Source organism: Plecotus auritus (genome assembly GCF_963455305.1).
Source record: "Plecotus auritus genome assembly, chromosome: 4".
Classification (NCBI taxonomy): domain Eukaryota; kingdom Metazoa; phylum Chordata; class Mammalia; order Chiroptera; family Vespertilionidae; genus Plecotus; species Plecotus auritus.
Window position 1 is genome coordinate 192,239,487 of NC_137775.1, and position 134,404 is coordinate 192,373,890.

The 134,404-nt window shown below is 63.7% G+C and overlaps 7 protein-coding genes and 2 long non-coding RNA genes across 17 annotated transcripts in view; 5 read left to right on the forward strand and 4 right to left on the reverse strand.

The window, feature by feature from the left end:
• Positions 1–1,334: 1,334 nt before the first annotated feature.
• On the reverse strand, positions 1,335–3,991 carry IGFBP1 (insulin like growth factor binding protein 1). 2 transcript variants are annotated; one of them, XM_080663582.1, is made up of 5 exons: positions 3,123–3,657; positions 2,613–2,716; positions 2,290–2,415; positions 1,722–1,891; positions 1,335–1,568 (listed from the first exon to the last, which is right to left on the reverse strand). In XM_080663582.1, the coding sequence occupies exons 1-4, from the start codon at positions 3,490–3,492 to the stop codon at positions 1,754–1,756; spliced, it is 738 nt and encodes a 245-aa protein (XP_080519708.1). In that variant the 5' UTR covers positions 3,493–3,657; the 3' UTR covers positions 1,335–1,568; positions 1,722–1,753. The 2 variants fall into 2 exon arrangements, with proteins under 2 accessions (XP_080519708.1, XP_080519707.1); XM_080663581.1 differs by having other exon boundaries at positions 1,335–1,891; positions 3,123–3,991.
• An 11,107-nt stretch (positions 3,992–15,098) lies between these two features.
• Positions 15,099–22,585, forward strand: LOC308247330. The gene is made up of 4 exons (XR_013960490.1): positions 15,099–15,181; positions 15,933–16,105; positions 19,696–20,157; positions 20,890–22,585. It is a non-coding gene; the product is annotated as an uncharacterized lncRNA (long non-coding RNA).
• Positions 22,586–25,051: 2,466 nt separating this feature from the next.
• On the reverse strand, positions 25,052–68,338 carry ADCY1 (adenylate cyclase 1). Of its 3 annotated transcripts, none has more exons than XR_013960528.1 (21): positions 67,612–68,338; positions 63,381–63,530; positions 58,659–58,777; positions 56,844–56,955; positions 49,758–49,885; positions 48,302–48,460; positions 47,569–47,710; positions 45,084–45,239; positions 42,606–42,800; positions 41,544–41,641; positions 40,749–40,833; positions 38,895–38,984; positions 37,638–37,894; positions 37,246–37,369; positions 32,580–32,696; positions 31,451–31,597; positions 30,855–30,953; positions 29,270–29,384; positions 28,503–28,627; positions 26,452–27,527; positions 25,052–25,825 (listed from the first exon to the last, which is right to left on the reverse strand). XR_013960528.1 is itself a non-coding variant. In XM_080666883.1 (20 exons), the coding sequence occupies exons 1-20, from the start codon at positions 68,254–68,256 to the stop codon at positions 27,195–27,197; spliced, it is 3,396 nt and encodes a 1,131-aa protein (XP_080523009.1). In that variant the 5' UTR covers positions 68,257–68,338; the 3' UTR covers positions 25,052–27,194. The 3 variants fall into 3 exon arrangements, 1 of the variants encoding a protein (XP_080523009.1); XR_013960529.1 differs by having other exon boundaries at positions 25,052–25,838; XM_080666883.1 differs by having other exon boundaries at positions 25,052–27,527.
• Positions 68,339–84,659: 16,321 nt separating this feature from the next.
• TBRG4 (transforming growth factor beta regulator 4) lies at positions 84,660–92,949 on the forward strand. Of its 4 annotated transcripts, none has more exons than XM_080664189.1 (11): positions 84,660–84,733; positions 86,474–86,956; positions 88,990–89,313; positions 89,682–89,853; positions 90,098–90,255; positions 90,604–90,714; positions 91,248–91,392; positions 91,635–91,880; positions 91,971–92,088; positions 92,223–92,337; positions 92,701–92,949. In XM_080664189.1, the coding sequence occupies exons 2-11, from the start codon at positions 86,525–86,527 to the stop codon at positions 92,800–92,802; spliced, it is 1,923 nt and encodes a 640-aa protein (XP_080520315.1). In that variant the 5' UTR covers positions 84,660–84,733; positions 86,474–86,524; the 3' UTR covers positions 92,803–92,949. The 4 variants fall into 4 exon arrangements, with proteins under 4 accessions (XP_080520315.1, XP_080520314.1, XP_080520316.1 ...); XM_080664188.1 differs by having other exon boundaries at positions 84,665–84,763; XM_080664190.1 differs by having other exon boundaries at positions 84,730–85,150.
• Positions 92,950–95,010: 2,061 nt separating this feature from the next.
• NACAD (NAC alpha domain containing) lies at positions 95,011–102,606 on the forward strand. Of its 2 annotated transcripts, XM_080667090.1 has the most exons (9): positions 95,011–95,069; positions 95,424–95,533; positions 96,745–100,269; positions 100,362–100,468; positions 100,545–100,616; positions 100,889–101,035; positions 101,126–101,269; positions 101,353–101,475; positions 101,551–102,606. In XM_080667090.1, the coding sequence occupies exons 2-9, from the start codon at positions 95,467–95,469 to the stop codon at positions 101,563–101,565; spliced, it is 4,200 nt and encodes a 1,399-aa protein (XP_080523216.1). In that variant the 5' UTR covers positions 95,011–95,069; positions 95,424–95,466; the 3' UTR covers positions 101,566–102,606. The 2 variants fall into 2 exon arrangements, with proteins under 2 accessions (XP_080523216.1, XP_080523217.1); XM_080667091.1 differs by lacking the exon at positions 95,011–95,069 and having other exon boundaries at positions 95,217–95,533.
• CCM2 (CCM2 scaffold protein) lies at positions 102,574–119,418 on the reverse strand. 2 transcript variants are annotated; one of them, XM_080667093.1, is made up of 10 exons: positions 119,215–119,418; positions 109,745–109,918; positions 108,567–108,650; positions 107,480–107,663; positions 106,380–106,516; positions 105,348–105,483; positions 103,857–103,914; positions 103,637–103,739; positions 103,393–103,531; positions 102,574–103,075 (listed from the first exon to the last, which is right to left on the reverse strand). In XM_080667093.1, the coding sequence occupies exons 1-10, from the start codon at positions 119,242–119,244 to the stop codon at positions 102,795–102,797; spliced, it is 1,326 nt and encodes a 441-aa protein (XP_080523219.1). In that variant the 5' UTR covers positions 119,245–119,418; the 3' UTR covers positions 102,574–102,794. The 2 variants fall into 2 exon arrangements, with proteins under 2 accessions (XP_080523219.1, XP_080523218.1); XM_080667092.1 differs by having other exon boundaries at positions 102,585–103,075; positions 103,393–103,739; positions 119,215–119,392.
• A 1,297-nt stretch (positions 119,419–120,715) lies between these two features.
• On the forward strand, positions 120,716–126,564 carry LOC308247665. Its single transcript, XR_013960545.1, has 4 exons — positions 120,716–120,871; positions 121,123–121,201; positions 125,956–126,044; positions 126,332–126,564. It is a non-coding gene; the product is annotated as an uncharacterized lncRNA (long non-coding RNA).
• On the reverse strand, positions 122,331–125,073 carry LOC308245979 (testis-specific serine/threonine-protein kinase 1-like; the record flags this gene model as incomplete). The annotated part of the gene is made up of 1 exon (XM_080663851.1): positions 122,331–125,073. The coding sequence occupies exon 1, from the start codon at positions 123,666–123,668 to the stop codon at positions 122,331–122,333; it is 1,338 nt and encodes a 445-aa protein (XP_080519977.1). The 5' UTR covers positions 123,669–125,073.
• A 2,438-nt stretch (positions 126,565–129,002) lies between the features above and the next one.
• Positions 129,003–134,404, forward strand: part of MYO1G (myosin IG) — a 12,920-nt gene continuing 7,518 nt past the window's right edge. The window contains exons 1-9 of the mRNA XM_080665498.1: positions 129,003–129,202; positions 130,648–130,856; positions 130,970–131,063; positions 131,629–131,794; positions 132,506–132,559; positions 132,843–132,938; positions 133,051–133,170; positions 133,716–133,925; positions 134,021–134,166. Of these exons, the coding sequence (XP_080521624.1) occupies positions 129,108–129,202; positions 130,648–130,856; positions 130,970–131,063; positions 131,629–131,794; positions 132,506–132,559; positions 132,843–132,938; positions 133,051–133,170; positions 133,716–133,925; positions 134,021–134,166 (1,190 nt within the window). The 5' untranslated portion in view covers positions 129,003–129,107. The remainder of the gene's footprint in view (positions 129,203–130,647; positions 130,857–130,969; positions 131,064–131,628; positions 131,795–132,505; positions 132,560–132,842; positions 132,939–133,050; positions 133,171–133,715; positions 133,926–134,020; positions 134,167–134,404) is intronic.

Sequence of the window (134,404 nt, forward strand, 5' to 3'; positions counted from 1 at the left end):
GGGTGCGATCATACGTGAGCATGCGCAGTCAGCAGGCGTGGTCAGAGCATGCAGGGGTGGTCAGAGCAGGCGTGGTCAGAGAGGGGGGGCGGGGACCTGCAAAGTCCTGAGCCGGAAGTGAGGGCGCACGTGCGGGGGCGGGGCCTGGCGCCCCCCAGGGTCAGGATCCCGGGCAGGAGCTGTGGGCCCCCCCAGGTTCGCCTTCCTGGGCACCCGTTACACACCCCCTTCACCCCAACCTGTGCTGCAGCCACACCCTTGTCCACTCGCCTCCTAGTGCACTCCTGTCACATGGTGAGCACGTGACCTGCCACCTGGCTCTCCCCTAGCTCCCGCCCACCCCGCCCCCCTGCCCTCCAGGGTTCGGCTTGCCGCCCCCCACACCCCCAGACGCGCGCCCTGGAGTGTGCTCTCCCCTGCTGGGTCAAGGGCACGCAGGTGCCAGGCACCCATCCAGGGCTCAGCCGGTAGATGGACACTCGTGACCGCGATGGGCAGTCAGACTCGCTTCTGAGAGGGGCCGCTCCCCAGCGTCCCGACTCCTCGCCCCGAAGCAGCGGGCAGGCCTTCCGGCTGAAAGGGGTCCCTCATGTGTCCACGACACGCATGCACACACACATGCAGGCGCGCGCAGGCGCGCACAGGCACACACGTGCGCACACACCTGGGGGAGCCCCTGGTGCCCCCTGGCTCTGGGTGCAAGAAGGTCCCATCGTATTTCTACTTCTTCCCGCCTTGTCCCTCAGGAAGGTGACCCCTCACCCGCCGTGGGTCAGGGGACAGGACCTGGTTGAGTCCTGTCAGGACGTGGAACACTGAGTCGCAGGTCGCTCCTGGGGGCCTGGCCGAGGGAGGGGGGCTGGCAGCCATGGGGTCAGAGGGGGTGGGCCCCTGGGGAATGGCTGGGGGCTGTGAGAGCCGTGACCTGCACCTCACACACGCTGGGGGCTCAGACCTCGGGCACAGCCAAGGGTGGGGGCAGAGTCAGGAAAAGCAAACAGGAAACCCTTCGAGGGAGAAGGGACCCGAGGAGCAGCGAGCCTGGCGCTCCGGGCTCAGCTGTGCCAAGGCGCAGGCCAGTGCCCACCAGGTGGCCACGCAGCCGCGGGGGCAGAGGCTGAGGGGCGGGAGGGGGGCGGGGAGCTGGCCAAGGAGTGTTTCTGCCAGAAACCCAGGCCTATTTACCAGCGGAAGGACCGGGACGGGGCGAGTGGAGCAGTGAGGGAGGCGGGAGGTGGGAGGGGGCCGGGGGGGGGGGGGGTGACGCTGGGGGGCTGTTGTCAGGGGGACGCGGGCGGCGCGCAGAGGGTGGGGCACACCAAGGTCCACGCAGTAGCAGGTGCTGAGTAGGCCGTTTATTTGTGCACATCGGGCGAGCCTGTGACAGTGCATCCCGCCCCTCGCCTCCTGCAGCCCTCACCTCCCGCACCCGGACCCCACCCCTGGCGGGCTGAGCGCCACCGCGCATCCGGAGAGAACGAGGCTCCGTGAGGGACCGCACTTCCACGGGATGGTCCCAAGCTCACGGACAGCTAGCTGCGCGTGTCACCTACACCGGCGAGCAGCGTCTGTGGCACATAAGTTAATAGAGCGCGGGTTCCCGTAGAAAAATAAACTCAGTGGATAAATAGGCTACGGCTTCAGAAGCAGGTAGCGTGTGGAGTATACGAGCGCTCCCTCTCCCCCTCACACGTAGCTCGTGTGTCGGAGCGTAAACACACCCTGTGCTTCGACGTTGCGTGGAAGGAACAGGTCACGCTGCGTCTGCCTTGGGGAAATACTGCTCGCAGTTGGGGTCCCCGAACACCTCCGTGGACCCCACGATCTTCTGCCCGTTCCAGGGGTACACGCACCAGCAGCGTCCTGTGTCTCCGTGCAGGGACACCATGCACTGCACAACAGGGGGGGCCAGGTGAGAGCAGCGGCAGAAGCTGGGGGGGTGGGGAATGGGGCTCCCGGCCCCCAGCACCCCACGGAGAGCCCAAGGCTGAGGACTCAGACCGAGGGCACACCCAGCGCCCTCCTGGTCAGGTATCCAGTGAGTCACGGGTTCCACGCGTGTGCCGTGAAATGTGGGCACGCGCAGCTATCGGCTCTGAGGCCCCACCCTCGGGCAGGTGAGTGACGGGAACGCCCAGTGTGGTGTCCCCGGGGCTGTCTGCTCCTCCAGCCAGAAGGCTGGGCCTTACCTCACAGGGCAGGGTAGGGGGCGTGGGGGCGTGTTTGGGACGGGAGGCAGTGGTGTGGATGGTGGCTCTGCCCGGCCGGGGATCCACCTCCATGGCTCACCTGCTTGGAGTGATATCTCCCGTTCTTGTGGCAGTTGGGCAGGTAGAACTCGTAGAGGCCGTCACCCTTCGACTTCTCCTGGGCCAGTTTGACCAGCATGTCGTACAGTTCTCGCTGGCAAGGGTCCTGCGACAGGCACACGACATGGGGATACAGGAGGAGGAAAGGTGACGTCGTCCCCGCCTCGATGCAGGCAAGGGGGCTGTATGGACTGGGGGGACCCGGGCCTCCAGCTCTGGCCTGTCCCCAGAGCGCCCATGGCTCTGTCCAGGCCCAGGGAGACGCCTGCGCGGCTCGGTTCCCGCCCGCCTCAACCGCCTCACCTTCCAGTTCTTGATCTTGGAAATCTCGAGCTTCCGGATGCTATCGTAGGTGCTGAGCACGTCCCACAGCGAGGGCAGGTCCCCCGGGCTCTCCTCCTCGGCCTCTGCAGGTGGAGCCCACTGGCCGTGAGCCCTCCCACGGGCGGGGAGCCACGCTCAGCCCCCCACCCGCCCTCCACTCCCCCGGGAGCGTGTTTCTGTCATCCACGGAGCCGGCGCTGGGTCACACGGCGAGGGCCCCTTCCACCCCGGGGCACTGGCTGCCCACGTTCAGGGTCAGCCCTCCTCACGGGGTGTCCACGGATCTGCGGGCAGGGGGTCTGGGCTCTCTCCTTCTCCCCTCCCTGCCCTGGGCCTTGCGACGATGGGGCTCCTGACAGGCTTGGGCCCCACACTCTGGGTGCGGGGGGGGGGGGGGCCCTCTGGCTATAGGTATAGGCCGCCCGCCCGGTGCGCCCAGGCTCGCTCCCCGCCCCCTCCCCCGGGAGAGCCTGATGGGGGAGGCGGTACCTGCGGCCTCGGCGCTGGGCTCGGAGACAGTGGTCTCGGGCATGCAGACGCCCCGGCCCCGGGACAGCGCCTGCAGCGGCCGGGTCTCGCCGGGGCGCGCCTGGCAGCGGAGGCCGCTCTCGCAGCGCGCAGAGGTCATGCCGCAGGCGTCGCCCTGGCGCAGGGAGCACACGGGGCAGCAGCCGCAGCCGTAGGGCCGGGCTCGCTCCCGGCAGGACTCGGGCACCGGCGGGCAGGCCGCCAGCTTCTCGGAGGAGCAGGGCGCGCACTGCCAAAGGGGCGGTTCCTCGGCGGCGGCCTCGCCGAGCAGGGCGGCCAGCAGCAGCAGGAGCGGCGCGGCGGAGGCGGCGGGGACCGCGGGCATCGCCATCGGGGCGGCGGCGGGAGGGCGGGTCCTGGAGGCGCTGGGCTGGGGCGGCGGCAGGTGCTCGCGGGCCCAGGTGGACGCTCCGGGCGGTGATGCCGCTGGGAGCCGCGCGCGCGCCTTATAAAGGGCGCGGGGCGCGCACCTGCCCGCGGAGGTTAATGATTGGCCGAGCGCGCGCCGCGGGGGACCGCACTCAAAATAAGTTTGTTTTGCTCCTGCGCTCAAGGCCCCGCGCCAGGCGTGGGCGGGGGAGCGTGAGCGGCCGGGTCGCGGGCTGTTTGTCCACTTGCTAGGAGTTCCCGCCCCGAGCCCACGCGCAGCTCTACGCGGGAGCCGGAGCGCGTGGCCAGGGCGCGTGGCCAGGGGCGCGGCTAGTTCTGTGCCAGGGAAGCCCACCGCTTTTTTCCTCTCTCTCTTTTCTTCTTTCTTTCCTTCTTTCTTTCCCTTCCTTCCTTCCTTCCTTCCTTCCTTCCTTCCTTCCTTCCTTCCTTCCTTCCTTCCTTCCTATATTTTTATTGATTTCAGAGAGGAAGGGAGAGGGAGAAACATCAATGATGAGAGAGAATCATGGATCGGCTGCCTCCTGCACGCCCCACACTGGGGAATCGAGCCCACAACGGGGGCATGTGCCCTGACCTCCTGACTCCTAGGTCCAGGCTCAACTGCTGAGCCTGCCGGCCAGGCCCCCCCCCACCACCACCACCCCGTTTTCAAATGGGGAAACAGCGGTTCGGGGAGAACAGGGGCGACCGCTTAGGAAAAGGCATCAGCTGGCGGGAGGTTCTGCAGGGAGGAGGCTCCAGCCTGGAACTCCAGCCTCCCTGCCTTTCCCAGGAGGGGGACAGGGGCGTCCTTCCCAGGGCGAGGTGGGTAACTGCACCTCCAGAGAGGAGAGGGCTGGGGCCGGGACAGAGTGCGAGGGTGCAGGGGCACCCAGACCCCCAGGGACCCAGAACCCCAAGAACCCAGACTCCTCAGGCACCCAGACCCCTCAGGCACCCAGACCCTAGACACCCAGACCCCCAGGCACCCAGACCCTAGACACCCAGACCCCCAGGCACCCAGACCCCAGGCACCCAGACACCCAGACCCCCAGGCACCCAGAGCCCAGGCACCCAGACCCTAGACACCCAGACCCCTGGGCACCCAGATCCCCGGGCACCCAGACCCCCAAGCACCCAGACCCCCAAGCACCCAGACCCCAGGCACCCAGACCCCCAGGCACCCAGACCCCCAGACCTTGGGACACCCAGACCCCGGGACACCCAGACCCCCAGGGACCCAGACCCCCAGGCACCCAGACCCGGGACACCCAGACCCTAGGCACCCAGACCCCCAGGCACCCAGACCCCCAGGGACCCAGACCCCCAGGGACCCAGACCCCCGGGACACCCAGACCCCGGCCACCTGGGACTTTCTGACTCAGACCAGATGCGTGTCAGGAATCAAATAGCAAGGCCGTCTCTTTGTTAAAATCCCTCTCTCTTGGATCTTCTCCTCGGTTGCAAGACAAATATCCCAGTCCCTTCAAAGACTGTGAGGGCCCCACTGTCCCCAGGAGCTGCAGGTTTTCTGGGGAGCCCGGTCCCCAAAACCAGGCAGCCCTGTATGTACTGAGGGAGAACAGTCTTGAGATCAGTAAACACGCAAGTTGAGTACAATTTCCAAGTGAAAAGGAGAAGGTACAGCCCGGCCAGCGTGGCTCAGTGGTTGAGCATCGACCTATGAACCAGGAGGTCACTGGTTTGATTCCCAGTCAGGGCACAGGCCCTGGTTGTGGGCTCCATCCCCAGTCGGGGGCGTGCAGGAGGCGGCTGATCCAAGATTCTCTCCCATCGGTGATGTTTCTCTCTCTCTCCCTCTCCCTTCCTCTCTGAGATCAATAAAAATATTTTTTTAAATGAGAAGGCACAGGTATGCCCTTGTTTGTGTTCAATACCCTGTATGAATAGCCACCTCCCTGTCCCTCTGAATGGGTTGAAACGGGGCAGGTCAGGAGACGGAGGGAGAGACCATGTCCCTTCGCGCGTCCTTGGCCTCCTGGCTCACAGCACCTGAGACTCCTCGTTCTGTGCACGCAGGTGCTCACACGGACTGACAAGAACAACACACTTAAAATTAATGTGCTGAGTCCTCCCCCACAGGCGCAGCCTCTCCCAGCAACAAGCAAAACAAAGCCGTGAAAGAGAGGGCCCGGGGTACAGTGGGGGGCAGACAGCAGTGCACGGGGTACAGTGGGGGGAAGGCAGCAGTGCATGGGGTACAGTGGGGGCAGGCAGCAGTGCACGGGGTACAGTGGGAGGAAGGCAGCAGTGCACTGGGTACAGTGGGGGGAAGGCAGCAGTGCACAGGGTGCAGTGGGGGGCAGACAGCAGTGCCCGGGGTGCAGTGGGTGGCAGACAGCAGTGCCCAGGGTACAGTGGGGGGCAGACAGCAGTGCACGGGGTGCAGTGGGGGGCAGACAGCAGTGCACGGAGTACAGTGGGGGCAGACAGCAGTGCACGGAGTACAGTGGGGGCAGACAGCCATGGGGAAGGCAGGAAACTGGGAAGAGGGTGGTGTGTTCAGGGAAGGACCAGGGGTTCTCCCTCTGGGTGGATCTAGGGGAGAAAAACAGCGAACCAAGACTTTACACGGGAAGGTGACATGACAAACGCCTGCGGAAGGAGAGGACAGGCGGGCGGGATGCGGATGGCGGTCCCCCAGCGGCCAGGGCTGGCAGCGGCCGGTGGGAGGCGGGCACAGCTGGAGGGAAACAGGGAAGGCCCAGGACGCGGAGCCTCCCGCACAGCCCGTCCCCACAGGCCTCCCTGCAGCTGTGCCAGGTCCTGCGCCTGCGGGGCCCCCGGAGCGCCTGCCGCCCCTCTCCCTCAGGGCCCAGGGGTGTCCTCTCCTCTGAGAAGCCTCCCCGGCTCCCGGGTGGGCTGAGGGGTTCCCTCTGTGCCCCTGCCCCGCACCAGCCCGGGACACGGGTGGGCACCCGCCCACGTGACCCACCACTGGCGCCCAAGCGCTGCTGCCCTGGTCACAGGTGTGGGAGCAGGGAGGGCGGTTTGGGGGGGCTGGGGTCGCCTGTGGACTGGTCCCGAGCTGCCCAGGCTTGGGGGACCTCCCAGGTTCCCTCTCAGGGAGGGAGCCCAGACTGCAGGCATCTGCAGTGGGGGTCAAAGTGCCTGCCAGCTCAGGGCAGTCGGGGCGCACGGGGTGGGGCAGCGCGGGGTTGAGCGACAGTTGGGGTCCACAAGGGAAGTTTTCTCTGCGGCCCCATGTGGACTCGGGGTTAGCAGCTGCACCCACTGGAGCTGCGAGCAGGCAGATGCCCCCCCCAGTCCGCCCCCCACAAAGTCAGCGCCCGGAGGGGGCTGAGCAGGGCCCCCAGGCAGCCCCTGTGCCACCCCAGGGGGCGCCACCCGCGTGGGACACACTCAGCGTTTGCCAATCCTGTCACGACCCTTCCCAGCATGCCCACCTGGGTGGTGGCACCTGGGGGGGAGGGGTCTCCCAGGGAGGCCAAGGAGCTGAGCCCCAGGGTCCTGGGAGCCCCGAGGGGCGGGGCCTGGAGCGCACCCCCCCCCCCCCGCCCAGCCGCACCATGGCCCCCCCCAGACCGCCCCCCCCCCCGCACCTGGCCCGTTCTTTACCCTCCCGGCCTCAGTGTCCCCGCCTGTGAAATGGGTAGCAGTCCCCCCTGAGTGTGTGTGACCCTCCCACGGTCCTCCCGGAGGCGGGGGGCTGGGCTGGGGGCTCAGTGATGAAACCTGGCAGGGCCTTTCATCCTCCCAGCCCGGGGCTTACTCACGGCCCAGGGCGGAGCGTTGGGCAATCGGCTCAGAAAAACAATGTGGGGTCAAGGCCAAGGGCGGCCTCCTCGGGGAAAGGACACCGGACCCTCCGGACGTGTTTTGAACCTGCGGAAACACAAAAATATGTTTTGCTCCGGGGCTGACGGGGGGTGATGTCAGTGCAGCCAAGGCCGCCTGCTGCCGATGAAGGGCGCCGCTCCCCACGCTGAAGGCCCTCCAGCCCCCGCCCCATCCCATGAACCAGTGGGGGGAGGCACCTGCTCTTGTCACGTCATCACACCCAGGGCCGCACTGTGCCCACCACCCACCAGCCCCCCCCCAAACATCAGGATCCCCTGGCCAAGTCCCCCCCACCACCCTGGGGCACGGGACGCCCCCCACGATTGGCAGGTGCGGTGGTGTGCCCTCCCCCCATGAGCACAGCCTGCTTCTCTGACCTGGAAAAGGGGGGCAGCCTCCTCCATTAGGGGGGACAGTCTCCTACATTAGGGGGACAGCCTCCTCCATTAAAGGGGGAACAGTCTCCTCCATTAGGGGGACAGCCTCCTCCATTAAGGGGGAACAGTCTCCTCCATTAAGGGGAGAACAGTCTCCTCCATTAGGGGGACAGCCTCCTCCATTAAGGGGGGACAGCCTCCTCCATTAAGGGGGACAGTCTCCTCCATTAAAGGGAACAGTCTCCTACATTAGGGGGGACAGCCTCCTCCATTAAGGGGGACAGTCTCCTACATTAGGGGGGACAGTCTCCTACATTAAGGGGGACAGCCTCCTCCATTAGGGGGACAGCCTCCTCCATTAAGGGGGACAGTCTCCTACATTAGGGGGGACAGTCTCCTACATTAGGGGGGACAGCCTCCTCCATTAAGGGGGACAGTCTCCTACATTAGGGGGGACAGTCTCCTACATTAAGGGGGACAGTCTCCTCCATTAGGGGGACAGCCTCCTCCATTAAGGGGGACAGTCTCCTACATTAGGGGGGACAGTCTCCTACATTAGGGGGGACAGCCTCCTCCATTAAGGGGAACAGTCTCCTACATTAGGGGGGACAGTCTCCTACATTAAAGGGGACAGTCTCCTCCATTAAGGGGGACAGTCTCCTACATTAAGGGGGACAGTCTCCTCCATTAAGGGGAGAACAGTCTCCTACATTAAGGGGGACAGTCTCCTCCATTAAGGGGGACAGTCTCCTACATTAAGGGGGACAGTCTCCTCCATTAAGGGGGAACAGTCTCCTACATTAAAGGGGACAGTCTCCTCCATTAAGGGGGACAGTCTCCTACATTAAGGGGGACAGTCTCCTCCATTAAGGGGAGAACAGTCTCCTACATTAAGGGGGACAGTCTCCTCCATTAAGGGGGACAGTCTCCTACATTAAGGGGGACAGTCTCCTCCATTAAGGGGGACAGTCTCCTACATTAAGGGGGACAGTCTCCTCCATTAAGGGGGACAGTCTCCTACATTAAGGGGAGAACAGTCTCCTACATTAAGGGGGACAGTCTCCTCCATTAAAGGGAACAGTCTCCTACATTAGGGGGGACAGCCTCCTCCATTAAGGGGGACAGTCTCCTACATTAGGGGGGACAGCCTCCTCCATTAAGGGGGACAGTCTCCTACATTAGGGGGGACAGTCTCCTACATTAAGGGGAGAACAGTCTCCTACATTAGGGGGGACAGTCTCCTCCATTAAAGGGAACAGTCTCCTACATTAGGGGGGACAGCCTCCTCCATTAAGGGGGACAGTCTCCTACATTAGGGGGGACAGTCTCCTACATTAAGGGGGAACAGTCTCCTACATTAGGGGGGACAGTCTCCTACATTAAGGGGGACAGTCTCCTCCATTAGGGGGACAGCCTCCTCCATTAAGGGGGACAGTCTCCTACATTAGGGGGGACAGTCTCCTACATTAGGGGGGACAGCCTCCTCCATTAAGGGGAACAGTCTCCTACATTAGGGGGGACAGTCTCCTACATTAAAGGGGACAGTCTCCTCCATTAAGGGGGACAGTCTCCTACATTAAGGGGGACAGTCTCCTCCATTAAGGGGAGAACAGTCTCCTACATTAAGGGGGACAGTCTCCTCCATTAAGGGGGACAGTCTCCTACATTAAGGGGGACAGTCTCCTCCATTAAGGGGGAACAGTCTCCTACATTAAAGGGGACAGTCTCCTCCATTAAGGGGGACAGTCTCCTACATTAAGGGGGACAGTCTCCTCCATTAAGGGGAGAACAGTCTCCTACATTAAGGGGGACAGTCTCCTCCATTAAGGGGGACAGTCTCCTACATTAAGGGGGACAGTCTCCTCCATTAAGGGGGACAGTCTCCTACATTAAGGGGGACAGTCTCCTCCATTAAGGGGGACAGTCTCCTACATTAAGGGGAGAACAGTCTCCTACATTAAGGGGGACAGTCTCCTCCATTAAGGGGAGAACAGTCTCCTACATTAAGGGGGACAGTCTCCTACATTAAGGGGGACAGCCTCCTCCATTAAAGGGGAACAGTCTCCTACATTAAGGGGAACAGTCTCCTCCATTAAGGGGGACAGTCTTCTACATTAAGGGGGACAGCCTCCTCCATTAAGGGGGAACAGTCTCCTACATTAAGGGGGAACAGTCTCCTACATTAAAGGGGACAGTCTCCTACATTAAGGGGGAACAGTCTCCTACATTAAAGGGGACAGTCTCCTACATTAAGGGGGGAACAGTCTCCTACATTAGGGGGGACAGTCTCCTACATTAAGGGGGAACAGTCTCCTATATTAAGGGGGACAGTCTCCTCCATTAAGGGGGACAGTCTCCTACATTAAGGGGGACAGTCTCCTACATTAGGGGAACAGCCTCCTCCATTAAGGGGGACAGTCTCCTACATTAAAGAGGGAACAGTCTCCTCCATTAAGGGGGACAGTCTCCTCCATTAAGGGGGACAGTCTCCTCCATTAAGGGGGACAGTCTCCTCCATTAAGGGGAACAGTCTCCTACATTAAGGGGGCCAGTCTCCTACATTAAGGGGAGAACAGTCTCCTACATTAGGGGGGAACAGTCTCCTACATTAAGGGGGAACAGTCTCCTACATTAAGGGGAACAGTCTCCTACATTAGGGGGGACAGTCTCCTACATTAGGGGGAACAGTCTCCTACATTAAGGGGAGAACAGTCTCCTACATTAGGGGGGACAGTCTCCTACATTAAGGGGGAACAGTCTCCTACATTAGGGGGAACAGTCTCCTACATTAAGGGGAGAACAGTCTCCTACATTAGGGGGGACAGTCTCCTACATTAAGGGGGAACAGTCTCCTACATTAGGGGGGACAGTCTCCTACATTAAGGGGGAACAGTCTCCTACATTAGGGGGGACAGTCTCCTACATTAGGGGGGACAGTCTCCTCCATTAAGGGGGAACAGTCTCCTACATTAGGGGGGACAGTCTCCTACATTAGGGGGAACAGTCTCCTACATTAAGGGGAGAACAGTCTCCTACATTAGGGGGGACAGTCTCCTACATTAAGGGGGGAACAGTCTCCTACATTAAGGGGAGAACAGTCTCCTACATTAGGGGGAAACAGTCTCCTACATTAAGGGGGAACAGTCTCCTACATTAGGGGGGACAGTCTCCTCCATTAAGGGGGAACAGTCTCCTACATTAAGGGGAACAGTCTCCTACATTAGGGGGGACAGTCTCCTCCATTAAGGGGGACAGTCTCCTCCATTAAAGGGGACAGTCTCCTACATTAGGGGGAACAGTCTCCTACATTAAGGGGGAACAGTCTCCTACATTAAGGGGAACAGTCTCCTACATTAGGGGGGACAGTCTCCTACATTAGGGGGAACAGTCTCCTACATTAAGGGGAGAACAGTCTCCTACATTAGGGGGGACAGTCTCCTACATTAAGGGGGAACAGTCTCCTACATTAGGGGGGACAGTCTCCTACATTAGGGGGGACAGTCTCCTCCATTAAGGGGGAACAGTCTCCTACATTAAGGGGGAACAGTCTCCTACATTAAGGGGGAACAGTCTCCTACATTAAGGGGAGAACAGTCTCCTACATTAGGGGGGACAGTCTCCTCCATTAAGGGGGAACAGTCTCCTACATTAAGGGGGAACAGTCTCCTACATTAAGGGGGAACAGTCTCCTACATTAGGGGGGACAGTCTCCTCCATTAAGGGGGGACAGTCTCCTACATTAAGGGGGAACAGTCTCCTACATTAAGGGGGAACAGTCTCCTACATTAAGGGGGAACAGTCTCCTACATTAGGGGGGACAGTCTCCTCCATTAGGGGGGACAGTCTCCTCCATTAAGGGGGAACAGTCTCCTACATTAAGGGGGGACAGTCTCCTCCATTAAGGGGGAACAGTCTCCTACATTAAGGGGAGAACAGTCTCCTACATTAGGGGGGACAGTCTCCTCCATTAAGGGGGACAGTCTCCTCCATTAAAGGGGACAGTCTCCTACATTAGGGGGAACAGTCTCCTACATTAAGGGGGAACAGTCTCCTACATTAAGGGGAACAGTCTCCTACATTAGGGGGGACAGTCTCCTACATTAGGGGGAACAGTCTCCTACATTAAGGGGAGAACAGTCTCCTACATTAGGGGGGACAGTCTCCTACATTAAGGGGGAACAGTCTCCTACATTAGGGGGGACAGTCTCCTACATTAGGGGGGACAGTCTCCTCCATTAAGGGGGAACAGTCTCCTACATTAAGGGGGAACAGTCTCCTACATTAAGGGGGAACAGTCTCCTACATTAAGGGGAGAACAGTCTCCTACATTAGGGGGGACAGTCTCCTCCATTAAGGGGGAACAGTCTCCTACATTAAGGGGGAACAGTCTCCTACATTAAGGGGGGACAGTCTCCTCCATTAAGGGGGAACAGTCTCCTACATTAAGGGGAGAACAGTCTCCTACATTAGGGGGGAACAGTCTCCTACATTAAGGGGGAACAGTCTCCTACATTAAGGGGAACAGTCTCCTACATTAGGGGGGACAGTCTCCTACATTAGGGGGAACAGTCTCCTACATTAAGGGGAGAACAGTCTCCTACATTAGGGGGGACAGTCTCCTACATTAAGGGGGAACAGTCTCCTACATTAGGGGGGACAGTCTCCTACATTAGGGGGGACAGTCTCCTCCATTAAGGGGGAACAGTCTCCTACATTAAGGGGGAACAGTCTCCTACATTAAGGGGGACAGTCTCCTACATTAAGGGGGACAGTCTCCTACATTAAGGGGGAACAGTCTCCTACATTAAGGGGGAACAGTCTCCTACATTAGGGGGGACAGTCTCCTACATTAGGGGGGACAGTCTCCTCCATTAAGGGGGAACAGTCTCCTACATTAAGGGGGAACAGTCTCCTACATTAAGGGGGACAGTCTCCTACATTAAGGGGGACAGTCTCCTACATTAAGGGGGAACAGTCTCCTACATTAAGGGGGACAGTCTCCTACATTAAGGGGGACAGTCTCCTACATTAAGGGGGAACAGTCTCCTACATTAAGGGGAACAGTCTCCTACATTAAGGGGGGACAGCCTCCTACATTAAGGGAGACAGCCTCCTCCATTAAGGGGGGACAGTCTCCTACATTAAAGGGGGAACAGTCTCCTCCATTAAAGGGGAACAGTCTCCTACATTAAGGGGGAACAGTCTCCTACATTAAGGGGGATAGTCTCCTACATTAAGGGGGACAGTCTCCTACATTAAGGGGGACAGCCTCCTACATTACAGTCTCCAGTCCCTTGTGGGGGTGTCTCGCTCGCATCACAGTGTGCATTCATGGGGTGCAGCCAGCAAGCAGGCATGGAGAGTTTGGGTCATGAATGGGTGCTGGAGTGTTTAATGCTCTTCTGCATCTGTGGATAGGGTCAGTGATCCCGCCTTCGCCTGTTGACACGATGGGTCACATTAACGGATTTTTGAGTCTGAGACACTTGGTCATGACAGAATTTTTTCAGGTCTTGTTAGATTTGATTTGCTAATATTTTTATAAGTAGACACAGGTGAGTATATTTTTTTATTTTTTCTATATATTTTTATTGACTTCAGAGAGAGGAAGAAGAGAAAGAGAGAGACAGAAAGATCAATGATGAGAGAGAATCATTGATTGGCTGCCTTCTGCCTGCCCCCCACTGAGGATCGAGTCCACAACTCAGCCCAACTGGGGGTCAAACTGTGACCTCCTGGTTCGTGGGTCGACACTCAACCACTGAGCCACCCTGGCCGGGCCTGATTTGTTCCTGTTTTGTTGCAGGCTTTGGCATCTATGTTCATGAGACTATGGGTCTGTGGTTGTTCATTTTTGTAATGTCTTCATTTGGTTTTGGTATCAAGGTAATGCTGGCCTCATAGAATGATGTAGGAATCATCCCCTCTGCTTCTATATTCTGGAAGATTGAGAGAATTGGTATAATCCTACATAATAAAGAGGTAATATGCTAATTGACCATCACTCCAACACACAAGATGGCCGCCCCCATGTGGTCAAAGTTGGTCGCCACAAGATGGCCAGCAGGGGAGGGCAGTTGGGGGTGACCAGGCCTGCAAGAGGAGGGCAGTTGGGGGCAACCAGGTCTGCAGAGGAGGGCAGTTAAGGGTGACCAGGCCAGCAGGGGAGGACAGTTGGGGGGACCAGGCCTGCAGGGGAGGGCAGTTAAGGGTGACCAGGCCAGCAGGGGAGGGCAGTTGGGGGGACCAGGCCTGCAGGGGAGGGCAGTTAAGGGTGACCAGGCCTGCAGGGGAGAGCAGTTGGGAGGGACCAGGCCTGCAAGAGGAGGGCAGTTGGGGGTGACCAGGCCTGCAGGGGAGAGCAGTTGGGGGAACCAGGCCTGCAGGGGAGGGCAGTTGGGGGAACCAGGCCTGCAGGGGAGGGCAGTTGGGGGTGACCAGGCCTGCAGGGGAGGGCAGTTAGAGGCAACTGGGCCTGCAGGGGAGGGCAGTTGGGGGGACCAGGCCTGCAGGGGAGGGCAGTTGGGGGAACCAGGCCTGCAGGGGAGGGCAGTTGGGGGTGACCAGGCCTGCAGGGGATGGCAGTTAAGGGTGACCAGGCCAGCAGGGGAGGGCAGTTGGGGGGACCAGGCCAGCAGGGGAGGGCAGTTGGGGGTGACCAGGCCTGCAGGGGAGGGCAGTTGGGGGTGACCAGGCCTGCAGGGGAGCAGTTAGGCATCAATCAAGCTGGCAGGGGAGTGGTTAGGGGTGATCAGGCTGGCAGGCAGAAGCGGTTAGGGGCAATCAGGAAGGCAGGCAGGCGAGCAGTTGGGAGCCAGCAGTCCTGGATTATGAGAGGGATGTCCGACTGCCCGTTTCCCACCAGCATCGGGCCTAAACAGGCAGTCAGACATCCCTCGAGGGGTCCCCGATTGGAGAGGGGAGAGGGTGCAGGCTGGGCTGAGGGACACACACACACACACACACACACACACACACACCGTGCACGAATGTCGTGCACCGGGCCTCTAGTTTCTTCCATAAGTGTTCATTAGTGTGTGGGGCTGGCTCCTGCCACAGGCTGAGCCTGGAGCACCTGCAGGCCATGTCCGGACCCCCACCTGCTCCTAGAGGGGCTGCCGGATGTGCTGGGGGAGGGCTGGGGACAGGTGGCACTGTGTGATCGACAGATGTGACACTAGACACACACTGTAGATTTCACAATGTTTCCATCCACAACACAAACAAGAGAGCCTTCACTGTCCTCAAGCCAGGGTGCCTATGTGCCAGCAGGTCACAGCACCCCGGGGGGGGGGGGCGCGGTCAGGAGGTCAGGGCACCTGGGGGTGGCCTAGCGCAGGGAGAAAACAGGACACTGGGACAGCATCCAGGCCGCCCCCAAGGGCAGGCTCTGGGACTTTGGACAACCTGAGGCCCTCGGCTCCCGATCTGGGAAATGATGGGCCACGCCAGGTGAGCTCTTTTTTTTTTAAATATATTTTATTGATATTTTACAGAGAGGAAGGGAGAGGGATAGAGAGCTAGAAACATCGATGAGATAGAAGCATCGATCAGTTGCCCCCTGCACACCCCCCACTGGGGATGTGCCCGCAACCAAGGTACATGCCCTTGACCGGAATCGAACCTGGGACCCTTGAGTCCGCAGGCCGATGCTCTATCCACTGAGCCAAACCGGTTTTGGCGGTGAGCTCTTTTTTTATTATTCTTTACTGACTACATGTTCTTTTCAGAAAAAGTGAAATGGATTTATTTTTTTAATATGTTTTTATTGACTTCAGAGAGGAAGGGAGAGGGAGAGAGAGAAACATCAGTGACAAGAGAGAATCATGGATCAGCTACCTCCTGCAGGCCCCCTGACTAGGGATGGAGCCCACAACCCAGGCGTGTGCCCTGACTGGGAATCGAACCCTGACCTCCTGGTTCCTGGGTTGATGCCCAACCACTAAGCAGGTGGCCAGGCTAACGTGAACTGGATGTAAAGTGATGTTAACATGTACCATCACCTGCCAGCGAGATATTGCCCACGTCACCATTTCCTCTTTGGTCTCTTTCTGGATGTGTGTGCGTCTGTGGTGTGTGTGTGTGTGCATGTGTCTGTATGTGGCATGTGTGTGTGCTGTGTGTAAATTTTGAAATGACCCCACACTACCTGTCAGTTGTACAGCCTTTCCCATTTAACACGTCATGGATGCCTTGTCTGCAGGTGAGCCCCTGCATGCACGTGCTTACATGGGTGCACATATATGCACATGCGCACACACAGGTGGCACACAGGCAGATCACCGGCTGCAGAGTTTTCCTGCCCTTGGACAAGCCCCAGTGTATTGAGTCGGCCTGCGTTTCCCTGGCTCTGCACCCAACCAGGGGCTCTTAAAGGTAACGCCCCCTCCCGGTGGGCAGAGAGGGGAAGGGAGAGAGGGCGGGGCTGTGCCCAGAAGCGGGAGGAGGCTGCTGGCCTGGAACCCGGCGGGCGCGGTGGGCTGTGGTGGGCAGGGCTGCCTGGACGGGACAGTGCGTGCCCCCAGCCTCCGCCGGCAGGGGACCCCTGAACTTAGAGAAAGGGGAGAACAGTGACAGGGCCCCTCTGCCCCGGCCACAGGGACGGGGGGCGGGGGGGGGGGCATTGGATGGCTTTTTCCAGGACCAGCGAGCAGCCGGGGCGAGGGCCCCCCTGGGGCAGGCAGCCCGGGCGCCCTGCCGGTTGGCCAGGCCTGGAACGCCCTCGAGCCGTCCCGCTCAGGCTCAGTCTTGCCCGCCCTGCGATGGGAGTAACGGGGTCCGCGTCGGGGGAGAGGACGGGTGAGGCCGGAGCTCCGCAGCGCCTCTGCCCCGCTCCTCCCACCCCGCCCCAGGGCTGGGGCCACAGTGAGAACCGCCGGCCCGGGCGGCGCTGCGGTGGGAGCCCCCCCGGCGGGTGGGGGCGGGGGGGGCAGCGCTGGGTCGGACCCGCCCTCCGACGCCCTGGAACGGCCGCCTCGTTGCCTTGGAGACGGAGTCTGCGATGCCTCCAGTGGGGGGGGGGGGCGGGGCTCGCCGTGGGGTCCGCAGGCCCCGGAAGTCGGGAATCACCTGCGGGGAAGAGCGGAGCCCGCCAGGTGCAGACCCTCAGGCTCGTGGGGCCGCGCCTTCTGCGCCTGCGCAGCACGGGGGGCGACAGGTGAAAACCGCGCCAGGTGAGCTGCTCACACCTGCGGGCGCCAGGCTGGCGGGAGCGGGATGGAGCCCGGGGCGCAGGTGGGCAGGGGGCAGGTAGGCGGGAGGGGCTGGCGGAGTGGGGGGCCGCGGGGGGCAGGTAGGCGGGAGGGGCGGGCGGAGTGGGGGGCCGCGGGGGGGCAGGTAGGCGGGAGGGGCGGGCGGAGTGGGGGGCCGCGGGGGGCAGTGGGGCAGGTAGGCGGAGGGGCTGGCGGAGTGGGGGGCCGCGGGGGGCAGGTAGGCGGGAGGGGCGGGCGGAGTGGGGGACCGCGGAGGGCAGGGGGGCAGGTAGACGGGAGGGGCGGGCGGGCGGAGTGGGGGGCCGCGGGGGGCAGGGGGCAGGTAGGCGGGAGGGGCCGGCGGAGTGGGGGGCCACAGGGGGCAGGTAGGCGGGAGGGGTGGGCTGAGTGGGGGGTCGTGGGGGGCAGGGGACAGGTAGGCGGGAGGGGCGGGCTGGGGGAGGCGGTCTGGTCCGTCTGCGCTCTGGATCGCCCCAACCTGGCACCAGGGACTCTGGGTCCCGCTACCCTTCCGCCCTGAGACCCCTGCCCACCCTCCTGGGCCCTCCCTGGGGCTGGTCACTGGCCCTCCCTGAGACCAAGGAGGGCGCCCAGGTTCAAGGTGAGAGGCAGGTGCAGACCCGACCTCTAACCCTGCGCTTTGGCCCCCCCCCCTCCGCTGGGAGGGACCCCCACCACCCACACCAGGGGCCCCTCCGCAGACCCCAGGGGTTCCTGTCCTCGTTGGTCAGTAGCTGTGACCCCGCAGGAGAAAGCGTCATGTTTTCTTAGCTGCTTCCAGAATTTCTCAGATCCTAGTTTTCCTCGATTTTCACAAAATTGTTGTTGTTTTGCTTCCCAGGATTCTATATATTTTTATTATTTTTTAATCCTCACCCGAGGATAATTTCCCACTGATTTTTAGAGAGAGCAGAAGAGAGAGGGAGAGACAGAGAGAAATAATCGATGTGAGAGAAACACCAATTGGTTGCCTCCTGCAGGAGCCCGGACCAGGCCCGGGTGGGGGAGGAGCCTGCAACAAGGTGCGTGGCCTTGACCAGAATCGAACCCGGGACCCTTTGGTCTCCCGGCCAACGCGCTCTCCACTGAGCCACACCGGCTGGGGCACGGGACCGTGTAAATTATATTTCAGTTAGCTTTTCATCGGGCCGGCTCTGACACAAGGAGGCTCCCGTGGTTCCTTCCAAACTTTTATGCCTTTGTTTTGTGCATTTCAATCTCATGTCCATTTGGAATGTTCTTGGAAAACGAGGTGATGGGAGGTTTTTAAATTCTTTCTTCCTGAGTAAGTTTATGGCTTTTTAAATAGCACAGTTGCAGCCCCTGCCGACTGCGTTAGGGGAAGGTGTGAGGTGGGACGGGTTCAGCCCTGTCCTGGGTTTTTTTTCTCCAAACGGCGGCCCGGCCCCGAAGAAGCTGAAATGAGGAACACTCCCTGCTGGTGTTTTCCGGGAGAGGTCAGCCGGCCGGCCTGGCGTCCTGAGGCTGTTTGTTGTGAAAACACTGAATCGTTGCATCTGTGAGCTCTCGGCATGTTACAATGTGAGCTCTCGGCATGTTACAATGTGAGCTCTCGGCATGTTACAGTGTGAGCTCTCGGCATGTTACAATGTGAGCTCTCGGCATGTTACAATGTGAGCTCTCGGCATGTTACAATGTGAGCTCTCGGCATGTTACAGTGTGAGCTCTCGGCATGTTACAATGTGAGCTCTCGGCATGTTACAATGTGAGCTCTCGGCATGTTACAATGTGAGCTCTCGGCATGTTACAATGTGAGCTCTTGGCATGTTACAATGCTGTCCTGTCACAGGACACAGGGTGCTCACTGTATGTGCCCGCACTTCTCAGCTGGTTGCTCCATCCTGAAAGGGAAGTGCATCTCGGTAAACACTGCCTGCTGAACTGCCTGGCCTGGCCAATCAAGCATGCGTCTTTAAGAGGTCGGTTCAGCCAAAACCGGTTTGGCTCAGTGGATAGGGCGTCGGCCTGCGGACTGAAGGGTCCCGGGTTCGATTCCGGTCAAGGGCATGTACCTTGGTTGCGGGCACATCCCCAGTGGGAGGTGTGCAGGAGGCAGCTGATCGATGTTTCTAGCTCTCTATCCCTCTCCCTTCCTCTCTGTAAAATATCAATAAAAAATATATATATAAAAAAAAGAGGTCGGTTCAAAGCGGCTCCTGTGAGAGAGAGAGAGTGGACTTGTGTCCCCCCGGGTGTGACCCCGGAGGCAGGCGGACGTGCGGCCTCCGTGCTGGGCGAGGTCCCCCAGGCCCACCCACCTGCCGTCACTTAACACACACACCTGCAGGGCCTGTTGGCTGTTCTGCTTGAAGCTGAGTGTAAATATCAAGCTGATTTTATTGACAAAGTTTTGTACTTATCCCCCCCCCAAAAAAAATTTTTTTTATTTTTACTTCAAGACAGTTTTCTTTTTTAATATATTTTTTAATATATTTTTATTGATTTAAGAGAGGAAGGGAGGGAGAGGGAGAGGGAGAAACATCAATGATGAGAGAGAATCATGGATCGGCTGCCTCCTGCACGCCCCCCACTGCGGATGGAGCCCACAACCCGGGCAGGTGCCCTGACCGGGGATCGAACCGTGACCTCCTGGTTCATAGGTTGATGCTCAGCCACTGAGCCACGCGGGCCGGGCAGGACAGATGTTTCCCAGGCCTGTCCTTGGGGCTCAGTGACGCCCCGCAGCTCAGCTCCCTGCCCCCCAGGAAGCCACCCTGTGCTCTGTTCGGACAGGTGTCTGAGTGGAGCTCCTCTGAGGATGAGGACCGGCCTTCAGTGTGGAGACCCTTGGGGGCCGCCCCGAAGCACAGCACCCCCGCGGAGGGCTTCCCTCGCCGGAGCAGGAGCCCCCGGGGCCCCAGGCCCTACCGCCCGGGTGGGGGCCCTGGGGATGGGTCCCCGCGGCCTGGGCGTGCCTCCCGGGACCTGCTGTCCCCCGTCCTCCAGAAGCAGCGGCTTTCTACCATCTGGGCCTCCGAGGAGTCCAGTGTGCAGCCGGGGCCTGACCCCAGCCCCCCGGCGCCTGAAGAGGAACCACCTGCGCCCACCAAGGTCACTCGCCCGCTGCGGCCACAGCCCCAGCAAAAGGCGAAGCCGGGAGAGTCCCTGGGGAGCTGGACAAGAAGCCAAGGGCTGCCCGGGATCTCCGACACCACCGGGCGGAGGCGCCGGGACCTGAGGAAGCTGGCGGCTGTGGTAGGCCCCCCCGACCCCGTCCCCGTCCCCCCCTGGGGCCTGACCCCCAGGAGCTCGGGGGGGGGGGCCTGGAGGTGGCCTGTGGGGGTGAAGGAAGAGCACTTCTGCTCACTGAGGGGCGGGGCCTGGTGTGGGGAGGTCCCAGGCTGAGGACGGGGTGACTGCCTCCAGGGGGACCTGGGTTGTGTCAGTAAAACATGAGCCCAGCATCTCCTCGCTCCCCAGACTCCTCCCACACTGCCCTGGGGACAGGCTGGATGACCCGCTCTGTCCCCTGCCCCCTGCGGCCGCCCCTGCTCCGGCCTGGGCCGCGCCAAGGGACCTGGTATCCTCATCAGTGGGTGGGAGGGTCCCCGGCCCCCGGCTGCCCTGGCCTCTGCTTCCAGCCCCGCGGTGTCCCCCTTTCTGGTCCAGAGGCTCCTGAGGAGGGACTGCTTCGTCCCCTCAGGGCCCTCCCCTCCCCCGCGCTCTCTGGGCCTCGGTAAGACCCAGTGCCCAGCGCCCAGTGCCCTGACCCCGCCCTCTGGGCAGGTGCTGGCTCCGTCCAGGCGTTGAGTGACAGACAGGGAGTGGGGGCCGTGCTGGCGGCCAGGGCCCTCTGGCTCTCGGCTGGGTGGTGCCTATGACCGGGGGGAGGGGGGTCTCCGGGGGGAGGGTGGGGTCTCTCTTCCCACCAGCTCGTCCAGCAAATGTCCGTGTCCGCCGACGCCCTCAGAGCCCCTTCCTCCCCAGACGGAGCGCGTGCGGCAGTGGGAGGCCCGCCAGCTGCAGAGCATCGAGGAGGCCACACAGCACGACCTCACGGTGCAGGACGAGTGAGCTGCCCCGCCGGGCTCCTGTCCCCCTGCCCCCCGGTCCTCTCGTCTGTCCCCCTGCGCCCGGCAGCCGTAAACCCCACGCCCTCCTCAGCACTCGACGCCCCCACATTGTGCCACGGGGGGGCTACTGATAAAGATCTTGTCACTCAGACCCAGGTGTGGTCCTGGGGTGCCACCTGAGAGGAGGGGGCGGGGGTGGGGTGGGCAGCCTGGCGACCTGGTGGGGCGCTCGACGACGTGTTGCAGGTAAAGACCAGGGAGCTCAGGGTGTGGCTCCAGGAAAAGCCGGGGCCGCTCCACCTGAGGCCTCGGGGACCTGCGGGCGCAGGGGGTCAGGGGTGGACAGAGGGTTCACCTGCCCGCCCTCCCAGCACAGTCCCAGGACGGGGTCGAGCGGGGGGGAGGCATTGCTGACCCTCACGCGTAGGGAGGAGAGATGGCCCCCAAGCTTGTCGGACAGAAACCCAGCCTCAAACCCCAACATGAGGTGCCCCAAAACAGGTCACCCCGACACTGGGAACCCCAACACGAGGCACACTGCAACAGGGCATCCAGACTGAGGCCAGGTGGAGACAGCAGGCCGCACAGGTGCACGGGTGGCCAGGGTTTCTGGGAGGAGGGTGGGCGGCAAACCTGGTCTCTCCCTGGAGGTGCCACAGCCCCTTGGAGGTCCCCGCGGGAGGGGAGGGTCACTTCCACCGTCACAGCGACGTCGTGTGTGTGTGTGTGTGTGTGTGTGTGTGGTGAGCATGCATTTCCTGGGCAGTGTGTTTAAACGTACATTTTCTGAGCGCGTTCCTCCTCTATAAGCCGACTTTTCAACTTGCACACTTTTTCCTTTGTTACAACAATTACCAGATTATAACAAAGAGACGCTATTCACCCTGGCCAGCTGCTCAACGGTTGGTTAGAGCGTCAACCTGCAGACCAAAGGGTCCCCGGTTTGAGTCCTGGTCAAGAGCACAGACCTCAGTTGCAGGTTGAGTCCCAGCCCTGGTCGGGGTGCGAGTGGGAGACAGCCAACTGACGTGTGTCTCTTGCTCTTTCTCCCCTTCCACGCTCCCTAAAAACCAACGGGAAAATACCCTCACGCCTTAGGCGAGGGTTCACAGATAAACTTAAAAGTGATAACATCTCAAATGAAAGTGGCAAGAAGCAGCAGACTGCCTATTGTCACATGAGCTGGAGGTGGCTGCTTTGGGGCCCGGCCGGCATGGCTCAAGGGTTGAGCATCGACCTAGGAACCAGGAGGTCACGGTTCCATTCCCGGTCGGGGCCCATGCCCAGGTGGCGGGCTCAACCCCAGTGTGGGGCATGCAGGAGGCAGCTGATCCACGATTCTCATCATGGATGTTTCTCTCTCCCTCCCTTTCTCTGAAATCAATTTTTAAAAATATGTTTAGCCGAAACCGGTTTGGCTCAGTGGATAGAGCATCAGCCTGGTGACTGAAAGGTCCCGGGTTCGATTCCGGTCAAGGGCATGTATCTTGGTTGCGGGCACATCCTCAGTAGGAGGTGTGCAGGAGGCAGCTGATTGATGTTTCTCTCTCATCGATGTTTCTAACTATCCCTCTCCCTTCCTCTCTGTGAAATATCAATAAAATATATTTAAAAAAATATATGTTTAAATACGTTAGTGTCTTCCCATCATCGATATTACACATTCTCGGAGAACTGTTGCAATGCACAGTCACGTGACCTCTGTCCCTACCTCGTGTGCATACTGGGAGAAGCCCAGACAGGCGCTGATGCCTCGACCACGTTCCCAGGGTCCCAGGGTCTGTCCCCGGCCGTCCACTCCGCCTCGCCCCAGCCTACCAGCTCCAGGACCCCGTGAGCCCTGCACACACCGCGTCTCTCTCGCTCCGACTTTAGGGGTAGGGCAGGCTCTAGCTGTGTCCCGGTCGCTGTGGCCAGGGGCAAACGCCACCTCCCCACTCAGCGGTCAGGGTCCTCTTCCCCGGGGCCAGACCCCGGCCTGCCGAGTCTAGTTCCCGACAACGATCCTCCAGGCCTGTTGATGTTGGACCCGCCCTCAACACCTGGTCTAGTTCCTCCCCCACCGTGATGTCCCAGTCCCTGGCCATCCAGCCAGGCTCCCGAGAGTTTCCATACACTTTCCTGAGGCCACAGCATCTGGTCCACGGCTCCACATGTGGGCTTTGTCATCACGGGGGGCGGAGGGGGGGGGGCGGGTTAGGAAATCACGGTCCGCCCTGCAGGTCAGCGACGCGGGGCGGGGCGGGAGGGCCCTGACAACATGGCACCGGTTTCCCATGAAATTGGGCACAGGTTTAGTCAAGCAAGGTCTTCCTTTACTTTTGTTAAATAAGATTCCAGGAAGTATAGTGCAAACACTCAGTAGAAAAGTTGCGATTAAGAAACGTACATTCACATTTAACATGTCAGCCCGTTCACTTGTGTTTTTTGTTTTTTTTCAAATAAAAACAGGACAAAGTATCAATGACTTGTCTCCAGGGAACAATCTTGGAGAAGACTGGCCGCTACGTGTGCAGTTGACGTAAAAATAGACCCGTGTTGATCATACAAATCGATCGTGAGAAGGTGACGCCACCGTCGGTGCCCGCTCGGCCCCCCCGCCCCCCGCGTGCTCCCGGGAGTCCCGGTGGGAGGCCGCGCCCGGCGCCCCCACTCGGCGTCCTGTGGGGGCACAGCCCTGCGGGGCACCGACGGCAGGGGCCCGGGGAGGGCGTGGCTTTCCCGAAGTGAGGGGGTCCATGCTAAGAGGTTACACTCCGCATCTTCATGTGTGCGAGGTGGTGTGCGATCCGTGTGCTGGGGCGGGCGGGCGGGTGTGCGCAGGGCCCCGCTCAGGCTCCGGACCCGCCCTGTGGGGGACGCCCCGTCGGGACGCTGCGGCCAGCCAGCAGGTGGCCCGAGGCAGGCTGCCCCTTGCTGTGCATGCTGGGTGAATCCAAACGCAAACTAAACTCACACACACACACACACACACACACACGGGGACTTCACGCATGCGACCGCGTGCGAATGGCTTGGGTGTCACGGTTGTCACGGGGATGAAGGCAGCACCGCTCCTCCCTGCGGGACGGCGCAGGGAGCGAGGCTCCCGCTGGGGGGTGGGGGGCCGCGGGGCTCCCTCGGGCTCCCGGACGGACGGGGACGGTCCCCTGAGACGTGTGCTTCGTGCTGGGCTGTGTGGGGTTGCTGGTGGGAGGCGAGAGACAGGTTCTGGCTGCCGGCGGGCCACGCGCCCAGGGTGCGCCGGGCGGCTGTCCCACAGACGCCTGACGCACGCGGCATGAAGCCCGAGGCTGGACAGGTCTCCTGGGGGGGGGGGGGTCGAGGTCACCCCTCGGTGCAAACACCAATTCCCAGGAAGGGCCTGCTCTGGAAAGGGCAGCGCTGAACCGGAGCTGCCAGGCCCGGGACTCAGGTCGGGAGGCGGACGCCTGCACGCGGGTCCCCCGCTCCTCACCCCCTCGTTGTGCCAGGAGTCTGTCCTCTGAGCGCCTACACCCCCCAGTGTCCAGGTGACGAGGACACTGGGTGGCTCTGGCCAGGAGCTGGGAGCTGGGTGGAGTCCAGGTCCCTGGAGAGGTGTGTGTGGTGTGGGGGCGTCTGGGGACCCCTCTCTGTCGTCCGAGGGGCCTGGCCCTGGCTGACGGGGCAGTGCCCTCCTTGCTGAGGGACAGGGTTCTTTCTGGGGGTGACAGGCTGTGCAGGGATGCAGCGCAGGACGGAGAGGGACGGGACCGGCAGGGCCCTCCCGCCTGACCTTTATGTCCTGAGGGGTCAGTCGCTAAAGGAGACGGGGCCCAGCCAAGAGGACACAGGTCCAAGATGACCCCAGTGTGGGTGGGGGGACCCCGGTGTGGACAGGGGGACCCCAGTGCGGGCGGGGGGACCCCGGTGTGGGCGGGGGACCCCAGTGTGGGTGGGGGGACCCTGGTGTGGGCAGGGGGACCCCAGTGCAGGTGGGGGGACCCCAGTGTGGGCACAAACCCGCTGTCCAGGGCCCTGGCACGGTGGCACTTGTGTGCGGACGAGCTCTCAGCGCCCGAGGGGGCTGTCTGGGTGGTGCCTCTCGGCCCCTGACACCCTCAGAGGGAGAGCCTAGTCGGGTTGGAGCCCCTGGGGCTTGGCCCTGCCTTGGGGGCAGCGGTAACAGCAGGGCATAGGGGAGGCTGTGGGGACGACGGGCAGCACAGGGCCCCCCCCCCCCCCCCGCTCGGGGACGCGAACATGGTGTGTGGGGCGGTGGGACCGTGCAAGCCGGAGGGCATCCCGAGGGCGACCTGACCTGTCTGCGCTGGCCCCTGCTCCCCGCCCGGTGCCGGTGCCGGAAGCCAACCCAGAGGGAGCTGCCAGAGGGAGCGGGGTCTGCAGGCGGGGCCGGGGCGGGGCGTCGGCCCCACGGGCGCCCGCAATCCAGGCGGACCCCGCGCGGGCGCTCTGAGTCGGTCGGCAGTCGGCGTAGGGCCCACGCGTCTCTGTGTCGGGTTAGTTATTGCTTCGGGGACTGGAGTCTGGAGCCTGGTGGCTTGGAGGCTGAGGGACACGCAGGGCCGCGCTGGGTCTGGGGGACAGACACGCGGAGGGGACGCCGGGCCGGAAGGCTGCGGGAGCATTTGGACGTTGGGGCTGTGTGCCGCCCCACTGAGGTCGGCAGGGCATGCGCGGGCCATGCAGGGGCACACGGGGTCACGTGGGGACACGGGGGGTCATGCCACAGGGCGGAGGGTCGCCAAGCAGGGGTGCAGCAACGTGTGGGAAACACGGCACGTCGGGCTCTCCTTCGCGTGGGGGTGATGGCGGCCCGGCACCCAGCGCAGTTGAGAGCCGGAGCATCCCCCGCGAGGGCCTGGCATCTGTGCGTGAAGACTGTACAGGTTACAGATAAATAAGGCAACACAACAGTGACCACAAATGAAGGAAGGGCTGTCCCCCGCCCCCCGCCCCGGGGCCTGGCTGCGCTCCAAGCTCCTGGCCTCGGGCTCAGAGCGGGACCGCGGTCCCTCTTTGCACGTGGTTCTGTGGACCAGGTGCCCCCTCAGGGGACGGCTGAGTCTCCCGGGGCATCTGGTGTGACAGCAGGGCTGTCAGCTGGCCCGCCCGGCCCCACGCGCCGGGGCAGGTGCCGAATGCAGCCCGTGGTTGTGGGGTGACGACCGCGTCGTGGGGGCGCGGTGGGGGGGGCCCTCACCTCCCTGGGGCTGCCCCTCCTCCACCCCGGAGCGGGCACGAGGCCGCGCGAGCCCCGGGTAGCGTACGCACCCCGTGACCCTCTCTGCAAAGCGCCCGTGGGTGCGACAGCCTGTTCACCGCGGGGGCCGCAACCTGTCCCCCACCGGCTCTGGCCCGACACAGCGGGACCCTGGGAGGGAGGCCCGTCACGCTCACTGCAGAGGCCGGCCCGGCCCGCATCCTCGCGCCCACGCCTGGAGCCGCGGCCACGCCTCCCGGGTAGGAGGCCACGGCTGACGCCCAGACCCACCTGCCGTCACCATCCTGCCTCCGCAGCGGGGACCTCCGGATCCTAGACCGTAAACTCCGGACACACGTCCGGCTGGTTCCGCCAGAGAAGCACCTTCCGTCCGGGAAGCTGCTCACGGCGTGGGCATCGCGGGTCTTCGCAGCGAGGCCACCGCCACTCAGGAAGCGGGACCACACCGACCCGCGGCCAGAGACCCCGGCGGGGCAGGGCGCCCCGCTTCGGGCCGCAGGGGAGCCACACACAGAGACGTGGCTGCAGGCCCAGGCTCCGGCTCTCACCGATGACGGCGACGCTCAAGAAAGCCAGCAGCCGCCCCCTGTGGCCGGTCGTGGGGCCGGCCCCTCAGTTCTCCTCAAACCGTCCGTCCAGGGCCCGGCGGCTCTCGGCCTGGCCCCGCCCTCACTCAGGGCCTGTTGCAAGACCGGGGCCACCCAGCTCCTGCAGGTCCACTCGCAACCAGTCAGCCGCCCGGCCCGCCTGCCCGCCTCCCGCCCGCGGGTCCCAAAGGTCTGAACACTCAGATGCCCGGCCGACCGGCACAGGTCCCAGCTGCCATGCGGCCTCGGTCCGTGCGGGCGGGGTTCGCCCCCAGTCACTGCCCAGCTGCTTTGGTCCGGCCTGGACGGCGCCCCTTCCCAGCCCAGCCGATGGCCCGGCCCTGCTCTGCCGGCCGAGCTGCTCCCGCCGGAGTGACCGAGTGACCAGGTGACCGAGGCCCTGAGCCTTCTGCCCGGTGGCCCCCGCTAAGCCTCCTTCCCGGCCGCTCGGGGGGGCAGGTGTGGGCCGGGGGGCCGGGGTGCGAGCCCCAAGCCCTGCGGAGCCCCCAGCCCGGCTCCGACGGGGAGGCCGGCCATGGACCCCGGGGGGCGGCCCGCAGCCAGGCTGGTCTGGTGGCCGGCTCGCCTGTAGGGACACATTTTCCGCTCCGAGTTCAGGGTCCTGGTTTGCAAGTTTCCGTCGGTCTTGCCTTCCAGGAAGTAGGTCAGCATCTCGCCCTTGCCCTTGACGCTGACCTTGCCCCGGCACAGGAAGTGGTAGCCGTCCGGCCGCAGCAGCCGCTGCACCTCCTCCGTCACCTGCAGGGAGGGGGCGGGTGACCTCAGGCGGCCCAGGACTCTGCCCCCCCCCCCCACGGCCACGCGGCCACTCCCTGGGAGGACAGAGAGCGAGCCGGTGCTGGAGGCCCACGTGGGCCAGGCACCAGGGGGGTGAGGCCGGGACACAGCATGCCGGGCTCGCCGGCCGGGGATTATCGGCGCCCAGTGCCCAGGCGTCCCTGGGTCTCTGGGTCGGGGGACGGGCAGGAACCAGCTCAGCGGGAGCGACACCAGGCTGCCCCGTCACCCATCACGGGCCGGAACCCTCAGGCCAGAGTGCACATCGACATCCAGGGACCCCCGGTGCCCTGAGGGCCCAGGTGTGGGGTCACCGGCACAGAGGGAGCTGGGCTGACCCCCAAAGGAAACAGGACGTGACTCAAGAGCCCTGAATCTCAGGTTCCCAGCCGGCATTTCAGCCAAAAGAACTCGCGTCACAAAATCAGAAAAATGGTAAAAAAAAAAAAAAAAAAAAAAAAGGAAGCTCTTTATCATAAAGTAAACGGCAGAGGACGGGATTGTGTGGTGTCTCCTTCCTCCACGCTGGAGGGTCCCCCACCCCCGCCCCAGGGTGCCCCACCCCAGGGTGCCCCACCCCTGGCATCTGCTGTCCACCCAGAGCCAGGCTCCCGCATCCCTGGGCACGTGGGTCCCGCCAGCCCAGCCCACACGCGTCCCCCTCGCTGGACAGTAAGTGCCTCTCCATAGGGGTCCGGTCAGCCCGCCAGGTCCTGTCGTGGCTCCTAAGACACACAGCAACTCGGCCGGCCTGGGTGCTGGGAGCAGGCCCCTGGGCGGCCGGCCTGCGTGAGGAAGGTGACACCCTTATTCCTGAACTTCCCGGGGCCGCTGGTCAGGGAGCCCTGGTGCCGGCCGGCCCTGCCTCCTGGCCTCCTGACCTCCTGCCGGCAGGAGGGGAGGCGTCGGTAGCTCGGGGACGTGGCCGGAACTGACCTGGATCCTGCCCGGGACCCCAGTGCTGTCCATCCGACTGGCCACGTTGACCGTGTTGCCCCAGATGTCGTACTGCGGGCGGCGGGCCCCGATCACTCCGGCCACCACGGGCCCCACGTTGATGCCTGGAAGACAACGACCACGGGGCTCACGGGGGCTCACGGGGACGCTTCCCGGGACGGCACTGCCCCTTCTGGATGGCAGGTTCCCGGGGTCTCCTGGCACAGCACCCCTTCCTAAAGCCGGACCCCACGCTTCACGGGTGCTGCACCAGCCGGACCCCAGGGACAGCGCCCCTGCGGGATCCCGCCACAGGGCGGCTGCCTCGTCTGAGGGTCCCTGTGCGCCCCCCACCCCCACCAGAGCGCCCTTCCCAGAAAGAACAGGGCTCCCAGCCCGGCTGGTGTGGCTCAGTGGATGGAGCCTCGGCCTGCGGACTGAAGGGTCCTGAGTCCGATTCCAGTCAAGGGCACAGGCCCAGGTTGCGGGCTCGATCCCCAGTGGGGGGGCGTGCAGGAGGCAGCCGATCCATGATGCTCTCTTATCATGAATGTTTCTATCTCCCTCCCTCTCCCTTCCTCTCTGGAACCAATAAAAATCTATTTAAAGAAAAAAAGAGCAGGGCTCCTGGACGGGACCCCGCGGCTGTTCACGGCCTCTCGGGACGCCCTGCGTGGGGGTGGGGCTCCTTCACTCCAGGGCGGGGCCCGGCTGCCCCGGGGAGGCCGCCGCCAGCGCTGGGCGGGTGCGGGGCTGAGGCCACCTACCCACGCGCAGCACGAAGTCATTGTAGGACTGGTAGTTGATCTCGTCCAAGACGTGGAACATCGCGAGGGCGAAGTCGGCCAGCGTGCCCAGGTGGGAGGAGACGCACCGCTTAGCCTGCAGGAGGGCGGACACGGCGTCTCGTTTGGGGGAAACCAGGGTGGAGGGGCAGGGGCACCCCGCAGGCCAGCTGCCGGGGGCGGGGACCAGCCTGTAGCCCCAGTGGGGTCGGGGACCCACATCCACAAGGCGGCCCTCCGAGCGGGGGGCCATCCCGTGACCCTGGGGATGGCTCGTCTTCATCGGGGATTTTCGGCACCTACAGCCCCTGGGGGTGCTCAGCGCCCCACTGCGCAGGTAGGGGACTGAGATGGAGGCGCCGCGTTCAGCCGTGCGTCTGCCAGCACTGACCGCCAACCACAACAGGCGTCCATCTCCGCCTGGCGAGTCTCCCATTCTCCTCGGGGTCTGGGTCTCTGCTAAGTGAACCCCTCATCGTCACCCGGTGACCCTTTCTCTCTGTCGGGTGGTTTCTGACGTCTGCTTTGTCTGAAACTGAGGCAGCGGCTTGCATTTTTTTATTACCGCCACCACGGTCTATCTTTCTACCTCCTTTTATTTTTAACGTATCTCTGTGTGCCTAGATAGTTTTTTTTTCAAGTGTGTTTCTTGTGGAAAACCTAGTTGCGTCTTTTGTATAAGCCACTCTGTCCGTCTGTCTTTCACTGGGTGTGTTTACCACTCACATTTAAAGGGAGCACTGCGCCGAAGCCGGTGTGGCTCCGTGGATAGAGCGTCGGCCTGGGGACTGAGGGGTCCCGGGTTCGATTCCGGTCAAGGGCATGTACCTGGGTTGCGGGCACATCCCCAGTAGGAGGTGTGCAGGAGGCAGCTGATCGATGTTTCTCTCTCATCGATGTTTCTAGCTCTCTATCCCTCTCCCTTCCCTCTCCGTGAAATATCAATAAAATATATTAAAAATAAATAAATAAAAATTAATCCAAAAAAATAAAAATAAATAAAAATAAAGGGAGTCCTGGGCCCTGGCTGGTTTGGCTCCGTGGATAGAGCTCGGCCCACAGACAGAAGGGTCCTGGGTTCGATTCTGGTCAAGGGCACGTACCTCGGCTGCAGGCTCCATCCCTGGCCCTGGTTGGGGTAGGCGGATTGGAAGGCAACCCATCGATGTGTTTCTCTCACATCAACATTTCTCTCTGTCTCTCCCTCTCTCTAAAAGTCAACGGGAAAACATCCTCGGGGAAGGATTAACAAAAAGTAAATAAATGAAGGGGTGACCGGTGTAGTTGGACTAGCATCTGCCACATCCATACCTTCCTCTCTTACTCCCTCCTCTCTTTTTCTGCCCTTTTTTTTTGGGGGGGTGGCTTTACTCTCCGCTCCGCACTGGGGACGGGGACACGCGGACCGGCCCCGGGGCCGACAGGAGGCTGTGTCCGGAGCGAGCCGGTCACTGACAGGCCCGCGGGCTGCGGCCCGATCCGGTGCGGAGGGCAAGACCGAGGCCCAGCGTGGGGAGCCGCGGGGGCCCCGGGGCAGCAGGGGCTGGGGCTCCCTGGATGCACCCACCTTGGCCCCGACCGTGGGCGCCAGCCCCCCCGCGGCCATGTAGGTGCTCCCGATGGTCTTGATCTTCTCCAGGTCCTTGTAAAAGTCCTTGTCCATGAGCTTTGTCGGAAACACAGAACTGTTACACGTTACCTCACATTGTAGACACGTCAGCGTGACCATCGGCCGCCGGGGCCACCGCTGGGCTGGGCGCTGAGCCGAGACCCGCCCGCGGGCCACCGAGGCCCTGAAGGAAGAGCGGGGCCACGAAGAACGTGCCTCAGCTCACAGCCTCCGGGGCGGGCAGGGCCACGGGCGGGGGCGGGCAGGGCCACGGGGGGGGGGGGGGGCCGCGGGACTGCTGGCCGGAGGCGGCCGCCCCCAACCTGCAGGTGAGGCCCATCCCGAGCCCGGCGCTTACCAGACACGGACGGACGCAGCACCGGCCTCACCGCCACTGCCCACCGGCGTCTCCTCCCTGTCCCACCCGGACCCGTGGAGACAGACCCCGCGCCTGCCACCCGGTCCCTCGGGAGACACATCCCGCCGGGAACGGGAAGACACCCCCCCGCGCCCGCCCAGAGGCCAGCCCCGCCCCGGCCGCCTGGCGCCCTCACCTCGTCGAAGTCGGCGATGATCTCGTTGAGCAGCCGCAGACACTCCACCCCCATGTTGTTGCCGTCCAGCTCGATGTAAAAGTCGTTGAAGTTGGGGATGGACGCGAACATGACGCCCACCTGGGCGTACGACTGGTAGTACAGGTCCTGGGGGGTGAGGGTCGGGTCAGCGGGGGGGGGGGGGGACCCTGCTGTGGGAGAGGCTTGAGGGGGCCGGTCCCCCCATTGGTCAGCTCACAGCCAGGGGGCGAGGAGGGGCCCGCAGGACGGAAGGAGCCTGGGAGCCCCTGCGGCCGAGCGGTCAGGCTGGCCTGGGGCTTGTGCTGGAGCTGACAGCTGGCCAGCCCTCCTCCGCTCTGGGATCGGCCCAGCACGCGGCTCCCACGGCCACAGAGAGCCGTGACCAGCCCAGGTGGCGCTCTCACCGGCTGTGGAGGCCCTGTCCCTCCTCACGGGCACACGGGCACCGTGCTCGCTCTCGGAACCAAAGGGGGGGCACTTCCGGGCGCCTCGTCCCCCCCAGGAGCCTCCTGATGGCCAAGACCCTCCCTGCCCTCGGGGCTGGCAGAGGGGACCCCGACCTCCCTCGGGGCCGGCAGAGGGGACCCCCGACCTCCCTCGGGGCCGGCAGAGGGGACCCCGACCTCCCTCGGGGCCGGCAGAGGGGACCCCGACCTCCCTCGGGGCCGGCAGAGGGGACCCCGACCTCCCTCGGGGCCGGCAGAGGGGACCCCGACCTCCCTCGGGGCCGGCAGAGGGGACCCCGACCTCCCTCGGGGCCGGCAGAGGGGACCCCGACCTCCCTCGGGGCCGGCAGAGGGGACCCCGACCTCCCTCGGGGCCGGCAGAGGGGACCCCGACCTCCCTCGGGGCCGGCAGAGGGGACCCCGACCTCCCTCGGGGCCGGCAGAGGGGACCCCGACCTCCCTCGGGGCTGGCAGAGGGGACCCCGACCTCCCTCGGGGCTGGCAGAGGGGACCCCGACCTCCCTCGGGGCTGGCAGAGGGGACCCCGACCTCGGTGAGACTCTGAGAGGACAGGAAGTGGGGGCCATTGGGTGGGACCCCGGCTGGGACTGGGCCCCCCACCACCAGGGCCTCGGCCTCAGGGCCGGGGCAGGGCCGCTCACCATGTTGCGGGGGTTGGAGAGCAGGAAGTGCTGTGCCACGTGGGCCGGCAGCAGGTTGAAGAGGATCCTCCTGTTGTCGAGCTTCACCCGCTCCATGTCGTCCCGCTCCTCCTCGGCCTGCGGGGAGTCAGGCCTCAGCGCCCAGTGCCCGCTCCACCTCTTCCCGCCAGGCCTGCGTGGTGCCTCGGCCCGCCCCCTCCCTCCGATGGCGTCAGACCCGGTGTGTCCCCCACAGGGGCCCCCCAGCCCCCCTGAAGTCTCCTTCCGAGGTTCCCTCTGCCCGGCCACCTGCCCCGGGCTGAACCCCTCAGCCTTGCGTCTGGGGGGCTGAGCCCCTTTCTCTCCACGGCGGCGGCCCCCACAGTCACATCCACGCCGAACACCACCCGCCTCGCCTTGAACGAGACCCGTGAGCCGCCTGCGCTGCCCCGTGACGAAGGCCCCGCACACGCTTCTCCCCGTCCCCCAGGCAGAGGGGCTGGGCCCACGGCTTTCTGGGGGAGCCACCCTGACCCGCCGAACCGTCACAGGACAGACCGTGGAGGGCGTCGCCCCGTTCCCGGCCAGAGGCGGGCCCGGTGTCCGCAGAACCCTGTCCACGGCACAAGCCCCTCTCAGGTCACACGGACCCCCAGGCCGCCTCCCACACCCGTTTCCTCGGGAATCTCGCCGCCTCCACCCGGGCCACCTGAGACAGCACAGGCCGAGGGACCGGACGGGGCGGACCCAGCGCCCACACAGCCGAGGGGGCCTGGGGAGGTCTGACCAGGGGGCGCGGCCGAGCCCCAGCTGGTGGCCCTGAGCTCCAGGGCCTCCCTCGGCCACGGGAGGGCTTCACAGCGCCGCTGGCCACGCGATGGGAGCCAGTGGTGGCTCCGCCCACGGGCACGGGAGCCGCCGGGATCCGTGGGTCACGCGCCCCGGCTTCCCGCCTGGCAGAGCCCCACGCGAGAGCAGCTTATGCGCCCGGCGTCCTTGGGGGCACGCGCCCGTGACTGCGGTCCCGTCACCCCCGGCACCTCGGTGGCCGGGCCTGGCCTCAGGAGCTGTGGCTGGAGGCACCTGCCGGGCAACGGTCCCGCTTCCTCTTCGCCCGTTTCCAAGGCCGGTCCTGCGTGTCGAGGGGTCGGAGGTGCACGTGCCGCCCGGTGAGCCAGGCGCGTCCCCTCCGTGGTGGCCTCAGAGCCGTGCGGTTTCAGGGGCACGCGGCCACGCCCATGGAGTGATTCTGCGATTCCCCGAGGAGGCTCAGGTGCCTCTGCCCCGGGCACAGCGAGGCCGGGGTGAGGGCCCGCGGCCCCCGCGCCTGCTGGGTGTTTTCTGGGACAACAGCCGTGTGAGGTCCCAGGAGCCGTGAGTTGTCAGCAGCTGACAACACGGGTCTCCTCCTGCTCTGGCCGCCGGTGAGGAGAGGAGCCAGAACCTGCGAGATCCAGCTCAGCCGAGGGAGGGGCCCTGGGCCGGGCGGGGCCTCCATGCGGAGAGAAGGAACCAGACAGGGAACCGTCCTGACACGGGAACGACTAACTACCCCGCCCCCGTCCACACGTGGGCGCTGACACACGGAAGGGGAGTGGAAGGAGCAGCTGGAGAGGGAGGCAGGAACGCTTTTAAAGGACCATTTCCTGTATTTATTAGTTAACGGCACAGCGGTGTGCTCGCTCCCAAAGACAGCCCTTAACACCGACGATGTTTGATGGAAACGGTGCCGCCGAAGGCGCGCTAACGTTTTTCAATCGCGCTTCATCGCTTTGGTGAGCAGCCGCGTTCCAGTTCAGTTTGTTTCACTTCTTTCCGAGCGAGCGGATCTGCTGTCGTCCTACGTCGTCTCCCTTCTAATGCGCCCGCACAAGCAAGCGTCGCCGCCGACACGTGGTGCGTGTCCGTCTTCGTAGCGAGGAGCAGGAGAAGCCGCCCAGTCGCCCCCCCCCGCCCCTCCCCGCCCCGCGGTTCCTCGGCCAGGGTTCCGGCGCCACACAGTCCACAGCCAGGCGTCCTCCAACGACGGTCCGCGGGCCACATGCGGCCCGCCGAGGACATGGATCCGGCCCGCCGAGGGCCGCTGCCTGTCCTGCTTAGCAGCCGACGCGTCCCGGGCCCGCAGTGCGCATAGGAATTTGTTCATAGTTTTTTTTTTTTAAAACTATAGTCCGGCTCTCCAACGGTCTGAGGGACCGTGAACTAGCTCCTGTTTAAAAAATTTGAGGACCGCCGAAACCGGTGTGGCTCAGTGGACAGAGCGTCGGCCTGCGGACTGAAGGGTCCCGGGTTCGATTCCGGTCAAGGGCATGTACCTTGGTTGCGGGCACATCCCCGGTGGGAGGTGTGCAGGAGGCAGCTGATAGATGTGTCTCTCTCATCGATGTTTCTAACTCTCTATCCCTCTCCCTTCCTCTCTGTAAAATATCAATAAAATATATATTTTTTTAAAAAAAGTGTGAGGACCCCTGGTCCACACCATCCGAACCCAGTGCATGGAAAACGCCACGACCACAGTTCACCCGTTTTAAATCGGGCCCCGTGAGCCCGGCCGGCGTGGCTCGGTGGTTGAACGTCAACCTGTGAACCAGGAGGTCCCGGCTGGATTCCCGGTCAGGGCACATGCCCGGGTTGCGGGCTCGATCCCAGTGGGGGGCGTACAGGAGGCAGCCGGTCCATGATTCTCCCTCAGCATGGATGTTTCTCTCTCTCTCTCCCTTCATCTCCCTATAACATCGACTTTAAAAGCCGTGCGCCGTTCTGAGGAGCACGAGGGAGTCTCTTGCTGTCCCACTCTGTCCACGCGGGCTGCGACGCGTCCGTCTGTCTGCCGGCGTCTCCACGCTGTGGGCGCGCCCACCCAGTAGCCGTCCCGGCGTCAGGCCCACCGTCCGGCATCGCAGGCCTGTGTCCCGTCACCCGATCCTCCTCCTGGGTGCCCAGGGCAGCGATGCTGGCGCTCGGATGCGCTCGGATGCGCTCGGAGTGGAAAACTCCTCCGGCGAGAAGGCGAGGGAGGGCAGCTGCGCCCGTGGTGTGACCTCCCGCTGTCCGGCCGCGTTGCTGATGTGAGGAGGCGGCTCGAGAAGGCACCGTCCGGCTCCAGCAGGGGCCTCAGCACGAGCTCAGGGTAGAGAAGTTGGTGGCTTTATTTTCCTCGGAACCATCGCTGCTCCCGGGTTCTCTACGGAGTCCGAGAGCGTTCCCACGGCCCTGGCGGCGGCGGCGAGGAGAGCTGGGCTCTGCGTGGTTCGGGCGTTGGCTGCGCTCCGTGAGTGTTAGCCGGGTCCTCGCCTGGCAGAGGCTGCAGGGCGCACTTAACCGCCGGAAGTGTCCCCGCCCCGCTGGGTCACGGGAAGTGAGGGCGCTTCTCCTGCGTGTCCTCGGAACACGGTGCCCGTCCCTGGGAGCCCCCGGGACACGAGGGGCCTGTGGCACGGAATCCCTAGGGAGCTCGCCTCTCGGGGTGGGGGGGGGGGCGAGGGGCGTCACTGGTGGGGACCCGAGACGGGTGGCCAACTCCTGTTGAACGGCATTTAAAGGGGCACCAACCCCCGGAAAAGCCCTTGCAGCCCAGACGACAGAAGCACCTGCCCTGGGCGTCCCCAGCTGGAGCCCCGGTCCCGCTCTGCAAGTCTGGGCACAAGAGCCAGAGCCCGGGGGGGGGGGGGCCCACATGCCGGGCCGGGCGGGTCGCCCCGCCTCACCCCGATCAGCTCTTCTCGCTGCGGGCAGCTCTTCACAGTTCGAGGACCCAGCGGGGCTGGGGGCGGAGCGACGCGTCTCGGGGGCCAGCAGCTGGGTCCCCAGGGAGAACGGCCAGGCCGGACCCCGCGGGCAGCACGCCTGCCTCGGAGGCCGCTCCCTCACCTGCGGGCTTTCAAACGGCCGCGGCCAGGTCTGCGCAGGGCCAGGTGTGTGCTGGCACCTGCTCCCCCCCCCCCCCCCCGAGGACCCACCAACAGGGCCCCCTGGCCACCTGCTTCCTGTCGGCACAGCCAGTGGGAGCCAGCAGGAGCCAGCAGGAGCGGAAGCGGGGGGAGCCGGCGAGGTCCCTCCCGGCATGGCCACCGAGGGCTGGCCGGTCCTGTGGCCGAGGTTGTGAATTCCGTCGGGCGGGCCGCCCTGTCCCGGGTCCTGGGATCTGCCCCCGGCTACCCGTCCGCAGGGGGAACAGGGCCTGTGCTGTCCCGACAGCCCACCCGGGCATCCCTGTCCCGCAGGGCCCCCCGCCTGCCTCGAACCCCGCATCCAGGTGTGGAGTGAGCAAGGGCGGGGCCAAGGCCCTGGAGTCCGCGGTCTCCCCGCAGGCCTGGCTCCGGTGCCGGCCTCACACGGGGTGGGTTTGCTGAGAACAGCCAGACTCAGTGCACAGGTCGAAGAACAAACGAACCGGCAAACCCTCAGGGACAGGAAGTAGACCAGTGGTGGCCGGAATGCCTTTGGGGACGGGGAACTCACTCCTCACCAACCAGTAAACTCTGACCCTCAGACAGGGTTCCTGGAGCCGTCCCTCCAGCCCTGCTGCCCGCCCTCAGGCCCCGGCCCCACTCCTCACACTGGACTGTGGCCGCCCTCACCGCCGGCCAATGTCCAGCCGGGACCACCCACCTGACGCCCGCTCCCAAGGGGCTCCTTCGCCCCTGCCCGCCCCCCCCCCCCGGGGAGCAGAAAGGGCCCATCTTGCCTGCGAGGCCCAGAGGTAGTCCAGCCGCAGCTTGACGTCCACCTGCCGGGCGTGCAGGGCCAGCGTGCAGGAGAACAGCAGGATGGCCAGGATGGGCTCGAAGCTGCGCCCAGAGGCAGCGCTCCTGGGCGAGAGGAGGAGGAAACCCCGTCAGTGCCCGGACTTTGGCATCGAACGCGAGCCATGCCCGCAGACTAAACGCCCACGGTGGCCTCCCCCCGGGCTGAGCACGTATCCCGGGGAGCTGACCCGGGCTGACCCGCGCGTCCCCGGGACCAAGGCCTTCCCAAACCGGGGGGGGGGGGCGTGGAGAAGCAAGGCCAGCCAGCAGAGCCGCAGCCCCGAGCACAGACGGCACCCGGCCCGCGGGCTGGCAGGGGAGGCACACCTACCCCGCGGCCCTGGTGTAGCCGCTGAGCTCCAGGACCAGGACGTAGGACGCACTGAGCACGCACAGCAGGACCACCTTGGGCACGGAGGGGACCCGCAGGAAGAGGGCGAGCGGGAGGGTGCCCACCAGGCCGCAGAGCAGGGCCTGGGGCGCCGACTCGCAGGGCGGGGCGGGCAGCACGGCTTCCGGGCCACCGGGCGGCAGCACCACCAGGGACCCGTTGGGGCCGGAGCTCCAGGCCCAGGGCAGGCAGCCCACCTGCAGGGCACGGAGCGGACGGGGCTCACTCACCACACGAGCTGCCCCTCAGCCCCAGCTCTGCCCCTCCACTGCTCTCCTCTCCCTGGCCCAGAGCCTCCAGCTTTCCCCCCGCCTCCGCCTGTTCCCCCACCTCCGCCTGTCCCCCCACCTCCGCCTGTTCCCCCCCCAGCCTGTTCCTCCCCCTGCCTCCGCCTGTTCCCCCTGCCTCCGCCTGTTCCCCCGCCTCTGCCTGTTCCCCTGCCTCCGCCTGTTCCCCACAGCCTCCGCCTGTCCCCCCTGCCTGTTCCTCCCCCGCCTGTTCCTCCCCCCGCCTCCGCCTGTTCCCCCCGCCTGTTCCTCCCCCGCCTCCGCCTGTCCCCCCCAGCCTCCGCCTGTCCCCCCCACCTGTTCCCCCCCCGCCTCCGCCTGTTCCCCCACCTCCGCCTGTCCCCCCCCGCCTCCGCCTGTCCCCCCCCGCCTCCGCCTGTCCCCCCGCCTCCGCCTGTCCCCCCCCGCCTCCGCCTGTCCCCCCAGCCTCCGCCTGTCCCCCCAGCCTCCGCCTGTCCCCCCCACCTGTTCCTCCCCCTGCCTCCGCCTGTCCCCCCACCGCCTCTGCCTCCACCTCCCCCTCACCTGTTCCCTGCCTCCGCCTGTTCCCCCCCCCGCCTCCGCCTGTTCCCCCCGCCTCCACCTGTTCCTCCCCCCGCCTCCACCTGTCCCCCCCCCGCCTCCGCCTCCCCCCCGCCTGTTCCTCCCGCTTCCGCCTGTCTCCCCCCGCTGCCTGTCCCCCCTCCGCCTGTCCCCCCACCTCCGCCTGTCCCCCCCCCCCCCGCCTCCGCCTGTCCCTCTGTCACTATGAAGGGCAGGTCTCGCTTCACCAGGAGGAGACTACATTAATTCTGCTGGCCGGTCTCCCCGCCCCCGTTGCCTGGGCAGCCCTGGCCTGTGGATCCCTCACATCTCCCTCCTCTCCTGTCTGGCCCTCTGCTCCCGCCCGCCCTGCAGCGCTGGCCCTCACCACACAGCCTTGGGCCACGGCGTAGACCAGGACCACGATGAAGGTGCACAGGGCGGTGCGGATCCGGATGGTCAGGCAGCCCGGGAGGCACTGCACGAGGGGCCTCGGGTTAGAGCGGCTCCTGGTCCCCAGGGGCTCGCCGCGGAACACCTCCCAGCGCGGAGGGGCGGCGACCTCGCAGTGACCTCCGCCATGACCTCCGCAGTGACCTCCGCGGTGGCCTCCGCAGTGACCTCCGCGGTGACCTCCACGGTGACCTCCGCGGTGACCTCTGCGGTGGCCTCCGCAGTGACCTCCGTGGTGACCTCTGCAGTGGCCTCTGCAGTGACCTCCGCGGTGACCTCCACGGTGACCTCTGCGGTGACCTCCACAGTGACCTCCGCAGTGGCCTCCATGGTGACCTCCGCAGTGGCCTCCACGGTGACCTCCACAGTGACCTCCGCGGTGATCCCCGCCCGGAGGGGTCCCGCCCACTCCTCTCACACACACACACACACACACACACACACACACACACCCCTCGGTGTTTCCTTATTTAACCTCCCAGGGGGAAATTTGCCGGAAAACCGGTGCCTTTCAATTAGAAAGAGCAGCTCCCTCCCCCGCACTGTGACTGGCACTGAAATCAGAGAACAGCGTGACCTCACATTTTCATAACGCTGAGTCCTCCTGGCTCACAAACGGGGAGAATTCCCATTCACGGGTCTTCGTGCTTAAGTTCTACCATTTTCTTCAGACAGGTTTTGTATAATTTTTGTTAAGTTAAACATTTTATCTTAAATCTATTTCCATTCATTTTTCAATATTCAACAACTTTATGGATAAAAGTCAGAGTTCTTGCCTGTCCAGGTATGCACGCACATACCTGAACCAGGTGAGGCACAGGGACAGGACACGTGTGCACGCACATACATGGACCAGGTGAGGCACAGGGACAGGACACGTGCACGCACATACCTGGACCAGGTGAGGCACAGGACAGGACACGTGCACGCACATACCTGGACCAGGTGAGGCACAGGGACAGGACACGTGTGCATGCACATACCTGGACCAGGTGAGGCACAGGGACAGGACACGTGTGCACGCACATACCTGGGCCAGGTGAGGCACAGGGACAGGACACGTGCGCACACATACCTGGGCCAGGTGAGGCACAGGGACAGGACACGTGCGCACACATACCTGGGCCAGGTGAGGCACAGGGACAGGACACGTGCATGCACATACCTGGACCAGGTGAGGCACAGGGACAGGACACGTGTGCACGCACATACCTGGACCAGGTGAGGCACAGGGACAGGACACGTGCACGCACATACCTGGACCAGGTGAGGCACAGGGACAGGACACATGCATGCACATACCTGGGCCAGGTGAGGCACAGGACAGGACGTGTGCACGCACATACCTGGACCAGATGAGGCACAGGGACAGGACTTGTGCATGCACATACATGGACCAGGTGAGGCACAGGGACAGGACACGTGCACGCACATACCTGGACCAGGTGAGGCACAGGGACAGGACACGTGCACGCACATACCTGGACCAGGTGAGGCACAGGGACAGGACACGTGCACGCACATACCTGGGCCAGGTGAGGCACAGGGACAGGACACGTGCGCACACATACATGGACCAGGTGAGGCACAGGGACAGGACGTGTGCATGCACATACATGGACCAGGTGAGGCACAGGGACAGGACACGTGTGCATGCACATACCTGGGCCAGGTGAGGCACAGGGACAGGACACATGCATGCACATACATGGACCAGGTGAGGCACAGGACAGGACACGTGTGCATGCACATACCTGGGCCAGGTGAGGCACAGGTGCCGGACACGTACCTGGACCCGGGTGATATGCAGATACAGGACACAGGCCACCAGGAAGCAGATGCAGAACACCAGCAGGAGCAGAACAGCCACACTCCTAGGACGGGCGCACGGTCACGGGCTGGCCTGGCGAGGTGTGCCCCAGAGGTGCCTGGCCGTCTGCCCCTCCAGCCCCACCTGTCCCCCTGCCCCCAGAAGCAGCAGCCGTCTCTGACTCCCGTCCAGGGCAGGGTCCCTAGGACCCCCCCAACCTCTCCCCCAGAGCCTCCATCCTGAGAGTTTGCAGAGGACGGGGTAGGGGGAGCTGTGCGGACTTGGCTGCCGGGCTCCGTCTGGGACCCGCGTGAGCCCCAGCTGGGCCACCCAGGTGCGCCCCGCGGCGGGGTGCTCTCTGACACCTCAGAGAAGGACTCCCCGCGGACGTTTAACTGGGAGGCGCTGCGTGTGAAGGAAAAGGGGCGATTTCCTGGGTCTCCCTCGCTTTGAGGCCCATGAGACACGTTCCTCAAATCCTCTGCAGAGGCCACCTTGCCCCTCCGTGTTTCCGGCTTCTCCTCCGAAGCTGAGGCAATGGTGGGGGCGGGGACGCTGAAAACACTGGCGTCTCAGTTACAAGTGGAGCGTTACCCCCTGAGCGCGAGCGGCCCACCCGGCCGTGGAGCCGGGGCAAACCTGGGCGGTGGTCGAGGGAGTGTGTGTGCCGTGTGCCGTCCCCAGACACGGGCAGGAAGAACTTAAAGAGAAAGGAACCCCCGGCCCTCTCCCCCCCGCCCCCCCGCCCCAACGCCCACATGGAGCCGCACTCACTGGGGGATGATCAGAAGGTAGACGAGGCTGAACAGGGCGGCCAGGATGAGGGCGAGCACCACGGCGCTGGTGAAGGACTCGTCCGGGAGCTGGTGGTACTGCGGACAGAGCCCCGTCAGGCCCGCTGCCCCGACACGCAGGAGCCACGGGGACGTCCGGCCACTGCAGCACCCACAACAGCACTGCCCTGGCCAGCGTGGGTCAGTGGTCAGAGCACCGGCCGGAGCACCAAAGGGTCTTGGGTTCGATTCCCATCAAGGGCACACGCCTAGGTTGCAGGTTCAATTCCCGGCCCCGTACGGGACACATACAGGAGACAACCGACTGATGTCTGTCTGTCTGTCTGTCTCTCTCTCTCTCTCTCTCTCTCTCTATCTCTATCTCTCCCTTGCCCCCACTTCCCTCCCACCCTAGCCTCCACTCTCTAAAAAATAAAAAAATAAAAAAATAAAAAAATCCATGGTACCCGGCCGCCGTGGCTCAGGGGTTGAGCGTCGACCTATGAACCGGGAGGTCAGGGTTCGATTCCCGGTCAGGCACATGCCTGGGTTGTGGGCTCCATCCCCAGTGGGGGCGTGCAGGAGGCAGCCGATCCATGACTCTCTCTCATCTTTGATGCTTCTATCTCTCTATCCCTCTTCCTTCCTTTCTCTGAAACCAATAAAAATACGTATTTTTTAAATCCATGGGGAAAACATCCTGGGGTGAGGATTTAGAAGAAAAGAGAGCCAAAACCGGTTTGGCTCAGTGGATAGAGTGTCGGCCTGCGGACTGAAGGGTCCCGGGTTTGATTCCGGTCAAGGGCATGTACCCTGGTTGCGGGCACATCCCCGGTGGGGGGTGTGCAGGAGGCAGCTGATCGATGTTTCTCTCTCATCGATGTTTCTAACTCTCTATCCCTCTCCCTTCCTCTCTGTAAAAAATCAATAAAATATATTTTAAAAATAAAAATAAAATAAAAGGGAAAAAGGAACTGCATCCACCCATGGGGACCGGGAGAGGGGGTGTGCGCGTGGCGGCGTCCCAGGGCCCCGGCTCCCGCCGCCCCGAGCCGGCACCCACCTTCCGCTCGCGCTCCGCCTGCTTGTACTTGAGGGTGAGCAGGTGCAGGTCCGCCACCTCCAGCTCCGTCTGCCGCGCTTCCAGGAGGCGGCCGATGTACCTGTTGACTCGGCTGCCGGGCGTGGTGTAGACGACGTTGGTCGAGAACGACAGGCGGTTTCTGACCTTTTCCGAGGCCGTTCGCAAGGCCCTGCGCTGCGGGCCGCGGGGAGAGAAAGGGCCGTCGTCAAATCGCCACGTACAGAAGGAAGGCGTCTCACGCCCCACCGGCCCCCGTGCGCGGCGTCTGGGCGGGCAGGGACCTGCGAGGGATCGCGGCTCCATCACCTGCCGGCCGTGACACCCCAGGAGTTCCTGTCATCAGTGACAGGGTGAGTGGGGTTACACAGCAACTGTGGGGCGGCCCGGGAAGGGGGGGTCCCAGGACCCCTGAGTGCCACGGGGGACAGTGCCCAGTACAGGGCAATGACACAAGCTGGTTCTTTGAAAACATCAATAGAATCGACAAATCTCCAACAAGTGTGACAAAGAGAAAGACGCTAACAGCTCCAGGAGGGAAACGTCCTCTCAGATCCCCCCGACCTCGAGCGGGAATCAGGGCGACATGAGCAGGGTGCACGCATCAACCCGACACCCTACAGCCTGCGCTCCCCCTCGAGACACAGACCACCACAGTCACCCCACAGGGCGCATCCAAATCGCCCTGGAGTTACAGACATGGAGGTCGTCATTCCAAATTCCCCCCAAAAATAACTCCGCTGGGGAACCCCACCGGACGCTGGAGGGAGAGCGAACCCCAATTCGACACAGTCTCTTGCAGGAAACAGAAGAGGAGGGGGCTCTTCCCGGTTCACTTTGTGACGTCCCCATTAACCGGACGAACAGCACAGAAAAAGGCCGCCGGTGGGCCGTCTCTCCCATCACAACAGATGCAGAGAAGGCCTTCACTCAATCTGAACAGGTGGAATTCAGCACCCTCTGACTCAGCCGTGGGCAAACTACGGCCCGCGGGCTGGATCCGGCCCGTTCGGCTGTTCCATCCGGCCCGCGGAGCCGAAAGAGCGGAGGGTTCTCTTGCTCTCCCCTCCGCTCCTTTCCTTTGAATTTATATTAGTTCACACAAACACTCCATCCATGCTTTTGTTCCGGCCCTCCGGTCCGGTTTAAGAACCCATGGTGGCCCTCGAGTCAAAAAGTTTGCCCACCCCTGCTCTAACTAGAAGCACACCTCACGCCCGTTCCTAGGGAGGCAAGGCTGGGGAACATTTCGACGTCCACGCGTCCAGCCGCTAACGGGCTGAAGAGGAAAACTCCCACAGTCCCATCGCTGACGGCGGAGGAGCTCTCGACGGGATTCAAAACCACAAGCCGCCGAGCAGCGGGCAGCGGGGAGGGCTGGCCGCCTGACCCCCGACCGCACAGCACTTAGGGAACCTCCAGATCCAGTTCCCACAGACACGGGCTCACGGCCAAAACCACAACAGAGCCGGGGCCTTCCCTCTCCGAGAAGCCTGCAAACCTCTGGGGAACAAGGCCTCTTAAAGGCACAGAACCAAGAGGCGGAGGCGGGCATGAAGACGGGACACAGTCGCCAAAACCGGTGTGGCTCAGTGGATAGAGCGTCGGCCTGCGGACTGAAGGGTCCCGGGTTCAATTCCGATCAAGGGCATGGACCTTGGTTGCGGGCACATCCCCAGTGGGAGGTGTGCAGGAGGCAGCTGGTTGATGTTTCTCTCTCATCGATGTTTCTAGCTCTCTATTCCTCTCCCTTCCTCTCTGTAAAATATCAGTGGAATGTATTTTAAAAAAAAAAGATTGGACACAGTCTCAGGAGGCAGCAGGCGGGTCCCTGGTGGCAGACCCAGGCCACCCCGACGGAGGAAGCGGGCGTGCTCCGGGGGCGTGGGCGTCGGTGCCCACGCGGGGCCTGCGGGGCGAGGACGGGTGATGTGGGGGGACACGCAAGGCTGCTCTCGGCCAGACCTCACTCGGCTGCCAGGACACAGCCGCCCTGCTCCGAGGACAGGGGTCCCTGGAGGGGCTGGGGTCTCGGGCCAGAGTCACAGACATGAGGCACGTGGGGTTGGAGTGGACACAGGACTCCCCAGGCACCCCAACTTAGCTCCAGGCTCTCCCCCAAGACCCTGCCCCCAACCCCAGCAGAGACCACAAGAGCCGGACCCACACACAGAGGCGGGCACAGCCGGAGACCCGCCCTCCTTGCCCCAGGGAAGGGGTGACTGGGACAGAGGCTCGAGGGCAGGGCCAGGAGGCCGAGCGAGACACCTGACAGGTGCACGCGTGAGGGCAGATTCAGACAGCAGCGGGGACCTTACGCGTGAATTTACCAATAAATGGGTGGAATGCCAGGCTGTATAAAAAAAAGGGCAGGCTTAACCAACATTTCTGTAGGAGAGCAAGCCGGCGAGTCGGGTGGCGCCGAGACCGAGCCGGCGACCGAGCTGCGGGGCGGGCTACCTTGTCGTCGTCCTCGCAGGTCATGACGTTGGAGAAGGGGATCTCGGCCTTGAACATCTTGCGGCACTGCATGAGCTGCACCAGCAGGTAGCACACCGTCTTGAACTTCATCCTCTTCGCCGGCTTGATGTCCGAGAGGATCAGCCCCGGGAAGATCTGCGCGGGCAGTGGAGGGGAGGCGCGTGAGCAGGGCGTCTGCTCCAGGCCTGCAGCGCACGGGGCCTCGGGGACACGCAGGGACCAGCCGGCAATGGGGCTCCAAGCACGCTCCCGATGGCACCCACTGCCTCTGAACACGGGTGCCGGAGTCGCCGTGGGGTGGGGGGGCAGCATCCATGCAGGGCACTAAGGCCACTCACCCCCTCAGAACTCCTCACAGGCCTCCCTCCTCAGCCCAGTGCCCCTCACCTGAGCCCCATACCCCTCACCTGAGCCCCATACCCCTCACCTGAGCCCCATACCCATCACCTGAGCCCCAAACTCCTCACCTGAGTCCCATACCCATCACCTGAGCCCCATACCCCTCACCTGAGCCCCATACCCCTCACCTGAGCCCCAAACTCCTCACCTGAGCCCCATACCCCTCACCTGAGCCCAGCATCCCTCACCTGAGCCCTGTACCCCTCACCTGAGCCCAGCACCCCTCACCTGAGCCCCATACCCCTCACCTGAGCCCCATACCCCTCACCTGAGCCCAGCATCCCTCACCTGAGCCCCATACCCCTCACCTGAGCCCCATACCCCTCACCTGAGCCCAGCACCTTTCACCTGAGCCCCATACCCATCACCTGAGCCCCATACCCCTCACCTGAGCCCCATACCCCTCACCTGAGCCCAGCATCCCTCACCTGAGCCCCATACCCCTCACCTGAGCCCCATACCCCTCACCTGAGCCCAGCACCTTTCACCTGAGCCCCATACCCATCACCTGAGCCCAGCACCCCTCACCTGAGCCCCATACCCCTCACCTGAGCCCCATACCCCTCACCTGAGCCCCATACCCCTCACCTGAGCCCAGCATCCCTCACCTGAGCCTCATACCCCTCACCTGAGCCCCATACTCATCACCTGAGCACCATACCCCTCACCTGAGCCCTATATCCTTCACCTGAGCCCAGCATCCCTCACCTGAGCCTCGTACCCCTCACCTGAGCCCAGCACCCCTCACCTGAGCCCCATACCCCTCACCTGAGCCCCATACCCCTCACCTGAGCCCAGCATCCCTCACCTGAGCCTCATACCCCTCACCTGAGCCCATACCCCTCACCCGAGCCCTATACCCATCACCTGAGCCCCATACTCATCACCTGAGCCCCATACCCCTCACCCGAGCCCCATACCCCTCACCTGAGCCCTATACCCATCACCTGAGCACCATACCCCTCACCTGAGCCCCATACCCCTCACCTGAGCCCCATACCCCTCACCTGAGCCCCATACCCCTCACCTGAGCCCAGCATCCCTCACCTGAGCCTCATACCCCTCACCTGAGCCCCATACTCATCACCTGAGCCCCATACCCCTCACCTGAGCCCTATATCCTTCACCTGAGCCCAGCATCCCTCACCTGAGCCTCGTACCCCTCACCTGAGCCCAGCACCCCTCACCTGAGCCCCATACCCCTCACCTGAGCCCCATACCCCTCACCTGAGCCCAGCATCCCTCACCTGAGCCTCGTACCCCTCACCTGAGCCCAGCACCCCTCACCTGAGCCCCATACCCCTCACCTGAGCCCCATACCCCTCACCTGAGCCCAGCATCCCTCACCTGAGCCTCGTACCCCTCACCTGAGCCCAGCACCCCTCACCTGAGCCCCATACCCATCACCTGAGCACCATACCCCTCACCTGAGCCCTGGGCCTGACTAGGTCGCCCTGCATCCTGTCCACATCGCCTCGAGTGCCCACGTACACTGGCCACAGTCCTGCTGTGTGCACTCACCCTCAGTCCGCAGTGCCCCCATCCCTGACCCCTGCAGGGTGTCTCTAACCCAGTGGTCGGCAAACTCATTCGTCAACAGAGCCAAATATCCACAGGACAACGATTGACGTTTCTTTGGAGAGCCACATGTTTTAAACTTAAACTTCTTCTAACGCCACTTCTTCAACATAGACTCGCCCAGGCCGTGGTATCTTGTGGAAGAGCCACACTCAAGGGGCCAAAGAGCCACATGTGGCTCGAGAGCCGCGGTTTGCCGACCACGGCTCTAACCTGTTTTGTACAAGAGGCAGTGAAGGCCCCGGGAGGGGGCACCCAGGACCCAGGGCTCAGAGATGATCAGGGTGCTTGCCCCCTGACACACACACACACATGCACACACACATGCACACACACACACATGCACACACACATGCACACACATGCACACACACACACACATGCACACACACGCCAAGGCCAGCCCCGGACCGGACGTGGGGGGACGCCCCAGGGTGCCTGGAGCGGCAGGCCTGCAGCGGCAGCGGGAGGAGAGGCTCCGGCCCACCTTGCGCCGGTGCGAGGGCACGATGAAGAAGGTCTCGATGTTGTGCGCTCTCAGGAAGCTGTTCCTCTCCTGCCCGTGGCCCGGCTCCACCTCGTAGTCACCGTTCAGACACTCCAGCGTCGCCTGGGTGATGTGCACCTTCCTGCGGGGAGGAGCCCGCAGCTCAGAGTCCCAGTGCGGCCTCCAGGCCCCGGCTCCCGGTCCGAGTGGGAGCTGTCGTGGGCACGCGGGCATCGCACTCAGCCCCCCGGACACACAGCGGGTCCCTCCAACGGGGGGGGGGGAAGTGGGTGGCGCAGGCGTCCTCCCTGCAGCCCCCGCTGCGAGGACAGGGGCCCCCACCCCGTGCACAGGGCGATTATATGGGTGTCAGCCTTGGCTTTGTGGGTCTGAAGACATGAGGCGAAGCAGGCGACTGTCATCAGAGCGTGCGCAGTGAGGGGCCCCGGAGGCACGTCCTGGGGGGGATCTAAACCCGGCTGGGAGCCCAGCACCTCCCCAGGGAAGGAAAGAAGCGAACCGGCACCAGAATCAGCACCTGGGACAGCGCCGCCCGGAGCCTCCGCATTGGGGCTCCGCTCAGAGTCCCCGCCCACCTCCTGAGACCCCGCCCACCTCCTGAGACCCCGCCCACCTCCTGAGACCCCGCCCACGTGGGGTGGCGGTGGCAGGGCCAGGTCCCCGTCTCCGCCCCGCGCCCCCGCGCCCCCGCGCCCCTCGGGCCTGCACTCACCCGGGGAGGCCCGCGGTCTCCATGACGTTGGCCAGGGTCACGTCGTTGGACCACACGTCGTACTGCCACTTGCGCAGGCCCAGGACGCCGCAGAGGACGCGGCCGGTGTGCAGCCCCACGCGCATGTTCAGGTTCACCTCGGTGGCCTCGGCCACGGACCTGCCGCACAGACACCCCGCCTTGGGCTGCGGCGCCCGCTGCTCCCTGAGGCCGCCACACAGGGTCCGGGCCTTTGCGTCCCTGATGCGGCCGAGAAGGGGACCGGCCGGAGCGTGGGGCCACCTGACCTCGTCACCCAGCCCCCACGCTGTGGCCCAGGGAGGCCCCCCAGCTCCCAGCCACGGGCCTGTCCCAGGGGACCACCCCTGCCCGGCCAGGCAGCCCAGGCAGGGAAGGATGCTGCCCTGTGTCCTGTGGCCCCGTCAGGGGACCTGCTGCTGCCAGAGCCAGCGCGACCTCCGTGGGGCCACGGCCTGGAGCTCTGAACCGTCGGGGTTTGACCCCACACTTTGAGATTCGGGAGCGGGGACTGCAGAACGACCTGCGGGGGCCCCACGCTCCATAAGCCGCCCCAACTCTGGGGGCGTTTCAGGAGTGCGCTGTGGCTCTGTCCCCCGGCGGTAAAAACAACAAAACATGTGGACACTGAGACCGGCCCACCGACCCAGCTGCCCTCTCCCCTCCCAGCGGGTGACGGACCAGCCCACCTCGACTCCAGCCCGGCTGAGGGACACGGGACAGCATGAGGCCCTGAGGCCCTGGGAGCGGGGAGACCACGCACAGCGGCGGGGACAGCGTCGCCCAGGCCTGAACAAGGACAGGCCCTCCCCCAGAATCATTTCATAATCCACAGACGTCAGACCAGCAGGACAGAAACGGGAGGGAAGGACGGGACACCAGGAGGGCCCAGAGCCCGCGTGAGAAGCAGGGCGTCAGCGACGGCGCTCCCGGCTCCAGGAGGGAGTCTAACCCGGGCTCCAAGCCCAGCCCCTTCCCAGGGAAGGAATGAAGTCTGCACCTGGAACAGCGCTGCGCCTGGCCTCCCCGAATTGACCGAGGCCTGAACTCCTCGTCCCTCTCGATGCAGCGAGGACCAGGCCCCGCTGCCCCAGGAACGCTCCCCACAGGGCGCACCTGCCCCTGGCCCTGCCCCCAGGAAGGCGGACACAGGCCGCTCCGAGCCCAGGGAACTCAGCCGGGTCTGCGCCCACTCTCCCCCGTCCGCTCCCGACCGTCGCATCCCGCTGATGGGCGTGCCTGCGGGACCCGGGGTTACCTCGGGCGGGCGGACGGAGAAACGGCCTCACAAAGTCCGCAGGAGGGCTCCGCAGCCCCCCCCGGCAGGCGGAGCTCTCTCCACGCGGCCCCTCGCCTCGGGCCGGTTCTCACAGCCCCGGCCCAGGTGGCCGCCTGGACAGACTGACCGGACGCGCGGGCCTGCGGCCCCGGCACTCACGTGATGGTGTCGATCATGTCCAGGCCCATCTCCACACAGCAGTGGGCGTGGTCGGCCTTGGGCTGGGTGAGGCCCGACACGCAGTAGTAGCAGTCCCCCAGGATCTTGATGCGTCGGCAGTGGTTCTCCTTGGGGCAAAGGGCACGTCAGGACCGGGCCGGCCGGGCCCTGCCCCTTCCTCCCCACCGGGTGCTGGAGACCACAGACCAAGGGCGGGACTCACGCCAGGGCCCCACCCCACCCCACCCGGGGCACTCCCCTCGGGCAGTTCAGCCTCGGGAGGGTGGGCGCCCCCACCCTGGCCCCCCGCCCCCAGCTGTGATCAGGGTCGCCCTGGAGCACCCACGCCTCCCCCACACCTGCCCTCAGGCCTCCTCCAGGCAGGGGTCCACCTGCGGGTCCCTCCGCTCACCAGGCCAACCCCACAGACCCTGCCCCAGCCTGGATGTCAGCTCCTCTCGCCCCCCACGGGACACCTGACCTCACCCCCCACACCTGGGGGATCCCCACCTGAGCCCGCTCCTGTCGGGGTCACAGCTGGGGGTCACCCTGAGAAATCTTCCCGGTGTATCCACTCAGCCCAAGACAACAATAGCAAATCCGTTCATGTTAACAAAAGGAACACCTCTGAGGTAACGTGACATTTCTCAAAACACAAATGACCGGTGAGAGGCCTGGCTGTTTCCACTTTTCTATGGAGTCTGCCCCCCGCCTCTCAGCCCCCCCTGTCAGCCCCCTGCCTCTCAGCCCCCCCTGTCAGCCCCCCACCTCTCAGCCCCCCTGTCAGCCCCCCGCCTCTCAGCCCCCCGCCTCTCAGCCCCCCCTGTCAGCCCCCCACCTCTCAGCCCCCCTGTCAGCCCCCCGCCTCTCAGCCCCCCGCCTCTCAGCCCCCCCTGTCAGCCCCCTGCCTCTCAGCCCCCCTGTCAGCCCCCCGCCTCTCAGCCCCCCACCTCTCAGCCCCCGCCTCTCAGCCCCCCTGTCAGCCCCCCGCCTCTCAGCCCCCCACCTCTCAGCCCCCGCCTCTCAGCCCCCCTGTCAGCCCCCCCACCTCTCAGCCCCCCTGTCAGCCCCCCCACCTCTCAGCCCCCGCCTCTCAGCCCCCCCTGTCAGCCCCCCGCCTCTCAGCCCCCCACCTCTCAGCCCCCGCCTCTCAGCCCCCCTGTCAGCCCCCCCACCTCTCAGCCCCCGCCTCTCAGCCCCCCCGTCAGCCCCCCGCCTCTCAGCCCCCCACCTCTCAGCCCCCGCCTCTCAGCCCCCCCGTCAGCCCCCCCACCTCTCAGCCCCCCGCCTCTCAGCCCCCCGCCTCTCAGCCCCCCCTGTCAGCCCCCGCCTCTCAGCCCCCCCTGTCAGCCCCCCCGTCAGCCCCCGCCTCTCAGCCCCCCGCCTCTCAGCCCCCCGCCTCTCAGCCCCCTGCCTCTCAGCCCCCGCCTCTCAGCCCCCCGCCTCTCAGCCTCCCCTGTCAGCCCCCGCCTCTCAGCCCCCCGCCTCTCAGCCCCCCGCCTCTCAGCCCCCGCCTCTCAGCCCCCCCTCTCAGCCCCCCCTCTCAGCCCCCCGCCTCTCAGCCCCCCGCCTCTCAGCCCCCCGCCTCTCAACCTCCCGCCTCTCAGCCCCCCTCTCAGCCCCCCGCCTCTCAGCCCCCGCCTCTCAGCCCGCCTCTCAGCCCCCCACCTCTCAGCCCGCCTCTCAACCTCCCGCCTCTCAGCCCCCCTGTCAGCCCCCCGCCTCTCAACCTCCCGCCTCTCAGCCCCCCTCTCAGCCCCCCGCCTCTCAGCCCCCGCCTCTCAGCCCGCCTCTCAGCCCCCCACCTCTCAGCCCCCCGCCTCTCAACCTCCCGCCTCTCAGCCCCCCTGTCAGCCCCCCGCCTCTCAACCTCCCGCCTGTCAGCCCCCCGCCTCTCAGCCCCCCACCTCTCAGCCCCTCTGCCTCTCAGCCCCCCACCTCTCAGCCCCCCGCCTGTCTCCTCGAGCCCAGAGCTCCCAACCCAGGTCCGAACACCCACAGCTCCACCTAACTGCTCTGTGCTCCCCAGCAAACGAGCCAACAACAAATCAGATCTCCTAGCGGGCGGCCTGCAGCTGGCCATGCGAGCGTCCCAGGTGGAGGAGGCCCCCCGCGTTCTGGGGGTTAGGGGGCGCTTTAAACAGCAGCAAAATGGCAGCTCACCTGTGCCCCCATCCTGAGACGCAGAGCGAGTCCCTCCCTAGCCCGGCCCCACGCAGACAACCCAGTCCCAGGGCAGATAGGGCCTGGCCAGCGTGGCTCAGCGGTTGAAAGTCGACCATGAGCCACGTTCAGTTCCCGTCAGGGCACAGGCCCGGGTTGTGGGCTCGATCCCCAGTGTGGGGTGTGCAGGAGGCAGCCGGTCAATGATTCTCATCACTGAAATTTCCCTCTCCCTCTCCTTTCCTCTCTGAAATCAATAAAGATATATTTTTAAAAGTGCATCATCTGGTTTTATTAATCTCAAGTGCCCTGGCGTCTGGGAGCAAGCTCCAGGGACCAACAAGCATGTTGTTCGTGGATTCTGATGTTTCAGTTCCCTGAAAATACTGGGGTTCCCGCGGGGAGCATCCTGATGCCCGAACAGCTGGTTTCCGGCCAAAGCAGAGAGAGAAGGGACAAGGCCGTGGGAGGGGCCTGGAAGGGATGGGGCACCGTGAGGCAGCAGAGGACGGGCCGGAGGGTCTCCTGCCCTGGCTCCCAGGTGTGGTCTGCAGACGCCAGGTGAACTCTGGGCCCCTGCCCGGCCTGAGCAGGCAGCCATGGGGCCAGGAAGCAGAGCCCCCAACAGGCCCTGAGCCCCACCCACCCCAGGCCCAGGAGGGAGAGGGGGTTCTGCTAGTATGGCATCGGGAAGGCTCACAGGGGGTCCAGAGCCCAAAGGTGCCCCTCCCTCTGAGGCCGACAGGAGGATGGGATTCTGGGAAGGCAGGTCACTCCAGGACCTGGGGGCACCTGAGGGTGGCAGGTGCAGAGGGGACTGGCCCCCCTGCTGAGGAGTGTTTTCCTGGGGGCCGGGAGGGGGTGACCCCCATACAAAGGGCAGGCACCTGGACTTCCAAGCACCTACCCACTTTCCAGTAAATGATCTATTTCCTGCTGAGGAGGAAAAATTACAGAAACCCGGGGTCACTGTGTAGAGAGTGCAGAATAGAGTGAATAATACGGTAATAACTCTGCACGGAGCCAGGTGGGCACTACACCTACCGGGGCCATCACTTCGTAAGGCATATGAGTAACCAGGAAGCTATACACCGGGAACGGATACAATGTTGCATGTAAGTGTCTACACACACCTGGGACTGATACAATGTTGCATTGTTAGTGACATGCTAGGAAATGCCTCCCCCTCCTATCCGACCTCCCAACTGCCCAGTGACATGAGTGATGGCCCCGTGTGTGCGTCACCTGCACCATCTGAGGTCCCATGTGTCCTCGGTCACGTGCGGGAACAGCCACACTGGGGCCGAGAACATGCAACAGAGCGACAGGGTCTCACTGGAAACAGCCTCTGGAGGGTGGGGTCACGACCAGAGCCAAGGACACAGGCTCCCATCGCCTGGCACCTGAGGAGCTAGTCCTGGGCCGGGACCAGGCAGGCGGCCCGCACACAGAGAGCCCCCCTCGCCACTCCACAGGCCCCTGGAACCGGCCGTACAGGCACCTGCTCCGTCCAGTTCATTCACTTTCCCACCAAGAAAACAGGCATCCAGCTGGGCCCATCCCCCCACAGGTGGTGGAGCAAGACTGAGCCCCAGACAGGTGCTGCCCCTGAATTCAAGGGGACGTGACCAGCGCCCCCTATGTCTGAGGGCGCAGAGCAAGTACGGATGGGAAATGGGGCCGGTACGTGGCGGGAGGGCCAGGGACCTGTGCACGTGTGCAGCCACCAGCGTGGAAAAGGAACGAATAAACCGCCCGCCCGCCCGCCGCTCTGGAGCGCAACGCAAACAGCCCCGCGTGTGTGCACCGCCCGGCCTCCGCGAGGGGAGGCGCCCGCCCCACAGCTGTGTGCACTTTCCGAGCTGCGCGTGATGCCCCACGCCCCGCACGCCAGGCACGAGGGCTGGACAGCACAGCCCGGCGACCCCCCTCGTGCTCCTCAGACCGGGTGCATGTGTATCGAGAAGCGATGGGTGAAATCGTCGTGAAGCCGAAAACCGGTTTTGCTCAGTGGATAGAGCAGGGGTGGGCAAACTTTTTGACTCGAGGGCCACAATGGGTTCCTAAACTGGACCGGAGGGCCGGAACAAAAGCATGGATGGAGTGTTTGTGTGAACTGATATAAATTCAAAGTAAAGGAGCGGAGGGGAGAGCAAGAGAACCGGATAGAACAGCCGGATCCGGCCCGCAGGCCGTAGTTTGCCCACGGCTGGGATAGAGCGTCGGCCTGCGGACTGAAGGGTCCCGGGTTCGACTCCGGTCAAGGGCATGTACCTTGGTTGCGGGCACATCCCCAGTAGGAGGTGTGCAGGAGGCAGCTGATGGATGTTTCTCTCTCATCGATGTTTCTAGCTCTCTATCCCTCTCTCTTCCTCTCTGTAAAAAAATCAATAAAATATATTAAAAAAAAAAAAAAAGAAATCGTCGTGAAGATGTGTTCAGTGTGTGCAGCTCCCTCCGGACAGAGGAGCAACGGGGAACGCAGAGAGCAGGGGACGGGGCGTCCTGGTTGGGGCACCTCAGCCAGAGGAGGATCCAGACTGAGCCAGGTGGGAGCGGGGGGCGGGGGGGCGGTGAGGGGGCCACAGGGACGGGGAGGGGGGAGGGACGGCAGGAGAGAAGAGGGGGACTCAGGCTCGGCCCCAGAAACTGTCCAAAGCGAAATAGAAACAAAAAGCACCCTAAAGGGACGTCTGCGCTGTGGGACCCGGGGTCCCTGAAGGAGCAGGAAGGAGCATCAATATTGTGAGTGAGATGAAAACACAGCAGAGCCCCCGGTGCTGCCAGCGCAGTCCGTGCGGGGAGTCCGCAGCCGGACGTTCATGTCAGGAGAGAAAACAACCTCCAGTGCGTGGCCTCGGTTTCCACCTTAAGAAACTACAAGAGCCCTGGCTGATTTGGCTCAGCGAGCGGACTGAAGGGTCCCAGGTTCGAGTCCCGGCCAGGGCACAGGCCTGCGTTACGGGCTCCATCCCCAGTGTGGGGCGTGCAGGAGGCAGCCGATCAACGATTCTCTCATAATTGATGTTTCCATCTCCCTCTCCCTTCCTCTCTGAAATCAATTAAAAAATTTTAAAGAAACTACAAAAAGAGCAATTTAAAACCAAAATAAGCAAAATAATAATAATAATAATAATACAACTCAGACAGGAATTTATTAAACTAGAAGATTAGAGACATCAATGGAACCAAAAGCAAGTTCTTTTTTTAAAAAAATCCATAAAGCCCTAACCGGTTTGACTTGGTGGATAGAGCATCGGCCTGCGGACTGAAGGGTCCCGGGTTCGATTCCGGTCAAGGGCATGTACCTTGGTTGCGGGCACATCCCCAGGTGGGGGCGTGCAGGAGGCAGCTGATCGATGTTTCTCTCTCATCGATGTTTCTAACTCTCTATCCCTCTCCCTTCCTCTCTGTAAAAAAATCAATAAAGTATATTTTTTAAAATAAACTAAAATTTAAAAATCAATAAAACTGGCAAACCTCCAGGCAGAATGATCAAGAGAGAAAAACGGAAGACACGAATTACCAAAATCAGGAAGGGGGAGAGGCCAGCACCAGACTCTCCAGACCTTAAGGTGACAGGAAGCAGTGAACACTCTAATTAAACGTTCGATGAAGCGGGCAGATTCTGAAACTGGAAAAAACCACCCCCGCTCCTTCAAGGCAAAGCAGCGCAGACGTGCTGGCGGCCCGTCTGGGGAAAGTGGGTTTGCAGCTAAACCAGGGGTGGGCAAACTTTTTGACTCGAGGGCCACAATGGGTTCTTAAACTGGACCGGAGGGCCGGAACAAAAGCATGGATGGAGTGTTTGTGTGAACTAATATAAATTCAAAGTCAAGGAGCGGAGGGGAGAGCAAGAGAACCGGATAGAACAGCCGGATCCGGCCCGCGGGCCGTAGTTTGCCCACGGCTGAGCTAAACACTCCGCAAGGGAAACTCCTTGCCCGACGGCGCCACCCCAGACGCGGCCACACGCCCAGGAAGGAAACGCCACCAGCTCTGCACAGACTCCCGGGCCGGCCGAGGACACGCCCCGGCCCCTGTGGGACGAGCACGCAGGACCCTGACCTCGCAGGCAGGGCAAGGCAGCCAGGGTCACACCCTCCGGAACAGAGATGGAAAATTCTAAATAAAACCTTAGCAAATCAAAGCCCACAGACATCCGAACGACCCCCCGCCGCCCGCCTGCGTTCAGCTGTCCCGGAACGCAAGGTCGTTCTAACATCCGTCCGCGTCGGCGCGGGTCGTCACACAGCGACTCAAAGGGAACCCCGCGTGACCGTCCCAACCGATGCAGCCCAGCGCTGGGCAGAGGCCAACATCCGTTCCCGACAGAACTCGCACAACGAGAATAAGAGGAAACGTCCTCGACTTGGCGGAAAGCAGCCACAACCCCGAGCACAGACGTCACGCGTGGTGGACACGGACACGCTCCCGCGACAATCAGGCCGAGACAGGGGCCGGCTCAGGCCCGGCCCAGGGCCCCTGCCCAGCCCCGCGCGGGGTGGGCTCTGCCGACCGGTGACACCTGCCACGGGTGCCCAGAGGCCGGGGGTCCCCCTGGCGCCCACAGGCACAGGGCTGGGCAGGTGCCCGCCTTCCTCACCTGCAAACCCACAGGTGGCCCCAGGAGCCGAGTGGGTGAGCCAACCTCTGTCCATCTGTCCCGGCCACAGTCCCTTGCGGACCCCAGACCCGGTTCCTGCGCATCCCGTGGCCGCGCTTCCCGTGGCCGCGCTTCCCGTGGCCGCGCTTCCCATGGCTGCACTTCCCATGGCCGCGCTTCCCGTGGCCGCGCTTAATGTGGCAGCGCTTCCCGTGGCTGCACTTCCCATGTGCAGCGCTTCCCGTGGCAGCGCTTCCCGTGGCCGTGCTTACTGTGGCCACGCTTAATGTGGCGGCGCTTCCCGTGGCCGCGCTTACCGTGGCCAGCTCGTCGAACTTGCCGAAGAGCTCGTTGAGCAGCTTGACCAGCTCCTGGGCCGTGCACTGCGACGCCAGCCCCGTGAAGCCCACGATGTCCGCGAAGAGGATGCTGCAAGACACGGGCATGCCTGTCACCGCCCGCCTCGGACCAGGCTGCCGCGTACAACTGCCCTTCACGTCACCTCGTACCACATCTTCCTGTTTCTTCCTCCACCCCGACCGGAGGCCAAGGCTTTCCTCCTCCCATTTCACAGGCGAGAAGACTGAGGTCAGAAGGACCACGGACTCTGGTGTCACAGAGGCAGGACACACTGCAGCTGCTCAGAGGCCCCGCTGACCCTGATCCAGCCCCAGCCCCACCAGGCCCTGGCGGGGACCTCTGCACACTCGCCTCACCTTCTGAACCTCAATTTCCTCACAAAGTCCAGGTGCGATGCTGGCAGGTCTCAGGGGTGTGAGGATGAACCGAGTGCCCAGAGGGGAGGCTCCTCCTGCCTGGGCTCGAACCCTGGACCACACCGTGGCCTCTCCCTCCTGGTCTTCAGGGTACCCTCTCTAGGGGGACAACTATCCTCCTCCTCCTCCATCATCTTCACCTCCTCCATCATCTTCACCTCCATCACCTCCGCCTCCTCCATCACCTCCACCTCCTACATCACCTCCTCCTCCTCCATCATCTTCACCTCCTCCATCATCTTCACCTCCTCCATCACCTCCTCCATCACCTCCTCCATCACCTCCTCCATCATCTCCACCTCCTCCATCACCTCCACCTCCTCCATCACCTCCTCCATCACCTCCTCCATCACCTCCACCTCCTCCATCACCTCCACCTCCTCCATCACTTCCTCCTCCTCCATCACTTCCTCCTCCTCCATCACTTCCACCTCCTCATCACCTCCTCCATCATCTCCGCCTCCTCCATCACCTCCTCCATCACCTCCACCTCCTCCATCACCTCCTCCATCACCTCCTCCTCCTCCATCACTTCCACCTCCTCCATCACCTCCTCCATCACCTCCTCCATCATCTCCACCTCCTCCATCACCTCCACCTCCTCCATCACCTCCTCTATCACCTCCTCCATCATCTCCACCTCCTCCATCACCTCCACCTCCTCCATCACCTCCACCTCCTCCATCACCTCCTCCATCATCTCCACCTCCTCCATCACCTCCTCCATCACCTCCTCCATCATCTCCACCTCCTCCATCACCTCCACCTCCTCCATCACCTCCTCCATCACCTCCACCTCCTCCATCACCTCCACCTCCTCCATCACCTCCACCTCCTCCATCACCTCCACCTCCTCCATCACCTCCTCCATCACCTCCACCTCCTCCATCACCTCCACCTCCTCCATCACCTCCTCCATCACCTCCACCTCCTCCATCACCTCCACCTCCTCCATCACCTCCACCTCCTCCATCACCTCCTCCATCACCTCCTCCATCACCTCCACCTCCTCCATCACCTCCACCTCCTCCATCACCTCCTCCATCACCTCCTCCTCCTCCATCACTTCCACCTCCTCCATCACCTCCTCCATCACCTCCTCCATCACCTCCACCTCCTCCATCACCTCCACCTCCTCCATCACCTCCACCTCCTCCATCACCTCCTCCATCACCTCCACCTCCTCCATCACCTCCACCTCCTCCATCACCTCCACCTCCTCCATCACCTCCGCCTCCTCCATCACCTCCACCTCCTCCATCACCTCCGCCTCCTCCATCACCTCCTCCATCACTCCACCTCCTCCATCACCCCCACCTCAGCTCCCAGGCTCTCGGCCACAGGCCAGCGCACTACCTCACGTTGTCATGCCGCTGGATGTAAATCTTGTGGAAAATCCTCTCAGGGGGCTTCAGGAAGTCCTCCTTCATCTCCATGGCAACATTCCGGGGCAGAAGGCTCATGAGCAGCCGCTCCTGGACGGGAGAGATGGTGGTGCTGCAAGGCCCTCCCTGTGCCTCCTCGAGGCGTCTGCCCAGGACCAGGGCACAGCCCTCCTCCCTGCAGCCCCCGCCCGGCCCAGAGCCTGGTGGGTGGTGCCCAGGCCTGGCTGGTCACTGCACAGGTAACTCAATCCCAGAACCCTGGGCAGGTGCCCCCAGAACACCCAGCCCCCTGTGTCTCCCCACAGCCCCCTGTGCCTCCCACCGTGGGCTCGGCTTCTCCAGGAAGCGGTCACGGGAAGAAACCCCGGCCCCCGGCCCCCAGCCCTGCTCCTCACCCCCTGCCACACCGAGCGGCCATGGAGCTGGCCTGGGAGAGGCCCTGCCTCGGGGCCGACAGGACCCTGTCCTCGCGAGGTGAGGGGCTTTGGGGGCCACACGGCATTTCCTCCTGGTCTCTCTCCTGGTTTCCCCTGGTCTCCGGGATCAGCTCTCCGCTCCCCTCACCCCCCAGGGCAGGATGCACCCCTGGGCCTCCCCTCCTCACCCAGCCCGTGCCCTCCCCTCCTGGGTCCTCCCCACCTCCTCCTGCTGGCCCTGACCGCCAGTCTCACGGGTCTGAGGCTCCTCTCTCAGGTTTGGGAAGGAAACCAAAGAGCAGAGTTTAGGTCCCACACGGAGTGAGGGGGGCCGAGGGGGAGGTGGAGGGGATAGGAGAACCCCCATCACCCCTCCAGCAGCCCCTCCATAAGACAGCTTCCCCACCTCCCGCAAGACCAACACAGGGGTACGAAGTCGGGGATGAGTATGTCACTCCTGACCCTGAAGACGTCACAAGACCCAGGGACGGACACCCGCTCTCCACACACACGTTGACCATTGAGGAGAAACGCGCCATTTCCCGGCAAGCGCAAGTCACCACTCCCGACTGTAAAACCGGCGCTGTGACCGGAACACCTGCACGGCTCTCTGTCTGTTAAAGAAACTGGTTTCTTCATTCAAAAACTCACAAGAGGGAAGTCCCAGAGCCAGAAGGTTTCACTGGACCAAGGATTAACCCTAACCCCGCCGGCAACCCGCCACGGAGGACGGGGGGGGCCCACCCCAGGCCCTCCCATAGTTACTGCCGCCTGGCACCAGCACCAGGCTAGGCACAGAGGGGAAACGGCGTGCCGGCGGCCCTGAAGAACGCAGGTGTGGCATCTCTGCCAGCTGCCAGCATTTCAGCAAGCGCCTCAGATGCCCGTTCAAGACCGAGTATCAATGGGTGTCACACAGCCTGTCACAGGGCAACCGCCAAATCACATAGCAGCCGTCTAGGGGGAAATGGCAACGTTCAACATCCATGAGAAGTGATGAGAAGTCTCGGGGATCAGGAGGAGAGGGGACCTTCCTCGTCCGGGGGAGGAGTGTCCCGAGAGCGCCCCCCCAGCAGCACGCTCGGGCCAGCGGGCTGAGCCGCCACACCCGGTCCACACAGCCCTGGAGGCCTGGCCAGCGCAGGGGAGAAAAGGACATTAAAGCCACAATGACTTGCCCTGACCGGTGTGGCTCAGTGGATAGAGCGTTGGCCTGTGGAGGACTGACGGGTCCCAGGTTCGATTCCGGTCAAGGGCATGTACCTTGGTTGCGGGCACATCCCCATTGAGGGGTGTGCAGGAGGCAGCTGATGGATGTTTCTCTCTCATGGATGTTTCTAACTCTCTCTCCCTCTCCCTTCCTCCCTGTAAAAAATCAGTAAAAAATATATTTAAAAAAAAGAAAAAAAGCCACGACAGGTCCCAACACACCTATTGGAACTGGAACAAGAAAAGACAGAGACGCCACCCTGTGCTGGCGAGGATGCAGACAGACAGGGTCTGTTGAGAATGAAAAACCTTAGTCACTCCAGCCCAGCCAGTGTGGCTCAGTGGTTGACCATCGACCTATGAACCAGGAGGTCACGGTTTGATTCCCGGTCAAGGGCACGTGCCTGGGTTGCGGGCTCGATTCCCAGTGGGGGGCGTGCAGGAGGCAGCCGATCCATGATTCTCTCTCATCATGGATGTTTCTATCTCTTTCTCCCTCTCCCTTCCTCTCTGACATCAATAAAAAAAAATTTTTTAATATATTTTATTGATTTTTTACAGAGAGGAAGGGAGAGGGAGAGAGAGTTAGAAACATCGATGAGAGAGAAACATCAATCAGCTGCCTCCTGCATGCCCCCGACTGGGGATGTGCCCGCAACCAAGGTACATGCCCCTGACCGGAATCGAACCCGGGACCCCCCAGTCCACAGGCCGACGCTCTATCCACTGAGCCAAACCAGTCAGGGCTAAAAAAAAAATTTTTAAGAAAAATGTTAGACACTCCAGAAAACGATTTCACAATTTTCAACAAACGGAACACGTGACCACCATCAGCCCAGCACGGCGCCCAAAGACTCAGGCCAGGAATCACAGCTCCTGCATTTGCAGCGGCCCAGCCGGGAGCCCCTTAGGGGTCCTCCAGGGGGGAGGGTAAGTCAAGAGTGCCCAGCCCCACCACCCCTCGGGCCGCGGACCATGACAAATGCAGCCCCCACGTCTGCACCCGGTGGTCCCACCTCAGGACAGCCCTGAGACAACACGTTTCCCTGGGGTGTCCGCCTCATATGCACACCCTTCCGGCCAGGGGCTTCCTCCCCCTCTGTCCCCGCCTCCCCCCCCCCCCCGCCCCCGCCCGCCGCAAGCTTTCCTGCCGAGCCAGCATTTCCAAGGCCAGCAGATGCCCCGGGTGGTCCTTTTCTTCTGGAAACGGCGGGGGGACTGACCCGGTCCTGGGAACCGGTCCGTTCTGCCTCAGCCTCAAACGCCCTGGCATCAGATCAGCACTGAGTGCCCTCCATGATCTGTGTTTAGGCGCCTCCGCCTGTGGCCGTGACCCCGCTTCCTGCCGCCCTTCCTTCCCGGTCCCGGGCGCCCAGGCTTTTCTCCCTCCGAGAGCCAATCCCACATTCTGTTCCGAACCCGCGCGGCTGCCTGCGGGGTGTGGCCCGAGGTGTCCTCCAACCAGAACCCAGGGGGTGCCTTTTAGGGTGAGGAGACCTGAGACTGTGGGACCCCCCTGTCCCCCTCTGCCACTGGCCACTCTGTCACTCGCTCCATCCTCCTTCCCCAGCCAGTCAGCTCTCCGCCCACCGGGTTCCCAGATTGTAAGACAGAACCAAGTTCCTCCATGCTCAACCGGGAAGCAGAGGCCTGGACTCGTCAAAGAAGCCTGGAAGCAGAGGCCTGGACTCGTCAAAGAACCCGCCCAGCCCCGGCGGCAGGCTGCCGGCAGCAGGCCACGCTGCCACGGGCACTCCCCCCCACAGTGAGGAGCCCGGAGCCGGCCCGCACCCCGCCCACCACCAGGACTGGGGTGCACCTCCCGGTCAGGGCTGCGGGAGGCTCTGTTAAGGAGTTGAAAGTTGAAAGCAGAGACCGTGACACCCCATGTGGCCGGGGCCTCCCTCACCGGCAGCTCCGGCCTCGGTGTCCACACCGACAGCGGGCGGGCTGGACAGAGCCGCTCGGCCACCTTCAGGCTGCTCCGGGCCTGCCGGGCCGACCCCAAGCCTAACCTGAGCCTGCCGGAGCCTGGGTCACCGTGGTCGGCAAACCGCGCCTCGCGAGCCACCTGCGGCTCTTTGGCCCCTGGAGTGTGGCTCTTCCACAAAATACCACAGCCTGGGCGAGTCTATGTTGAAGAAGTGGCGTTAGAAAAAGTTTAAGTTTAAAAAATTGGGCTCTCAAAAGAAATTTCAGCCGAAACCGGTTTGGCTCAGTGGATAGAGCGTCGGCCTGTGGACTGAAGGGTCCCGGGTTCAATTCCGGTCAAGGGCATGTACCTTGGTTGCGGGCACATCCCCAGTGGGAGGTGTGCAGGAGGCAGCTGATGGATGTTTCTCTCTCATCGATGTTTCTAGCTCTCTATCCCTCTCCCTTCCTCTCTGTAAAAAATCAATAAAAATATATTAAGAAAACAAAAAAATTGGTCCCTCAAAAGAAATTTCAGCCGAAACCGGTTTGGCTCAGTGGATAGAGCGTCGGCCTGCGGACTGAGGGGTCCCGGGTTCGATTCCGGTCAAGGGCATGTACCTTGGTTGCGGGCACATCCCCAGTGGGAGGTGTGCAGGAGGCAACTGATCGATGTTTCTCTCTCATCGATGTTTCTAGCTCTCTATCCCTCTCCCTTCCGCTCTGTAAAATATCAATAAAAATATATTTAAAAAAAAAAAAAGAAATTTCGATCGTTGTCCTGTTGATATTTGGCTCTGCTGACGAACGAGTTTGCCGACCACTGGCCTAGGAGCCCAAGACAGGGCTCCCCGCGCTGAAAGCAGTGCGACCAGCGAGGCAGGGCGGGACCTGCGTGCCGGGGACACGGGACAAGGCCACCCAGGGAGACAGCTGTGACCGACCTGCAGGCTGCAGCTCCATCAGCGGAGAAGGTCCAGCAAGTGGGACACGCCGGCCAGGACCTCGTGGGAAGTGACCAGCCCTCGCTCACCGTCCCGCGCCCGATGGCCCCGCTGGGAAGCCAGGTGAGGGCCCGAGGGACATGAGCCGCGCTGGAAGGTCGGCGAGGCTGGACTCACCCGGAGAGAGCACCTCGCAGGCACCGGCCCACCCACCTGCTTCTCGTTCTCGTCCTCCAGCCGCAGCCGGTCCTCGATGCAGGTGCGCGCCTGCAGGAAGGCCCTCCGCTGGGCGCGCTCGGCCAGGACTCGCACGCACACCCCGTACATGTTCACGCCCAGGAAGAGCAGGGCGTTGGCGGCGAGCTGGAGGGAAGAGGACAGAGCATGGGCAGGGGCCCCGCTTGGCGGGCGCTCCCCAATCCCCTCCACAGGCAGCTCGGGAGGGGCCACGGCCGGGCCTCTGCCGGGAGCCGTTCCAAACCCTTCCTGTCCCTGCAGAAACGGACGGCTCCTGTGGCCGAGAAACTCGGACTTTTCCGGAAGGTTCCAGGGCCGCTGCTCCTGGACTGACTAGAAATACTCCCCACGCAGGGCTGCCTCGCTCGCGATTACAGAACAAAACCAGACCAGCACCACGGCCCGCAGGCCGCATGGTCACAGGCTCCTGCCAGGGACCGGGCGTGGAGGGCGGGACACCTGACTGGGTGACTGAGGACAGGGGAGGGGAGGCAGGTCCACCTGGGCAGGGATGGAGGTGGGCGGGTGCAGGCGTGGCAGCCTGCAGCCTCAGGTGACGGGGGTGGTGGGGGGGAGCCTCAAGCACATGACCTCCAGGGCATGGACAGGCAGACCTGCTGCAGGGAGCAGTGACTTCCGCCTGCGTTAGCGACAGGCCGCGGGACGCACATCTGTCAGCCCCAGCACTCAAATGACAGCCCCGAAGACAAGAGTGCGTGCCGATTTCCGGTCAAGACAGAGGCCCAGGTTGTGGGCTCCATCCCCAGGAGGGGGCGTGCAGGAGGCAGCCGACCCACGATTCGTTCTCATCGTTGGCATTCCTATCTCTCTCTCCCTCTCCCTTCCTCTCTGACATCAATAAAAATGTATTTTTAAATAAATAAATATAATAACATAAAATAAAATGGAGCCGGAGCCACCAATCCAGAGGGGTGGACTTCCTCCTCTTATTCCTCCCCGTGGACGTTCTAACGGGCCAAGCAACCTCTGCTCGGGGCCTCAAGCAGAGTGTCCCCAGGAGCTGGGTGCAGGGACCACAGACAGATGCCACGACTGCGGGACAGAAAACGAAACACTGTTTAGACTCAGCGTCACGGCTACGTTATCTGCACCCACAGCCACGCCGTCCTGCTATGGAGGCAAAGGTTCCCCTTCCCTTCCCCACAAACACCCATCGCCCGCTCCATCGGAACGCTGGGCTTCCGCCGGGACGGGACGAGCTTCCCGAGACCCTGTTCTTCGTGGTCGGAAATGGCTGCCGCCGCCTCTCCCCCCTGGAAGGCCTGTTATCTTGGGGGTTAAGTCATCAACACGCTGGACGGAGCCAATTCAGTCTCACACACACCTGCCAGGTGGGTGGACACACTGGACACCTCAGACAGACACGAGGGGACACACTCCCCCTGGAGACCACCACCTGCCAGCAGAGGGAGGGACAGCTCCCGGCTCTGGGCACACAGGTGTGGCTGACGGTCCTCGAAGAACTTTGACCTGAACAGCCCCCGTGGCCTGGTCATCTCCAGGTGGCCCTGTCATATCCCCTGTGACCTGGCACATCCCGGTCCCTCTTCCCCGGGTGCTGTCTCCGAGCTGGGAACCGGGTGCGGGTGTGCTTCTGTGGTGCCTGGACCTGGTGCCTCCCGCCAGGCGGGGGCTGGGCCGGGCCAGGTCCGAGCGACCAGGCGGTTCTGACCGCGGCTGGATTGGGGCGGGTGCTCGTGCCAGTCTGTTTGCACAGGCCCTGGTGGCAGCTGGGCGGCCAGCAGGTATGAACAATAGACGCGTTTCTGTGGCGTCAACTTCGAAACTGAGCTGGGGACGCACCCACGGGCACGCGGGGGCCCGTTCCCTGCGGAGCAGCCTTCCCCGGAGACACACGCACCCTGGCTCCCAGCCGCAATGTGATGTCTGGAACACGCAGAACATGGGGCACACGGGACACCCTGGGAGAAGCAGCACCCCTCCCACGAGGCCGGCACCACCCAGCTCCCAGTCTCCGAGGGCCCCTGCCATGGAGCGCTCAGCGGTCATCTCCTCAGGATGGGCACCATCCGGTGGGGGCCAGGAGCATGGAAGGGGAAAGGCAGGCGCCCGTGGAGGTCAGGGAGGGCAGAGGGGCTGAGGGACAGACCGGGGTGGGGCACGAGGGCTAGGGGAGGCAGGTCAAGGGGGAATGACCAGTCGAACAGGGGACAGGTCACCGGAGCCCTACCCAGTCACACCTCCACACCCACCTCGTTACACCTTCCCTCCACTCCGGCCGTGATGACCCCCAGGGAAACGGAGGCCCAACCAGGCGGCCACCCAGCACCTGGCTGCTCACCAGTCACGGAGCTGCTCACCGGGAGGAGCCCAGGACCTGCCCGGGGTCAGCCCCCAGGGGCAAGTCCTCTAAGATCAGTGCCCACTTTAACCTGAACCCCCATGTGACCCAAACCCCCATGTGACCCGAACCCCCATGTGACCTGAACCCCCGTGTGACCCGAACCCCCGTGTGACCCGAACCCCCCGTGTGACCCGAACCCCCGTGTGACCCGAACCCCCCGTGTGACCCGAACCCCCGTATGACCTGAACCCCCCGTGTGACCTGAACCCCCGTGTGACCTGAACCCCCCGTGTGACCTGAACCCCCCATATGACCCGAACCCCCCGTGTGACCTGAACCCCCATGTGACCCGAACCCCCATGTGACCCGAACCCCCGTGTGACCTGAACCCCCGTGTGACCTGAACCCCCGTGTGACCTGAACCCCCATGTGACCCGAACCCCCCGTGTGACCCGAACCCCCCGTGTGACCTGAACCCCCATGTGACCCGAACCCCCCGTGTGACCTGAACCCCCATGTGACCTGAACATCTCCATGTGGCCTGGTCGTCCCTATCAGACCCCGGCCATCTTCTCTGTGACCTTGGACACCTCGAGTACTGTCTCCGAGCGGGACGCTCCACCTGGGAACCAGGTGCAGGTTGGAACGGGGAGGGGGGGGTCCCCCTGGCCCTGGTGCCCATATTCACACACCAGTGGCTCCCGGCACCTCGCCAACCTGCCCACAGGCAGACACAGCCTGCACACCTGTCTCCCAGCCTCCTCCCCGGGCGCTCTCTCTCTCTCTCTCTCTCTCTCTCTCTCTCTCTCACGTGCTCAGGGGCCCAACACCCCCCAACCCACCCCCCAGCAGTCCTGGCCTTTTCCCTGCTCTCTGCCTTCACCCCTACTTCTCCTTCTCTCCCCGCTACCCCCTCCACGTCGCCATCCTCCTGCCAGCCCAGCCCGCCCCCTTTCCCGGCCCTGGGTCCTAGGGTTCCTGTGACCACGTGTGCCCAGTTTGTCGGGTCTGGGGCGCCTGTCACCCCCACAGCTGACTGACTCCCATCCCCCACCAGTTGTCTGGTCCGTCCACCTGCCCCTCCTCACCCCCTTCCCTCCCCTCCTCCATCTGCCGCCTGCTCTCCCTTCTTCCCTCCCCCGCCCTCCGGTCTCCACACCCTCAGAGCAGGGAGGGGCTGCCCCGCGGAAAAGCGGAGAAGCTCCAGTCACCACCATCCCTCCCACTGCCCAGCAGACCGACCACACCACAAAGTTGGGGCTGAGCAAGGCTGGAGCCCTAGCGACCGGAGAGGCGCGGGGGGTGGAGGGGGGGGCAGTGCGCTGTGCGACCTTGGCAAATCCAGCCCTTCAGGACCCGAGAGGGTCCCCAGCGGGCGCCAGGGCAACAGGAAGGGGCCAGAGTCCTTCTCCCTCCGCACCTCTCCCCGCCCCCCGCCCCGGGCCTCAGGGCTGGGAGGGGACTCTGCGCCCCCAGGTGCACTCAGGCGCGGAGCCCGGGGCTGCGCGCACAGCCGGGGAGGAACCCTTGCCGCCCAGACCCCGCTCCGCACCCACTGCCGTCCCTCCCACGGGGATGGGCGCATGCAGAGCGCGGACCCGGTTCCAGCCCGCGTGGCCGCCCACAGCCGCCTGACCTTGGGGCGATCCTTGCTATCCGCGCCGTTTCCCGTCTCCACGCTCCACACCGGGAGGCGCGCGGGACTCGGAAAGGAGCCCGGCCCCCGGATGCCAGCACCCCAGCCCCCGACTCCCCGAGTGACCTTGACCGCTCCCAGCCGGGGCCTCAGGGCCCCCCTGCCCAAGGAGACGCGCGCCTGGTTCCCAGCGCCCCGGCCCTCCCGCGCAGGCGGGTCCCAGCCCCGAGGGGCGCGGCGCTTACCGTCCTCCAGAGGCGCGGGCGCCGAGCGGGCACCAAGGTGGCGGTGACCAGCAGGTGCGAGGCGGCCACCACGAGCCCGAAGCCGACGGCCAGCGGGCCGCCCACGGGCAGCAGCGCGTAGGCCACGAAGGTGACCAGGAGCAGCTGCCAGACGCCCTGGTCCGCGGCCGCCCCGGCGGGGACCCCGGCGACGGCGGGCGCGAAGGGGCAGCAGAGCAGCGCGAAGGTGAGGCTGAGGAGCAGCGCCAGCCGCCCGACCTGCTGCAGCCGCGGCGCCGGCAGCGCGCGCACGTTGGTGGCCACGAGCAGCGCCAGGAAGAGCACGAAGTGCACGGGGTGCGAGCCCCCGGCCAGGCCCCGCGCCGGGCCCCGCGCGCCCAGCAGCTCGCCCAGCGCCAGGGCGCCCGCCAGCAGGCTCAGCACCGCCAGCGCCTTCAGCGCGGCCGCCTGCTCCAGCCGCAGCGCGTAGCCGCGGAACAGCGCCTCCAGCTCGGGGCACGCGAACTCCTCGCCGCACGCCCGCAGCCCGTGCCGGCCGCGGGGTCCGGCCGCCCGATCGGCGCCCCCCGGCTCGCCCGCGCCTCCGCCTCCGCCTCCTCCTCCGCCTCCGCCTGGGCCGCCTGGGCCGCGCGGCGCCCCTGCCATCTCAGCGCCATGCAGCGGGCGCGCCCCTCGCCGGCCGGGGCGCCGGGCGGGCGGGCGGGCGGGCGGCGAAGCGCCGGCGGGCGGGCGGGCCGAGGTGGGGCGCCGGCTGCCCGCGCGCGCGCGCCCGGAGCGCGTCCCCTCCTGCCGCCGCGCCTGCGCACTGGCGCCCGGCGCCCCCACCGGGTCCTCCCGCGACCGCGATGCGACAGCCCCGTCCCGAGCCGCCCGACTGAGCGCGCACGGCCCACGTGCATCCCCACCTCGCCCCCCGCGCCCTCGCCGCCAGACGGGTCGCGTGACCTTGGGCACCCGCTTTGCCCCTCGGAGCCTCAGTTTCCCCACCCGCGCGCAGTGCAGTGGCGCCGTCTCTTGGGGCGTTAAAAATGCTGAAATCCTGCGCTATTCCCATGGGGGTGCCAAACGCGTGTTTCCCCCAATAGGACCAGGCCCGTCCGGTCCAAGAAGCTCGAGGTGCTGCCCGCGCCCAAGCCCAGGGTCCTGCGAGACCCAGAAGCGACGCCCAGGACCCGGGCGGGAGGAAGGTGGCGGCGGGGGCGGGGGGGCGCTGGAGAGGTGCTGATGTCTCCAGGAGCGGGGCCAGGGCTGGGTGGTGAGCCAGGCGAGGGTCCTGGAGCCAGCGGTTAGGAAGCAGGTGTGAGGCTGGAGGGGGGCGGGGGGAGACAGGAAAGTGAGGGGCGCTGCAGTTTGCCCCAAGGGGGAGCTGGAACCCCAGAAGTGGTGAGCTGTTCCTCTCTGCCGAACAATGCGGGGCGCCCGTGTGGCCCCGCTTACACGCACCCTGGAGGGAGGGCGTAGCCGAGCTGCATCTGGTCCTCCTGCCGCCCTTGGGTGGGTGCCTCTGTCCCCACAAACAAGAGGACCCCAGGGCAGGTGCTGCCCCGCAGGGTGCAGAGGGGCGGGAACTCAGCGCAGGCCCTGCCCTGTCCTCCTGGTAGACGGACCAGGAACTGGGCCCCCCCCCGAAATCAGAGACCAGGAGGCCGCCCCCCCATCCTGCCCCGCCCCCTTCCAGACGCCGGGCCTCCTTGGTGGGGGAGGGGGAGGGGGCGGGGGGGGGGGAGGGGGGCAGGCACCAGCCGGCTTTAGGGGCGCCCAGGGACCCCCGTGGGCTGTGGGCCTGAGGATGGGACTTTCAGGAGAGTCCCGTGTCCCGGCATCAGGATTAGGTGAGCCGCATGACGGTGCCCTGGCCGGTGCGGCTCAGTGGATAGAGCGGCGGTCTGCGGACTGAGGGGTCCTGGGTTCGATTCCAGTCAAGGGCACGCACCCTGGTGGCAGGCTTGATCCCTGGCCCTGGTCCCGGCGCGCGTGGGAGGGAACCAGTCCATGTGTCTCTCCTCTCCCTTCCCCTCTCTCTAAAAACCAATGGGAAATGTCCTCCAATGAGGATCACCAACAACAAAAGTGGCCACAGGTCAGCTCTGACGGTTGTAGAGATGGCACCGCAGTCTCTACCCAGGCCAGGCCTCCCGTCCACTCCTGCTCCCAGCAGCTCCCAGCAGCTCCCAGCAGCAAGTGGGTGGAGTCCCACAGGCCCCGCCCCCTTCCCACCCTCGGCCCCCAATCCTCCACCCACCACTCCATCTGGGCAGATCTCCCACCCCTCTTGGAACTGGTGTCCCTGGAGGGGAGGGTGGACCAGGGCCTGGGTGGCAAAGCGCCACCTTCCACCCCCTCATCCCCTGCCTGTCCCCAGACGGTGGCAACGTCTGTGGGGTTTCCTTCTCCCTTTTAGGCGCCGTTCCGGCAGATGCTCTGGGGGGCGTTGTATGCCCTAAAGCTGAGCGATGGCCACATCTGGAACAGCCCCGCCCGGGTGGCTCAGGGGTTGAGCAGGGACCTATGAACCAGGAGGTCATGGCTCGATTCCCAGTCAAGGGCACAGGCCCGGGTTTGCTGCTCGATCCCCAGTGGGGGGGCAGCCAGTCATTGATTCTCTCACCATGGATGTTTCTCTCTCCCCCTCCCTCTCCCTTCCTCTCTGAAATCAATACAAATATAAAATAAAATGAAAACTGGATCAGACCACAGGCCCCGGAAGGCCCTGATGAAGGGACTGGGGGAAAGGTCACAGGTCAATAGCCCCTCCCCCTCCCCAACCTGCACAGGCAGGTGGGCACCTGCTTCCAAAGAGCCGGTGATGGTTTTTTTGTGCCCCAGGCCACGCACCGTCCCCACGCAGCACCCGGGCCCTGGGGGGGGACACGTCGCCATCGCGTCATCCTGTTGGCCCCGTGGCCTTCTGGACAGAGGTCGCCTTCCTCCTTTTGTGGAGGGAGAAGCAGAGGCCTGGGGGGGAGGGGGCTCGTGCCGTGTCACAGGCAGGATGACCAGAGCCCAGGATGAGGTCGGCCCCAACACGGACCCCGTGGCTGGCTCCCCCTGGATGGCCGTCTGTCCCCATCGGGGGACCCGCCCTGTGACACGTTCCTCTCCCCGTTCGCCGGGTTGGACGTAGAGGTCCCCGCAAAGGGCGGTTTGCAGCCAGGATGACGGGGAGGTCCCCAACTGGGTCCCCTAATTCATATGCTGAGGCCCTCACCCCGGGACCTCAGAATGTGGCCTTGCTTTTCCAAGGGGGTGGCCAAGGCAGGTGAGACGGGGTCGCACTGGAGCAGGTGGGTCCCAGTCCAGCCTGACTGCGTCCTCACGAAGGGACCTCTGGGGACAGGCCACGTCCCAGGAGGACACCGTGAAGGCAGTGGAGACGCTGCCGCCACAGCCAGCCACAGGCCCTCCCGCAGCAGCCGTCAGAGGGCGCGGCCCCGCCCACACCTGGTCTCGGACCTCAGCCTCCGCGAGGGACAGAGGGGCCTGCGGTTTGAGCCCCGGTGTCCAGGACGCCTTGGTGTGACGGACAGTGAACACCGACCCACAGCCAAGGGCCGCACGGACCCCTCGGGCCGCCTCCCCTCAGCGCTGAGCAGGCCGCGGGGACCGTCACCCGTCCCATCAGGTCCTGCCAGGCTGGAGGCGGCCTTCGGTCACCTGCCCGAGACCACGCGTGCACTTTCCTCTCCGCACCCCAAGTCCGTGCGACAGCCTCGGCCTGTGGCCCCTGTGGCCCCTGCGTCCCTTGGACTTCCTGTCATTGCCAACCTCGTGCGTGTCTTTATCCAGGTCCTCTTCCCCCTCCTTCCTCCCCTCCCTCTCCTTCCTCCCCCTCCCCCTCCTCCTCCCCCTCCCCCTCTCAGTGTAACAACTGAGGGCCTGGGCCTTCCGACACCAAGTGAATGTCCATGATGGTGGGCAGGCCACGCAGGGGACATGGGTCATGGCTGAGTGGAGACCTGGGTCTCCTGTCCAAGCTGGAGTCCCAGCGCCCCTCCCACCTGGGTGACTCTGGGCAGGTGACTGAGCCTCTCTGTGCCTCGTCTCCTCCGAGGATTGGCTCACAGGGTTCTGGCAGGAGGAGAGCAGGGCACAGCCTCTGCCTCTAACGTGTCTGCACTCCAGCCATTGAGTCTCTCATCATGGATGTGCACACGGGGCGGCACTGACGCTCGCTGAGCTGCTGTGGAGGTCAGGCGCCTGCAGAGACCCCTCGGGCCAGGATGTCGCTCTGCAGGGGCTTCTGTGCAGGGCAGCCCGCCCAGTCCCTCCTCTTCAGCCCGGGATCCAGCCTCCGATGGATGGGAGTTCCCACCCCAGGTCCCCGCGCACCGACTGGGTCTGTGGAGGTGGAAAGGGGTGGGTGATCTTCAGCAGGGAACCGCATTCGGTCAAGTTAACTTGGTCAACGCGTTTCTCGGCCCTGGAATCACCCAGCCACAGGCTCCATTAGCCGTTAGCACCGAGTCCTGGGGAGGTTTCTGTGTCATCGGGTGGGACAAGTGGCCTCAAGAGGCATGGGTGCCAGTCGTGGGTGAGGGTCCAGAGGGCCCGGAAGGAGGCCATGTGGATGCTGTCGTGTGGGGTGGGGGGGGGGGGGTGGCGCTCTGCCATTGAGAGGCCGGGAGTGAGCGGGCAGAGCACGGACAGGCCTGGCCCCTGCAGGGGGGTTCCCGGGCGGAGCGAGGCCAAGGCGGGGTTCTCTGTGAACCCCCAGGGATGTTCATAAAAGACACGCTTAGCACCCCCTTTCCCTGGTGGACACAGACACCTCCCCAAAGCTGGCCACCGCCTCTCTTATCTGTGGTGACCCCGGGGCCCCAAGCCGACCCCATCCGGTGGATTTGTGCCGACCACCCTGGGGGTGGGGCGACGGGGGCTCCCCCTGCTCGCACCAGGTGAGCTGGAAACAAGGGCCACGGGGAGCCCCGCTGACAGCTGCCGGGAGCAGGAGCTGCGGCGGAGGATTGTGCTAAAAATAGAGCCGCTGAGCGCTGTGGTGGAGCGTTTGACCCAATTAGAGATTACCAGTTTCAGGAATTACTGGATAGAATCTCATTAAACTGGTTAAATATAGGCGCTGGGCGGGACGGCCTGCAGGGTTAGAAGGAAACCCAGTCCTGACCACAGGCTGCACACCTGCCCGGGCAGGGTGCGCGGAGGGGCCCCGCCTAGGACCCGGGCAGGTGCGGGCAGGCAGGTGTGGGCTGGGCAGGTGCAGGCAGGCAGGTGTGGGCTGGGCAAATGCGGGCAGGCAGGTGTGGGCAGGCAGGTGCGGGCTGGGCAGGTGCGGGCAGGCAGGTGTGGGCTGGGCAGGTGCGGGCTGGGCAGGTGCAGGCAGGCCGGTGCGGGCAGGCAGGTGTGGGCTGGGCAGGTGCAGGCAGGCAGGTGTGGGCTGGGCAGGTGCAGGCAGGCAGGTGTGGGCTGGGCAGGTGCGGGCTGGGCAGTTGCAGGAAGGGTCCCGTGAGTCCGGCCCCCTCCAGCGCAGAGCCACACTGTTCTGACAGCAACAGCTCGGTGGGCCGTGTGGCCTATGGCCTGCAGAATGTGAGGCAGGGGCACCCGCCCACCCCATTCCCTGGGTCGGCAGGCACTGCCTCCCCACAGGAGCCTGGCCGGCAGCCTCCCACATGCCTCCCTCTCGCCCCACGTCCCATCTGTCCCCAGTGCAGGGGATCCGCCCGAAATAGCTCCTCGTGGCGTGTGCTCAGCCCACGGCAGCAGCGGCTCCTGCCAGGACCCTCGCACCCCGCCCACCCAGCGCACGCGCCCCAACCTGGAGGGGGTCCCAGCGTTCCCGTTCTGAAGGCAGCTGCTCCTCCTGCCTCTGAGCTCCCCCCTTTCCCAGCCACGGCCCCAGGGAGTCCCCAGGAGGAGCCCCGTCTGGCTGCGCTGAGCCCTCACCGCGCCTTTCAACCAGCCTGACCGCCTGCGGGCTGGCCGACGGGCCCGGCGTGCCAAGGGGTGCCAGATCGGTCAGGCCTGCCAGGCCGGCGGCCACACGGCTTCAACACCCACCCCTTCGCCCCAAGCAGCTTAGCCTCCACCTGTTTTATATAACGGCCTCAGGGGTGGCTTTGTTTGCAGAAAGCATTCCGTGGGAAAAGCTTGAAAAGCCGGGTTCACGGTCAGCCCTGAGAATGGAGGCCTTTCTCCCAAACACCATCTTCTAATGAAGCCAAGTGCCCGTCTGCCTCCTGGTGTGATTGCCTCGCATCCTAATGGGCAGCAGACACAGGCCTGGGGGTACGGAGACGGCCCCTGAGCCGGCTCCAAATCAGAGAAGGCAGAAGGTGCTGGGGCCCAGGCTCAGGGGGAGGCGGCGGAAGGCAGTGGGCCTTGCTCCGTGCCCAGCCCTGTGCCAGGTGCTCACGGTCCAGATCCGCTCCAATCTCATGAGAGGTGTTTCCTTGCTCCCTCCCCTCCCTCCTGCCCTTCCTTCCGGATTTACTGAGCACCTGTCTGTGCCAGGGGCTGGGGTACAAAGGCAGAGCTGGCACCCCCAAGACCTCACCGCCCCCTGAGAGTGTCATCCAGAAAACGGCTGTGACTGGGTGGGTGCAGGGTGCAGGGGGCGCCCCGAGGGACTCGGGGAAGGTTCCCAGGGGACTTACAGCCGAGCTGGGACCTGAAGGACGAGGAAGGGCATTCACAGTGGAGGGAACTGCATGTGTGAAGGCAGGGAGGCAGGAAACAGCCCGCCTGGTCTGGGAGCTGTGGGAGGGCGATGGAGCCCAGGTCCAGGAAATCTGCTGGGTGAGGTTGGGGTCCCAGAATCCACCACGCAGACCCTCTGCCTCCTGGACCTCCTTCGCTCTCAGCTGCCTGGCCAGGAAGGAGGCTGCGAGGCTGGAGAGGGATGAGGAAGGAGGGCCAGCTATGTGTGTTTTGGGATGGCTTCTCAGAAATCCCGTCCTCCTCCCCCTCCTCCCCCTCCTCCCCTTCCCCCTCCCCCTCTCCTCCTCCTCCTCCTCATTCTCCCCTTCCCCCTCCTCCCCCTCCTCCTCCTTTCCTCCTCCTCCTCTCCTCCTCCTCATTCTCCCCCTCCTCCTCCTTCTCCCCCTCCTCCCCCTCCTCCTCCTTTCCTCCTCTTCCTCCTTTCCTCCTCCTCCCCCCCTCCTCTCCTCCTCCTCATTCTCCCCCTCCTCCTCCTCCCCCCTCCTCCTCCTCTCCTCCTCCTTCCCCCCTCCTCCTCCTCCTCCCCCTCTTCCTCCTCTCCTCCTCCTTCTCTCCTCCTCCTCTTCCTCCTCCTCCTCCCCTCCTCCTCCTCATCCCCCTCCTCCTCCTTTCCTCCTCCTCCTCCTCATTCTCCCCCTCCTCCTCCTCCCCCTCCTCCTCTTCCTCCTCCTCATTCTCCCCTTCCCCCTCCTCCTTCTCCTCCTCCTCCTCTTCCGACACCATGGCAGCCAGGCAGCTGGGGGAGCCGCCTGTGAGCTGGGCTGGGTGGAGCGGGAGGTGGGCTGGGGTTAGGGACCTCTGCTCCCCTCTCTGAGCCTCAGTTTTGGCGTCTAGAATATGGGCACCACAACCCAGTTGCTGGCTCCTGTCAACCCAGGTGCTCCAGGAAGCGGAGGCCCAGGCTGGACTCATGGGGAAGAAGGCCGGGAGGTGAGGGCGGGGCTGGGGGGCCTGCACCATCCTGCAGCTGGGGCTCGGCCAGGCAGCGGGAGTCCCTGAGCCTCGTGGCCTGCGCTTCTCACCCAGCAGCCTGCCTGGGCGCCCACTGCACTGCCGAGGAGCCCCCGGGGGAGCGGGAGGCAGGGCCGAGGCACAGACACAGGGATGGAGCTCCCTGGGAGCCCTGCAGGGAGAGGTCTAGGGGTCCCCCTGCGGGCACAGGGCTCAGCTGCTCCCAGAACCCGGTCAAAGCCCCAGGAGGAGGGGCAGGGAGGGGTCCGTGTCCTGGGGCTGCTGCTCCCATGACGACAGACTGGCCTCCACCAGCAGGAACACGTGCTCTCCCTTCTGGGCCAGAACCTGAGGTCAGGGTGTCAGGGCTGTGCTCCCTCCGAGGGCTCCAGGGAGGGGCCTTCCTGCCTCTTCGGCTTCTGGGGCTTGTGGCCGCATCCCTTCAATTTTCACGTGGCTCTGCCCCCCTGTTCACATGCACACTTCCTGTTAATCACGTGGCCCCGCCCCGTTCACATGCACACTTCCTGTTAATCACGTGGCCCCGCCCCGTTCACATGCACACTTCTGGTGGATCACGTGACCCCGCCCCGTTCACATGCACACTTCTGGTGGATCACGTGACCCCGCCCCATCACGTGCACACTTTCTGTTAATCACGTGACCCCACCCCTGTTCACGTGCACACTTTCTGTTAATCACGTGACCCCGCCCCATTCACGTGCACACTTTCTGTTAATTACGTGCCCCCGCCCCCTGTTCACGTGCACACTTTCTGTGGATCATGTGGCCCCACCCCCTGTTCACGTGCACACTTTCTGTTAATCACGTGACCCCACCCCTGTTCATGTGCACACTTTCTGTTAATCACGTGACCCCGCCCCGTTCACGTGCACACTTCCTGTGGATCACGTGGCCCGCCCTCTTGTCAGTGGCCCCATCCCCTCATTCAGGTGGCCACGCCCCCCTGCTGGCACAGCCACACATGGGACAAAAATGGAAACGGCCAGTTAGTGCAAGGCCTCAATGAAATCAGGGGGGCTGGAAGGGGCCGGTCAGGACCAGTCGGGGGCCCCTCAGCCTCAGAGGGGGTAGGATGAAGGTGAGGGGGTGCTGAATGGAGGCCCTGGGGGAGGCACCGGGCCTGCTGGCTGTGCAGGCTTCGTCTCTGAGCTGGGGAGCAGGAGGTTTGGAGAGAAAGATGGAGGGACCCCAGCCAAGCATGCAGCCATCTGGAGCGCAGCTATTCTGAGCCCCGGCTGCAGACAAAGTGGGGTGTCCCCAGAGCCAGAGGAGAAGGGAGGGGTGCGGGCACCACGGGGAGGTAACCAGCTTCATTCGCCTCCACAGGGTGTCCTGGTGCCACCCCAAGCCTTTAGACAGCACCCGCCATGCGGCCGGTGTCTTCGACCTGCAGGACTCACCGCGTGTGCCCTCACCAGGCAGCCCCTTGCCAGGCCTGTCCCCCCCCCCCCGTTCTGAGCTCCCAGGTGGTCCTACTGCACGCTGTACCCCGCCCACGCTGGCCCCCCATCCACGCAGTCCACCCACACGGGTTTGATTCCAGTCAAGGGCACATGCCCGGGTTGCGGGCACATCCCCAGTAGAAGGCATACAGGAGGCAGCTGATCAACGATTCTCTCTCATCATTGATGTTTCTCTCTCTCTCTCCCTCTCCCTGCCTCTCTGAAACCAATACAAGTAATTAGGTTTTTAAAGAAAGCGGGTTCTCTGTCACCGTCCTGTCCTAGGTGTGCGCTGGCTCCGCTCAAACACAAGCTCAGGAGAAGCATTGCTCTGAGGCGAGTGGCCACTCCCGCCAGCCACCTCCTGGAGGTCAGGCGCGGTCCAGTCCCCGCGCCCAGACCAGGCGGCAGGAGGCGAAGGCCCCCTCGGCGCCCGAGCCCCAGCAGATGGCTTCCCACGCTGTGTTATGTTTATTAACGTTTAGCCCAGGCTTAATTGACAATACTACACGCTGGTTCTTTCAACATTCTGTTTAGTTCTTTGCAACGGTGATTTCCGCAGACAGGAGCTATTCCAGATCTTTGGAGTGTGAAATTAAATGTGTTGGTTAATTAATTGGAGGAATGGGGCAACTTCATTCTGCGGAGAGATTGTGGCGAAAACCACAGTACGTGGTGTCAGAACCGCAGGATAAATAAACGTATCGACGTGTCCCAACCAGCAAGCCCGCTGTCTGCCATAATGTCGCTGGGAATTAGCACACGGCTTTCCTGCAGCCCCCCTCCCCCGCCGCCCCCGCCTCCCCCCTCACACACACACACCTCCCTGGACCATTCATCACTATCAGGAAACACCAGGTCCCAGGGCCTTGCCCCAGCGATGCGGGAAGAGCCTGTTCAGAGAGCTGTCCTCTGCCTGAAGTGGGGCACCAGCTTCAGTATTTCCTCCAACTTCCTTATAAACCTCCCGGCTACAAATGATAACGTGAAATACTCTGAAACCAGGACATTTCAAATGGTTGACTTCCCAAGATAATCATCACCCCTGGGCCAGCGTGGCTCAGTGGTTGAGCTTTGACCTAGGAACCAAGAGGTCCCGGGCTCGATCCCCAGCAGGGACGTGCAGGAGGCAGCCCATCAGTGACTCGCCCTCATCGCTGACGTTTCTCTCTCCCTCTCCCTTCCTCTCTCAAATCAATTTCTTTTAAAAAAGATCATTGCTGCCCTAGCTGGTTTGGCTCAGTGGATAGAGCGTCGGCCTGGGGACTGAAGGGTCCCGGGTTCGATTCCGGTCAAGGGCACGTACCTTGGTTGCAGGCATAACCCCAGTAGGAGGTGTGCAGGAGGCAGCTGATCGATGCTTCTCTCTCATCGATGTTTCTAACTCTCTATCCCTCTCCCTTCCTCTCTGTAAAAAAATCAATAAAATATATTTTCTTTAAAAAAAGATAATTGCCACCATCTTTTGTGGCCCCCACGAACACGATGATAATGAGATGGTTTCTTTCGCCTGTTGAGTTGGCCAAGATGAAAAATGTGGCTGGCTAACCCCATGCTCCCGCAGCGGGTGAGGAGGCATCTGACATGCTCTCCAGGGGGGAGAAGCGGATACAATATTTATGAGAGCAACTTGGTATCAAAATCGTACAGAGCTGCATCAAAGCCTCTGGGCCCGCCTCCTGGGACACGCGGCTCTGGACACCTGCCCCGTGGGCACGGGTGGCTTTTCACCGCAGGGCTACTTAGGACAAGGGAAATGCAAACGCTTATCAAACAAGAGCATAAACATGCCTCAACCACCAGGGAACCCAGGGACCGCCCGTCCGCTGGAGTGTGCGGAAAGCCTTTTGATTGATCTTCGGGACTGAGCGGGGCGGGGCGGGGCGGGGCAGAGCAGGTGTGACCCTCCTGCCCAGGCCAAGGGCTCGCCATTCTTTTTTTTTTTTTTTAATATATTTTATTGATTTTTTACAGAGAGGAAGGGAGAGGGATAGAGAGATGGAAACATCAATGAGAGAGAGACATCGATCAGCTGCCTCCTGCACGCCCCCTACTGGGGATGTGCCCGCAACCAAGGTACATGCCCTTGACCGGAATCGAACCCGGGACCTTTCAGTCCGCAGGCCGACGCTCTATCCACTGAGCCAAACCGGCTAGGGCGGCTCGCCATTCTTACTTCACGTGGCAGGACTTTGGTTCCAATTTAGGTCTTTTCGCCTACTTCCCCTCCGCGTGCTCGGCGCTATCGTGAACGTTAAAGACACGTTTTCAAGCAGGTGCCCAGCAGGTTATTCCCGCGTCAGGGAATCCCAGGGCCGCGTCGCAGGCTTGAGACGGAGACACCCTTCCCACAATGCAGCAGCGGTCCCTGAGGACCGGCCGGCACTGCTACCAAATGCAAATCCCCCCCCCACCCCCCCACCCCCCCACCCCCCCGCCAAATGCTGTCTTCCTTCACGGAAAGTTGGGAGCCTAGAAAAGCTGTGACTTGCAACATGTGTTCATGCTGTGAATCTGCTGCTGCCCCAGGCGCAGAAATTAAACCCTGGAGTGCGTCCACGCGGATCGGAGTTGTCACCGTGGCTCAGGCTGCTGGCTCCTGGAAGGCAGTTAGTTCCTTGTTCAGCTCCCCACCCTGCACCCCAAATGCTCCATGTTTGCGGTATCCGTGGAGGCAACTGCATGGATGGGCCTCGGGAGGTCCACGGGGCTGAGCCCACCGGACGGGCACTAACGTGTGTGGGGTGTCAGCAAGCACCTGGGCACAGTCCCTCCGGCAGTCACACTCGGAGAGCCCGGGTGCCTCTGCCCTCTCCTGCCCGCAGCCGCAGCTGGGACCCGCTTCCGGGAGTTTCCGGCCCCTCAGACCGCAACCTGGCCCCGTGGATGGAGCACCAGGCCGAGCGCTGCCCTGGGGACTGAAGGCTGGGAAGCAGGGGTCAGAGGAGCACCCCCCTGGGAGGGGGGGCAGGTGGAGGCTGAGAGGAGATGGACTCTGGGACTGAGGCTGCCACCTCATGGGCCCTGCCCTTGGTGAGGGCCACCCACACAGCCCCCGAGTCACTCTCCCACATCCTCTCACCGCCCAGTCACCCTACGTCTTAGGGCCTAAGACATGTCCCCCATGACCCTCAGACCAGCCTCCCTAAGACCATCGCATCACCCCAGAAGGGTGAACCTCGGGTGAAAACGGCTCCACGAACCCGTCACCAGGACCAGGACACACCCCACATCGAGCCCTGTCATACCCTATTGCCCCAAACTGCTGATGGAGGAGAAACCGTCCCAGTGGCTGGAGAACCGAGACGCCTGCAGAGGAGGGAGGGCATGAGGGAGAGGGGCGCGTGCAGTCTGAAGCCTCGAAGAAACATCGGTAACGTCTGCAGAAAAACCCCTGTCGGCCTGGAAGTTATATATGTAATTGATGTCAGAGAGGAAGGAAGAGGGGGAGTGAGAGGAACATCCATGATGAGAGAGAACCATGGATCGGCTGCCTCCGGCACGCCCCCCCACAGGGGATCGACCTGGGCATGTGCCCTGATGGGACCTGCTCCTTCCTGGGGTGCAGCCCCCGTCCCCGGTTCCCCCGCAGCCTCCCCCCCACTTGTGCTCACAATTCTCTGGGTCAGATCCCCGTGTCAGTGACCGAGGGCCTCCCCTCCTGACTCCTACCGTGGTGTGTGTTTGGCCATTTTTCTTACTTATAAATGGTTTTAAAAGAACATTTTCTTGACACCACAGTAGCCTCCTCTTTAAGGGAGGCTGTGAGCCGGGGATTCGCCCACCAGCGGCGCCTGTGAGGCCCAGACCAGCCAGCCCCGCAGGAGGCAGAGGCAGAGGCGACAGGCAGGTGCGCGGGCCTGTGGCGCCCCCTGCCGGCAACCATTGTATCTCCAGCCCCTGGGACGGGGCATGGGAAATGGGGGGGACGGGTCTGTCTCCAAAGAGGGGGCGGGACAGAGGAATCCTCCCAGCTTCCTGGAGGGGCCCTCAGCTGTTTCCCAGCCGCCCCAGGCCCAGGACTCAACTCTCAATGTCCCATTATTACTATTATAACGATTACAAAATACTCATTATTTAAAAGGCACCCTCTGAACCTGTTTACTGTACAGTGCAGTGCGATTCAGCACATTCACAGTAGCACCACCATCCCCAGAACTTTCCATCTTCCCCAACGCACAGCTCTCCTCATTGGGGCGCCATCCCAGCCCCCCCATGTGCTCCCACACACTTGCTCATGCACACGCACCTGCACACCTACCTGCACACACACACACCTGCACACACACCTGCACACACACCTGCACACCTACCTGCACATACACACACCTGCACACACACCTGCACACATACCTGCACACACACACACCTGCACACCTACCTGCACACACACACCTGCACACATACCTGCACACACACACACCTACACACACACCTGCACACACACCTGCACACACACACACCTGCACACACACCTGCACACACACCTGCACACCTACCTGCACATACACACACCTGCACACACACCTGCACACATACCTGCACACACACACACCTGCACACCTACCTGCACACACACACCTGCACACATACCTGCACACACACACACCTACACACACACCTGCACACACACCTGCACATACACACACCTGCACACACACCTGCACACATACCTGCACACACACACACACCTGCACACACACCTGCACACACACCTGCACACACAGGCACCCACCCTCCACACCGTCTCCTGGTCTCAGGATGGAGTCAGGTCCACAGGCTCGGCAGCCACCCACCGCTCTCCTGAGTCCCGTCCAGAACCCCGTTTCTGTTTAGTTGGCCCAGGAAGAGGGGGAGACTTCTGAGCGCGGGTCGCCCGCAGCCCACAGCAGGAAGGGCTAGCCCCACGTTGGGCTGCACCCACAGCTCACAGGCCGGAGGACACAGGGCAGCCCCAAGGTTTCCCAAGGGAAGGGTGTGAGGAAGGAGGGACGGGAGCCTGGAGGAAGGACGATGACCATGGTTTCCAAACAGGGTGGGGTGCTATGGGCGGGGTCCCCCCACCTTGGGCCTCAGTTGTTAGAGAGTAGAAGTTTTTGAGCGTGCTTCCTCCTAGCCGACTCAGCCCTGAATCCCAGCTGCACCTCACAAAATCGCCTTGCAAGATAGAACACGGTCAGCTTTCTGAAGAGCAGGATGGCCCTGTGAATAACATGGTCACCAATAACATGACCCTGACATTACTTAAGAAAAACTGTTTTGTCTTAAATTGCTTGCTCTGCAAACACAGGATGTGGTAAATGTGCTCAAAAGCGGTCCTGCACAAAAGGTCGGGGCTGCTGTCTGACTCCCTGCGTGGAGAAAGGCGGAGCAGTCGCGGCCAGCTAATAAAGGCTCCCTACATTTTTTTTTTAATATATATTTCATTGATTTTTTACAGAGAGGAAGGGAGAGGGATAGAGAGCTAGAAACATCGATGAGAGAGAAACATCGATCAGCTGCCTCCTGCACACCTCCCACTGGGGATGTGCCCGCAACCAAGGTACCTGCCCTTGACCGGAATCGAACCCGGGACCTTTCAGTCCGCAGGCCGACGCTCTATCCGCTGAGCCACACTGGTTAGGGCAAGGCTCCCTACATTTTAATTTGGTCTGGACTCCAGTGGTCGTTCACTCGCGTTGGCTCCACAACATCAGTCTCCAGTGAGAGCCGGATTTCCCGGTCAGCGGGGGTGCACCTGGGGCGTCAGGAGCAGGTTCGTGGGAATGTGCCGAGGGCAGCGACTGGGCTCCCGGATCGGGGTCTCGGTGCTGGGGGAGGCCGTGCCGGCGGCTCCGACAGCCTGTGGGCCCAACCGCCGTGTGTGGGGACGAACATCCGGGGAGGGCAGACCACGGAGTGGATGAACATGTCGTAGTTTTTGGACTCTTCATCAGAAACATGAGATGCTAGGCAGCCTTGGGCAAACTACGGCCCGCGGGCCGGATCCGGCTGTTCTATCCGGTTCTCTTGCTCTCCCCTCCGCTCCTTTACTTTGAATTTACTTTAGTTCACACAAACACTCCATCCATGCTTTTGTTCCGGCCCTCCGGTCCAGTTTAAGAACCCATGGTGGCCCTCGAGTCCAAAAGTTTGCCCACCCCTGCTAGAGGCTCATGGAAGAAGCCTTCAAACCAGGAAATGATTTCTAAACAGGAGCAGCTGCAGAAGGCTATCACACAGCAAACGGTCCCCTCGTTCCTCCTTTCTCATCCGGCTGCTGGAGGCCATGCTCCACCCAAACCCGGGCGGGAGCAGGAGCGAGAAATGAGAAATGAGACTCGGGAAGGGACAGGGCAGGGGCCCCAGGGAGGGCGGAGGTGGGGGGCTCTCAGGCTCCAGAAGACCGACTGGCTTCTGGGACGGGACGTGTCAGCTGTGGACGAAAGGGGCCACATGCTGACCTGACCAGCTCAGGGGAGGCCTGCATGGCAGTCTTTCAGACTCAGAGACCTAAAGTCACCACAAAGGATGGTGTGAAATTAATCTTTAAAAGCAGTGATGGCGGGCAGTTACGTCCTAGGCCGGTATCTTCTCTGACAAGGTCAACCTTTACCTTAACTGAACCTGTCTGTCTTTTTGCATCTAGGATAACACACCCTTGAAATGTCTGGGTAACTTGTAACTTCCCTTTTTCTGGAGCCCCTGGGGCACAACCAAATGTGGTGGGCACCAGGACAGAGACCACAGATTCCTTCATTATCATGTTTATTGTTCCTACACCCACCTAAGTATGTGTCCATCATTTTACTTTTTATCCGATCCCAGGGGTTTCCCCTACTTTGCTTTACCCCGCCTCCTTAATCCATCACCAATGAATTTCATGGAACCCACCTATGTCCCTCCTTTGATGGCAATGTGTAAATACAAATGTAACCCGCCGTTCTCCGGAGCATTATCTTAATTCGTTGAGGTTCTGCTTCCCGGCATGTGTCGACAGTTTGGCTCAAATAAACTCACAAAAATTCTTTACAGGTTTCAATGTTTTTTTACGTTAACACGGCGCATCTTGAAAGATTTAGACAACTGGTGATGGAGGCGGGCTAGATCGGTGATAAGAACGTGGGATCTCAAACAAAACAAGGCAATTTATTCATTCCAGGGCAGACAAAAACACGTGCGGGACGGGAGATGAGCAGTCCATACGCGGGCCCCTGATACCTTCTGCGTGGCTTACCCCGCACGTAATTTTATAATTAAACTTCAATCCTTAAGAGTCAAAAATGGTGCCCTGACTGGTTTGGCTCAGTGGATAGAGCATCGGCCTGCGGACTGAAGGGTCCCGGGTTCGATTCCGGTCAAGGGCACGTACCTTGGTTGCGGGCACATCCCCAGTGGGAGGTGTGCAGGAGGCAGCTGAATCAGTGTCTCTCTCATCAATGTTTCTGACTCTCTATCCCTCTCCCTTCCTCTCTGTAAAAAATCAATAAAATATATATTTTTTTAAAAAAAGAGTCGAAAATGGCACATAAAATCCCAGAGTACTTTCTTTTCGTTTTTTAAATGCAAGACGCAGGCAAGGGGTGCCCACGTTTCGGCAGGACGGCCTCAGCTGGGCGGCAACGTATGGCGGGGTGTGCACGTGGGTCCACCCCACGCTGCGGGGACCCAGAGGCCGGCGGGGCGGCCGCCTGCACACCCCGCGGCGGCCCGGGGACCGCTGCAGGGCGCACCAGCCTCCCAACCTTCCATTCTGGGCTCTCATTCTCCTCCCCGCCCAGGCTCCTCAACTGCCACCCCCCACCTCGCGCTCCACTTCACAGCGCGGAGTTGTCGCCCGCAACAAAGATGGCAAATGGCAGTGACTTTCGGCCGCGCGCCCTCAACAAAGATGGCACCCAACCGGAAATGGTCCGCCGCAGTGTGACTTCCGGTCGGGAGACCTCAACAAAGATGGCACCAGACCGGAAATGGATCGCCGCAGTAACTTCCGGTCGGGAGACATCCGGCGAGCCTCGCTTCCGGCGGCGCTCCGTGCGGGACGCTGGGAGGTCAGCGGCGGTATCGGCCGTGGCCGCGGTGTAGGTCTCCGGGCGGAGGGGAAGGGGCCGCAGCGCGTGGGTTCTGAGGGCCGGAGGCGTGGCGGGAGGGGAGGCAGGACGGGTGCGCGGGGGCCGGAGCGGCAGGGCCTCAGGCGGAGGGGGCAGCCCAGGCCTGTCCTGGTTCGCAACCGGTCCCGCGTGGCGCCCCGCGAGCCCCGCCATGGCCAGGGCGTTCTCCTCGAGCTGCCCTGGGGGCCCCCCTTCCGGGCTGGTGCTGGCTTAGGCCCAGCTGGGCTTCCGGACCTCAGTTTCCTCCCCAGCTCGTGGGGTGGCCTTGCTGGGGAACGTCCGGTGCTTCCCCGCTGCCGCCTCCGTGCACGGGCCGTCGACCTTGGGCCAGGATCCCCTCTCGCTGGGCCTCTCTCTGTAAGTCAGGCCGAGTTTTTTGTTGTTTTTTTTTTAATGTTTTTATTGATTTCAGAGAGGGAGAGACAGAATCATCCATGATGAGAGAGAATCACTGACCGGCTGCCACCTGCACGCCCCACACTGGGGATGGAGCCCACAACCCGGGCCTGTGCCCTGACAGGGAATCGAACCCTGACCTCCCGGTTCATAGGTCGACGCTCAACCGCTGAGCCACGCCGGCGGGCAGACTGAGCTTTTTTTGCAGCTGCAGGAGCCCACCCATGTAAAAGTAAAATACAGCGGCCACGTCCAGGTTCCAGGAACTCAGAGACCAAACACGCACACTCTGTACTTTGGCGGGAGGCCCTGGCTAAGGTTTACCCCCCTCCCCGTCACCTGTCTTGCCTGGGTCACTAAATGACCCCGATAAGCAAGACTGACAGAACCGTCAAAGCAACATAGTTGGAATATGTAACAACTTCTTGGAGGAGGAAACTTTGGTCTGGGCTTGGGAAGACAAAGGGTGACTTCCTGGTCCCTGTGGTGGGAGGTGAGGCCGGGAACCCAGGGCAAGGAGGGCACGGGGCCAGTTCAGCATGAGGGGTGTGTTGCTGGGGGGAAGGGGAGGTAAAGCTGACAGAGGATTAAAAGCCTCTGAAGTGCTTGTTATGATGGGTTTAGGAGTGTAACGTTATTATTACTGATTTCAGAGAGGAAGGGGGAGGGAGAGAGAGAGAAACATCAACGATGAGAGAGAATCCCTGATGGGCTGCCTCCTGCACGCCCCCTCCTGGAGGTCCTGCCTGTAGCCCGGGGAATGTGCCCTGACAGGGAATCGAACAGCGAGCTCCTGGTTCAGAGGTGGATGCTCAACCAGTGCTGATTTGGGGAAGCTCACTCTGTGTCTCTAAGTATTAAAATTACCCACAGAAGCTGTGGGATGTGGAGTCCATGCCCAGGAACTCTCAGGAGAAAGTGGTTGAAAACATCGTACTCCATTGTCTCTCGTCGTTCTTAATCCTAAAGACACTTAACGTTTGAAAACAAGTTGCCTGGCCTGCTTGCAGACTCCCCTCTCGTGCGGGTGTGAGGGCCTGCTGGTCTGAACTGTCAGACTGAAAACGCCCCAACCCCCCTGTTCTGGTGTTTGGTTACCTGTGTATTGGGGGGAACACACCCCTGAGACCTTTGCTTCAGAAAGTGCTGTCCGGTGCCTGGGAGCGGTCAGGAGGTGTGGGCGGGAGTGTGGAGCGTGCACCTGAGGCTCCATTTCGCTTGTCACGTGCTCCTGTTGGTGCTTCGGGAAGGCCCTGCACCAAATCCTCCTCTCTCTCCCTTCAGGGCCTTGGAATGACTTGCTAGGAGCGCCACCTCCCCGCAGCCCAGGCCATCATGGCCGCTCGCCTGGTGAAGCGATGTGCCTGTCTCCTGAGAGAGGCCGCCCATCTGGCCCCTGCTGGGCCTCTGGCCAGCCGCCTGAGCCTGGCCAGTGTGGCCCATAAGACTCTGACTTCCCATAAGACTCTGACTTCCTCAGCTACCTCACCCAGTTCCCACTTGCCAGCGTCCTTGTCACAGCACCTGGAGAAGGAGCAGGTGATTACCCCCTACCCGGAGCGCCAGGAGGTGGACGAGCTCATCGAGAAGGCCGCTGGGCCGGAGGAGCTCCTGGAGCTGCTGGGGGGTGGCCACTGCCTACAGCAGAACCAGGCGGCCCTCGCGGTCATCAGGCTCTCTCGCCTGCTGTCCGAGAAGCCGGAGGACAAAGCCTCGCTCGTGCAGGACCCCCGCTTTCGGCAGCTTCTCCAGCTGGTCAACAGTCAGGTGGGTCCCAGACCGTTCAGGTGGAAACAGCAGGAGCCCCGAGGCCACAGCAGCCGGTCTGCAGACTTTCACGCTTTCTCTCTGCTGACCCTCACAGCGGCCTGCTAGGTGGAGGGTGCCGTCCTCACTAACCAGCACAGGACGCCAGCCTGCTCCTGCCTCTGTCTCTTCTCTGTCCGTCGGTGTGCCACCCCCTCCCCGGGGTCTGGTGATGGTGGCACACTCTTAAAGCTTGAGGAGGTGTGGGCGATGGATGGGGAAGCCCTGAAACTTGAGAAGGGCGTGGGCGTTGTTCAGCCAATCCGATTCTCAAAGGATGTGGGTGGGGATCGGGGAGAATGTAGCTCAGAAGAATCACCTTGACTGTCGGCTGGTGCGGCTCGGTTGTTGGGCAACTTGCCCTGCACCAGGAGGTTGCCAGTTCCATCCCAAGCCCCATGCCGGGCTTGAGAGGAGGCAGCCAATCGAAGCCTCTCCCATCGATGTTTCTCTCTCTCTCTCTCTCCTCCTCTCCTCTCCCCTCCCCTCCTTTCCACTCTCTCTGAAAATCAATGGAAAAATATTCTCAGGGGAGGGCTTAAAAAAAGTAAAGTGACCTTAACCAATTAACTGCCACAGTATTTTTAATTTAGCTTAAAAAGTTCCGCCGCTTGCGTCTATAGATGCTTATGGCGTACAAATGGTTAATTAGGGGCCCTCCTGTTTTGAGGCTGTAATTCTAGTTATTTATCGAATACTAGAGGCCCAGTGCACGATTTCGTGCACTGGGGAGGGGCGGTGGGGGGGGGGTCCCTCAGCCCGGCCTGCACCCTTTCACAGTCTGGGAACCCTTGGGGGATGTCCATCTGCCGGCTGAAGCCTGCTCCCCTTCCTTCGGACATCCTGGCACTGCGAGGAGGCGGGAGAGGTTCCCACCACCGTCCGTGAGCCCGGCCTGTGGCTGAGCGGTGCTCCCCCTGTGGGAGCACACTGGCCACCAGGGGCAGCTCCTGCATGGAGCATCTGCCCCCTGGTGGTCATTGTGTATCATAGCAACCAGTCCTTCCACCGTTAGGATCAATTTGCACATTACCCTTTTATTACATAGGAGGATAGACACAATTGAAGCAAATTTGAGGAAAGTAAACATGATAACAAAGTTCAAGCTGTAACAAATTGGGAGCAAAGTATTTGCCATGCAAAGGGTGACCAAGCTTTTTTAAAAACCCTTCCTGCTGTCCAGGGAACCTACAGAAAGAGGCAGGCGCTGGGCCTCGTGACACTGAGATTAAACTCGGTGCTCCCTCCGCCCCACCTGCCACACGGCAGCGCTGGTTTCTCACTTCGTGGGAGTGGTGTTGGTCCCTCGCGCAGCACGGTCCCACATATGAAGACAGAGGCTGGGACCGGAGTCTCGTGTCACCATAGTGAGAGCGCAGCCACACCCACCTCCCACGAGGGTGGGGCCACAGGGCCCCGGAAACTGCAGGGTTCAGTGGGATCGCTCTCCTTCACAACTCACACAGCAGACCTAGGAGGAGGGGGTGCTGGGGTGCAGGGGGCAAGGCTGGTGTCAGACCACCGGGTGCAGGCTCTGGTTCTGCGGTCCCCTGGCGTGTGACACGGGCGGTGAGGCCTGCGTTTGTAAGAGCTGGTGGTGGTGGCAGCTGCCCGTCTCCCACAGCCGGGAGTGGTGGTGGCAGGGCTCTGTGGCACCCGCCTGTCTGAGGGCAGTGGGCCTCCCTGTGCTGCTTCGAACGAGGGCCGGCTGCTGAGAAGAAAACCGTTCTTAAAGCCAAAGGTTGTCATTGTCGTCAGCAAAAGGACGAGTTTGCTGACAAAACGGGCCTGGACGGGCCTGCAGGGGAGCAGAGAAGTGGGCAGCCGGGCGGGCAGGGCTGAGCACAGCTCAGGTGTGAGGAGACTCCAGGATCTTACCTCTCCGAGTTCCTGCTGCAGGTGACGGCTGGACAGCCAGCCCGGCACACAGGCCCGCCGGGGCAGAGCACCGGTGCCCGCTGGGTCCCGGCGTGACCCTGCCTTGTCCCCCCCAGATAACGGTCGTCTGGCACGGGACGCTCGTGAAGCTGCTCCGGAGCCTCTACACGCTGGCGCTGCCCGCCACTTCCAAGGAGCTGCTGTCGGTGGAGCAGGAGGTGCGCTGGCGCATGCGCAGGCTCAAGTTCAAGCACCTGGCCTTCCTGGCCGAGTCCAGTGCCGCCTACATGCAGGAGCGGGGCTCCCAGGAGCTGCTGGCCGAGCTGCTGCTGAACCTGGAGCGGCGCTGGGTGGAGATTGAGGACAGCCGCACGCTGGTGGCCCTCCTGACAAAGGCGGGATCCCTCTCGGAGTCGCTGATGAACCACCTGGAGGACAAGGTACTGGGGCTGGGAGCAGCTGGGAGCAGGGGAGAGACAGGGCGGGCGGGGGCCTGCTGGCTCCTTTCCTCCTCCCGATGGCCTCGTGCACACGGCCTGCCCAGGTGGCCCAGGCCAGCCCCAAGGCTCAGCTCCTGGCCGGACTTAGAGCGGTGCACAGCCAAGTCAGTGCAGCCCCGTCCCCCATAACGGGCTGGCCACATGGCTGCCACCACAAGGGATGCCGCTCAATGGCCCTGGGTCCCCTGCCCCGGGCCCTGCAGGGGGCTGTGGGTAGTAAGCTCAGGCCCAGTTGCTGTCTCGCAGGGGCTGCGCTGCATGGGACCCCGGCCGTGGGCGCCGAGCTGACCCTGGGCTGTGGTTGACAGTGCCTGGACCTGGTGGAGCAGTTCGGCCCGGATGAGCTGCAGAGGGTGCTGGCGGCGCTGGCGGCTCAGAACCGGCGGTCCGTGCCCTTGCTTCGGGCCATCTCCTACCACCTGGTCCAGAAGCCCTTCCCCCTGACCAAAGGCGTCCTCCTGGACCTGGCCTATGCCTACGGTGAGCCCGTGCGCAGGGCTGGGGTGCCCTGGCTGCAGCCGTGTCAAATTCGGTGCCCCTTCCCCCGTGGCAGGCACCGGCCCGGAAGGCTGCCACAGAGACAATGTGGCCCATGGGCCCTGGTCCCCTCTGCTGGGCCTCAGGGATAAATTTGGCCGCAGACACCAAGCTCCTAGACCTGGAGGCCGGGCTGGGGTGCTGGGTGGGCCTCCAGGTGAGCCCCAGGGTCTGCTCTGTCCCGAAGGCAAACTCGGCTTCCACCAGACCCAGGTGTTCCAGCGCCTGGCCACCGACCTGCTGCCCCACGTGCCCAGCCTCACGTCTGGTGAGGTGGCCCGCTGTGCCAAGTCCTTCGCCTTCCTCAAGTGGCTCAACCTGCCCCTGTTCGAGGCCTTTGCCCAGGTGAGCAGGGTGCACACCTGAGTCCTGGGGTTCGTCAGGAAGGTCCAGGGGCTAGAAACGCCCAGGGCAAACGGGGTTCCTGCTCTGCACGTGAGGGACGCTGTCGCAGGGAGAGGACGATGTTCTCCCCGAGCGCAGTCATGGTGCCTGCAGTGGGCACCGAGCCGGCGGCGAGGCCGAAACCCACTCGGCTGCCACCAGGGAGTTGGTGGGAGGAAGGCGGTGCCTGTGCTGCGGTGCGTGGGCGCCTGGTCGGCACAGCACCTGCCGGGTGGGTGCTGAGGGGCTGCTGCTGGGAGGAGGGCGTGGACACCTCACCCTGCCCCATGCCCCGCCTCCCGTGCCCAGCACGTCCTGAGCAGGGCCCAGAGCGTCGCCGTGTCAGACCTCTGCAACGTGCTGCTGGCCTTCGCCCGCCTCAACTTCCGTCCAGAGCAAGAGGACTCGTTCTTCAACCTGGTACGTCTCCCGCCCAGCCCGGCCCCTTTCCCTGCAGGCGGGAGGAGGGAGGCCTGGCAGGGGCAGGGGGCGGAGCGAGCCAGCTGGAGCCAGACCTCCCGGGGGTTGTCCGGGGGCAACACTGGAAACCCCAGCACTCCCCCACGTGCCAGTGTGGCTGCAGGCCCAGGAGGCGTTCTTGGGCGGGCTCACGTCCCGTCACTGCCTTAACACCCCGAGACCCCAACCCACTGGCAGGGTCCCTGTAGGGGCACCACCCCAGCCGGCCCGCTGCGTCCCCTCGTGCCCTCAGTCCCTCTCGGGGCCGGAAATGCCTCCCCGTCCTGGGCCACTCGGACCTTCCTGGAGAGGTGGTTTGTGCGGCAGCTTCTGCCACGGAGGGCTCGGTGGGAAAGCCCAGCTGAACGTCCTTCTGTCCGGATTGGTCCCAGGGGGTTGGATGGTTCCGGGCACCTTTCCCAGCGGCGGCCTCCCACCCAGGACGTCTGCGTGTACTGAGCAGAGCCGCCCTTGCACCCCTCCCTGTCCCCCAGGTTCATGAGAAGCTGGGGAGTCAGCTGGCCGACCTGGACCCAGCCCTGCAGGTGGATGTGCTGTGGGCCCTGTGCGTGCTGCAGCAGGCCCGGGCCTCGGAGCTGCAGGCCGTGCTGCGCCCCGAGCTGCACACCCAGTTCCTAGGTGAGGGCGGGGTCCCTCCCCCTGCACAGAGGGGAGCCTGTCCGTGTGTTGCCCTGGGGCTGCGCTGCCAGGCCTGCGTGCCCACGGCCAGGTGCGGGTGGGAGCCTGTAGGCCCAGTGCCCGGCCAGGAGCAGGGGAGATGGTGGGCCAGGGCTCCCCAGCATTTGCTGCTTTGCCGCCTGCCTGCAGGTGACCCATCAGGTCCCCCTCCCCTCTGCCCCCCACTGCACCTCTTCCCTTAGGTGACCGGTCCCCGCGGGGTCAGAGCACCTTTCAGAAGCTGCTGCACATCAACGCCTCGGCCCGGCTGGAGCACCCCGAGTACACGGGTCCCCTGCTGCCGGCCTCGGCCTTGGACCCCGGGCCCCCAGGACCTGAAAGGAAGGTGACGACCCTGCAGAAGGAGCTGCAGGGGATCCTCAAGGGGCTGCTCGGGGGGCCCGACCGGGGCCGCTTCTCCGTGGCCACACAGTACGGCTGGGTTCTCGGTGAGCCTCCCTACCCGTCCACCTAGCTAGGTCTGCCCTGCGCCTCCACCCGGGGACAGCCGACCATTCCGTCTGTCACCCCCTCCCCAGACGCGGAGGTGCTGCTGGACGCCGAAGGCCAGTTCCTGCCCCTCAGGGACTTCGTGGCCCCTCATCTGGCCCCGCCCTCGGGTGGCCAGCTGCTGCCGCTGCCGCCCAAGGCCAAGAGGTAGGCCATGCGCCTGTGCCCTCCCCGACTCTTCTTGGTGTTGCCCTGCCCGGCCCTGCCCTTCCCGGCCCGGCCCTGCCCAGCCCTCCAAGGACAGACACGGTCAGCCCAGCGCCTCCTCTCCCTCCCCCCAGGCTGGCCTTCCTGCGCTGGGAGTTCCCCCACTTCACCAGCCGGAGCAAAGAGCTGCTGGGCCGCTTTGCGCTCGCCCGGCGCCACGTGCTGGCCGCCGGCTTCCTGGTGGTGGACGTGAGTACCTGTCGGGCAGGCGGTGACCGAAGGGGGCATGTCAGCGGGGCCTCAGGTCCTGCTCCCACCTGCACAGCCGGGGCCTCTGGGAGGAGGGGCGGGTTGCCCAGGTTCAAACCAGGTGAGCAGCAGGGAGCCCTGCTCTCGCCTGGGAGACCTTCGTCCCTCCTACTCCTTCCGAGAGACGGCCTGCGAGGGGCCCCACGAGGTGCTGTCAGTTTCTTTGTTAAAACCACTGAAACATTCAGAAGCCGCTTTCAGCCCAAGTGGTGGAGCCCTGCAGGGCCGGGCACTGGTCCCACTCACCAGCCTGCACCTGCGGGATGGAGGCTGGAGCCCCGCCCACACGGTGCCCTCCCCCAGGTCCCCTACTACGAGTGGCTGGAGCTCCGGTCCGAGTGGCAGAAGGCCGCCTACCTCAAGGACAAGATGCGCAAGTCGGTGGCAGAGGAGCTGGCCAAGTGACCTGCGCACGTGGACTGTGCCCGGGGCCGGGCTCCCGGCGGCCCAGACCTGGTGATGAGGACAGACGTGCAGGGCCTGGCCCCCCAGCACCGCGTGGCCCTGCCTCTCCTCTCGTGGGAAATAAATCTTTAACTTTGGTTTTCCACACCAGGAGGCCTCCTGGGCTTTGCCATGACCCCACACTGTCCTCCTTGCTCTCACCACCCCCCCTAGGCTGTGGGCAGGGGTGGCCTCCTCCCCCATCAGCAGAGCCACTTGTCCGAGAGGCACGGAGCTGGGCAGAGGGGCTGGCCTCCCACAGACCGCCATCACCAGCTGCCTGGCTGCTCTGCCCCCACAGGCCTTCCCGTGTGTGCTCACCTGGGGCCTCGCGTGCCCTAGGCCTGTGGTCAGCCAGCTCAGACCGAGTCCTCAGGCTGTGAGGCCAGTGCCTGGTTTGGGGTTCTGACTGGAGTGTGAACAGGCGTCCTGGAGGTGCCCTCACCCATGGTCAGGTGGGGCCCGTGCTGGCAGGGTCACAAGAACCCGCTGTTTGGGGGCGTTGGCGCAGGAGACCTCGTCTCACCTGGACTCGGTGCCGAGTGCCGCCTGGTGTCGGGAGGAAATGGCGTTCCCCCCTCTGCTCCCTCACCAGGGGGCACGCTGGGCGCTGGCCTCCACCAGTGCAGCCGGTAGCACAGTGGGCATGGTGCCCAAGGGCCTCCTCATGCCCCGTACCCATCCCAGCTGTTGCGCACCCTCCACTCACAGGCTGGGGTTGAGGGGGAGCCCCCAGGCACCAGTGCATGGAACACAGTCATTAGCGCCGCGGGGGGCAGGCGGGGTGGGGGGGGCGGGAGGGGGCTTGGTCGGGCGGGCGCCAGAGATAAGCGGCATTCTGAAGCTGGTAATTCCAAGCCCACACAGGATGGGGGAGCACCCCAAGGTGAAGGGCCAGCAGGGACGCACCCAGGGTGCAGCCAGCTCGGGGGGGTCTGGGAGGTCCCACTAAGGACACGTGAGCTGTACACCACACCAGGGCCCCACCAGCTCTGCACTCAGCCCGCAGGCTCCTGGGCTTCCGATCAGTCCTTTAGGTTTCCTTTCTGTGACTCCGTGTTTGCGGCACCCCCTGCTGGGGGGCCGTGTGACCTGGGCATGGATCAACGCTCAGCCGCTGACACACTGGCCAGGCTGGTCGGTCACTTATCCCAGCTGATTTCCTGGTACGATGGGGGTTTTCTGTGGTGTTCTGGACAGTGAGGCCATTAGGTTTAAATTTTTTACTCCAGCAGACGGCCACCCTATGGGCACGCATGCAGGTCCTGCGGCTCCAATGACGAATGTTGCCAGGCTTTGCATCACTGTGCTGGCGGCGTGCCACCTGTCTGCTGGTGTCCCCAAGTGGGGGTTGGGAGGTGCTTTGTGGAGGGCGCCCCCTTGCTAGTGCCTTCTCCACTCCTCTGGAGCCTCTGGGTTGGGAGCTGGGCTCCCCTGGGCCCCTTGTCAGGGCCCTCCCGGGTCCTCCCAAGTCTGCCAGGCACCCCAGAGCTGGCAGGACTGCATTCCCGCTGGCAGAATGCCTGCCTGGTCCTGGGGTCCGCTGGGCCCGCCTGTCCGGAGCTGCTCTGGGGTCCCTCAGCCCTGAGCTCCCTCACTACGGGGCTCCCATGAAGTGGGCTTGTTTCCAGCATTTCCGGGGCGGGGGGCGGGGGGCAGACAAGCCCCGGCCATAACGGGCTTTGGTTCCTGGCGGCCAGGTGGGGGCAGCTGTCAGCAGTGCAGTGAGAGGCGCGGGGCGAAGAGGAGCAGGAGTCCCAGACGGACGGTTTCCAGCGACTGGAGGGACCCGGGATGCACGGCGGAGGTTGGGCGCCAACCGCCTGGGCCCGCGGGCTCGGGGTGGGGCCGTGGGCAGGAGGGAGGACGCCCACCCGCCGGCACAGCTGCTGACAGCCGGTGCTCCCGCCCCCGCCAGGCCGGGCAGTGACAATGCCCGTCTCCCAGAGCCTGGCACGACGGTCAGACCATCGGGGAGGGACGGCTCCGTGCCGGGGCGGGGCGGGCGCTGCCGAGAACCAGGGCGGGAGGAAGGGTGCTTCTCCCACTTCCACGCGGAGAGCCGAAGGGCGGGCGGCGGGAGCGCTGACGGTCCCCTCCCCTCTGGTTGCTCTGAGCCGGAGGCGGTTGCCATGGGGACCGACCTAGGACCAGCCAATCGCTGCGGAGCTGCGGGCCGGCTCACCTCTGGGATGGAGGCGCCAGCTGGGCTGACCCGACCGGGACAGGTGGGCCGGGAGGCCGGGCAGAGGGCCGCGTAGCCTCCCCCAAAGCGCCCAGCCCCCTGAAACTTCCAGCTGCCTCCGCCCCGCACCCTGAGTCCTGGCGACCCCGCCTCTCCCGACGCAGCCGAGGTGTGATGCTGCCCGGGTCCCGCCTCCCGCCAGCCCGAGCCCCTGGGCCGTGAGGAGGGAGGGAGACGGCTCTGCGGAGAGACGCTCCGCTCCGCTCCGGGGAGGGCGCCCCGCGCTCGTAGTGCCTGGCGGCGCGCACGCTCATTTGGGCACCGGCGGGCGGGGCGGCGTGACGTCACTCACTGACACCCCCCCACCCATCCCGGGCGAGGGGCGGTGGCCTCCCAGGCTCCACGGGGCGGACGCACGGAGGGACCGGGACGGAGGGACCATGCCCGGGGAGGCGGCCCGCGCCGAGCTGCTGCTGCCCGAGGCGGGCGGCCCGGGGGTCCGCACAGGTGAGGCTGCGCGCTTCCGCGTGCGTCCCCCGCCCTCTGTCCTTGCGACCCCTGAATGCTGACCCGGCCCGGCCGCCCCGGGACTGCGGGAAAGGGCGGGGGAGGGGCTGACCGAGGGTCCCGACCCCGCGCGTTCCATTGTCTGCGTGGCGCGGGGTGCCTGGGCGGGTCAGATCTGGACTGGAGGCGGCGGTTCCCAGCGACCCTGGGTCGCGGGGGACACTTGCCCCCCACTTGCCTGCAGGCTACTAGGCCACACTGGTCCCAGAGGGAAGAGCAGGAGGGAGGCCAGGGGCCACCACGGTCGTGGGGAGGGGAGTCCTGGGGGACAGGGCCGTCCTGGGGGACAGGCCGGGGCTGTCTGCCGCAGGCAGGCCTCGTGCTGGGAGGCCAGGCCGCCGTGCTGGGTACCCCCGCCAGGAAGACTAGATGGGGTGGCCCCGCTGGAGGTCAGCCATGTGCGCCTCGGGGCCAAGGGCACCTTGCTGTGGGCAGGTCGCCTGGGGATGGGACCGAGCCGGGTCCAGGGCTTGGCCTCCCTCTGAGTCCAGAAAAGGGGACAGGGCTGGTGTCCCCAGACCCAGGGGCTGGCGGCCCTGCCAGAGCCGGTGACCTTGAACCAGTCACTCAAACTTCTGATCTTTAGGCTTCCCCACACTGCAGGCTTGGCCCAGCTCCACCCTCCCGCTGCCGGGGGCATAGGGGCCCAATTTGGGTGGGGAAGGGGACCATGCCAGGCCCTGCCCACCACACCCACCTCAGGTGCCGGGTGTTGGTCACACCCCAGTGGACCCAAAGGACCTCTTCTCAGGACCCCTGGCCACCCAGCGCCCAGCAGTGTGGCCCCGGGCTGGGCCTGCTGCAGGCGGATGGGCACGGGGCAGTGCCACCCTCGGAGCTGCGCCTCGGGTCTGGTGGGCACTTCCCTGTGCAGACAGGAAGCTGAGGCACAGGGACCCATACCCGGGTGGAATGTTCCAGAGCCAAGCAGAGGCAGGCCCTCCCCCAGGGCCCTCTGACCCCGAGGTCATGGGAGGGTCCACTGCCCAACCCAGCGGGGAGCTGCGCCCACACGCACCCCGAGCTGGTTGCTGTGGTCAGACCTTGGAACTTCTCCCAACATAGGGATTACCGCTCCCCGGCCCCCTCCAGGGGCACCCCTTCCTGGGGGCACGGGTGCCAGCCCTCCTCACGCCCTTCTCCCTCCACAGATGGGTCCTGTGGCACGGCCACGGCCACCACTCCAAGAGGGGACCAGCCTGAGCAGTGTGCCCTGACCCCTGGGCCCAGCCCCCTGGACCTCACCTTCCTGCTCAGCAAGCCAGGCGCCCGGCCCCCGCCCGAGGGAGCCAGCGGGGATGTGGGGCCTGGCCGGGCGCGCTCAGCCTGGGCGGTCCCCATGGAGGGGGCCCCCAGCCCAAGGCCCCACGAGGTCCAGCCTGCCGCGCGGCCTCTCCCAGCTGCCCTGGAGCCCCGGGTTGTGATGGGGGAGGAGACGTGCCAGGCGCCCCCACTGCCCTGGGCAGCCCCGCCACAGCTCAGGGACCCGGAGGGGGGGCCTGCCAGCCTGCACTCCCCCGCGTCGTGTTCTTGGGGTGACCCTCCCGTGCCTTTCCCTGCCCCAGACCCCGATTCCTATTTCACGCCTCCTTCCACCCCCAGCGAGACCCCGGCCTTGCTCCCCAGCTCCGGGCCCCGCAGGGATGCCAGGGACACCCAGGCCGAGGCCAGGCGCGTGGGGGACTCGCCGCCCACCTCACCCTCAGGCTCCTACGTCACTGCGGACACAGACAGCTGGGCCTCATCCCCGTCCCCTTCCTGCTCCCTGAGCCTGGCCCCCGAGGAAGGGCTAGGTGTGCCCTCAGGCCACGGCGTCTCTCCGCCCGGTTCTGAGGCCCTGGAGCAGGAGTGGCTGCCCGCAGGGTCCCCGGGGCCCTCGTCCCCTGAGTCCAGCCTCTCCACGGACAGCAGCTCCTCCTGGGACCAGGAGGGCCACTTCTTCGACCTGGATTTCCTGGCCCAGGACGCGATGGTCCCTGCCGCCCTCCTGCCGTTCCGGGGCAGCCTGCTCTTCCAGGTGGAGGCGGTGGAGGTGCTGCCCCTGTCCCCCGAGGAGCAGCAGCAGCAGGAGCCAGAGGCCCCGGCCGCCGACGGGGACTGGGCCAGCGAGGACAAGGACGACAGCACTTTCGCCTCCTCCCTGCAGTCACTGTCCGACCTGTCCGTCACCGAGGGCATGGACGAGGCCTTTGCCTTCCCGGACGACACCTCTGCCGCCTCCTCGGACCCCGACTCGGCCTCCTACCCTGGGGCAGATGACGAGAGACTGTACAGCGGGGAGCCCCACGCGCAGCCCGCCGCCCTGCGGGACGGCCCCGTGGTCTCCGAGGGAGACGTGGGCACGTCAGTCTCCGATGCCGGCCCCGCTCCAGGCCCCATGTCCCCGGTGGCCCTGGCCCGCCAGGCCCTGCAGGAAGCCCCAGGGGTCGCCGAAGTGACCACACAGGCTGGGTGGCCAGGAGCAGGACCCATCCCCAGGGCCACACCTCAATCCCGGCAGGAGCGGGCGCACGCCACCCCGGGCCCCGAGCCCAGGTCTGAGCCCCAGACCACGCAGGGAGCGGGCAGCGCACCCAGCCCAGTCACTCTGCAGGCCCTGAAGGCAGACATAGGCCGGGAGCCCCCTCCGGGAGAAGAGGGCCACGCCTTCCCGCAGGCCCCCGAACCTGCAGCTAGTCCTCGGAGCCTTCCGACAGACGCAGGCGGCGCCCCAGGTACCGAGCCCATGGCCTCCGCGGCCCAGGGGGCAGCTGGGGGGACGGACGCGAGCCGCACTGGAGACCCGGAGCCTCCGGACCTGGACCAGACCCACCAGGGTGGCCGGGAGTTCACTGTAGATGCGGGGACACCCTGGGCCTCACGTGGAGATGCAGGCCCCCCCAAGCCTGCCTTGGAAACCCCAGACACCTCTGAGCCCGCCACGGAGGCCCCAGACATACCTGAACTCACCTCAGAGGCTTCTGACACTGCAAAGATCCCCGACCCCCCCACTTTCACCCCGGAAATCCCGGAGCCCACTGCAAACATCCAAGACCACCCATACACCCCCACAGAGATACTGGGACCCCCAGGCCTCCCCAAGGAAGCCTTGGGCCCACCTGAGCCTACCTCGGAGACCCCGGACCCCCCCGAGTCTGCCTCAGAAACCCCGGACCCCCCCGAGTCTGCCTCGGAGACCCCGGACCCCCCAGAGTCTGCCTCGGAGACCCCGGACCCACCTGAGTCTGCCTCGGAGACCCCGGACCCCCCAGAGTCTGCCTCGGAGACCCCGGACCCCCCAGAGTCTGCCTCGGAGACCCCGGACCCCCCAGAGTCTGCCTCGGAGACCCCGGACCCCCCTGAGGATGCCTCGGAGACCCCGGACCCCCCTGAGGATGCTTTGAAGATCCTGGACCCCCCCGAGTCTGCCTCGGAGACCCCAGACCCCCCAGAGGATGCCTTGGAGACCCCGGACCCCCCAGAGGATGCCTTGGAGACCCCGGACACCCCCAAGTCTGCCTCGAAGACCCCAGATCCCCCAGAGTCTGCCTTGGAGACCCCAGACCCCCCTGAGGATGCCTTGGAGACCCCAGACCCCCCCAAGCCTGCCTTGGAGACCCCAGACCCCCCCAAGCCTGCCTCAGAGACCCCAGACCCCCCAGAGTCTGCCTTGGAGACCCCGGACCCCCCTGAGGATGCCTTGGAGACCCCGGGCCGCTCCAAGCCTGCCCCGAAGATCCCAGACCCCCCTGAGCCTGCGTCGGAGACCCCAGACCCCTCCAAGCCTGCCTCGGAGACCCCGGAACCCCCTGAGGATGCCTCAGAGACCCTGGACCCTCCCGAGCCTGCCTTGGAGACCCTGGACCCCCCCGAGCCTGCCTTGGAGACCCTGGACCCCCCCGAGCCTGCCTTGGAGACCCTGGACCCCCCTGAGGATGCCTCCGGTGGAGAGGAAGTAGCCGAAGGCCTGCTGGCGCCCAACAGGGGGGCCCACCTGCCTGCTGGTGTGGGGGCTGAGCCCTGCTTGCCCCCAAAGGAGGCCCCCGGGGCTGGGAACCAGGGGGACAGAGGCTTTGAGTCAGCACCCCAGGGCGCTGGGAGCAGCTGCCCCGAGGGTGGACAGGTGCAGCCCCAGAACCCAGCAGAGGGTGGAGGGGACACCCCGGGGCCCAGGCGTCCCTCGGCTGTGGCTTCCAAGCCTCCATCAAGGGCCGTGCCCAGGGTGGGCAGGGGCTGCCCTGAGGAGCCCACCCCCAGGTCTTCACCACCCTCCTCCAGGCGAGAGCGGGTCCCCGGAATCCCCAGCCCCTCCCCACGGCAGCCCCAGGACAGGCGCCCAAGCCCTGAGCCCTCCGTGCCCAGGGTGCCCCCCGCCGCACCCCCTGTCCCCTGCCCGGGTCCGCGGGAAAGCTCAGGGGAGGACCGCCGGTCGCCCCAGGCAGGAGCCCCGCGGGCCGCCACCTTCTCAGGAACCAGGAGCCACCCCCGGGAGTCCAGGCAGCGAGTTGGCCTCCCGCCCCACCCCTCCCTCCTCGGCCCCAAGGTGACCCCCACGGGGGGCCCCCACGCCAAAGACCCAGCCTTGCGGCCTCCACTCCCCTGCCAAGTGCCTCTTGGCTCCAGGCCCCGGGGCCCCGCCAGCCCTCAAGGGCCCCCAGCCACCCAGCAGCAGGACGAGCAGGATGGCCTGGAGGAAGGTGAGCGGGGCGGGGCGCTGCCCACCTGGGCCAGAGGTGGGAGGGCGGGGGGCCAGGCGAGAAGGGCCGCTTCACCCCTCCCATGTCCCCAGAGCCGCCTCCGGCTCCTGGCAGCTGCTCCGACAGCCACGGGGAGTCGTCGGGGGAGCCAGAGGAGGAGGACCTCTTGGGACCCCAGGCCCCTCAGGGCCCAGCCCAGGTGCCAGCTGAGGGGGGCACTCGGGGGGCAGGAGGCTCCACACCCACCCTTGGTGCTCAGACCCGCCCTTCCCCAGGCTGCAGCCAGCGGCCCCGAGGAGACGGCGGCCAAGGCCAAGCAGAGCCGCAGCGAGAAGAAAGCAAGGAAGGTGGGCGGGGCCTGCTCCCAGGGGCGGGGCTGGTCAGACAACCCCCCCCAGGACTGGGGCCTCCCTCCCCTCCCACCCTGGGGCGGCGGGGTGGGGGGGTGTGAATCTTATGGGGTGGGCGTTGGGGATTCCTTTTTGAAACAGCCGGGCCCTGTCAGCCTGAGTCCAGCACCCGGCTCTCCCCGGGACCCCGTCCCCACCCGCAGTGGGCCCCCCCCCCCCCGCCCCAGACCGTGGGCAGTGCCCAGCCTGAGCCTGCCGCGTGCCCCCAGGCCATGTCCAAGCTGGGCCTGAGGCAGGTGCAGGGCGTCACCCGGATCACCATCCACAAGTCCAAGAACATCCTCTTCGTCATCGCCAAGCCCGACGTGTTCAAGAGCCCGGCTTCGGACACCTACGTGGTCTTCGGGGAGGCCAAGGCCAGCAGCGGGGCAGGGCGGGCGGGGGGCGGGCGAGGGGTGGGGGAGGCGGGCAGCCCAGGCGTGGTGCTGACGGCTGCCCTGCTGCAGATCGAGGACCTGTCCCAGCAAGTGCACAGAGCTGCCGCCGAGAAGTTCAAGGTGCCCGCAGAGCCCTCCACCCTCGTCCCCGAGTCGGCGCCGGGGCCCCGGGTGCAGCCGGAGTATGAGGAGGAGGAGGAGGGCGAGGAGGAGGTGCGGCCCGGGAGCAGGTGGGGGGTTGGGGGGGGCTCTGCAGACGGAGCACCTGTCCCAGCCCCGCACCTCCTGTGCCCCAGGTGGACGAGGCGGGCCTGGAGCTGCGGGACATCGAGCTGGTGATGGCCCAGGCCAACGTGTCCAGGGCCCAGGCCGTGCGGGCGCTGAGGGACAACCAGAGCGACATCGTCAACGCCATCATGGTGAGGGGCTGGCCCGTCAGACACCCCGCCCTGCTCTGCCGGGCCCCCTGGCCTGACCCCCCCCCTTTCCTGCAGGAGCTGACGATGTAGCCAGGCCCGCCGCCCCGGCCCCCTGCGCTGCTGCTCAACAAACGGTGTCCCTCGCCTCGACTCCTGCCTGCCCGCGGCCCTCAGCCAAGCGGGTGGGGCAGGGCCTCCCGGAGCACGCACACCCAAGGATGGTGGTCCCGCCCCATGTCCTCCCCTCATGGGGTGGGGGCCTCCATCCCTGTGTTCCGGGGTGCCCAAGGGTCACTTGGCTGTGGGCAAGGCGTGGGCCAGGGGACTGGGGGTTCATAAGAACACCAAGCCTCAGGCAGTTCACAAGGGGGAGGTGGTCCCACAAGGGGGGTCCTACAGGGAGTTCCCACAGGGGGGGATCCCACAAGGGGGGTCCCCACAGGGGCTTCGGGAAGGAGACGCGTAGGAAGGCGGCCTTGGCTCCTGGTGGCCTAGCTCCCGGAGTCACCGTCCTCTCCACACCCTCCCCCCCAGACAGAACACAGGGACCCTGAGTTGGGTTCCCACCCCAGCACAGGGTGTACCGGTGCCAGGATAAGAGGGTGGGGGGACCCCTGAGCAGAGGAGAGGCTCCTGACCCCACAAAAGGCAGGGTTCACTGCACAGGGCGGGGCGGCCGCCTCCCTCTCGTACCATCAGGGTTCGTGGAGCGGAGGCGCCTGAAAGGGGGTGCTAGGCTTCCCACACCTCTGTGCGGTCTCCGGGCTCCCCTGGGCCACCTCTGCCTCCCACACTCCGAGGGCTCGGATGGGAGGCTGAAGCCAAGGGGCTGGGGTGAAGGATAGGGGACTCGGTTTGCTGTGGGCCTGAGCGAGAGGCCACGCCCCTCAGCGCCTTGTGCCCACGCCCCGCAGAGGGCCTGCCATTCCCACCCGCAGGCGCCCGGGACACCCGTTCCTGGCCCCGCATCCAGGAAGCAGAAGCCCCATCGGGTCCTCCCCACGGGGCGGCGCGGGGCCCAGATCGCTGTACCCAGCCTGGGGTTTGGGGGGCGGAAGGGCCGGAGGACACTGGCCCCCACAGGACCGGAAACACGCTGGCAGCAGAGATAAATTATTCACATTGCAGTGACTTCTTTAAGGTCTGAGTCTCGATAGGAACGTCATGTGCAAAACCACCGCTGTCCGGGCTCCGCAGACGGCCCTCCCCACAGGCCGCGGGCGGTGCTCAGGCAGCCTCTGCCCGCCTCCTTCACAGTAGAGGCCCCGCACGCACGCAGGCCCGGCCCAGCCCTGGGCGGGGAGGTGGCTGGGCCGGCGTCAGGCCGAGTCAGGGTCCAGGCTGCAGCCCAGTGCCTCGATGTCGTTGCTGATGTCCGAGATCATGCGGTCCCACTCGTCCCCCTCCGAGGGCACAGACTGGTCGTCGGAGCTGCCAGCCACTCTGTTCCCGTTGGAGGTGGAGGTGGAGGCGGAGCTCACGGCCCGCCGGTAACGCCCGAAGCTGTCCGTGATGATGCCGCGGCCGTCCTTCACCCCGATGGTCTCCAGGAAGTTCTCGAAGTGCTGGCTGTCCTTCTCCGGGATGAAGGGCCGCAGACCTGCGGGCACACCGCAGCTGACCCTGCAGTCCCGCAGGGAAGCCCCAGGTGGAGGAGGGACAGGAGGGGCCCGAGCAAGGCACCCCCACTCCCAGCTGGGCTCCCACCGCGGGGGGCACCCCTCACTCATGGACAAGACAAAGACCCCCTGAGCTGGGACCAGGAGCTCCCACGGTCACTGCCACCAGCCTGTTCTAGGGTCCATTCCACTGCGGACGGCAGGACCAGGCCCTCCCTCGGCTGCAATGGCGTTTCACTCCCGCCCAGCGAACTCCTCGCCCCGAGCCCGCCCGAGCGCCCCCCCCCCGCCGGCTCACCCAGCAGCAGGAACTTGCGGCTGTCCCCGTAGAGCCGCCGCAGGTTGATGCAGAACTCATGCACGGAGGCCCCGTCGCGGTACTCGTGCAGCAGCGCCGCGAACTGCTGGATCTCCTGCGAGGACAGCTTGGTGCGCAGCTGCGGGGAGCGGGTGGTGACGGGTGTGGGGGGCGGCCCAGAGCCACCCCGCCCTGGAACAACCCCCGGTCCCTCCCCTGGGGCTGGCGAGGTGCGGACGCCTACCGTGAGCATGTAGTCCTGCAGCAGCTCGGCGGCCGTGGCGCTCAGCTCGCTCTCACTGACCGTCTTGGCGTGGGGCACGGTGGGCACGCACTCGGGGAAGGAGCTGCAAGGACATGGCCCCTGTACCTGCACCCGTGACCCCCGCAGGGCCCCGCGGCGCTGGGGGTCAGGGCAGGTGCGGGAGGGCACAGGGACGGGCGCAGGGGGGGGCAGGACTCACAAGCTGCTGGCGTCCGCCTCATACGGCTCCTTCAGGTCCACTTTGGTGGAAGAGTCATCTGTGTGGGACGCAGAGCAGAGCCTGGGTTACGGCCCCGCTCTCACAGGGCCACGGGCCCGGCGCTGAGCCCAGCAGGCCTCGGGGGCAGAGCATGGGCCTGGGGGCTCCCTGGGGGGGCAGAGGCTCCCACCAGCAGCGTCCTAGGGCTCACGACTTCCTGTGCCCGGCAACCACCATGGCCGCCCGCGTGCAGGTGAGGGACTGACCGGCCCTGCAGCCTGCCCTGTCCCACAGCTGGCGAGGGTTGCAGCCATGAGGAGCGGATCCCCCGCGGGGACCAGTGAGCTCCCCATGTGCACAGCTGCTCCCCAAGGACAGAGACGGGCCGGGAGCCGAGACCTCCAGACCAGCCGAGGGCCTGGGACCACTGCTCCTCAGGACACAGCGGACAGCGGCCTCAGGTCCGGGGGACGGAACACCAGGGACCCCGAGACACTGACGTGCAGGGACCGAGGGCTGAGGGCCAGGCAGGTGCCGGGGCGGCGGGAGCAAAGGCAGGTGGTGGGCAGAGGAATGGCCCCGAGGCCACGCCCAGACCCGCCGCCTGGACCGTGGAGATACTGTGGGGCCAGGAAGGAGGTGGTGGAGCTCTGGCCTCACCGGGGCCGGTCTGGGAACGCACTGTCTGGGGGGCCCCGCAATGTGGGGGGCAGGGGGCCCGTGGAGGAGAGTCCTGGTCCAAGCCACGAAGGCAGAGGGAGCCCAGAGCCACGAGGCAGGAGCAGTCTGTCCCGGGGCCACAGACGAGCTGGCAGCACCCAGACGGGCAGGGAGACCTGTCAACTCCGAGAGCCCTGGCACCTGGGCTGCAGCGTCGCCCTGGGCAGAGGTGAGCCTGCTCTGCAGAGGCCTCCTGGGCTGCCGGCCTCCACCTTCCTGGCATCTGACTTACAGAACCCACGAACCCTCAATAAACCGGATTCCAAAAGCAGAGGCTTTGGCTGTGAACACGTGAAGGTCTTATGTGCAGGGGGAGCGTGTGGGTCCTGTGGCCTGGGCCACTGTGGGCGGGGCCTGAGTCTGGCTGTGCGTGTGCCTGTGTGTTGGGGGGGCACCCGAATGCTGTCCTGGTCTAAGCCTTTGGGGCTTCTTCACGGCTCCCCGCCGCCACCACCCCAGCAACCTCTGTCCTGGGAGGGAACCCCCAGCGAGCGGGCCTGGGCTCTGGGAGGGAGGCGCCCACAGCCGCTCGCAACCCCGGTGCTGGGAGCCCCCGCCATGTTCGGACTCAGGTGAGGTGACCGGAGCCACCTGTGGTTCCAGAAAAGAATTCCCAGGCCCAAAGTTATGAGGAAGCCACTGGCTGGCCGGGGGGAGGGAGGGTACGGGTCAGCCCCAGCTGCAGCTGCAGGGGAGTCTGGAAATCAAGGCGTTGGCTCCAGCCCGAGGACCCGCCGTGGCCACCCCGTCCCTATGCCCGCCTGTGCTCACCGCTGTGCAGGGACAGGTGGTGCGTGGGGGTGGAGGCCCCGTCGAATATGGCTCTGTCCAGGAAGTCGATGGTGGACTCGGTGTACACGATCTGGAACACCTGCCCCAGCAGCGAGCACAGCTCCTCCGCCGCCACCTGCAGGGGGCAGAGCAGCACCTCCCTGGGCGGCTTCCAGGGGCCCGGCCCTCAGGGCCCTCTGCGCCCAGGTTGCCAGCTGGCCAGCACGCTCCTGCAGCTCGTCCCACTGCCCTGCCAACCCCCCACTCCCGTCCCAACCTGGGGTGGGCTGGGGGCAGCACTCCCCCACCTGCAGCTGAAGCAGGACCAGGACGCAGGGTACCTAGAGGGCACTGTCACTGGGTCACCTCCGTCTCACGGGTGCGGAAATGGGACAGAGGAGTGAGAGGGGTCCCCGGGGCTAGCAGCCCTCAAGTGGCTGATGGGGCCACAAACCCTAACTTGCCACTCCCAGGCATCCTCCCTCAGGGTACAGCTTGGGGTACAGGGACCCAGTCCCCATCACACAGGGGCGGGAGGGTGACGCTGGGGAAGAGACCACCCAGCACAGCCCAGGAGGCACCACTCAGTGTGACCTGGGCCTGGGCCACTGTGGGCGGGGCCAGCTGTGGGGGAGGCGGGGCCTGAGTCAGGTGTGAGGGCGGGGCCAGAGTCAGGTGTGAGGGTGGGGCCGGGTCAGGTGTGAGGGTGGGGCTGGGTCAGGTGTGAGGGCGGGGCCGGGTCAGGTGTGAGGGCGGGGCCAGAGTCAGGTGTGAGGGTGGGGCCGGGTCAGGTGTGAGGGCGGGGCCGAGTCAGGTGTGAGGGCGGGGCCGGGTCAGGTGTGAGGGCGGGGCTGGGTCAGGTGTGAGGGCGGGGCCAGAGTCAGGTGTGAGGGTGGGGCCGGGTCAGGTGTGAGGGCGGGGCCAGAGTCAGGTGTGAGGGCGGGGCCGGGTCAGGTGTGAGGGCGGGGCCGGGTCAGGTGTGAGGGCGGGGCTGGGTCAGGTGTGAGGGCGGCCGGTCCCTGTGCGGCTCACCTTGCTCTCCGTGGCCAGGATCACCAGGCAGCAGGCCTCCACAGGCCCCACTCCACTCTCAGACAGGGAGCCTGTGGCGAGGCCTCTGGAACTTTCCGCACACAGACTCTGGCTGGGGGAGATGCCGGGGTCCTGGGCTGAGAAATCAACGCCGTGGCAGGTTAGGGCAGGTGGGGACCTCAACAGCAGGCTCTCGGCCGCCTGGCTTAGCTCAGGTGGGGACGGCCACGCGCCTTCCCCCGCCTTCTCTCAGCAAGGGAAGGACAGGCGAGCCGCCCACCTTGCGTGCCCACTGAGACCCCCCACGTGACCACCCGGTGCCCTCGCAATGAAGGCACGAACGGCGTAGGCGGACACTGAACTGCTGACCACAGGGCCCCGTTCATATGCAGTCCTGACAGATGGGGAAACGCAGGCACGGGGCCCAGGGCGGGGCCCAGGGCGTGTCAGGGACCAGGAACCCCGCCCACAGTCCTGAAGCCCGCCGGTTCCCACGGGTCCCCGCTGGGTCCCCCCAGCTGGGGTGTCTCTCATCTGCGGGCCGTGCCGACCTGGGACCCACACACCTCAGGGCAGAGGCTGTGCTCGGCAGGCAGCTTGCCCAGGGGTGCCCGGGGAGGTGGCCCCACTGCCGAGAAGAGAGGCTGCAGAAGGTCCTTCGAGTCCCCTCGGGGGACCACTCAGATCCTACGGCTCGAGAGGCCCTGAGGGTCTGGCCTCACCTTTGCACCCAGCTTTGGAGAACCGCGTGGCCAAGGCCAGGCCACCACAGCCTCAGTCTGCCCATGTGGGGGCCTACCAGGCCAGGGCACCCCAGTGTCCCCGAGGGGCAGCACTGGGCAGAGCACAAGCTCAGAGCCAGTGGCCAGACCCCACCCTTGCCCCTCAGGACCTCCTGGGTCCCGCCCTCCTCTGGCCGAGGCTGACCCAGGGACAGAGGGCCGCCTCTCGCTTTCTCGGGCCCAGTGGCTGCGGCCGCTGACCCGGCGTGCAGGAGCCGTCTGTCTCCAGAGCATCCAGGCAGACTGGGCCTCATCAGAGACCGGGCTGCGCTCCCAGGCCCCGCCCGCCCGCCCAGGCCCGCCCGCCCAGGCCCGCACCTGTCTTCAGGACCACCAAGTGCGAGGCGTCGTCCCGCACGTAGGACACGGCGGCGATGTCGTGGATGGGCACCCGGAGGATGGTGTCCTCGCCGTCCCGCCAGGCCAGCTTGACGTTGTAGGCCGACAGGCTGATGACTGCGTCGTGCTCCGGCGTCAGGTGTCCGGGGAGCAGGTGGGCTCTCTGGAGGGGACACGGGCAACACGGAGGTCGCAGAGGCCTGAGCCCCGCCCGCTCCCCTGGGCCCCCTGGAAGGGCCGCGCGTCAGCCCAGTGCGTCCGGGGTTTAGAAAATGCTGACTGTGTTGCCCTAACCGGTTTGGCTCAGTGGATAGAGCGTCGGCCTGCGGACTGAAAGGTCCCAGGTTCGATTCCGGTCAAGGGCATGTACCTTGGTTGCAGGCACATCCCCAGTAGGGGGTGTGCAGGAGGCAGCTGATCGATGTTTCTCTCTCATCGATGTTTCTAACTCTCTATCCCTATCCCTTCCTCTCTGTAAAAAATCAATAAAATATATTAAAAAAAAAAAAAAAGAAGTGTGGTTTCTTAATAAAAAAAAAAAAAAAGAAAGAAAGAAAGAAAATGCTGACTGTGAAACAGCCAGCACCTCGAGGGGCACGTCTGGGCACAAGTTCACGTTCAGACTGAGGAACCCCATGTGGTGGCACTGGGTCTGACCACGAAGGCCCAGGTCAGAGGGCCAGGAGCTGCTGCCAGAGAGTGAGGGGCAGAGGTCAGGGTTAGGAGGTGACGCAGGTTGAGGGTCGGAGGTCAGGGTTAGGAAGTGAAGCAGGTTGAGGGTCAGAGGTCAGGGTTAGGAGGTGACACAGGCTGAGAGTCAGAGGTCAGGGTTAGGAAGTGAAGCAGGTTGAGGGTCAGAGGTCAGGGTTAGGAAGTGAAGCAGGTTGAGGGTCAGAGGTCAGGGTTAGGAAATGAAGCGGGTTGAGGGTCGGAGGTCAGGGTTAGGAAGTGAAGCGGGTTGAGGGTCGGAGGTCAGGGTTAGGAGGTGAAGCGGGCTGAGGGTCGGAGGTCAGAGTTAGGAGGTGAAGCGGGCCGAGGGTCGGAGGCTGGGTGGAAGGAGGGTCACCTTGGCGTTGTCTATGAAGTGCAGGATCTCAGTCCTACTGGACGGGTTCAGGTACCCTGGAATGGACGTTAACTGACCTAAGTACTGAGAGAGACAGGGAAGGCCGTGAGAGGGGGGACAGCGGCCTGTGGGCCTCACGCTGCCACAAAGCCCAGGCCGCCCCCACACTCTGCCCGCGGGCGGCCACGGAAGGGAGCGCAGACGGTGATGTGACCAGAGCCGCGACCTGGCGTGACCAGGGCCTGTCTCCGCGTCGCGGGAGGGGGTGTCTGCGTGTGACCCAGCGCGTCCTCGGCGTCCCCATCTCTCGGACGCGCACACGCAGGTGGCTGTCCCGACAGGGGACCTGGACGCCCGGCCCTTGCTCGTCAGGCCAAGAGCTCGGATGTCTCCATCCTGCCCGCAGAGGAAAACCCGCCAAACTGAGACCCAACAGGTCTTCTAGGTCCTAGGCCCACCAGAGAGCAAGGCCGCAGAGGCCACAGGCCCCCCTCCCCGCGCAGGAGGGGAGCTGACCGAGGGCTGAGCACCGGCCTGGCCGAGGCCGAGACACACGCTGAGGGGCCAGGCGCAAGGCAGCAGCAGCACATGGACAGGCGCCGTGGGGGCGTGTTCAACGTGCTCATCAGGGGACACCCCCCCCCCGTGAAAAGGCGCCTGCGGGGCCCCCGAGGCCCTGGGAGCAGCATGTGGTCTCGTTCCTCCTCTGACGAAGTGGGCGACCGCCCCGAGAACTCAACGCGCTCATCGGCACCTGCACAGGGTCCTGCTGGGACTGGCAGCAGCCGCTCTGACCTGGCGCATGTCCAGCCGCGTGTCCGCCCTGAGCCTGTCACCCATGTCGGCACATGAACCAGCTTTGCTCAGCTGCCCGAGTGGGGCACCTCAGTGTTCGCTTTAAGCGACAGAAACGGTGTTTAAGCGACAGAAACGGTGTGTTCGGAGCTCCGGTCCCCGGCTCCTTCCTCCTCCCACCTCCTGAGGGCGCTGTTCCTCATCTGTTCCCACTCAGTGGGGCGCCGGACACCCCGGAGACCTGCACCTGGGCTGTGCCCGCCAGGCGGGCAGCCCTAACCCTTGACAAGCCCGAGAAGGCGGCGCTCACTCCGGTGGGGAGAGCCCGGAGGGGCCGACCAGGAGCCTGGGCTGGGCACCCGGTGAGGGGGGTGCGCACTGACCTTCACCTCCTTCTCGATGTAGTCGCTCAGCAGCCGGTCGGGCTCCACGCGCTCGGGCAGCGACAGCACCACCGTGTGCAGGGGCCGCCGCTCCGTCACCTTCTCGTGGGCCTTCTTGTCTCGGTTCTTTTCTCCTTTGAGGAAGACGCGCTTAAACGGCGACACGAGGCCAGGCTGCGGGCAGAGACGCAACGGCTGGAGCCATCGCTGGCACAGGCTCTGCGAGGGGCCGCCCGCTGGGACCGCGGCTGTGCTGTGCCGGGCTCCACGCAGGTGGGCCGGCCTTCACCTCTCCTAGGCGCTTGGGAGGTCAAGGCCGATTCCCAGGCGGGAAAAGGCGGAGAAGAGGGGACTCCCCAGACCACAGCGTCTCCCAACCCCTGGGCTCCGCAGGCCACTCCCCGCCAGGACCTGAGAGGCAGGGCAGGTCCGACATTCATTAAAACTCTCATTGTGCCGGCCCGTTGAGCGTCGACCTATGAACCAGAAGGTCAGGGTTTGATCCCTTATCAGGGCACAGGCCCAGGTTGCGGGCTCCATCCCAGTGTGGGGCGTGCAGGAGGCAGCCTATTAACAATTCTCTCTCATCAGTGATGTTTCTATCTCTCTCCCTCTCCCTTCCTCTCTGAAAATTCAATAAAAACATTTTTTTAAAACAACAAAATTTAAAATATATATATACGTATTTTATTGATTTTACAGAGAGGAAGGAAGAGGGATAGAGAGTTAGAAACAACGATGAGAGAGAACCATCGATCAGCTGCCTCCCGCCCGCCCCACACTGGGGACCAAGCCTGCAATCAAGATACATACCTTTGACCAGAATCAAACCCGGGACCCTTCAGTCGCAGGCTGACCTTCTATCCACTGAGCCACACCAGTTAGGGCTAAAAACATGTTTTTAAAAGAGAATTGAAAGTCTCTTTGTGACGAAGTAAAGCGTTTGCAGCCCTGCAATGACTCATTCTTCACTCCACAAGCGTTCTGACTGGGCGCTCAGGCTCCTCATCACCAAAACGGTCTTGTAACCTTCGACCCCAAAAGACAAAGGACCCCCTCAGCCCGGAAGCAGCAGGACACTCTGGCCGGCCTGTGGGGAGCTCCGAGGCCGCCCCGCCCTCAGACCTGCAGGTGCGTCCCCACGTGCCACTGCACCCGCCCACCCAGGCGCTGCGCTGGCGTCTCCACTCCCCACGCGGACGGCGGGGAGAGCTCCGGGCGTGGTCACCGCTGTGGATGCGCTTTCCCTGACTCCCTCCGACGTCATTTCCCACCTCAGCTCTGGGTCCCACGCGGGACCGCCCAGGCCCCGCAGCCGCCACCCGAGGCCCCTCATCCCTGAGCTCAATGCACCAGCCCACGGAGCTCACAGCTCCTCCCTCACCACCGTCTGCCCGGAGACGGGTTCTCAGTCCCGGAACCCCACCCACCGTCCAGAGCAGGGCCCCGGTGCCCACTGTGCCAGCTGACGCCCCCTGCCAGCACCCACCTCGCCCTCCATGGACCAGCTGCGGGGGGGGGGGGGGGGGCGTCCGGGGGAACTCCTGCAGGGGAAGCGGGCCCCCCTCTGTGGACAGGCACTGTGCTCCCCGCTCACTCGACTGGGCTGTTATGGCCACATGGTGACCCTCCCCCGACACTGGTGACGCCCGGAAGGACAGAACCACAGCTTCCGTCTGCTTCCAGCTCAAAATAACGACAGGAGGCAGCACCCCGGCACCCGGGGCCAGTCCAGAAAGGGGCCCAGTCCCCCACGCGCCCCCTCAGGACAAGTGCACGTGCGTTGCCCCGTCACACGTTTGGGAGCCACTGACCCGTCTTCTCCGGGGACCCACCGGCCCCCCTGCCTGTGCCTCTGGCCACGGGGCTGTTTCTAAGTTTAGAAAACTTGACCCGGGGAGAGCTACCTTTTGCTTCACGGTCGGCAAATATTTTTCTTGACTTTTCTCTCACGCACGTTGACGTGATTAGACACTTGGTCACCATCCTCCCGCCTCAGGGTTTTGGGGGAACAGGGAGGAAAGCTTTCTGTCCCCAGTCGCTGAAGACCCGCCCATGGTTTGAACACAGATGGCCAATCGGTTTCATTCACGTCTCTGACCTGTTGCTGCTCACCCTGCTGCATGCTAGGAGGATGGGTCCCTTCGGTCCCTTCCACCCACGCACCCAGCTGCCCACTGGCAGGACGCACAGACCCCAGAGCAGCTGCCCTCCCGCCCTCCGCCTCATGGGGAGCAGAGCCCCTCCCGTTCCTGCGGGGATCAGCTCCAGGCGACCGGGCTGTGGGGCGCCCTCCTGCCTGCTTTCTCAGGTTCCCTGGGGTTCTTCCTTGTTGGTAACATAGATGAGCGTTACGTGGTCTAGTTCCAGAAAAAAGCCTGACTTTTATCGGGGTCACGTTATAAATTAACTCAGAGACAGACACAAGCAGCGAGGGCCCTGTGGCCCCACACTTCTGGCCGGGTCAGGCCTCACCAGTCGGGTCCGAACCGTGAAGGCCGTGCGGTCTGCATCACGCTTGCAGCTGCCCAGAGCCCAGCGCACTGGACACCGCGGCCAAGGGCGCCGCCGGGCTCCCTGCGGACGGACGGACTTACATCACGCACACGGTCAGACAAAGTGAACTGTGTGCGCACGTGCTTCAAAGGCACCAGGAAGTCAGGTGGCTGATGGGTGGGGAGAGGGGTCAGAAGATGGGCAGACACAGGACAAAACAGGTGCAGCAAACGTATGGCAGATGGAGGTGGTGGGGGTACGGGCACTGGCTGTAAATGCTTTTGACTTGGTGTGCTCAACATTTCTTATAGTAAAATGGGGAGGGGGGGAAAGCCGACTGGCTTATACTCCCCTTCCGGAGGGGCTGGCGCTCACTGTCGGGGGAAGGGTCTGGAACGAACCTGAAGTGGGTCTGACATCGAGGGCGCAGCGGCAGGTGGGCCTGGGCTGCTGTGTACCTCAAACAGGAAACACGACAGCTATTCCGAGTGACATACCAACGGGTGGTGGTGACCGTCAGGCACAGCCAGACCTAAGCACTTCCTGACAGGTGACCGCAGGGCTGTGCAGGCGTGCAATGGATAAACCGCACCCCGGCGTGTAAACCCTGGAATACGCTGGACCACACCCAGCCACGGAGTTAAAGGTCATGACACAGAGGCGGCCTATTCAGTGCTTGGAAAAAGCGGGCATGGCGTTTTAAGCTGTAGAAGGAATAATAAAGAGCCAGATTCAGCAGGTTCTCTCCTCTCACAGTAACAACACAGGAGAACCGGCACCGCCCACCCAAGAGTGACCCACACCGGGGTCCCTGAACAGCAGCACCGGCTCGGACCGGCCTCCTCCCATTTCAGAATTCACTGCTCTTCCTGCCTCCTGGGCCACAAGCCACCACAGTTCACCCCCTAGGCCTCAGACCAAGCCCAAATCCCACCCTCCTGCTTGGTCAGGGTCCTCTTCACCGCACGCCTCTAATGCCTGCCTGCGATCAAGCGCATAATCTAAGTAATTATCCCACAGACCAAAGCTCACCCGGGGAACTGTAACCTGTGGGCCCCGGGGAACTGTAACCTGTGGGCCCCGAGGAACTGTAACCTGTGGGCCCCGGGGAACTGTAACGTGTGGCCCCGGGGAACTGTAACCTGTGGGCCCCGGGGAACTGTAACGTGTGGCCCCGGGGAACTGTAACCTGTGGGCCCCGGGGAACTGTAACGTGTGGGCCCCGGGGAACTGTAACATGTGGGCCCCGGGGAACTAACGTGTGGGCCCCGGGGAACTGTAACGTGTGGGCCCGGGGAACTGTAACGTGTGGGCCCCGGGGAACTGTAACATGTGGGCCCCGGGGAACTAACGTGTGGGCCCCGGGGAACTGTAACGTGTGGGCCCCGGGTAAGCTCTAACGTGTGGGCCCCGGGGAAGCTCTAACGTGTGGGCTCCAGGGAACTGTAACGTGTGGGCCCCGCTCCCAGCAGAAAACAGTCCTTGTATTTCTACCCGAATGACAGGTCCAGGCTCAGACCCTCACACTGCGACTCGGGAAACCCAGCGCACATGAGGAACAGCACTGCCCCCACGAGGAGGCACGGGATCGAGCAAGCCTGAGCTCAGGACAGCGCTTGGGGGCAGGAGGTCCCACTTTCAGTCGCCCAGGCCTGTCTGGGACAATGGAGACCAGGTCCCAGCCCAGGGCCTCCGCTCCAGACTCCGGTCACATCATCGGGATGTCCTGGGCTTGCTTCAAAATCACCTGCCGCCCCAGCCCAGCAGGATAGGGGACCAGAGATGGGACACCGCAGTCGACACCCCTTCCCTCCAGGGCTGGACCCGGAGGCGTCTCTCTGGGCATGGAGATGGGCTGCTCCCGTCCTCGGGCGCCTGCGTGCACCCCTGGGTTCCTTGTCCAAGTCTCCTCCTCCAATAAGGACGCAGGTCCTATGGGATGGGAGCCACCTACCGACCTCATTTAACCTTAATCACCTCATCAGCGGCCCACCTCCAAACACAGGCCCACCTCCAAACACAGACCCACCTCCAAACACAGACCCACCTCCAAACACAGACCCACCTCCAAACACAGACCCACCTCCAAACACAGGCCCACCTCCAAACACAGGCCCACCTCCAAACACAGGCCCACCTCCGAACACAGGCCCACCTCCGAACACAGGCCCACCTCCGAACACAGGCCCACCTCCGAACACAGGCCCACCTCCGAACACAGGCCCACCTCCGAACACAGGCCCACCTCCAAACACAGGCCCACCTCCAAACACAGGCCCACCTCCAAACACAGGCCCACCTCCAAACACAGGCCCACCTCCAAACACAGACCCACGCTGAGCTGCGGGGGACCAGGCTCCAAGCCCGGAACCTGAGGGGCCACGTCCAGCTCCGCCCAGGAGCAGTGCAGGCTGCGGACACGCGGGTGAACCAAGCGGCCCCGCGCTGACGCTGGTGGGCTGGGGCCCCGGTGGCACCACAGGGCTCTCTCAACGGGGGCTCGCTGTCTTCCTAGCAGAGGTTCCTTCCTCGCCCGTATCGACGCCCGTTTCCCAGCAGCCCCTCGCCTGCCCTGAGCTCCGTGCGGGTCTGTGGCCCTGAACTCGCGGTCCCCAGCACGGGCACCGACCGGGAGGGCAGTCCGTGCCAGAGGACAAGCTCCAGTCGTCCCAGCTGCTCCCGGGCCCAAAGCAGGCGCCCACAGGCCTCACCCAGCGCCCTGCTCTGTCCCACGTGTCTCCTGACACACGCGCACGGGCCTTCCTCTGATGCTGCGTGTGAGCAGCTCACTTTCCAGCCCTCTTCTCGCTGCACAAGCGCATCCGCGGCACGGAGACCAATGGAGGGGGCTTCGTGCTGACCAGCTGACCTCGACTCAGCCCAGTGACCAGGACAGTGGGGCCACTATCGCCGACAGCAACTACAGGGACAGGAGGCTTGCAGGAGGCACCAGTTCCCTGCAGTTCATTCACATACAGATGTTTACACACATGTGCTCACCTGCGGAGAAGGTGAGTCCTCAGCCCTCACACAAGCCAACTGCCTGAGCCTGGAGTCCCTGCAGCTTGTTGTTGGTTTGTTTTGGTTAATCCTCACCCCAGGGTATTTCCCACTGCTTTTCAGAGTGAGTGGACGGGAGAGGGAGGGAGAGAAAGTGAGAGAAACAACGATGTGAGAGACACACTGAGGGGCTGCCTCCCGCACACACCCCGACCAGGGCCAGGAATCGAACCTACAACCCAGGTACCTGCCCTGGACCGGAAATGGAACCGACGACCCTGGGGTGCACAGGCTGATCTCTAACCACCGAGCTCCCTGGCCAGGGCTGGAGCCGCAGAAGTGTAACAGGCGCTGGTCTAGGCCAAGCTCCCAATCCTGGGGTGAGCTGGCAGGTCCCGGAGCTGGTAACCTGGGACCGTCACCCAGGGGACCTTTTTCTTTCCACTTTTTATATGGAAATTCTCAGAAATTCACCAATGTAGACAGAATAAGTAATGAACACCCACTGCCAAAACCCTCAGCTGTCTCCCTCTTCTTCTAGCTTGAATAACACGCATCTACAAATCATAGAATTCCACCTAGAACCTCTCAGCATGACGTCCCTCGGATCAGAACAGGACAAAACACAAATATCAAACACAGCACGACTGACAGTAAGCCCTCGTCGCCATCTCAGACCCAGCCCCGCATTCCCAGGCACCTCACCACCTTCTCTTTTCATTTGAAGAATGCGAATAAACTAGATGGACACAGGGATGTGTACCTTTGTTCAGGCTGAAATCCTGGCCACCGACAGGGCGGCTGCAACCGACAGCAGCTCAAGAGCAGAAGCCTGGTGTGCTTCCATGCGGCAGCTCCACCCCCCCCCGCCCCTCCACCGCCCCGCAATCCTCCACTAAGTCAAAGGTTTTTGTAAAAACGTATCCAACCCAACGCAAGTGTACACCTACGTTCCTTACAAGAAGGAGTTACATCCTGACAGAATAGTGTCAAACGCACAAAACAGGGGTTCGCTTGGGAAGGAGGCAGGTGTATTCTCCAAACCACAAGTCAGGACATGTGGCCTGCAAGGCCCCAGTCCCTCCGGGCCCAGCAGACTTCTGTCCCCACGCTCACCGCCCACAGGCTCCTCCTGCATCCCCACCACCCAGTCTTCCATGGCGCCTGGCAGGGGTTCAAGCCACCCTCCTCCTATGGGCCGGGGGAGCCTGAGAAGGGACAGGGCCATACCTGGGGCCACTTTATAGGAAGTTCCCTGGGTTCCACTGGTCTCTGGCAGCTTCCTGTCCTGAGGAACCAGGCCACGTTAGCACGAGCCTGAAGAACTGCTTGACAAGTGTACGAAGACCCAAATGAGCCTGCCACCCACATGGTGAGAGGGAAAGCTGCCTTCTTAAAAACATTTTTTATTGATTTCAGAGAGGAAGGTAAAGGGAGAGAGTTAGAAACATCAAGGATGAGAGAGAATCATCCATTAGCTGCCTCCTGCATGCCCCCTGTTGGGGATCGAGACCACAACCTGGGCATGTGCCCTTGACCGGAATCAAACCCAGGACCCTTCAGTCCACACACCAATGCTCTATCCATTGAGCCAAACTGGTAAGGGCAAAGCTGCATTTTTGAGGAAGCTAACTTGGGAGAGAATTTAAATGTCCAACTGGCCTGGCTATGGTGGCTCTATGGATTAAGTATCCATCCCATAGACCAGCCGTGGGCAAACTACGGCCCGCGGGCCGGATCCGGCTGTTCTATCCGGTTCTCTTGCTCTCCCCTCCGCTCCTTTACTTTGAATTTATATTAGTTCACACAAACACTCCATCCATGCTTTTGTTCCGGCCCTCCGGTCCAGTTTAAGAACCCATGGTGGCCCTCGAGTCAAAAAGTTTGCCCACCCCTGCCATAGACCAAGAGGTCCCAGGTTTGACTCCTAGTCAGGGCACATACCCGGGTTGCGGGCTTGATCCCCAGTAGGGAGCGTACAGGAGGCAGCCCAACGATTATTCTCTCTCATCATTGATCCATCTATCTCTCCCTCTCCCTTGTGAAATCAAAATGATTCTTTAAAATGTCCAACTCTACTTTCATGAAGTTACTGTCATTACTTCTGCTGTTTCAGCTGGAACCTGTGTATGTGGTTTAGTTTACGACGATGAAAACGACATTGCCTGGGGGAGCAGAGCAGGAAGGTTCCGCCAGGGGCGACCGGCATGGGGCAATAGGTGAAGTGTGCCGAGTGGGTAGGAAGCCACGTCCCAGAACCCCATGGCCGCCTGTGGGAAAATGAGCTGCAAGGCGCAGAAACAGAGAAAGGCTCTCCCAGCTAAGGCAACTATGTATCCTCTCCCGGAGACAATGAATCCCCACCGCTCCCCCAGCTAAGGCTACTATGTATCCTCTCCCGGAGACAATGAATCCCCACCGCTCCCCCAGCTAAGGCTACTATGTATCCTCTCCCGGAGACAATGAATCCCGCTGTGGACAGGACATGCATCAGTAACCTTCTCTGTGCCTGAATCTCTCCACTGGCCACAACTCCGACATTCTTGATTTTACTGGCTTTTCACTTCTATCCCAAAAGCTCAGGAATGTCTGTTTCCCCAATATTGCTAGATGGTGTAATGTTTCTACCAAAGCTGGTAGAAGGTTCTAGAAGAAATCCAGCCAGCCCCATCCTTCCTGGGTGGTGCTAACCCGGCGACTCTCCTTAGCAAGTAGGGAGAGTTCGGCCTGACTGTGAAGACTGGGGCTAGGGCCGGTGCTCTGCTGGGGACAGGCCACCTCCTGTCGAGGCCCTGGCCTGCCACGGCCTGAACATCCTCCAGGGCCTTCTCCCGGCTTTGGCACAAAGCTTCACGGCCGCGCTCCTCCTCTGCGGTGGGCAGCCTCTCTGCAGACTAAAGCTTCAGGCTGAATCACGTGCTTGGGCGTTTTCCAGATTTAAACATCTTTGTAGGTAACTGTTCCCGCACTCACGCTGACACAGAACTAGCAAACAAGGTGAGAGAGGCAAGCACCAGACAACCCCCGGACCCCACCTGCCCATGCCCCCTTTCCGATGCAGCTTTTCAAAGTGGGGCACCTGGTGAGGCAGGTGATGGATGAGTAACTCAACGGAGGGGCACAGTGGCTCTGACGTAAGATAGTAGGGCTGACCAAGGTCTGCTTTAAGCTTACATGTGGAAGTGCACACGCACACACTTCCTAGACCTAAAGTGGTAGGTGAGACGCTTCTAAGCAGGTTATAAAGCCTGTATTTAAAAAAGACACATCTCATTGAAACCCTTTTCCATGTTAATGGTAGCCTACCCTACGTGGCTGTTCCAGACTCCGTTAAGAGGTTGAGCTTCTTTATCAACTCTTCTACCCCATCCTCAGAGCCACATCTTAAAAACCGCAAAAAACTAAGGAGTCTCTTGAACTATCGCGTCCAAAATCCAACTGCAAAACGTCACGTCATCAAGACCCCTCGGATGGCATTAGGTGGGGAAAACACGACCCGGGAACGGGCCCAGGACACAGCTTCTGGTTTCACTCGGTCCCAACAACGTGAGGACACGAAGCAGCAAAGGTTGGTACATCACGCGGACCCCAGTCTCTAAGGTTCCCGTCCTGGAAGACCCCGCGCAGCCCTGGTCGGTACCCCCGGGTCAGGCCACGTGCAGAGCCTGGGTTTGGGGGAGTCACTGGCCGGAAGGGGCGGAAAGGCGTGGCTCCTTCCTCCCCCGCCGCGCCGGCCGGCCGCGGACCACCTACCGGCATTGTCCCGGACGCGCCTCCTCCACCCGCTGGGTCCGCTCCGCCGCCCGCCCGCCCGCCAGCTGGTGCGCTGGGCTCCGCACGCTGGACCTCCCGGCCCGGACCTCCCTCCCCCGGCCTCCCCGCGCCCGCGCTCGCAGAGCGGAGGGCGGCCCGAGGGAGCCTCCCGGGCCCCCAGCCGGCCCCTCTGACCCCCGCCTGGCCCTCGGAGGACTCACCTTCTTGCCCTTCTTGCCCTCCTCCTCCATGTCGCCGCGAGCGGTCCCCGCGGCCCGGCCCGCCCAGGGAGCCCCGCGCCCCCGCGACCGCTACATGCTCGCCGGGGCCCCGCGGCCGCCGCAGCCGCGTTCCTGCGCTGCCCGCCCGCCGCCCTGCGCTGTCTCCGCCCGCGGCCGCCAGGGGCCGTCCGCACCCCGCACCCTGCACTTCCGGGCCCAGGGCTCGGCCCCGCCCCCCGCACGCCCCGCCCTCAGCCGTTTAGGGCGGCGGGATGGCGCCCACCCTGCCCCGCCCCTCGGGGCCGCGGGAGCGCGTCTGTCGCGCCCCTTTCCCGCCCCCAGCCCGCCCATTGCCCCTCGGGGTCGCGGGAGCAGCTTCAGCTTTTGGATTCCGCCGCCATTTTTACGGCAGCCAACTTCCCGGCCTGCCTTGCGCTCAGGGAGGCCGACCACGGGCCGACGGGAATTGGAGAGCGGGGCCGGCGGGGGTGGGGCTAAAGGAAGGGGAAGGAGGGGCCTGGGAGGGGGCGGGGCTCCCTGGGCGCGACAGGAAGGTGAGGGAGGGGCGGGGCCTGAGGGGAGGAGGGGCGGGGCCAGCTGGATGGGCGGTACTAACAGGAAGGTGACAGCGAGCCTCGTTTTAATAGTTACCTGGTTATTAAACCTGTCACCTACCAACCCGCAGTGGTCTGCCTCTCTCCTCATTGTCTCCGGCCGGCCGTGCAGGAAGCCAATTTCAAGTGACACCCAGGAAGCTCCCGAGGTTGTAACTCACACGACCACATGCGTCAGATAAATCGTGACGCTAACAGCCAGCTAGAACCGGTGCTTTGCCCGAAAGCACCTGGCAAAGTGGAGCCAGGCAGCAGGCCGCTGTCTTGCCACCACACCTCGCCGTCCGTCAGTACGAACCCTGCAGCACAGACCGTGCAAACCGATACCCAACAAGCCAGTGTCTGTCTCCACTGGTTCTACTCCGTGAGGGATGCCATGCCAGCTGCGTGTCCTGTCTCTGGGCTCCGACTCTCTCTGTTCCTGCTCTGCGGGGTCAGCCGGGCCCTCTGGCACGCCCCGGCCTGCAGAAGGTGCTGGGAGGCCGTGCGACTTGGAATCAGGGGGCAAGTGGGGCCCTTGCCCGGCCCCCCACCCCGGACTTCCTGGATGGTGAGACGAGCCATTAGGGATTTGCGTTCACTTGAAAAGGGCAGGGACTGGAATTCTGAAGGCAAAGGGGTCCTTCTACTTGGAACAGGGTGGACCAACATCCGCTTTCATTTGCGGGGTGCCCCTGCTCCGTTCCTCACAAGGTCGCTTCCAGGCCTTCCGGGGCCCCGCTCGCCCCCGCCCCCGCCCGGGTGGCAGGCTGGCGGCGCACCCGGCCGCACGGAGCCCTGTGTCCTCACAGGAACCGCCGACGGGCGCAGCTACCCCGCTCCAGCCCTGGCCCGGAACCCCGGAACGTCACTTCCCCTGGGCCACGGGGCGCGTGACATCGCGTGCCGCTTCCGGCGGAATGCGCGATGACGCAACATCGGCGTGCGCGGCGTGAGAGGCGGTAGCCATGGCGGGCGGTTGCGGTGCGACGGTTCTGCGAGACTGTCGTTTTCATCCGAGTCCATCGGGGGTCGCAGGCGGGGCCGGCCGAGTGCGGAGACGGGTAAGGGTCGCGGGCGGCAGGGGCGCTGGCGGGAGGGGCCTCCAGGCGGGCTCGGCGCCACCTGGACACGTGGGCCTGGGGGTGGTAGGGACGCGCTGGGGACGGGGTCTCGGAGCGGCTTCCCCAGGGGAGAGAGCCCGGCGCCTCGAGGCCTCCGGAGCTGAGCGCAGCCGTCCTACGCCGCACCCCCGCCCCGGTTCAGGGACAGTTGTCACCGACCCTACTTGTGGGTCCTGCCTGTGTTCCCGCAGGGTGTCCCCACCGGTGGAAGGACTTGAAGCAAGGCTGTGTTTGGCAGTGACATGACGGCACGGACAACCCCGAAGTCTGGTAAGTTCTCGGAGCTGGAATGGCGGGGAGTGACGTCCATTGATGAGGCTGCCATTCCCGGGTCCTGGAGGCCACCCACGTGGGCTAACTCAGCGCGGGGCGGGGCGGGGGCTGCGGGCTGCAAGCCTCCAGCGTGCTTGGGTCTGGGGTGACCCTGTGCATTCCTACCGAGCTTGCGAGAACATTTTGGAACGGTTTGAGGCCTTGCCCTGCTGCTCCGGAGCAAGGTTATAGACATTTCAGACAGTCGCTGGCTCCCTTCCGGGTCCCGGCGTGCTGGACACCGGATCTACACTGCCCCGTGGTAACCACTTGCCACGTGGGGTTGCACTAAATACAATCCTAAGTTCCGCTTCCATTCACCGCACCCACGTTCCGGGTGCTCACTAGCCACAGGGGCCAAGTGCTGCTGGGCTGCAGTGCAGATCCGCACAGCAGTCAGGTTTCTGCAGAAAGCGTTTTGGGCCTTTGGGTGCTTGCTGTGTTCTAGGCTTGTGAATTTATCTGATCATTTCCTCATAGACACTGACAAGCTCGGGGAGCCCTAGCCGGTTTGGCTCAGGGGATAGAGTGTCGACCTGAGGACTGAAGGGTCCCAGGTTCGATTCTGGCCAAGGGCACATGCCCGGGTTGCAGGCTCCATCCCCAGTGGGGGGCGTGCAGGAGGCAGCTGATCAATGATTCATCGTTGATGTTTCTATCTACCTCTCCCTTCCTCTAAAATAAATAAAAACATATTTTTAAAATAAACAAATAAAAACTTTAAAAAAAGAAAACTTGGGAAGTGGAGGAGTGGAGGCAGGTCAGCTGCGGGGAGTGGGAGTAGGGAGCAACAAGGGGGACCAGCCCTGTTCTGAGGGTCCAGGAGACAAACTAGAGAACCACTAAGTTCTGCAGTGCACGGATGGCTGGTGAGCTCCGTGTGCTGTGGGAGAGGTGGGCAGGGATGCTGGCTGAAGCTTATTAACCCTACACCCAGTTTGTGGACCAATATAGTGATTTATTGCTTCTGTAGCATGTTCAAAGGGAGGGGGGAAAGTGACAAAAATAGTGGCTCATCTGGGGGGTCGTCCTTCACCGTCTTGTGTCTCCGCCTCCGTCCCACCAGCCCCCGGGCTCTGGGAGAGGCTCACTGAGTCTGCGGGGGCTTTGGAGAGCGCCTTTCCGTGGTCTCCAGCTGCCCGGAGCCCTGCCCTTGCCCCGTCTTCTCCTGGAGCTTTGACTCTGGCGTCACCTCAGGCTGTGCCTCCTCCTGGGGCTCCACGTGGGTGATGGACTTCTTGTCAGAGCTGGGCTCAGTGGTCCGTGAGGGCTCGGGGGTCTGCGAGGGCTCGGGGGTCCGGGAGGGCTCGGGGGTCCGGGAGGGCTCAGGTTGAGTCCGGGAGGGCTCGGGGGTCCGCGAGGGCTCGGGGGCCAGGAGGCTCCCCCCGTCCTTGCTGAGGGATGTGGAGCACAGGTCCCGGGGCTTGGGCTGCACCCAGGGGTGGCTGAGGACCTCGTCGATGTGCAGCCGCCGGCTGATGTCCGGCTGCAGCATGCGGTAGATGAGGTCCTTGCACTCGCTCGTCAGGTGCTTGGAGCGCGGGAAGTTGATGCGGTGCTCCTTCTGGATGCGCAGCATCTTCTTGATGTTGGAGTCGTCGTAGGGCATGGAGCCGCAGACCATGATGTAGAGGATCACACCCAGGCTCCAGATGTCATAGACCTTGGGCTGGTAGGGGATGCCCTGCAGCACCTCGGGGGCCGCGTACGCCGCCGACCCGCAGAAGGTCTTGCTCAGGGTCAGCTGGCCGCTCTCGTCCCGCAGGCAGCGCTTGGAGAAGCCGAAGTCGGACAGCTTGACGTTGAAGTCCTTGTCGAGGAGCAGGTTCTCGCACTTGAGGTCTCGGTGGACGATGTCCAGGTCGTGGCAGTACTTGATGGCCAAGGAGAGCTGGTGGAACTTCTTGCGAGCATCCTCTTCGTGCAGGGCTCCCCGGCTTTTGATGAAGTCGAGGAGGTCACCCTGGACCCCGAGCTCCATGATAATGTAGACCTTGCCCTCTGACGTCTCAAAGATCTCGTAGGTCTTGACGATGGAGCGGTGGTTTAGCATGATCAGAATCTCAATTTCTCGGGGAAGGAATTTCTCCAAGAAGTCTGCGGGGGCTTTCTTGCGGTCAATGATCTTGACTGCCACGTTGAACTTCAGGCGCTCAGAATACGCGGATTTGACTTTTGCGTACGAGCCTTCTCCCAAATTTATCCCCATGATGTAGCCTCGTCGCTTGAGGACGGCAGCATCGTCCATGGTGCCAGGAGCACCCCGTGCCTCTGAGGCTGCCCTCTGCACCCCTGTGAGACATGGGCCAGCAGTGTCCTCACCTGCACTGGAGAGAACTCTGGGCTGGCCGGGTGGCTGTCCCTGCCTCGTGCTCTGGGGTGGAACGTTCAGCATTGTCCAGGTGACTTCCGTGGGTGAAGTCATAAAGGAAGGGTGCTTTGGGGGACGAGGCTCTGGCTTGAGCCACTGGGACTGGGAACCCAGAAGGTGGGCCAGTAGGCTGGAGCCCACGGCGGGTGGGGGGACGGGCGGCCTGCAGAGAGTGGCCTCGCACTTGGCTGGGAGGGGGTGGGGGTAGGGCTCTGGGAACCCAGAGGCAGGACTGCTGGTTGAGACGGCTGGTGGCTGTGATGGTCGGGGTCCCAGCAGGAGACAAGAACGCTGGTTGGGACCCTCAGACGGGTGTCAGTATGAAGGTGGGGGCAGGGTGTAGGAAGCCCGAATGGCAGTGACCTTTCTGGAAGAGGGTGACCTTGAGAAAGGCAGGGCTGTAGGCAGAGGCCACAATGACCCTCAGGCAAGGAGCTGGGGATACACATCCCTGACCTTTTCTCCCTTCTTCAGCCTTGGACGCCCTTGCTGTGTCCACACAGGTGGCCTGCGGGCCCAGCAGCGGGTCAGGAAGGGCAGCCTGCGGGCGGGGGTCACTCCCTTTAGGAAGCCAGGGCCCTGCCTCTCCTGGCTGGTTTGGCTGGACTCTTCACCTCCTGTGCTGCTGTGACAGGGACCCTGCAAGGGGGCGCTGGAGGGACTTGGTGCTGTGTGTTCCCTCCTGGGGTCTGCATACCCGCAGCCGGGGCTGGATCCCACGCCGAGTGCCAGTAGCTCCTGGGATGCTGTGGGTGGTGCCGGTGGAGGGGCCAGCCTTGGACAGGGGCCCTCCGCTGTGAGCCCCTTTGTCTAGCACCTGCTCGGGCCATGCCCTGAGGCGCAGCAGCTCTGGCCTCGCCTTTGGTTTCACCTTGGCCATATCCGCCCAGAGCCGTGGTCAACAAACTGCAGCTCGCGAGCCACATGCGGCTCTTTGGCCCCTTGAGTGTGGCTCTTCCACAAAATACCACGGCCTGGGCGAGTCTATTTTGAAGAAGTGGCATTAGAAGAAGTTTAAGTTTAGCCGAAACCGGTTTGGCTCAGTGGATAGAGCGTCAGCCTGTGGACTGAAAGGTCCCAGGTTCGATTCCGGTCAAGGGCACGTACCTTGGTTGCGGGCACGTCCCCAGTAGGGGGTGTGCAGGAGGCAGCTGATCGATGTTTCTCTCTCATCGATGTTTCTAACTCTCTATTCCTCTCCCTTCCTCTCTGTGAAAAATCAATAAAATATATTTTTTTTAAAAAAAAAAAAGAAGAAGAAGTTTAAGTTTAGCCGAAACCGGTTTGGCTCAGTGGATAGAGCGTCGGCCTGCGGACTGGAGGGTCCCGGGTTCGATTCCGGTCAAGGGCATGTACCTTGGTTGCGGGCACATCCCCAGTGGGAGTGTGCAAGAGGCAGCTGATCGATGTTTCTAACTCTCTATCCCTCTCCTTTCTTCTCTGTAAAAAATCAATAAAATATATTTAAAAAAAAAGTTTAAGTTTAAAAAATTTGTCTCTCCAAAGAAATGTCAATCGTTGTCCTGTTGATATTTGGCTCTGTTGACGAATGAGTTTGCCGACCACTGACCCCGTGGGAGCTGGTGCCTCTCAGAGGGCCCCTTGCAGCCAGAGGCCAGTGCGCACTGGACAGCACAGGCACCACCCCGCGGTGCTCACGGGGAGGCCAAGGCAGACAGTGGCACCTTCTGGTCCAATTCCCTTCTCCGGGCTCACCCAGCCAGAAACTGGCAGATTGCGAGTGGACACCAGGCCTTCAGCCCGCCAGACAGGCAGGGAGTGCCCTGTGTCCTTGTCCTGGTGTGAGGGCTGTTGGGTGCAGTCAGGGGTGAGCGGCAGGGCAAGAGTGGCCAGCAGGGTCCCACTCTGCCTTCTTCCTTCAGGGGACTCCTCTCCTGTCTGAGTGAAGACGTGAACACGCTGGCCTCTGCAGAGTGGCCGTCAGGAGACACTGGTGTGTCCGTGAGTCTCGTGTTCCTTCGGTTCTGGGGTGAGGCTCTGGCTGGCCTTTGGCCCAGACTGTCCTGTCGAGGTTTTTCGGAACAGTGTCGGGCGGACCAGGTAGCCTCCTCCCGAGCAGAGAGCCAGCGTGCCCTTCCGTGGTCAGTGCTCTGGCCCCTGCAGGCAGGACACCCAGCTCGCCGCGTCCCCCGTGGGAGTGGGAGCCGGTGAGCAGTGCTGCTGCCGACTGCCCACGTGACTAACCAGCTGGTTCTCGTTGAGGCCTCTGGCTTCCTCCAGGAGGGCACCCACAAACCTGGCGGGACCACCTTGTCAGCCTCGGCCTGGGGACTGCTGTGTCCCTGCCCAGCGCATGACACTTGCCATCCTCCCTCCCCAGTGTCTCAGCCCCAGGAATCCCGGGACGTGGGAACTAGAAGAGGGTTCCCTTCGGGGGCGTGAGGCTGGCGCCTCCATCCTGGAGGTCAGGTGAGTGTCCCAGGAGGGCTGCTCGACTCCTAGTGCACGAGCCTGGGCGGGCAGTTGACTGGTGTCAGGGCCCTGGGGTGAGTCTGCCAGGCATTTGGTCGCCTTTGGTTTTGGATTCGACCTGCATCCTTTCCCCGGGGACCTTCTGGTCAGCGGAGTGGGGGCTGGAGTCGGGAGTGGGAGGGAGCCCGGGTGTGGTTGAAGCTACTCTGGCCCCTGGCACCTATGGCAGCCTCTGGCCGTGTGCTTTCGTCACTGAGTGTCCCAGCAGTGTTTTGTTCTTACAGATGAAGTGGATGCTGACAGCTGGATGCCCAGGGAGGGTGCGGCAGGATCCTTGCTCTCACTGCTCCCCTCTGCAAGGAGTCGGGTTCCTGGTTCGGGGCTGGTATTGGGTGGCTCCAGGCCTGGCATCTGACCGACGTACTCGGACCCCAGGTTTTGGCCCTGTGTCTTCCGTCTGCTTCCCTCTGGCATCTGAATGAGAAACAGGGCGTTCAATAAACAGGTTTTAAATGAGTGACTGAGTCCCGCCTGCTTCTCTCCTTCCCAAAGTACCTGCGGCACAAAAAGGAAGACCTGCCGCCCTGAAGGCGTCTGGGCCAAGTCCAAGTGCCTCCCACGCCCTCATTGTGCCTTTGCAAACGGGGTGGGAGGGGGCTGCTCTCAGGACATTTCCCCTGAGATCCTGGGGTGGGTTCTGCGTCTGTGTTGGGGCCGGGTAAGGCGCCCGCAGTGTCTGTTCCATTTGACGAGTGCTGGCTGCAGCCACTATTGTGCACACAGGTTCCCCCAGCCCACACGGTCGGTCGGGAGTGACGGCCGGGCTGACGAAGCTGGTTTCGCATTCAGTTTGCTAGGGAGGACAAACGGAAGTGCGCCTGCAGGTCCTTGCACCGAGTCAAGTCGGGTCAGCCACACCTCAGCCCAGAGGGGGGGCCTCTTGACCTACGGGAAGAGGGGGGTGACCTCAGACCAGCTGGGGCCAGGCCTGCAGGTGCGAAGGGCCAGGCTGTGCTGCCCAGCTCGGCATCGCCAGGGTCCTCAAGGGGAACGCATCTTGAGGGTGGTCCCGAGGACATGGGGTGTGGAACAGCGGGCTCTCGGGGGGGAAGCCGGGGAGGGTGGGTGGGTGGGTGGGAGGTAATCAACCAAAGACCTGGTGTGCAGATGCATCACCCAGGGACACAGGCAGCAGGGTGGGGGGCGAATGAGAGGAAAAGGGACATACGTAGTACTTTAAACAATAAAGAATTATTTTTAAAAAGAAAGTGGTCCAGAGGAGACCGGAGAGGGTCCTGCTGCCCCCCACTCCTGCTGGTTCTACCTGCCCTGCCCCTGCTGCCAGGCCCTGCAGGGAAGCTGAAGGTCAGGCCACCCCCTGAGCTGCCCAGGACAAGCCTGAGGCAGACCAGCCGGCCCACAAGTCAGGCCACACCCAGGAAGGGGAAGGGTTTTGGTGTTCTGTCACCCCAGAGAAATGAGGTGGTGGATGGGGCTCCCCCAAGCTGTCCTGTGGAGGGCGTGGTGAGGGTCAGGTCCAGAGCCGGGCCTGGAAGCTGCATCCCCGGCCTGAAAAAGGTCTTGACGTTTTACATGAAAAAAATGACGGAAAGAAAACAGTGACGTGAAAATGCTGCCAAGTTCAGGTTTCATTGTCCCTGACGCTCTGTGGGGCAGCCTGTCCTTTCTGTTAATTCAAACCCCGGATGCTGACCCCAGGGCTTGGGGAAGTGAAACTGCCGCCAGCCTGCACAGAACTCCCCAGAATTCCCCGGGTTCTCCACGGCTTCGGACTGGAAAGGCCTTCAAAAGCACCAGCCCACAGCGGGCGGGGGACCCCCAGGGGGGAGCCAAAGGCTGTTCTGCTGGGAGCTTACCTGGTTTATCCTGCACTTGGATAAGCATTTTTCAGCTTGATTAAGTCTGTATTTGTTTTAAGGTACTTGAGGGGGTGGAGACAGCACATCCAAGTTATTCCAGAGCTTAGGGAGGGAGTTGATTGAAAGACAATTATTAAATAAAGCAGCTTTCTGCCCTAGCCGGTGTGGCTCAGTGGATAGAGCGTCGGCCTGCGGACTGAAGGGTCCCGGGTTGGATTCCGGTCAGGGGCATGTACCTTGGTGGCGGGCACATCCCCAGTCGGGGGCGTGCAGGAGGCAGCTGATCGATGTTTCTCTCTCATCGATGTTTCTAGCTCTCTCTTCCTCTCCCTTCCTCTCTGTAAAAAATCAATAAAATACATATTTTTAAAAAAAAGTGGCTTTCTGAGTGCAGAATCCCAAGGGCAGCACATGGATGCGTCTGGGAAACAGCAGCCCGCCCTGTCGAGGGGAGGACGGCAGAGCACCACCTGCCCCACCCGGAGGACACCTGTGGTCAAGGATGCCGTTCAGGCACAAAACTGAGCGGCTGCTCACTGGCCGGTGGACAGAGCGAGGGGACCGGAGGCTGGTCCTGGTCGTCCCCACTGAGGGGTCGGTGGGCGGCCGGCACAGGGAGGGGCCTCTGGGACACGCCAGGGCAGGTGAATCCGGCCCCGCCCGCCCTACGGCAGGTCCCAGGCAAAGCGGGTCTTGTCCTTCACGTCCTGGCGTCTCCACACCAAGGACTGTTACCGCCTGGGCCCGCTGTCACCAAGGGGCCCTGTGCCCACCCACACCCGCCAGGCCCGGGGCAGAGCTGACAGCCACTGGGGTGGGGTGACAGGAATCGTCCCTCTGGGCTGCAGGGCGCTCCCTGGGGCAGCACTGGGACCTGGGCGGCCGCTGTTGGGCGCGAGGCTGCTGGGTGAGGGCGGGTTGGGGACGGGTGGGCTTCCTCTGGGCAGGAGGAACCGCCTGCCCGGCCCCCACGGCCCCCACGTTAGGCGGCCCGCCCAGGAAGCAGGGGTCAGAGCCCCTCACAGGGCGGGAGGCAGCCCCTCCCGGGCCAGAACCCACTTCCTACTTCACCACACGGGGAGGCGAGGCGGCGGGGAGAGCTGTGGGCAGAGGCCGGGCCTGCTCCCTCCGCCCTGCGGGAAGGTCGGCGACCTGGCCCGGCTCTGGTGCTCCCGGCAGGATGGAGGACGAAGAAGGCCCTGAGTACGGCAAAGCGGACTTCGTGCTTTTGGACCAGGTGACCATGGAGGACTTCATGGAGAACCTGAAGCTCAGGTGGGCCCAGCCGTCCCCGCTCCCGCTCCCGCTCCCTGAGGAGCGGGGGACACACACAGCCACCCAGACCCCCGTCTGGGCCTGGGTCACTGCAGGGGGCATGGCAGCCAGGCAGGACTGACCCCTCAGGGCCAGGTGGCTGGCCAGTTCTGGCACCGCCTCCCCAGGCCCCTGCCTCCCACACAACCCATGGTTTCCTGCCCAGCACCCAAAGCAGCTCCCCGATGGGGGGGCACCCCATCCCCCTCGTGGGGCCCGGCTGAGCCCTGGGTGCTCTGAGGGAGTGCGCAGCTGAATGAGTCTTGGGGTGAGTGTGGGGTGCTGCAGGGCACAACTGGGAGCATGACCTGGGGCCCAGTTTCCAAAGGAGGAGGGCAGAGGGCAGGGAGGAGCCGGATCAGGAGGTGCCTGGGGGCTGCCTGGGCAGGGGGCGGGGGGCGGGCGGAAGGCAGGCCCCTGGGAGATTGTGGAGTTGGAGGACAGAGTGAGCTCTTTTTTTTTTTTTTAATATATTTTATTGGTTTTCTACAGAGAGGAAGGGAGAGGGATAGAGAGTTAGAAACATCAATGAGAGAGAAACATCCATCAGCTGCCTCCTGCACGCCTCCTACTGGGGATGTGCCCGCAACCAAGGTACATGCCCTTGACGGGAATTGAACCTGGGACCCTTGAGTCTGCAGGCCAATGCTCTATCACTGAGCCAGACAGGTTAGGGCATGAGCTCTTTCTGTGGCACTGAGCTGGGCATGATGGCAGTTCATTCACACAAACCAACTCACAGGACGGCCCCCCCTCCCCGTCCCAACCCAGATGCTGAGCCCGGCCACAGCCACTCAGCGGGCACAAGAGAACGTGTCCGCGAGGGTCCTGGGTGCCGGGAGAGGGTGTGGCCAGGGAACCCCGCAGTCAGAGGCCAGGTGGCTGAGGAAGAGGAACCCCGATGGGTGCCGGGGAAAAGGCAGCTCCCACACACCCCGGGGCAGTCCCGCCTGGCTCCCCGAGACGCAGGCACCCCCGCCGGTGGCTGGTTCCTGAAGGGAAGGGTTGAGAGATCAGGAGGTGTTGGGGGCTCCCTCCTTGCGCCCCTCCCAGGCCCTGCCATCTGGGTGGGGCTGGGTGGGGTTCCTTTCTGCCACTGGGTCCCCGCCCAGGCCCAGGCCCAGGCCCAGGCGAACAGGAAACAGCGGAGGCTCCTCCCTCTGCCTCCAGCCCGTGTCTGCTTCCTACCTGCGGGCTCTGCCTGCTCAGGGTGGCTCCGGGCAAGTCCAGTCCCTTCATTAGATGGGTGGCCACCATTCCTGTGCCATCAGGACCCCATGGAGAGCAGTGGGGGTGGGATCCAGGAAGACTCAGGGCCTCCACCCTCCCCTCTCCCGGGTGGGCCAGGGCCCGGGAGCTGGGTGCTGGGCCTGAGGGCTGAGGCGCGGCCCTGCCCTGCCTGCCAGGTTCGAGAAGGGCCGCATCTACACCTACATCGGCGAGGTGCTGGTGTCGGTGAACCCCTACCAGGAGCTGCCCCTCTACGGGCCCGAGGCCATCGCCAGGTACCAGGGCCGTGAGCTGTACGAGCGGCCGCCCCACCTGTACGCCGTGGCCAACGCCGCCTACCGGGCGATGAAACGCAGGGCCAGGGACACCTGCATCGTGATCTCAGGTACCGCCTGGCCCGCAGCCTCATTTCTGAGTGGTGGGCGGTGATTGGACACCAGGGGAGCGGTGGGCCCAGGCCCAGGAGCCGCCCATTCTGCCTGTCCATCTGTCCGGCAGGGGAGAGCGGGGCGGGGAAGACGGAGGCCAGCAAGCACATCATGCAGTACATCGCGGCCGTCACCAACCCCAGCCAGAGGGCCGAGGTGGAGAGGTGAGGGCAGCCGGGCTGGGCGGGGTCTGGACCGCAGGAGGCACCGAGTCCCTGGCGAGGGGAGGGGAGGCTCAGCGCCGGGGCACCTGCCAAGGTGGGGGATGGCGGGGGGGAGCGGAGAAGGAGAAGGTGGCCTGCCCGGGGCCCCATGGAGCCCAGCCAGGTACCGGTGAGGCCGGCCGGGAGCTGGAAATCAGGGCTTGCTCCCCAGCCTTGAGGAGCGGTTTCCTGTGGGGGAACCTGCTCTTCCTGTGACATGGAGTGACGAGGGGCTTGTGGGGAAGACGCCGCTGAGCACCCGTGGCCAGCAGCTGCTCCCCCGGCCGCTGGAGGTCGAAGGCGGAGGGTCCAGACCCAGCTCCTCGCTGCAGGCTGCAGCTGGCGGGGAGGCGGGAGGTGACCTGGCCTGGCACAGGGGCCCGAGGGCCTCGCCGGTGGCTCAGGGTGAAGGGCCGCCCGCAGCCTGCAAGGGGAAGCGGGCAGGGCTCGGCCCGGGACACCGCAGGGTAAACAGGGACCCCGGCTCGAGGTCTCCGCGTGCAGCCCCGCCCTGCGCCCCGTTCAGGGTCAAGGACGTGCTGCTCAAGTCCACCTGCGTGCTGGAGGCCTTCGGGAACGCCCGCACCAACCGCAACCACAACTCCAGCCGCTTCGGCAAGTACATGGACATCAACTTCGACTTCAAGGGAGACCCCGTCGGGGGGCACATCCACAGCTACTTGCTGGAGAAGGTGGGTGGGCCCTTGGACCGAAGGGTCCCGGGTTCGATTCCCGTCGAGGACACGTACCTCGGTTGCAGGCTCTGTCCCCCGGCTTGGTCTGGGCACGTGCGGGACACAACCGATCAATATGAGTGGATGTGTCTCTCTCACATCGATGTTTCTCTCTCCGTGTCTCTCCCCTTCCCTTCCACTCTCTCTAAAAATCAACGGAAAAATATCCTCAGGTGGGGATTAACAAAAATACATAAATGTGAATTAGCCTGTATGTTTAAAAAGAAAAGAAAAGGTGGGTTACGCCCTAGCCGGTTTGGCTCAGTGGATAGAGCGTCGGCCTATGGACCGAAGGGTCCCGGGTTCGATTCCAGTCAAGGGCATGTACCTTGGTTGCGGGCACATCCCCAGCAGGCGGCGTGCAGGAGGCAGCTGATCAATGTTTCTCTCTCATCGATGTTTCTAACTCTCTCTCCCTCTCCCTTCCTCTCTGTAAAAAATCAATAAAATATATTTTAAAAAAAGAAAAGAAAAGGTGCTTCCCAGGCCTCCCTCAAGGCCCACGGCCCTGGGCAGGGACCCACCTTCTTTGATGTCCCAGAGGCACAGATGGGGCTCCCTCTGTGGCCAGGCCAGCCACTCTGCTCCCTCACTGCCCCGGAGCTCTGGGGCCTGTCCCCTGGGGGTCCCCATCCACCCATTCACGCCCAGCTTCCCCTCTCTCCTCAGTCTCGGGTCCTCAAGCAGCACGTGGGTGAGAGGAACTTCCACGCCTTCTATCAGGTGAGCCAGGCAGGCAGGTGGGCAGACAGGGCAGCCCTTCCCCCCCCCCCCCTCGGCCCACTCTCGCTGGGGGGGTTCCCTGGACACAGCACGTCTGCCTCTGCCCCTGAGGCGCCTTCTGCCTGGACCTTGGTGGTGTCCACAGTGCGTCTGAGCCTGCAGGGGGCTCTCCCCACACAAGGGCAGTGTCCACACCGCCACGAGCTCCCCTGGCTGGCGGGGTCATCCGGGCTGAAGGGACCTCTGTGCTGTCCCGGGCCTGACCCCAGGGTGTGTCCCGCAGGTGCTGCGAGGCTGTGAGGATGCAGAGCTGCAGAAGCTGCACCTGCAGAGAAACCCCGCCCTGTACAGCTTCACCCGCCAGGGCGCGGGGCTCAGTGTGAGTGGGGCTCCGCGGACACCAGGGTGCTGGCCGTCAGGCATCTGCGGGGCCTGGGGGCAGGATGCAGTGGGTGAGCACGCGCTGGGGTGCTGAGCCCCCTCTCCCCCAGGCCTCGGAGAGCGAGGAGAGGAGCCACCACCGGGCGGTGATGGAGGCCATGCAGGTGATCGGCTTCAGCGCTGAGGAGATGGGGTCTGTGCGCCGGATCCTGGCTGCCATCCTGCACCTGGTGAGCCTGCTGCCTGGGCTGGGCCACCTCCACCTGCTGCCCTGTCCTCATGCCGCCCCGGGGGTGGGGGGGCAGGGGGAGACTGGCCTCTGACAGCGCAGCCACGGAGCTGCCCCTCCTCCCAGCTGCCTGGGCTGTGGGCTCCCTCCACCCTGAGCCGTGGGCCCTGTGTGCCCAGGATGCGGCGGGCAGGCCTGCAAGCTGCCTGGTCCGTGTCGGGTGGATGAGCCCACAGCAGGAAGGGCAGTCCCACCCGTAAGCCGGGCGTTGGGACCTGCCTGGTGCTTCTGACGCTTGAGGGCTTGTGGCTTTGGGCAGGCCGCTCGGAGCCCTCGTCCTCTCTGAGGTACTCTCTGCGGGGGGCGGGGAGGGGGCGGGCGTAGCTCAGAGCCAGCATGCTTGGCTGGCAGGAAGCCTCTGGCTGCTGGGGGGCCCCTCATCTTGGGCTGAGTCCCTGCCATCCCTTCCTTCTTCCTGGGGGCAAAGGTATGCCAGCTCCTCCCCGGCCCGTGCAGCCTGAATCTCCCCCGCTTCCCCATCACCAGGGAAATATCGAGTTTGTGGAGATGGAGGAGGGGCAGCTGGCTGTGGCTGAGGAGGTGCTGGTGGACCACGTGGCCGAGCTGACGGCCACCCGCAGGGAGCAGGTGCTGCGCTGCCTGCTGGCCCGCACCGTGGCCTCGGGGGGCAGGGAAGTCATTGAGAAGGGCCACACGGCGGCCGAGGCCAGCTACGCTCGGGACGCCTGCGCCAAGGTACTCTGGGGACGGGCAGCCTGGGGAGGAACCCAGGAGGCCTTCCTGGGGGAGGCAACGTCAAACGCAGCCTGAAGCAGCCCGGCTCTCCCCAGGCAGTGTACCAGCGGCTGTTTGAGTGGGTGGTGAACCGGATCAACAGCGTCATGGAACCCCGGGGCAGGGACGCCCGGCGGGATGGCAAGGACACGGTCATTGGCGTGTTGGACATCTACGGCTTCGAAGTGTTCCCTGTCAACAGGTGGGGGACCCAGCTCCGGCCCCAACCTCCGGGGCCCCTGCCGTCCCGGGGAGCTGGGTTGGCTGGGGAGTAAGATGTCTGGTGTCCGTCCTGGCTGGTCCCTGACCCCAGGTCCGGTCCGTGGTGCCCAGGAAGGGGAAATCCCGAGCCACTTCCCCTCACTGGGGGCAAAGGAAGGGACTATCTCTGGTGAGGCCATGGGGGCCTGGCGCTGGGTCCTGAGAGCTCCCTTCAGGGC

What these genes read in the sequence shown, in the direction of transcription:
- IGFBP1 (XM_080663581.1), bottom strand. Translation starts at nt 3,492, where the DNA reads ATGGCGATGCCCGCGGTCCCCGCCGCCTCCGCCGCGCCGCTCCTGCTG. An exon ending in CCAAGATCAAGAACTGGAAG is followed by an intron (nt 2,416 to 2,612) that starts GTGAGGCGGTTG and finishes TGCCTGTCGCAG; the next exon opens with GACCCTTGCCAGCGAGAACT. An exon ending in GGAGATATCACTCCAAGCAG is followed by an intron (nt 1,892 to 2,289) that starts GTGAGCCATGGA and finishes CCTGTTGTGCAG; the next exon opens with TGCATGGTGTCCCTGCACGG.
- ADCY1 (XM_080666883.1), bottom strand. Translation starts at nt 68,256, where the DNA reads ATGGCAGGGGCGCCGCGCGGCCCAGGCGGCCCAGGCGGAGGCGGAGGA. An exon ending in AGTTCGACGAGCTGGCCACG is followed by an intron (nt 49,886 to 56,843) that starts GTAAGCGCGGCC and finishes CTTTGCCCCAAG; the next exon opens with GAGAACCACTGCCGACGCAT. An exon ending in TGCATATCACCCGGGTCCAG is followed by an intron (nt 38,985 to 40,748) that starts GTACGTGTCCGG and finishes CCCCTCGTGCAG; the next exon opens with TGCCTCCCGGGCTGCCTGAC.
- TBRG4 (XM_080664189.1), top strand. Translation starts at nt 86,525, where the DNA reads ATGGCCGCTCGCCTGGTGAAGCGATGTGCCTGTCTCCTGAGAGAGGCC. An exon ending in TCCAGCTGGTCAACAGTCAG is followed by an intron (nt 86,957 to 88,989) that starts GTGGGTCCCAGA and finishes TGTCCCCCCCAG; the next exon opens with ATAACGGTCGTCTGGCACGG. An exon ending in AGGACTCGTTCTTCAACCTG is followed by an intron (nt 90,715 to 91,247) that starts GTACGTCTCCCG and finishes CCTGTCCCCCAG; the next exon opens with GTTCATGAGAAGCTGGGGAG.
- NACAD (XM_080667090.1), top strand. Translation starts at nt 95,467, where the DNA reads ATGCCCGGGGAGGCGGCCCGCGCCGAGCTGCTGCTGCCCGAGGCGGGC. An exon ending in CCCCTCAGGGCCCAGCCCAG is followed by an intron (nt 100,469 to 100,544) that starts GTGCCAGCTGAG and finishes GCCCTTCCCCAG; the next exon opens with GCTGCAGCCAGCGGCCCCGA. An exon ending in GCGAGAAGAAAGCAAGGAAG is followed by an intron (nt 100,617 to 100,888) that starts GTGGGCGGGGCC and finishes GCGTGCCCCCAG; the next exon opens with GCCATGTCCAAGCTGGGCCT.
- CCM2 (XM_080667092.1), bottom strand. Translation starts at nt 119,244, where the DNA reads ATGGAGGAGGAGGGCAAGAAGGGCAAGAAG. An exon ending in TCCTGGCCACGGAGAGCAAG is followed by an intron (nt 105,484 to 106,379) that starts GTGAGCCGCACA and finishes TGCCCCCTGCAG; the next exon opens with GTGGCGGCGGAGGAGCTGTG. An exon ending in GAGGCGGACGCCAGCAGCTT is followed by an intron (nt 103,740 to 103,856) that starts GTGAGTCCTGCC and finishes ATGTCCTTGCAG; the next exon opens with CTCCTTCCCCGAGTGCGTGC.